The sequence below is a fragment of the Lygodium microphyllum genome, chromosome 6 (genome assembly GCF_053477565.2).
Source record: "Lygodium microphyllum isolate KBCC chromosome 6, Lygodium_microphyllum_v1.1.10, whole genome shotgun sequence".
NCBI classification, from domain to species: Eukaryota; Viridiplantae; Streptophyta; class Polypodiopsida; order Schizaeales; family Lygodiaceae; genus Lygodium; species Lygodium microphyllum.
The window spans coordinates 111,412,141-111,556,319 of record NC_141140.1 but is presented as its reverse complement, the minus strand read 5'-3'; the positions used below and the strand labels follow the sequence as shown (position 1 = coordinate 111,556,319).

At 41.7% G+C, this 144,179-nt stretch overlaps 1 protein-coding gene across 3 annotated transcripts; it reads left to right on the top strand.

The window, feature by feature from the left end:
• Window positions 1-40,467: 40,467 nt before the first annotated feature.
• On the top strand, window positions 40,468-125,968 carry LOC148034973 (uncharacterized). 3 transcript variants are annotated; one of them, XR_015691137.1, is made up of 14 exons: window positions 40,468-40,995; window positions 68,232-68,312; window positions 68,397-68,479; window positions 68,613-68,757; window positions 68,875-69,405; window positions 73,472-73,654; window positions 73,793-74,200; window positions 74,356-74,679; window positions 74,965-75,183; window positions 75,294-75,381; window positions 75,502-75,560; window positions 122,343-122,400; window positions 122,707-122,905; window positions 125,837-125,968. XR_015691137.1 is itself a non-coding variant. In XM_087679886.1 (13 exons), the coding sequence occupies exons 1-13, from the start codon at window positions 40,531-40,533 to the stop codon at window positions 122,811-122,813; spliced, it is 2,751 nt and encodes a 916-aa protein (XP_087536012.1). In that variant the 5' UTR covers window positions 40,468-40,530; the 3' UTR covers window positions 122,814-123,069. The 3 variants fall into 3 exon arrangements, 2 of the variants coding, with proteins under 2 accessions (XP_087536012.1, XP_087536013.1); XM_087679886.1 differs by lacking the exon at window positions 125,837-125,968 and having other exon boundaries at window positions 122,707-123,069; XM_087679887.1 differs by lacking the exons at window positions 75,502-75,560; window positions 122,343-122,400; window positions 122,707-122,905; window positions 125,837-125,968 and having other exon boundaries at window positions 74,972-75,183; window positions 75,294-75,383.
• The last annotated feature ends 18,211 nt before the right edge of the window (window positions 125,969-144,179 follow it).

The following is a 144,179-nucleotide window of genomic DNA, read 5'->3' as shown; positions in this document are numbered from 1 at the left end:
GTTTGTGGGAACTCATGCTCAACCGCCAAGACCCACAGACCGCTTATTATTTCAAGCGTTCCAAGCGAGCTTTAATGGCTATCTCTCACCTAGCCGACGCGCCGTCGATCCTACGAGTGTAGTGAGCTTACCTTGATGCTCGATCGAGTACCCTCCTCTCTCTTGCACTCCGATAGCTCCACAATTCTTGATGCTAGCTCAAGCCTCCTCCATCTCCAAGCTCCATCCTCCATAACCGCGCGCGCAAGAGAAGAGAAGAGAAGAGAAGAAGAGAAGAGAAGATGGTGAAGAGCTTCACCCTCTTGATCCCTCACTCTCATACACACTCACTCCCTCACACTCTCACACTTCCTCTCTCAAGAGCACACACAAGCAAGAAGGAGAGAAGAAGAGAGGAAGAAGAAGACTCTTTTTGCCACACACCAAAGAATGAGCTTCTCATTCACTTTTCAACTTTATATACAAAGCCCTAATTCCCTTTTGGGCGGTCATCCCTTTTTCCCTCTTTTACATGGCCGGCCGTAGCTTAGGCCCTTTTTCCCATTTTCCACCATTCTAATTTATCCTATCCCCAACTAATGCGTACATTTTGCACAGGAGCGAGCCTGGCACTCTTTTACAAAGATTCAGGGGCGCTCCCACATTTTAATGGTGCGTCCTTTTTCTCTTTTGTTGTCTCGAGGCGACACCGAGGCTTTATGAGGGTCGTGCCCGAACATTTAATACTGCGCCTTTTTCTGCTTTTATCTTGCGTCTTTTTTGCTATTTCCCCTTTTTTTTTCCATTTTCCGCTCCTCTGTGATGCGGGAAACACGATAACATTACCCCCTCCTAGCCAGGTGCCAGTCCCATGGCATTGCGGTGGGACGTAGTGGCTAGTTAGATCGGTTGCTATGCAAAACAAGTAGGTGGATGACACTGCTTTCGAGGTGATTGGGTGAATGACAGGTGATGGAGTTTAAGGACGATGACCAGGAGAGATTCCGGCGTGCTTTAGGTTCCATGAGGATACGCGGCATCTTTCACACTGTTGTGGCGCTTCTTATGTAGCCGGTCATCCTTTGAGTATCAGAAACGCTTGAAGCAATAAGCAATCCCTTAGGAGGATGGTATTGGAGGGATTTATTCTGGAGAAGCCCCCGAATGTTGTTTGCCTTGAAAATCCATGGCTTTGATTGAAGATCCTTGTCTTTGAGTTGAAGGTCTTCATCTTTGAGTTGAAGGTCTTCAAGCTTGTGGAATCAATAAGGGATCCGTAGATCTTGAGGCATTGGGCATGGATCATTGGAAGATGAGGTTCCAAGATCTATGCCAATGGCAGTTCTACCTTGACTTGGTTCAATCATGGTAGCCATCAACAGGCAGATGACTGGATGCCGGCACATGAAAAGAAGTTTTGGTCATTAAAGGATGCTGTGGGTGATCCTCTTTTGCAGAGTAGCCATTTCTTGAAACTCGAACAGAACCTACAAGAAAAGTTGTGCACTCCCTAAGGGGTGTGTCTGTCTCGCCGTGTAGTGTGTGATGCCCGTGGCAGTGGAATTGGGAGATGGGTCTAACCTTGGGCAAGCCCTTGGCAATGTCCCACCCTTGAGGACCCAGTTCGTGCTTCATTGGAGGTGCAGTGCAAGTCTTAGGGTGATAGGTCTGAAAGTCCTGCCCTTGATGTGCCCTAAGTGTGAAGTGGGGAGGGGGCTAGGGAGAACCCTAGGTACAGCGACTGTGGTGCTTTTTCTTTTTCTCTTTTTTTTTTTGTTGAAATGATACATAGGCCTAATTGTCTTCATCGGAATGAGGAGGAGAAGGGGGTCGGATAGATTTTCTCAAAAACTGACGACTTTGCATGTAATCTTTCAGATTCATGCGGACATGAAGGGAAGTGGTGGAGAGGAAGGGGTGGTTGCACCTAGCGAATTGGCTATCATTCATGTCTTCTAGGAGGGCTAGGCAAAAAGAGGGAAGGAGACTAGCCCTCATCATGAGACGAGCCATGCCGCAGTTGCCTATAGTGTTAGGGTCAAAGAATAGGGGAGGTAGGCTACGCTCTTGTGGAGTCAGGTCCTGCTTAAGAAGTAGCCTAAGTAACCTAAGATAATTACAAGTTGTTACAAAAGCGAGGTCAGGACATGAGGAGAAATCCGCAAGAAAGCACATCATAGACTCATCTAGGCTTTTGGCGGTAAAAAGAAGGGCATGCTCAAAGGATACTACAGTGGAGTTATAAATAATGGGAAAGTCATACCGCCCGTGGAGGGTGGCATCAAAATCTACCCCTACCCTTCGAGGGTACGCCATGTAGGTAGGGTCATTCCTCTCGAATGGCAGGGTGTTACAAAATGCCATCTAGGCGAGCATGCTGATGTCGCATACTCGTCTCCTCCACAGGGGTTGGCTTTTGTAGTTCTGTACAATGTGTGGGATTTCAAAAACCTTATCTTGCCAGTAGTCGGCCGCTTCTGTGCCCCAGAGGTCGGGGTCTTTTCCCGCTCTTCCAGCCATTTTTGCCCCAACTGGCCACCGACCGCGATTACCTCGTCCATCACCCTCCTCTGCTCTTTTGTTCATCACTTCCAAGCCCTCTCCCTGTCTTAGGATTAGCATCATAAGTTTCTGCTCATAATCTTCCAATTCCCTGACTAGCCTCTCTTGTTCTTCTCTTTCAGAGGTCAGTTGGTCTGTCAGGCGCTCGAGTTTCTCCTAATGTTCCTCCATGCCTCGTTTTCTTTCTTCGTCCTTGGCATTCAGCTCCGCCACGAGTGCATCAATATGAGCAGATTTCGCAACAAGATCCTGGTATTGCACTATTAGGAGCTTGTACTCTCTTTGCATTTTTACTAACTCCTGTGTCTCGTTTTCGAGCAGCTGCCTCCAGTGTTCCTCCCTCTCATCCCTAGCCTTCAGTTCTTGTCTGAGATCTGCAATCTCCCGCTGCTGCAAGGCGATCATTCTTATTTTATCCAGCTAGAAGGCGGCCACTGATTCCTTCTCATCTGCCAACTCAGCCATGGCTATCTTGCATTCCTCCTTAGCTTTCTCCAATTGGGAGAGCAGCTCGCCGATGTATTCGTCGTAATTAGCTGATGGCGTCATCATTGTGTGGATGGGTGAGGTTGAGGCTAAAACTTTTTGCTTTTTGGACTCTTGCCTGGACTCCACATCCGTGGTTGGCCTCTTCTGTGATGTGGTCGTAGTCTCTATGCTCTGCCCCTGGCCCATCTCCTTGTTGATGAAATACTGCATCCACGCCATGAAGTTTGACACATCTGCACTGGTCGGGAACTCTTCTCACACATAAAATAACCCCATACTTTTAGAGTATGATTATCAATAAAGGGGATATAATACTTGCATGTAACCACTCATAGTTGTAGTTTTTGTATGACCCCATACATCATCATCAACTAAAGTGGCTTCTTGCATACATGCTTTTCATGTGGGAATCCATGTCTTACCTACTTTCCAAATTGACATACTACACACATGCTTTATACATCCCATTTACTCTAAACTTTGGTAAGCCATCCACAATGTATTTTGACTGCATATTTTTTAGCAACATCCTTTTCAAGTAGATCTACATAAACAATTTATCAGTATGCTTACCTTTTGCAATCAGCCTACAACCATTTTTGGGGTCCTTTATATAACAACCAATAGATATGAATTGAGCTTGCAATTCATATTCCACCATCCAACCAATAGAAACTAGATTCTTAATTATATTTTGTACATATAGCACATTAGCTAAGTACTTTGTTTTACCATTCGGCATACTTAAGGGAATATTTTCAACATAAGTAATGGGGTGGGCTACATCCCTAGTCTCCACATAGCCTAGAGACTTTGGACTGTGCATCTCTCTAAAAAGCTCTCCATCGGAAGTCATTTGGTTAGAAGCATGTGAGTCTATATACCATATATCATTCTTAGATGAATGAGTAGCAATCATAGTATTCATAAAATGTTGTATGACAAAGAGCTGCTAACTTCTGTCATCATTGTTTTTACTAGTTAGGCATAGTTACCTTGTTATTTTTTCCAATTTCTAATTTTAGCTTTCTTTTGAAGCAATTTATTAAAATTGTGTCCTTTCTCACCACAATGCCAACATTCCTATTGTCAATAGAATTGTCAACTAGTTAAAACCTACAACTTGCTCTCTTTGGCTCCCCTTCCTCAAGATTGTCCTCTCTCATCTTACTATACACCATAACTTTGACCATGACAACCACCTTAGCCTCGACTATGACCTCTACCTCTACTTATAGAGGAAAACACATGTTCAGACTTCCTCTTACTTTGAGAAGAAGAAGAATCCAAGTCAAGGTTATTCTTTTTAAGTATCAGTATAAAAGTTAGATATGCACTACAAGGATATGAGGGTATAGCGACGCCCATTAGCGACGAGAAATAGCGGCGTCGCTATTTGCGACGCTATCCTCCCTCTCCCTCTCCCTCTCCCTCTCTCAATACACATGAATTATACAAAAAACAAGTAAAAGAGAGAGAGAAAACACAAAAGCAAAGCAAGAATGGACAATGCACTCACCGTAAAGACTTGAAGAAGGGTTTGGTGGCTCCTCTTCGTGACGGCGGCTCCTCTTCGCCCTGCGTACACCTCCTCCTCTTCTTCGCAAACGGTGGCGGTGGCGGCGATGGTGGTGATAAGCCTTCCTTCTCCTTCTTTCTCTCTCTCTCAACAAGATGCTCGCTCTCCCTCTCACTCTCCCTTTTGCTCTCTCTTTCGTGAATGTGCGAAAAATGACACACTCGGGTTTCGGCCCGCATTTTTTTTCTCTGCGTACCGTCGCTATTTGCATCACATTTCTCTCCCTCTCAAAAAGATGCTTGCTCTCCCTCTCGCTCTCCCTTTCGCTCTCTCTTTTGTGAATACGCGAAAAATGACATGCTCGGGTTTCGGCCCGCGTTTTTTTCCTCTGGGTACCATCACTATTTGTGTCGCTAATTTTTCCTCTGGGTACCGTCGCTATTTGCATCACTATTAGTGTTGCATTTCCAAGCGCGTCATTTTTCGTGCATTCATGAAAGAGAGAGCGAGAGGAAGAGCGAGCATCTTGTTGAGAGGGAGAGAAAGAAGGAGAAAGAAGGCTTCTCACCACCACTGCTGTTCGCGAAGAAGATGAGGAGGTGCACGTAGGGCGAAGAGGAGCCGTCGTCACGAAGAGGAGCCGCTAAACCCTTCTTCAGCCTTTACGGTGAGTGCATTGTCCATTCTTACTTTGCTTTTGTGTTTTCTCTCTCTCTTTTACTTGTTTTTTGTATAATTCGCATGTATTGAGAGAGGGAGAGGGAGAGGGAGAGGGAGGAAATGGGAGAGGGAGGGAGAGGGAGAGGGAGAGGGAGGGAGAGAGAAAGAGAGGGAGAGGGGGAGGGAGAGAAAATGAGAGAGGGAGAGGGAGTTTTCTCTCTCTTTTACTTGTTTTTGGTATAATTCGTGTGTATTGAGAGAGGGAGAGGAAATGAGAGAGAAAGAGAGGGAGAGGGAGGGGGAGGGAGAGGAAGAGGGAGGAAATGAGAGAGGGAGAGGAGAGAGAAAAAATGAGAGAAGGAGAGGAGAGAGAAAAAGAGAGAAAATATATTAAACATAATAGGGAAAGAGAGAAAGAGAGGGAGAGGGTGAGAGAGGGAGAGGAGATGAGAGAGGGAGAGAGAGAGAGAGAAAAAATGAGAGAGGGATAAAAAATGAGAGAAAGAGAAAAAAAGAGAGAGGGAGAGGAGAGAGAAAAAGAGAGAAAAAACATTAAACCTGATAGGGAAAGAGAGAAAGAGAGGGAGAGGGTGAGGGAGGGAGCGTATACGAGAGAGGGAGAGAGAGAGAAAAGGAAATGAGAGAGTGAGAGGAGAGAGAAAAAATAAGAGAGGGAGAGAAGAGAGAAAAATATTAAACCTAATAGAGAAAGAGAGAAAGAGAGGGAGAGGGTGAGGGAGGGAGAGAAAATGAGAGAGAGAGAGGAAGAGAGAAAAGGAAATGAGAGAGGGAGAGGAGAGAGAAAAAACATCAAACATAATAGGGAAAGAGAAAGAGAGGGTGAGGGTGAGGGAGGGAGAGGAAATGAGAGAGGGAGAGAAAGAGAGAAAAAATGAGAGAGGGAGAGGAGAGAGAAAAAGAGAGAAAAAACATTGTTACCGTGTTTCCCGTAGCACAGAGGAGCGGAAAATGGAAAAAAAAAGGGGGAAATAGCAAAAAAGGCGCAGGATAAAAGCAGAAAAAGGCACAGGATTAAATGTTTAGGCACGACCCTCGGAAAGCCTCGATGTCGCCTCGAGACAACAAAAGAGAAAAAGGGCGCACCATTAAAATGTGGGAGCGCCCCCGAATCTTTGTAAAAGAGTGCCAGGCCCGCTCCTGTGCAAAGTGTACGCATTAGTTGGGGATAGGATAAATTAGAATGGTGGGAAATGGGAAAAAGGGCCTAGGCTACAGCCGGCCATGTAAAAGAGGAAAAAGGGGATGACCGCCCAAAAGGGAATTAGGGCTTTGTATATAAAGTTGAAAAGTGAATGAGAAGCTCATTCTTTGGTGTGTGGCAAAAAGAGTCTTCTTCTTCCTCTCTTCCTTTTTGCTTGTGTGTGCTCTTGAGAGAGGGAGTGTGAGAGTGTCAGGGAGTGAGTGTGTATGGGAGTGAGGGATCAAGAGGGTGAAGCTCTTCACCATCTTCGGCCCTCGTCCAAGCGCCATTCGGCCCGTTCGAATTACCCTGTCCGAACCCGCCATTCGGCCCGTCCAAATCAAAATCGTTCGAGTCAAATCCAGAGTGACCTACTCGGACCCTGCAATTCAGACCAGTTGGTCCGAGTGCAACTTTTTGTCAAATTTGTCAGAATTTTGACCCGACCCGGCGAATACGCATTAGGGCAAACTGTCGAAACCCTTCGGGTGCTTAGAACTTGATTCTGGCACACGTGACAAGAGAGATTGTGGTGCGCAGCCGCGTAGCGGCTAGAAGTGGACAGTTGCGGGACCCAAGGACTTGGACACGAGCAGTTGAACCGTAAAACCTGATCGACCGGAAACGAACAAGGCAACATACAAGGAAACCCTAAACCCTGACTAAACGGCTAGAAAATGGACCTACAAGCCTATCAGGCCCGAAACAAGCGATAGTGTGTAGGACACTGAGGAATTGGTCGTGGCACTCACATTGAATTTTCACACTTGAAGTACACTTAATAAAGCAAAAAGCCTGATTGGGCACAAGTGCACGAGAAACAACACACTCACCGAGTAACCATAAATTGAGGTTTGTATTCAATAACCAAAGGAACTTACTTAGATAAACCACTCAAGGAACACACCAATAGGAGAGGACCCAAGACATAGGCAAACAATTGAAGCGCATGGTAGGATCAAGCAAGGAGCGCCAACGACGAGGATCTGTCAAGACTATTCAACCTGATCGACAGCGCAGCAGGGCGCAAGAATTCGACCATGACAGAAGAAAGCTCAGACCATCAGTCTAATGAGGAGCTCGATTTGAGTGTATTCCTAGATGCTATCCAGCATATGGTGAGCAGTTACGATGCGCATGCCCGGTATGAGCATCGCAGCAAGACAGCAGATGCAATCATTGCAGACCTAGAGGAGGAGAGAAGGCTAGCCTGCAAGGCACTGCAGGGAATAGTTGAGTATAATAGGGATCGGCAGGCTAGGAACCAAAGGCAAAGCATGGAGCTGCATGAGGTGCAGCGAGTGATGAACTTGGCTGGCCGAAACCAAACGGACCATGAGAGAGCACTAGAGGGAGACTTGACATTGAGCGAGCTCCTCATGAAACCGCTACTCGATAACACCGCAGTAGAGCAGAGTGCCACCGCACTAGCGACGTCTCTACTTGCAGGATTAGGGGCAAACCAGGGCTCAAAGAGCCAGGCCAAAATACCGATTGTTGCTAAGCAGCTCGATAAGTACCAACTGCATGACGAGCCATACAGCTTTGTTGAGCAGTTTGAGCAAGTCTGCGAAGCCAACGGCCTCAACGACTAGACTCAACGTTCGCAAGTATTCGAGCTTTGCTTAGGCGACAAGGGTAGGACGTGGTACACAAGCCTGGATGCCGTAGAGCGAGCCAAATTCGATAATCTCAAGAATCTCTTCGTCAAGAGGTTCGCCAAGCCTGGATACTCCGATAACCTGCTAGTACGCTTAATGAATGTCAAGCAGAAAGAGAAGGAGGACATCTGCGACTACGTGACCCATGTGAGGAGTCTTTTTAAGATAATCCCTCTAGGCGAGTGACCAACCGATAGAGCAGTTTTGACTGTATTCATCAACGGAATTAGAGACGAGGAGTTATATAAGGCATTGGCAGGCAATTCAAGCTTGCAGTGGGATGTGGTGGCTAGAGTGGCCATCAGAGTCGATGACCAGCTAAAAGAGCGGAGCTCTAGGAGCTCAAATCTAGAAGATACCAACCTGCGAAGCTCGAAAAGAACATCAGCATCTAGTGAGAGGTCAATCCCATCATTCCAAGACAAGGGGAAGGCCACCGAGACAGGCTTGGCTGAGGTCAAGATGGAATTAGCCAAGCTACAAGACATGTTGAGATGACCAACGTGCCCGCACGTCCAATGCGTGTATGTGGCGGAAACCACTTGCCGATCGAGTGTCAAGACCCTAGGTCAAGACCTTGCACTAACTGCGGTAGGTTCAGCCATGATGTCGCACATTGACGACTACCAAGAAGACTTCCATACTCGCAACCCTACGGCCAGCCTTATCTAACTAATAGGCCGCAGCCATTCTTCGGAAGGGGAGCCCCATTGGCTCTTCCCGCACCTAACAATATGAAACCAACCATCCCTAGAATGGACATAAATCCTACAGGCATTCCTAGACCGCCTGGTCCTTACGTGACCCACCCACCGAGCGACGCTCCAATACACTACATGGAGGAGCCGAATGATGAAGAGACCTGCATATACCCTTACGTCTCGCACGATGACGAGGGCAACGTGGTCCTCATGGATTATCGACCTGTGCCGGTGATGGCGTTAGGACAAGGATGAGGTAGAGGCCTAGGAGAGAAACCGCAGGATCCAGTCACTTGTTGGACTTGCGGACACCCCGGTCATGTCTCATCATGCTGCCCTGAAAGAGAGCAGTAAAAAAGGGACAAGGCTGACCAAAGGTGCGCAAAGTGTGGAATCACCCATCTTTTCTTAGACTGCCCGAAGCGGAAGCCGTCCTCTAGCTCAGCCAACTTGCCATCTATCCCATTGGGGCTGTTTGGTGTCGAAAACCCCGATGGGGAGGCCACACCTATTTCCTTACGGGTTATGACCCGAGCCCAAATGAAGCAAGTTGGCATCTCTCTACCGGGACCTAGCAATCTTGACGCAGCCTCAATAGGAAAGAAAAGCCGCATGCAGAAAAAGAAGAGATCGGAAGCTAAGGTCGCACTAAAGACCGAGAGTGCTATGACTCTACCTACGGGGAAGAAGGTCTCAGACGCGGAGGCAGAGACTTCAGCCCCTAAGACAGCCGAAAAGGGAAGCGCAAAGGTAGGGGAATACCCACATCCAAAGCGACAATTAGAGGCCATAAAAAAGGTGAAGGAATGGGTGAGGGAGGCTCAACAGCATCTCAAAGATGCTGAGCCCATTGTAAAGGATGAGATCGATGATCTCTCTAGTGTGAGCACGCCAATATCACCGCTTCAACCTAAGTCGGCAGAAGCAACTGTGCCGCAAGCAGTGCCGCTAAGACCAAGCCTAGACGCAACAGAGCCGCAGATCAGCCGCGGCCATTGGCCCGGACAGTCTAGGCTAAAGGAAGGACGAGTATCTAACTATCTCCTGCTGACCACGCTAGTGACCACCCCTGTAACACTTGGCCTGGGAGATCTGCTTAAGCAACACCCTGCCCTATGGCAAGACCTTAAGCAATGGGTCGAAGGATCACAAGGGCAGGTCACGACAGACCCTCGAGACCAGGATGCAAAAATGCAATTGCCAAGTTTGACGATGCACTCCTTGCCTAGATCTTTGCACCTCAACGCCTTTTGGGAAGGCTCTGAGATGCACGCGGTCCTGCCGTCCTAGCCTTGGGGGACACAACAAGGAAGGGAATCGTAGACACGGGAGCTAGGGTGAGTGTGCTCAGCCACGCAGTGCTTCAAACTTGGGGAAACCCGCCTGTCGAAGCTGCTAAGTTTAATGTCACGCTAGCAAACGGTATGAGAGTGAAGCCATTCGGGGTACTGAAGAATTGGCCAGTAAAGATCGCAGGTGTCCAGTTCTCTGTCGACTTTATAGTCATGAAGGGAGTGGACTACAATGTCCTATTAGGCCAATCCTGGATGCGCAACGCTAGAGTCATCGAAGATTGGGGTAACGGCTTGATCTTCCTTGACAATAGAATGGACGCCATAAGAATAGAGATGGACACTTGGAAGACCTCACTAATCGACCTAGACACCATCTCTGCTATGCTCAAGGGGAACACTCAGGTCAAGAAGCCCTGTGGGTCCTTGACCAAGTATATCCCATGCCCAGAGGATGAGCGGGACTGGATGCACATTCTCGCTACAATCGACCTGCCATTCTCAGACCATGAGGCGTATGAGCAATCCATCAAAACGATCGGCAAGACCAGCGAAGCACTCTCTACACCAGTCTGCATGATGGTAGCAAGCCTCATGGAAAGCCTAAGCTTGTCACTTTCCATGTACCTTCCAACAAAAGGGAACTCTAGGGAGTACTGGAATACCTAATGGACTAGCTAGCTGGCAACCCAACTGTGCCAACTTTAAACCACTCCAGGATCTCTTAGAGGATTCCAAGTGGCAATGGACCAAGGTGCATGAGTTGAACCTCATGTATAACTGGGCCTTGGTTCCTGACCAACGACACGAGGCATACCAAGCCCTAGGAGACGACGAGCAATCGAATGACAAAGACTCCTGCGATGAATACGAAGACTGTCAATCCTTCAGTGATGAGAGCGAGGGTGAAGTAGATACCATAGAATACAACACTGAAGGATGAGAAATTGAGTAGATACGAGAGCAAACGCCAAGCCGCAGAAAAGGCAGGCCCTTAGAATGGAGCAAGGAGTCATGTGCATGAAATGTAATCGTGCTTGGTTGGAATGCATAGGAGCCATAGACTTGGAGCAGGCAGGCCTAGCCCAACCAGGAACGACATCAATACTCAGAACCGAATCGCAATCTGAACTGCGGCCACTAGGGGAGACCACCTCTTCTAGCGAAGATGGAGGGTTTGACTCTGAATCGGAGGTTACTTCGAATAGTGACCTAGAGATCCCTAGGCTGCCCATGACCAGATGCACCAAGGGAGACTTACCCGTCTACCTGAGGCGCAGACAATTAAGGCAGGATAAGGCAAAGCACCCCAGGGATACAAGATCAGAAAAACAGCGGAAGCCGCAGGACCTCCCTAAACGCTTCACGAAATTCAAAAAAGGGGATAGGGTAGTAGTTCTGTTAGGTGCCAAACGTCAAGGGCAGGCAAGCGAATCAATCGAAGGACCAGCCAAGGTCAAGGAGGTAAACCTAGCCCTGGAAGGGGAGATACCCCGACCAGTGTTCATTGCCGATGACTTGACTGGTAAAGAAGAATTGAGTCTTGTCGCTCTCTTGCGGGAGTATATAGATGTATTTGCCTAGTCCTTAGAAGAGCTGCAGGGGGTAGATCCGAGTGTTGTGACTCACAACATACCTATGACAGCTGATGCAATGCCGATCAAGTAGCGACTGTACCCTATGAATCCAAAACATGCTCATGCTGTCAAATAGGAAATTGACAAGCTGATGAGAGCTGGATTCATTTACGAAATTGAGCACACAGACTGGGTATCACCCATAGTCATTGTGATGAAGAAGAATGGCAAAATCCGAGTGTGCGTCAATTACAAGAAGGTGAACGCTGCTACGAAGAGAGACAACTATCCCTTGCCGTACACCGAGCACATGCTTGAGAGGGTGGCAGGTAAGGAAGCCTACAGTTTTTTGTATGGCTTCTCAGGTTACAACCAGGTGCAAGTACATCCTACCGAACAAAGACCGCCTTTGCCACTGAGTGGAGCGTCTTTGCATACATAGTCATGCACTTCGGGTTGACCAATGCCCCTGCCACTTTCCAACACCTCATGTGCACCATCTTTAAGGACATGCTTCGCAAGGAGTTAGAGGTCTTTGTCGACGACCTGTGTGTCCATTCAACTTGGATCTAACACTTAGACAAACTCCGCGCAGTCTTTGAATGGTGCTGCTTATATCATCTCTCCTTAAACCCCTTGAAGTGTCAATTTTGGGTAAAACACAGATGCATCTTAGGACAGTGGTATCGAAGAACGGCATTGCCACTAACTTCTCGAAGGTCAGGGTTATTGTTGACCTCCCACCCCCAATTAATTACAAGGGAGTTCAATGCTTTTTAGGCCATACAGGATACTATCGGCGATTTGTACTGAATTACGCACTGATCACCAGACCATTATAGAAGCTGCTGATTGTCTTCGAGTGGACCGAGGCATGCCAATAGGCATACAAAGAATTGAAAAAGGCTCTAACAACTGCACCACTTCTACGAGCCCCAAATTGGACCATTACCTTCCACGTGCACATCGATGCTTCTAAGTTTGCCATGGGGGCAGTGTTGTGCCAACTTGGTGAGCATAACTTAGATTACCTAGTGAGCTTTGCTAGCAGACAACTCACTGAGACGGAGATAAATTATTCGACAACAGAAAGGGAGGGATTAGCCATGGTGTTCACTGTGAAGAAATTTCGGCATTATCTATTGGCCACACCTTTCATCTTCTTTGTGGACCATCAAGCCCTGCTCTACTTAGTGAACAAACCTTGTGCTATAGGGCGCATAGCTCGATGGCTCCTCCTGCTCCTAGAGTTCGATTTCTCTGTGGTGGTACGAAAGGGAAAACAACATTACATGGCTGATCACATGTCCCGCATACCCACAGGAGAAGCCGCTGGACAAGGCATCATTGATGAGTTACCTGACGCCCACTTATTCCACCTGTCCAGCGAGAGATCTATTTAAGGTTGATCTAACACCATACTGGGCAGACGACATAGTCTAAGTGCTCGAGCACGGACTACCTGAGCGACCAATAGAAAAGGCACGACTTAAGCACTTAATCCTAAAGATCCAGCCCTACCAACTGATTGCAGGCCAAATCTATAGGCTGGGGCAAGACGGATTGCTGCGTAGGTGCATGTGTGAGCATGAGATGCATGATGTGCTCTCGGAGGCGCACAGCGACATCGCCGGAGGACACTTTAGCGGAGACATGACAACACGTAAGGTGCTGCAGTCTCAACTATGGTGGCCCATGCTTTTTCGCGACGCCACGCAATTCGTCAAGCATTGTGACAAGTGCCAATGGACAAAAGTCCCGATTCGTAAAGATCAAATGGAGTTGACCCCAATCATTGCTCGCGCCAACCCTTCGAAAAATGGGGAATTGACTTCATAGGACCCATCAGTCCTGTGGCGTGGTACTCACAAGCCAAATACATCGTAGTGGCCAAACCACAGATTACCTCACGAAATGGGCAGAGACAAGAGCCACACAAAAAAATGACGCTAGAACAACCGTCAAGTTCTTATGGGAGCAAGTGATCTCACGCTTCGGTTGCCCCATCGAACTGGTTAGTGACCAAGGCACACACTTCATCAATGAAGTGATAGCACATCTCCTATCCACCTTTCTCATCATCCATTGCAAATCCTCACCGTACTACCCTCGGGCTAATGGCCAGGCAGAATCAACTAACAAAATTCTTATCAACGTCCTGACTAAAGTAGTCTTAGCCTCACGAAGTGACTGGGACAACAAGTTGATGGTAGCCTTGTGGGCCTACCGCACAGCTTATAAAACAGTTGTTGGCCAAACCCCCTTTAGGCTGACCTATGGGACTGAAGCAATTCTACCATTAGAATTCTTCGTCCCCAGCCTGAGAATAACACTCCAAGAATGATGGGAAGGGAAGGAAGCATGGACGCAATGCCTGGTCAAGCTGGAACGCCTATCAGAGACTCGTCTTCTAGCCACCCATGTGCTTATCTGCGAGAAAGCCCGACGTAAGAGCTGGTTTGACAAGCATGTCAAGCAGCATGAGTTTGAGCAGGGTGACTTAGTGCTCCTCTACTCAGTTAAAGAACATAAGCAAAAGATGAAATTCAGAGGTCTCACACCCTTCAAGGTTCGGGCAATCAGCCGAACCGGCAATGTCGAGCTCGAGACCCTAAACGGTGAAGGAATAGGCTTCTTCAATGGCAATCGTGTCAAGAAGTACTTCCCTCCCACTCATCCTTTACATGAGCCACCGATGCTAGAACCGCCGGTCAAAATACGAGCAACCATAATCACTGAAATCAACAATGATGATGAGGAAGCTGTAGAACCCGCTTACCTTCGTGTCACGGTCACTGCCAAGCAAACATGCGCTTTCAACGCCTTGATTGATGAGGGAGCAGACTTCAATGTCTTAACGCACAAGCATTGGATCCAACTTGGCAAACCACTACTTCAACCCACAACTGCCAAATTAAGCCCATATGGGGCTCAATCTTACGCACTTCTCGGCAAGTGCAGAGTCGTCGTTTCTATCGAGTCTGAGACTGTTCCAATGCTGTTTTACGTGTTGCCCAGTGCTACAGATGCAGGCATGGAGTCACTGCTAGGGCGAACCTTCAAAAAGTAGACTCACTGCAATGTTGATTATGAGTCACAGTGCATCCACCTAGCAATCGGCAACGTGCGTATTGTCACAGCTTTTAGCAAGGGCTGCACGACACCATCACCGTCCGCCCCGCAGAGCCACCAATAGAAACATTCGTAGGCAAGATTAAGGAGGGGGTAGGGGGCGTCTGCCACTCCCCGACTTCCATAAACCGCAAACCGGAGTAACCAAAGCAAGGGCCTAACAGCCTCGCTGTCAATGGGTGCCTAAATAGCCTCGAGAACCGCCTAGGACTAGACGCGCCTATCCGCATAAGACCCAGAACTCTAAACCTAGGAGGCCAAGATACAATCACATGAAGAGCCGCGTGATTAAGCAAAGATGGGTCCCTAAAGCCCTCTTGCATGCACAAGGCTACTATGAGGGAAATGCCTCACTGTGGATCCCTAAGGCCCCTACGGCCAAAGGCACTAGTCCTACGCCACCCTCAAGCTTGATCAGCCCACGTCCCCCAACACCTCAAGACCATAGGCTGCAGTGCTCTCCAGAGCCCCAGCCATCCGACTCATCTACACTTTGGCCCAGGAGAGTTGCACAAACCTATCGGCCCAAGCAACAGCCACCGTCACAGGTGGCATCATCCGACCAAGTCAATCCGACTCTCCGCAGCAAAGCTGACTGTGGCAGCCCAGCCGTTGTGACTGACCCTAACCCGCACATCTTATAAACAGCCCGGTTGCAGGCTCAAGGAAACTCCCAATCATGTACTGTCAAAGCCTCTAATTCTAGCAAACCTCAACCGCCCGTCGGCCTTACGCCCTCCTATGAACGGAAGTCATTTCTAGTGCTAGCCGCCGCTGACCTTGCGGAGGACACCGGAGATGATGTGGTGGACTGCATCAAACGGCTCGATGCCACCTTCGTGTCGCTAGCCCTCAGCTATGACCGCTTGGACTTGGATCTATTAGCGGAACCCTTTGCAACGGAAGTGCGCAATATGCCTTGCTCTTGGGAGACTTTTGAATTCGCCTTTGCACAGGCTTCTCGCTCTGCTCTGCTGAGTTGCTCGGTAACGAGGTCTACAAAGAGCAATCCATTACGCAACGTCTCATCACGTCATACGATCCATGGACCTATCACTGACCAAGAGATCGCAAGGTTATCCCACCTTGCTGATACTGGATCACCCTTCTTGAGGCAGTGGTACGCTCTTAGGTTGCAATGGGAGGTTGACGGATGTCGCATAATGACCAACGGCGAGCAACGCCGAGCCATCAAAATGGCAGAGTATGATCCCACCTACATCGCACCTACCTCGTATAGAGTGTTAACCACTCTTCGGGGCCGACCCATGGACGAGCATATCAAGGGGCATTCCTATCTTGACCGCCTCTTAACAGAGGAAGAGCTCCACATCGCAAGTCGGGTCGCCTTTGGTAACTTCCTCACAGATGTCCTCACATATGTCACACACGTAGGATCTGGACTGCGCCGCTCAACTGGAATACAATCCAAATTTCTACACTTGGCTCCTTCACAGGTAACTCCTACCCAACAGGCCCAAAGCCCCTAACCTTTTGACCCCCAATCCTAGGAAGGATTCTTTTCTAAGACGAAAGGGGAGGGGGTATGTGGTGAAGGTGAAAGGAATCAGATGGGAAATGAATCAAAAGGGGATACAGTACAGTAAAGGTAGTGAAAAGCATAAGCATATATATAGTATGAAAAAATGGCTTCCTAAGAAATTCATTCAAGAGTTTTTATTCTCACGTAACCAGTGAACTGATATGTGGAAAATGCTAACGAAAGTTACAAATTATGGCAGGAGCATAAAATGTCGCAGCAAGATTGCACCCATCGACTCCCGTTCACAGACAAGGAAAGGGAGCAGTATTGCATCCATCTAGAGAATCGTGCCTTCGGCCAGCTCAAGTTCCCAACCATCCACAACATAGAAGTCGTGGTGGCCAAGGAAGAAGCAGCCAGGAGGGTGGTGGAACAATGCAACCTCACAAAGTATATTGAAAAATTCTCGCAGGAGCCGGATCACCTAAAGTGCATAGAATTCCTCAGAACATACAACCCAGACCAAGAAGGTGGCATCGTAATAGTGGGCCGAGGAGAGGGTGCAAAGCAGGTACAAGTCCGGTTGGATCTAGCCTTGGTGGAGAAGGCTTTGGGATTGGTACCAAGAACAGAAAGGAAACAAAAAAGGGATGTTTATGCCATGCTGAAGATGAAGAAGGAAGAGGTGCTCACGAATGACGGCATAAGCATCCAGGACATCCCTGACACAGAAGCCAGGTTGCAGGCCAAGTTGGTGCATGTGCTCTTCTCCAGCCAGCATTACAATTCCTTAATGCACCGAATTAGCATGCCAGTGCTGGAGAATGTAGCAGCCCACACCCTAGATGAAGTAGACTAGAATGGGTACGTGCGGAAAACGATTGATCAAGTGTCCAAAGCGCTAGCCCTAGGAAGTGCACCAACAGGAGGAGAATCTTTGGCTTCTAAAGTTACGGAAATGAAGAAAGCCTCCTCCAAAGCCTCCTTCATTGGGTATGGAGGAGTCTTGACTGCACTCATCCAGGAGGCAGTAAAGGAAGCATAGGAGGCAGAAGAGGGAGAAGAGAAACGCCAGAGAGGTCGCCTCCTCACTAGGACAAAGACAGATCCACCGACAGAACTGAAACAGAAGAAGAAGGGGAGGGACAGACTAGTAAAAAGACAACCAGGAAAACCAAGAAGAAGACGATGCAGAGGAAGAAGAAGAATAACGAAGGCAGGAAGAAGGAGAGAGAAGACTTGGAAAGGGCGAAGAAAGAATCCCTAAAAGAAGCAAAGAAGAGAGAGAGGATAAAGAGACAGGAGGAGGAGAGGGAAAAAGAGGAGTTACAGAAAGCAAAGGAAGCGTCGAAACAAGAAGTAGAAGAGAAGAAAAGGAGGGAAAAAGAACAAAAAGGGAAAAATAAGGAAGAGTAGAGAAAAGCAGAGGAGGAAAGGAAGAGAAAAGCGGATGAGGAAAAGGAAGAGCTACAAAGAAAGGAGGAAGAGGACCTGGCAGAAGCCACCCACCGGTCCATCGAACAACAGAGCCAAGCAGATGAATTGAGGAGCCTGAGCCCGCGTAGAGAAGAGGGGCTAGGGTCTAGCACATAGGTGCCAGAGTTTGTGCCACCTCCAGTCCCTGAAGGCAAGGGCAAGGCCCCGCTCCATCCGATCCCTACCCTCCTGGTGCCTTCCGCTGAACTCACCACCATCACCCCCATTCGGTCACTTTAAATGCTTTAAAGATTTGGTTAAGAGGGAGATAGGGTTTCATATAAAATGCCTAAGGTCAAAAAGAGGGGGAGAGTGCTTTTCCAATTAGTTTTTTTATTTTTACAAGAAAATGGTATTTAGAGGTAGTCTACATGTAGATGCACTTTGCAGCAAAATGAAGTTACCAAAAGCAGAAAAACATGAGTATTACAAAGTTGGCTCAAGCATTAATGTGTGAAAGAGACTTGCCTCATTACTATTCGATATCCAAAAATTGCTTTAAACCAATTTGCAACCTTGCCAACCTCAAGAGTCTCCTTGCCTATATTCCAAGACAAATTAAACAAGATGGAATAGCTTCTTACTCGTTTCTTGCTTGGTTAATTTGATGCTTCATTGCCTACAAGCCTTTGATTGAGCTTTGTGTAGTTGTGGAATTGCTCTAATACCATGTAAACAAACAAGAGGAAAAAGAGGAGAAGCAATTAAGAGCATACATGCAATGGAGACTTGATCACATAGAGAAGAAAGGCTAAAATCTTCCTCTTCTTTATTCTTCTCCTTCCACCCAAAAAGTACTTCATTTACAACATGATAAAAGATATCATAATATGAACATATTAAAACATAGGTGCATACTGTTACTAAGCGCTTAGTCTACAACATGATAAAAGACTAATATAAAAGTACTAAAATATATATGCATGGATTTACTAACACTAAGGATAGATGAGGTGGCACAATGAATGTGCCATAACCAAAAGTAGACTATGTGGGTGTAGTCTATTTGTAGAACCATTTGAAAATTTGCACTTTGTAGCAAACAAAATCTAAGTAAGGAGTAGAGAATACACAGCAAATATGAGGAGAACAAAAACTGCTTTAATTTCAAATAAATTGATGCAAAGATAGCTCTATCCACCTATGTACTTCCACTGTGAACCTTACATGGTGATCCATATAGATCATAAGTGAAGAGCTTAATGCTAGCTAGAAGAACTCTAATCGGGTGAAAGATAGATTTTCAATGGCTTTGGAGAAGTCTCCGTTTTATAGCCATATAAGCTAACACATGGCTTCTCCTCATAATGGTGGCCTTACAACTTAAAGCACCATTGATCATTGGTGGCACCTTACAAGGGTGGGGCATTGAGCATATCTAGCACCACTACTCAATGTCCACCACAAGTGAACTACATATTTAGCCCAATACTAAGTCTCTAAAGATTAACTTAAAGCAAATCTTTCGTAAGAGATTTGGTGTAGATATCTACTATATTCTCCTCCATTGGATAGTAGACAAGCTCTAGTATCTCATCTTCAATAGTCACAGACATAGTGATATCAGATCTCAAAGTGTAAAGAATTTATCTATCCTCTGATACCATGCTCTAGGGGCTCGTTTCAACCCAATGATAAGTGAATAGCTTAAGGCTAGCTAGAAGAACTCTGATTGGGTGAGAGATAGAATGATGATATCTTTAGAGAGACCTTTCTTTTATAGCATGGGAAGGTAGTCTAGTTGGCATGTCCGACTATATTATAAGCCTTTCCTAGTCAACTATGGAATATACCATTAACCATCAAACTGGGGGTGCTAACCCCCCAAACCCCCATCGAGGGGGCCAAGGGCTATGAAATTTTGGGTCCTTGATAACTTCCACACCCCATAACTCAATGCATTGTGCCTTGAGTTGTTACCAACATAATACTCTATCTAACCCAAAGGATAGATCCAGAAAGGTTACCTTTGTACCATCCGATCACATAGACCTCAACTGACATACAAGTTAGGATCCTCTGGCTCACACATGGCTTCTTTTCATAATGGGGGCCTTACTATCTAGAGCATCATAGATCATTGGTAGTACCTTATGAGGGTATTGAGCATATCTAATATCATTGGCATATTCTCCATGTTGATCACTTAATGCACTAGTGGTGAGTAAAAGTCTTGCCATATCACCAAAGCATATAGTGGATGCCAACTCATGTGGAGCTTAACATCTCAATATTATCTCATCTCGAATATTATCCTCTCTGTTGAGTTTATAATATTACCCTCTCAATATTATCTCATCTCAAATATTACCTTAGCCACTTATAATAGGCCTTGGTCCCCAAGGCTCTTTTTGCTCTCACCTAGTTGATAGGCATCTACCCTCCCTCTCCACCTTTATTTCTCTATGTGCCACTCCTCTAATTGCTAGCTGGTTCCTCATGCTCAAATGGTTGGGCTCTTCTCAGCCATACCTTAGCTCTCAAACCAAACCTATGGCTAGTGCATACCTCCTTGAGAACTTATGAGACTCTTAACCTTTTGGCCACACAATCCATAGCCCATAGGCCACCTTACCAAGCACCAAGTACATGATTCAACCCATTAAGAATGCCACTCAACTAGGGCTCCTTGATAGAGCTACCTTAGTTTGTCTTTATCTCCTTGGCCCTCGGTCACTTCTCTCCTCTCAAGCCACCTAGGAGGCTCATAACTTTAGCCAAGTGGCCCCCCACTATAGGTAGCCCCTTGGACTATTTTTGTGGCCAATCTACAATAGCCTTGACACATATTTCTTGTGCTTACATGCTATTCCCAGCACAAGGCCACCTTTTTTATTGTCATTTTGGGCACTCAACCTTATTAACTTTGGCTTTTAGTCACCACCTTCAAATGGCAATATGGCATGTAGGCCACATGGATTACTAGCCCACTGTCATCATAAAGGCTCTATAGGCCACGATAAACTTAGTCTTGGCCACTATTATTGGCTCTCCTCTATCTTAATTGGCCCTTGTAGCCCACTTGGCCTAGCATAAACATTACCACCCTGTGATATGCATTGTGGTATCACCTTGGATGTTTTGACAATCTTTGGTACTCGATGGTTTATGCTCTAACTTTACACTCCTAGTTGTATTGTACATTTGGTCACTAGTTGAATTTTCCTAGCTGCAGAAGTTTACTCTTTTGCATGTTTTCCTACAATGACATCTTCATTTATTAGTAGTTTTGTGAATATCCATGCTAAAAATTAGTTTTGAGCAATTTCCTTAAGAGTAGACAATTGTATTCAGTACTTTAGTGCGTCCTGCTTGTGACAACAATGTATTAGCTCCATTGTTCTTTTGCATGTTTTTTGGCTTAGTTTTGAAACTGATTTAGTGTTATTAGAGTGGTATGTATTCTCTTCATTTGGCAAATATAATGGCATGCCTTCAAATGGTTCCAATGATAGTGCTATCTTTAACATAGAGAAATTGGATGGATATAACTTCTAGTATTGAAAGACTCAAATTTGACAAATAGTGGTGCATAATAAGCAAGTCAAGCCATTGAAATTAGGGGACATAAAGCCAAAAACTTTATTATTCATATGATTGGGAAGATCTTGATGAGGTATATAGCCCATTATTTTGTCCTTGTCAAAGTAAGTATATTTCAATGTCATTGAGATCGAGGGTGGTGGTTATGCATTATGAAAAAAGAATCGTGATCTCTATGATAAGTAGAGCCTTGCAACATAGCTGTATTGTCTTAAGATACTCATGGACCTTTATATGAAGGAAGAAATATCTTTGTAATCTCACTTAAATGAGTTTCGTTTCATTTTCAATTAGCTTATTTCGTAGGGCCTTAAGTTTGAGGAGAATGTTAAGTCTCTTTTCTTGCTTGTCACACTACCTAAGTCTTGGGATACCCTGCACACTGCTATGAGTGCAAACCTACCCTCCTAGTGATGGCCAAGCTCATGGATATAAAGGCTACTTTGCTTATAAAGGAAGTAAATAGGAAGAATGTTGATATAGTCTGTACTTCTCATGCACTTATAGTGAGAGGTAGATATGACAATAATGGGAATAATAATTGTGGTAGAGATCATAGCCCAATAGAGGCAATAATAATCATGGTAGAGCTCACAACCCAATAGAGGCAAGTCTAAGTCTTGTGCTAAGTCCTCTAATACTTGCCAGTATTGTGGCCAACACGGCCACAATGCCATAAGATGTGTGAGGATAGGTGCAAAAAAAAAAAGGAAAAGTGTAAGATAATGCCAAATCTTCAAATCAACATAGCATTGTTTCTAAGTTTGGTGTTAAGATAGAGGAGACAAATGCCTTGGAGTATAGCTCAAATGATTGCATACTTGTTGCTTCGTCACTTGATGCTACTTAGTTACTTAATTTTTAGTCTGCACATTCTCAGTGTTGGTCTCTTGATTTGGGATCTTCTTCCATGTTACCTCACATCATCATTGGTTTTATACCTAGTTTGGTACCGGTGCTTTGTTTGTGCTTCATGATGTATGTCATGTCTTGCCTTTGACTAAAAGCCTTATCTCCACTAGATAGTTAGATGATAGCAAGTACCATGTCTCTTTTGGTGATTCTACATGGAAGATTATGCGTGGCAACTTCATTTTTCTAGAGGTTCCAAGGTTGGCTGCTTCTATCCCTTGCTTGTATATGGATCTATTGATCGTGTTTTGGTTGATCTTCCATATGTATCTCTCTATTAGCAATGCCATTTGGGCATATCTCCCTTAAAGTAATGAAAGTACTCACTTGTTTGCAATATTTTTTGCATCTTGACTACTCATGTTTGACTCTTGTGATCATTATTTATATCGCAAGAAGACTCGTATCTCACATAAAAAGTCTGGCTCTATGTGCATGGGGTCGTTGCTCTTGTATACTAAGATGTTTGTGGTTCCATGCCCTATCAGTCATTAGTTGCAGTCATTTGCTAATACTAAGTATTTTGTCATTTTATCAAAGATTATTTGCATAAGGTTTGGGTCTATCTTATTAAATAGAAGTCAGAGGTCTTATCCACCTTTCAGTGCTTGCTTGTTACTACGATCGAGAACAACCCAAGTATAGAGTGAAATATCTCAGGTTTGATAATGAGGATGAATATGTCTATAAGGCTTCTGAGAAGTTTTGTGATGAGAGGGGTATTAAGCATTAGTTCATTGCCCTTATATTCCACCCCAAAATGGTGTTGCAAAGTGCATGAATAGGACTATTTAGAAAAGCATCCACATTATGCTTAGTTAAGCATGCTTACCATAGTACCTTTGGGCTAAAGTAGTTATTATTGCAGTACACTTGATAAATAGATCTCCATGCACTACTCTAGGTCTTTGGATATGAGGCTTTCTACCATAATCCCAAAGACAAATTCAATGAGCTAGATCTGAAGTAAACATCGTAGCCATGATGTCGTATTCCATGAGGAAAAGATGCATGTTTTGACTAGAGCATGTAGTTGACATACACAATGTGATCTCTCGAGAGGAGCCTCTTATTATAGCAAAAACAACCCTAATTAGACAACTTGTAGTAGCCTATCGATGATGTAATGGCCTAGGATCTACTAGTTGTACATGATCATGATATTAAGCAGCCAATTTTGAGATGCTTTTCTAGAGGCTCATATCTTCCCAATTGGTTTGATCCCTTTATATGCTATGTGGGCAATGGATTTTGGTGAGTCTCTCACTTATGAAGAAGGCTATACACAAAGGTGATCATCACTCTTGGGAGAGGGCCATGCAGTCTAAGTTTGACTCATTGTAGAAAAATCATACATTGGATTTGGTTTTCTTACTAGATGGTAAATAGGCATACAATGCACACAAGTTGGTATACAAGTGGGTGTACAAGTTGAAGAGTACCCTTGGTTGCCCTAAGCCAACATACATGGTACTTTCAATTGCTAAGGATCTTAAATATGCAAAGGGAATTAACTTTGATGAGATTTTCTCCCCTGTGGTCAAGATGACAATACTTCACCTCATATTGACCTTGCTTGTGTAGATGGATTTGGACTTGTACCAGATGGATGTGAAAATGACTTTCCTTCATGGGGACTTGCATTAGGACATTTATATGTAGCAAGTTAAGGGCTTTGAGAAAAAGGGCAGAAAAACACCTAGCATGTAATTGAGGAAGAGTCTTTGTGGACTTAAGGAGACACCTAGGCAATGGTATCATAGGTTTGATACCTCTATGCATTCACAAGGTTAGTAGTGATATGGATTAGTGTCTTTACATGAAGAAGGCTCTTAATGGTAGCGTTATCATTTCGATACTATATATTGATGATATGTTGACAATTGGGAGTGCTCGAATCCTTTGAAGACTTAGATCAAGAAGAGCTTTGAGAGGAAGGACATTGGATATGCCTCTCACATACTTGGTATACACATTACACACAATCACTTTGAGGGACTCCTTTATTTGTCACAAAAGGAGTATATTCATAAAGTCCTTAAGTAATCCCACATGCAAGATGGTAAGGCCATTGGCTCCCCATTACCTTCTCATGTGAAGGTCAGTTAGACAATTTGTCCTTGGTCTAATGATGAGAAGGATGAGATGGCCAATATCTCACATGCATCTCTGGTGGGGAGCTTGATGTACACCATCATAGCCATTAGACCTGACATAGTATTTGCAATGGAAATTGTGACTTGATATATGGTGACACCTGGCAAGCAACATTGGAATGCCATGAGAGTATCGTGAGATATCTTAAGGACACTATATGTATGTGCATTTATTATGGTGGCCAGGATACCAAAGTCATGGGCTACATGGACTTTGATTATGTAGGGCATGTAGATAGTAGAAAGTCCACCTCTAGCTATGACTTTACTTTTGCTAAAGGTGTTACTTCTTGGACACCCAAGGTGCAAAAATGCATAGTATTGTCTACTATTGAGGTCAGTACAATGTAGCCACTAAGGCTTGCAAGAAGGCCCTATGGTTATGACTATGACTCCTACATTGCATTCAACTCTATCAGTATCATTCAATCAGCATGTAATCCAGTCTTTCATGTAAACACCAAGCACATTGAGATTTCTTATCACTTCATTAGAGAAATGGTTGAGGACAAGCAAATAGAGCTTTTGTCAAGATCTCAACTAACAACAATCCTACAGATTTGCTCAATAAAAGTCTCCTAGTGGAATGTTATGTCTTCCTAAGAAAGGTGATGGGCATAGGATGAGATGGCATCTATTCCGCATCCTATTGTACTTATATGTATACATTGTACTTAGTTACTCTTTTCTTGTTTTATCCACATTCAGACACATTCACCTTTAAGTGGGAGGTTGTTGAGGGTTAAAGGTCCCCCTGTATCTAGCCGTTTATATTTACTTACGCTTACTACTTGCACACTTGTACATTGCAAGTGGCAGCCACCTATCCACTATCACTTTATTCTTTATTCTTTACCTGGCAATAGAACAAGGGAAGGCATGTCACACATTGTGACTATTGGAGTCCCCACACACTGTCTTGCTCTCTCTTGCTTGAACGTCCATAACGCTTGCTTTTGCTAGTGCTTCCATTCTTACTCCACCTTTCATTTCATTGCTCAAACACTCCACTTTTTGAGCTACCTTCTGGAGTTGTGCCTAAATTGAACACTAGCCCATGGGAGTCACTCCTTGAAAGTTGAGAGCTTATAGGCATTGTGTTTTTCCATTTAAGAGAGTATCCTAGCTTCTATAGAACATTCACTTGGGTGGACTAAAAGAAGCCTTCAACCATGATTTGAGTAAATAAGGAATAAGTAACTTTGCTTGAGTAAATATTGTTTCATATCTTAGCTTTAATTAAAAAGTGAAAGCCTAGTTGAGCACAATTTGCACTTAGGGCATTTGAACTGCATTATTTGAGAAAAGTGAAAGCATGTTTGTGCATGAACTCACTTGTCACAATAGAGTGTATCAGTTTCTCTAGGGATGTCTTTTGTCATGGTTCCTTTCTCCTATGACCATTCTTGGCGATTAATCAAGTCCCTATGTGGTCAAATACAACTTGTTGTGACTTCAATACACTTAGTTCCTTTCTTTTGTGATTGTTATTGGTGATTAATCAAGCCCTTATGTACCCATGCACGACTTGTTGTGACTTCAATACTCTCTGTTGATTTCTAGTCTTAGTTTGTGCCTTTCTACTAGGCTTTGTTTGTTACCACCATGTTTTGATGTCCCTTTTTGTATTTCTTTTTGACCCTTTGTTAAATAGATTTCTCCATAAGATTAGCAATGTTACTTTTTCCTATACTAAATGAAAATAGGAATGTTGTGAAGTGTTTTACAAAAGTGAATGCTAGGCTAAGAGTGTTTATATGGGAACATGAGAAGTACCTATCATGGGCACTAATGTGGGAGAAGAAGAACACATCACTAACCATTATGGTCAACTTTTAGATAATCTCATGAGGCATAAGCTAAGGAGCACCACTTAAACCTCCACATTCTGTGATGTGCTCTACCAACAAACCCTATCAAAAATACAATAGCTAAAACAAAAAGTAGAGGGATTAAGCCAATTCAAAAAAATCTTATACAAAAATCAACATTTGATGGTTGAACTAGGAGTTACCTAATGACTGTTTTGGAAGAAAGTTGAGCTATAGGGTTGTCTCAAAGGCATCCAACATATACATCCCCTACCTCCCTTCAAGTGCTTGGTATGGGGTGAGGTACGGAGTTAGATTGACCAATCCTAGAGTATCCCTTGCTTAACAAAATTCTTACAAAAGAGGAGTTGCACATTACTAATAGATGGACAAGGAACAATACTACTTGGTGGTGCACAATACTTATCCTTGTTTGTAAAGCTACCACAACTTATAATGCCTATGCCACCCTCGAGTATAATCTTGACTTCTACAACTAGCTTCTTCCACTTTGGCATGACACGGAAACATAACCTATATATGCATACATAAAGAAGTGATGCATTTCAAAATAGCAAGCAAGAAAAACATTGCACACACCATACACGCATGTTGTCAAGCTCATGTATGATGAACTAGAATCAAATCAACTCAATCCAAATAAATGGTGATTCTTTTTGTATAATTTATTTTGTTTTATCGAAAATGGATCAACTGCACATACTCTCAAACATTCACAAGTGAATACTAGATTAATATAGCACTAAATTGATGGATCAAGGCTCCCCAAGCAATCAAGTGTCACTACTTCTCTTGAAGAACCACTAACTACACCCGGTGCATAAAGGCACGTCAAGGGTAAAACATACTTCAAGAGTCTCAAGTCACCTATAATTTTGCCTATGATTAGACCTATATACTTGATTCACTTGCATAGTTCTCTTCATTCCTTCTCAAGTCCCTCAATACCACTACAACAACATTAAAAGCAATACAATAGGCAAGTCAATCAAGAATCACTAGTGCTATAATCTCTACAATTTGATGATTCATAAAAGAACCCCATCCATTGAAGGGAGTAAGCCTAAAGTGGAAGCACATGAGGAAAAGCAAGAGCTATGGTGGAGAGAGAGAGAGAGAGAGAGAGAGAGAGAGAGAGAGAGAGAGAGAGAGAGAGAGAGAGAGAGAGAGAGAGAGAGAAGAAGAAGAAGAAGAAGATGTTGGAACACCAACAGTCACAATGTGTGACCAGCCTTCCCTTATTCAAATGTCACTGAAAGAATAAAGAATGAAGTGACAGTGATGGGCATCCACCACTTACAGTGTATAAGTGTGCAGGTATTGTCAGTGTAACAAATACATGGGCAACTAGGCACATGTGCCTTTGCCCCCAACAACCTCCCACTTAAAGGCCAATGTGCCCTTAATCAAGAGAGAATGAGGAAAAAGTGACAAAGTACAAATGTACATAAGTACAACAGGATGAGGAAAGATGTCATTTAATCCAACATCCATCTTCCTATGGAAGGCAAAACACTCTATTGAGAAACTTTTTTTGCAAGATTTTGGTGAGTGGAGATCTTGACAAGGTCAACAAGCCTATCCTCAACAACCTCTTGGATGAAGTGGTAATGTGCCTCAATGTGTTTTGTCTTTGCAATAAGGTCAAATTCTTGGCCACTGAATAACACTCATCGAATCTGAATGTAGTGTATAGCGTTAGTAATACCAAGGTCTACCATCAGATAGCCTAACTAGAGAGCCTCCTTACAAGCCTCACTAGCTACAATATACTCGGCCTCTGTAGTACAGAGGATCGTGCACTTTTACATCCTCGACATCCAAGAAATAGCATATCCAGCAAAGGTCAAGACATAGCCAAAGGTGGGACTTTCTACCATCTGCAAGTCTTGTATAATAACAGTCATCAGTGTATCCCACAACTTTTGTATCCTAGACACCATAAGATATACACAAAGCTATTGTGCCCTTTAGGTACCTCACAATACCCTTCATGGCATTCCAATGTCGTTTGCCATGTGTAGCCATATAGCCTACAACAATTCCCACTACAAATTCTATGTTAGGATGAGTGGCTATCATGGCATACATCAAACTGCCCACTATGAATACATAAGAGATCTTGGTCATATCGATCTTCTGCTCATTAGAATATAGACAAACTACAGACAATCAGCCTAGCTAACCTTCACATGAGAAGGAAGAGAACAACCAATAGGCTTACCATCCTGCATATGAAATCGCTCAAGGACTTTTTGGATATACTCCTTCTGTGATAGATAAGGGAGCTCCTTAGAGCAATCGCACATGATACATATCCCAAGAATATCCAAGGCTTGTCCCACATCCTTCATCTCAAATCTCTTCTTAAGCTGAGTTTTCAAGGTATCTAGCTCATCATGAGCACTCTCAACAATAAGCATATCATCCATATAGAGTACCAAAATCATAAGGCTACCATCACAAGCCTTCTTCTGTATAAACACAAATCCACAGCACTACAACTGTATCCCTGTGAACACACAAAAGCATCAAACTTATGGTACAATTCCTTAGGTGATGGTTAATGTCATAAAGGCTCTTTCTCAACTTGCACACTAGGTGTTCCTTGTGTTTCTCCTCAAAGCCCATAGGTTACTGCATATAAATCTCATTATGCAAGTCCCATGGAGAAAAGTCGTCTTTATATCCATCTGATAAAGGTCTAGATTTAGCTAAGCAACCAATTCTAGTACCAAGCATAGGGTGGTCATTTTGACCATAGGAGAAAATATTTCATCAAAGTCAACATCATATTCTTGCTTGAAACCCTTAGCTACCAATTTGATCTTATAAGAGAGCTTGGAGCATCTAGGGATACTTTTCAACTTGTATACCCACTTTCATGGCAATGCCTTTTTGCCACTAGGCAAAGAAACCAAATCTTATGTATGATTTGTACATAAGGAGTCAAATTATGATTACTTAGCATTGTCCCATGACTGACTATCATCTTTGTGCATGGCCTCATCACAAGAGAGAGGCTTACTTGCACATGTCACCATAACATAATCCATGGATGGCATAAAGTGCTTATGTTGATGTCTAGCTCCAGTAGAGCATCTCAAAATAGGCTAATCTTGCACAATAGGTGGGGATCCTAGGCTAGTAGAGCATCAATTGTTCTAGGATATCTAGCTAAATGGATAGGAGTTGGAGGCTCCTCCTAGAAGATCACCCTACGTACCTCAACTACCTGCTTAGGCTACCTATGTATCTTTTTCTCATGGAAAATGACATCATGGCTGTAGATAACTTTGTGAGCCTATGGATCCCATAGGTGATAGCACATCTCACTTGCATCCCCATAACCAAGAACAATGCATTTCATAAACTTAAGATCCAACTTATTGTGTTTGTCCTTAGGAATATGGCAAAATGCCTCACAACCAAAAGATGCGCAAATGAGCATATGAGGGAGGTTTCCCAATCTATACCTCTTTTATAACTTGGTAATCAATAGTAGTGCAAGGGAACCTATTAATCAAGTGTATAGCAGTAGCCATTACCTCAGCCCAAAAATATTGTGGTAAGCTTACCTTACTAAGCATACCATGGACTCTGTCTTGAATTGTCATGTTCATGCGTTCAGCAATACCATTTTGGGGAGGGATGTAAGAGGGAGTCAACTGATGCTTAATACCTCACTCATCACAAAACTACTCAAAAGATTTCAAGACATAACTCCATTATCGGACCGTAGCAATTTCAACCTATATCCACAGTGGTTCTCAATAAGAACAAGCCAATGCTGAAAGGTAGACAAGACATCCAGTTTCTGCTTAATAGGATAAGCTCAAACATAATTAAGTAATCATCAATGAAGGTGACAAAGTACTTCGCACCACTTAGCTATTGACAGGGCATGGGACCACATACATTCAAATGAAGAAGACTCAAAGGCTCACCCATGTGCTTCATACCAAACCTTTCGTTCATACTACATGTTTGCTTGCCATATAAACAATGATCACAAGACTCTAAACACTTATAGTCCAAGAATGGAAGTTGCTACAAATTGGTAGTCATTTTCATTTCTTTCAAAGACATGTACCCAAGGCAATGATGCCAAAGAGATGCATGTGGAATTGTAGCCACAACCAAAATATGGTCAACTAACCCTAATACAAGCAAGGGATATAGGGTGCTAGACTTAGCACCATGTGCAATAACAAGATTCCCATGTGTAATCTTCTATGAGGAATCACCAAAAGAGACAACATAACTTGCATCATCCAAGGTGTCAGCAATGATAAGGCTCTTTGTGAAAGCTTGTACATGATGTACATAATGAAAATCGAATATGTTGCTTGAACCAAAACATAGCTAGATATCACCAATACCAACTATCTCCAATGCAAAGTCATTACCCAAATGGACATATCCAATCATATTGCAATAAGAGTGAAACCACTCTCTACAAGGGGTCACATGGAAGGAAGCCCCTAAATCTAACAACCAACGCTAAGTATATCCTAACAAGGCATCAGTCGGCTCTGTGAAGCATCCAAGGAAGAGGCTGTTAATATAAGATCATCATATACATTAGGCTGCATCACATTAATCTCTTCAATATTGACATAAGACTTAGTAGATGCAATGCTGCAATCATCATTCTTTTCTTGCACTTTACTATTTCCCTTTTCCTTACACTTGTCTTCATGCATTTTATGGCACAAAGACCAAATATTGCTTGCTTTTTCACAATAATGACAAGTAAGACCAAACTTATGGCCATGGAACTTGCTGCAAGACTACCCATGTATCCTAGGCAAAGACCTTTGAGAGTCTCTACCATGGCCATTTCCATCCTGCCGACCTCTCACAGTTAATCCATGTGATGATACAAGAAGCATCTGTATTATTTTTGTTCACCTCTTATGTAAAGAGGGCACTCTCAACATCTTGCAATTTCAGCCCATCCTTAGCACATAGAGACATACGAAAAGTGTCCCATAACTTGGCTAGAGCACCAAGAAAAAATAAAGGATGCAAAGTATCCTTGAACTCAATCTCTTGCAAAGCTAAGTGGTTGACAATACAGTGAAACTCATTTAAGTGTGTCGTCATAGAAGTCCCTTCCTTCATGTGAAGGTCCATCAACAGTTTTAGCCAATACATTGGATGTGCAGGACTCTCCTTGTCATAAAGTTTCTTAATTTGTGTCCAAAGCTCATGTGCAGTCTAACTCTCAATCATTCACAAAATTGTAGTAAACCTACTTAAGGAGTGATAAAATAATTGTGGACTTACAAAAGAGACCTGCTTGACTAAGCAATAGTAATAAAAGTTCCATACATAGCCATATCAAGTGTATGCATCACTAACAACAATCTGACAAAGGTAGGTGCCAAGCCAAAGACAAATGTCAATAAAGAGATGAAGAGAGAAAGTGTGAAATGAAACAATGAAACAAGAATTAAACTAGTTCTACCTTAAAAACCTTAAGTTTTAAACCATTAAGGGTTGTTCACATACGATATTTAGTTATGGCTTTACTCTTTGTAAAGTTTACATGCATATGTAAATGTGTTGATGTGGAAAGTGTATAACAAGTGTATGATTTTGCATAAATACCATAATTTTTAAATATTGTAAGTTTGTAAGCGACAATATTCTATTAGCAAAAAAATCCAAAAATTTACAAGTATTGGATATTACAACTTGTGGTGTTGGGATTTTTAGGGAGACTCTACAATTTCTAAAATATGCAGAGTCACACACTTTTCGCTGCTAACAGTATCCTCAGCTCGGCTTCCCATTAGGCATCCACTGCATACATGCAGCATGAAGTGAAGATCCCATTGTCTCACTATAAGGAGCTCAAGCTCAACTGCAATCTAGTGCGCAATATATGTAACATCCAATGTCAAGTAAATAGCTCAATACATAAAGCCAAATGGCTCTCGCTAAAGCAAAATTTGAATGCCAACTGAGAAACAAGCTCAATACATCAAGTGGATAGCATCTAGACATCCAATATACATGTAGCATAAGTTAGGAGCATCAAGCCCAGTAAAGATCTTCAAGCCCATAAATGTAGCATCAAATAGTATCCAATGGAATGAATGACTACCAATGTTGAAGCATCCAAGCTCCAATATCAACTTAAGAGCATGTCAAGAGCATAATCAAGTATGTGGCATCAATGGTATACATCAGGGTATACAATAGATATCTCAAATAGCATCAAGTAGCAATAACCATAAGCTTTTCCCAAATAAATGACATTCATCCCTACTATTATGGCAAGGAAATCTCTGAGAAAAGTGAGCCAAAAGTATGCTCAAATCAGCCCAATAGCATCTCATAACATTATACAGATGCTCAATAGATCTAGCATTAAATAGACACTCCAGAAAACATAAGTGATCTCCAAACAATGAGATAAGTGTTGTCCTCAACTGTATTACAACAAGCTACCATGTTTGCATAGTTAATAGCTAAAGCTTGATGAGTTAAAACCAATGCTCAATGTCGAGTATTAGTGCCAAGGGTGCCAGAGATGATTGCCTAAGTGCCAATGACCATATGGGAGCTAGAGGAGATGCCAAGAGTGGGCAACAGTAATAGGCACAATTCACGTTGTTGTTGCTACTCCTATTGGTATGTGTTATGATGTCAATGGGATTGGGCAAGCACTTTGGAGTGCTCAAGCAAGCATACTTAGGGCCTAGAATAAGCCCGCACAAGCTAAAGATCAAATACATACCATCGAAGGTGAAGCCATGGCTACCAATAGGGAAAGCCTACTATAGGTATTCAAATGGAAGTTGGAAGCAATGCTGCAAGCTCTCTTGGAAGATGGCTCTAATACCAGTTGAAGGGAGTGAGCACCTGAAGTGGAAGCATGTGAGCAAAAGCAAGAGATATGGTGGAAGGAGCAAGAGATAGATAGATAGATAGATAGATAAGAGAGAGAGAGAGAGAGAGAGAGAGAGAGAGAGAGAGAGAGAGAGAGAGAGAGAGAGAATGTGGAAACTCCAATAATCACAATATTCAAATGTCATTGAAAGAATAACAAATGAAGTGATAGTGATGGGCAACCTGTAGTGTACAAGTGTGTGGGTATTGACAATGTAACTAATACACGAGCAGCTAGGCACAGGGGCCTTTACCCCAAACATCCATTAAACTCCATCACCATGAAATCCATATTCTTCATCAACGTCCAAGGGTCCTCTTTGTGATTCTCCTTTGACTTTGTTGCCCCTCAACAAACAATGCTTTCCATCTTGTTCCAACCATGAACATATGCTTTGCTTTATTAGATTATCAACATGAAGAAGCCAATAGCGTATATAAGCACATACACTCACATAGTAATTATACCATAACTTATACACCGATTAGGTCCTCAAGTTTGGGACAATACTCTAACCTTACTCGACCCATCTCTTAATTAGACAAAATGTCATGTGCATGCGAAAATAAACCAACATCCCCTAGGGAGAGAGAGCATGAGAGGTTTTCCCTTATAGGTACAAGCAAATGTGGTGGTTGGCAACTTGAACTCTCAGCTTAAAATTTCCACCAATGACTAACCTTGACGACCCTTAGTAAGACAACAAAGGATTCCCATCTCACTCTAATCACCATCGCTTGACATCCAAAGCCACTCCAACTGCCACTTTTCATGCCATCAAGCTTCAATGACAATGACTCCTCCTCCTCATAATGTCCATACAACCATCCAAGCTGAAGTATGTTAGCATTGATAAGAGTGCCATGGGAGTGCCACTTAGCTAGGAGTGTGTAATGTTAAAAATTGCCACAAATGACACAAATGACAAAAGATGAATACCGCAAAAGGCAAAAGGTAAATAAAATCATAAATCCAACAAAAGCATGAGGTGCCATGAATATTTTGAAGGATTAATCATTTCGGACCACTCATAGTGTACATACAATACGCGAATTTCTAGGTTTATATAACTATTTGTAATATTATTTTGAGAGTTAGGCTCAACTCCCATGCAAGTTGTTATACTTCATGTGTGGGAGAGAGAGACCCAGAGTCAAGCAAGGTTGTGGGTACTAGCTTTCCATCCACTTTTGAAATATTAATTTGTTGTATGCATAGAATAAGAGGGACCAACCAAGAGCCAAAAAGAAGGCTAGGGTACCCAACTTAACCCATGTATAAAAACCAAAAAGTGAATGAATAAGCTAATTCTTGTGTGTGCAAACTTGAGATCTCTCTTCTTCTCCTTCTTGCTTATACTCTATGTCCTTTTGTATCGTCTTGAGCATGAGGGAGAGCAAGAGTGTGAGAATGAGAGACTTTAGAAGTGAAGCTCCTCTCTTGCTTTATGTTTTTCTCTTCTTCCGCTTCTTTTTGGATAAGAGGTGGAGTGGAGGAGAGCTTGTGTTTCTTCATTTCTTCTCTATATTTTTGCTTGAAGATTTACTCACTGATCAAGAGTCATGACATTGATGTGGAGGTAAGGAGGTGAGCTCACTATACCTTTTATCAATTTGCACATTCTTTCTTTCATGGGGATTAGGAGAGGAGTGAGTATATTGTAGAGAGAGAGAGAGAGAGAGAGAGAGAGAGAGAGAGAGAGAGAGAGAGAGAGAGAGAGAGAGAGAGAGAGAGAGAGAGAGAGAGAGAGAGAGAGAGAGAGAGAGAGCGAGAGAGCCATGTTGATGCAGTTGAAAATCTCAAACTAAATAAGAGTTTTGTTAAGTTCTACATTGTGCTTACAAAGAGGGCAACATTGGTGGCTTTGGGGAGTGCTTTTGAGGCTCTGAAAGCGAAGATTGTGGCCAGTGTAATGTAGAAGCAATCACTTGTAATGAAAAGGCACTAGAAACAAGGGACTAAAGCCATAAAAAGGTTTGCTTCTTCAAAGTGATTGATTGGTTTTTTACTTCCATAACTATCTCTACACTATTGTTTGGCTAGTAAGCCACTTGATATTAAAACAATTGTAATAGTAATGCATTTTCCTCTTTCCACATGACTTGCACGTGCAAATATGGTGTCTCAATATTGTTTCTCTTTGACATGTACAAGCAACTATGAACGTGAGATGTTATCCATTAAATGCTAGTTGTGGAAGCCTATAATATCTAAGTGATGTTCAAATTTAAGCCAACAAATTTTGAAGCATTTGCAATGTGCAATGCACTTGACTAAAAATTTAATGTTCATGTTGGCATTGATGTTTGGCCCGCACCCTAAATCTTAATATTATTTATAGCAATGATGGGCATTAGTGTGTAGAGCATGCCAAAGTTGGGTTTGATAAGATCAACACTTGCACTTCTTGCCTTTGAGATATTGTCCATGGAATCTTTCCTTGGAGAGTTGGACTATGAGAACCTTGCCTTGCATAGCTTGGAGAGGTTGAGGATGGGATTTGAGAGCTTAGAAAGCTTCAAGATGTGATTGTAGGAAAGGAGGCTAGGAGCAAGTTTTTAAAAACCATGTCACATCAAGTAGGCAAATTGCTTCGCTCAAAAAAGAAAAACCTACCACGATACGTCCGACAAAGCATATGTTGATGCTGTTTGCTTGCCTGATGTACCATGGTGGGTTCTTTTTAAAAGCTTGCTCCCGTTCCCCCTAGAATCACACCATGATGCTTATTCCCATCATCTTATTCAACTAAATCTTTATTATCAACATCATTATCATCATCCTCATCATCATCTTGATTAACTAAATCTTTATTATCATCATCATTATATCATTCTCATCAACATGATCATTAGCATGAAAAATATCAATCACAAAATCTCAGCATGAAGAATATGGTATCCGAATAAGTTTTAAAACATATGGATCACAAAGATGATTCTTAAATAAAACATGATCAAATAACTTGAGAACCATGTTAAAAAGGCACATACACAAGGCTTAGTTGCACAAAAGTATACACTTATAAGTTGGATTGCACCAAAGCATTTATAAAAGCAAGTAGTTTAGTCCCTTTCAACCCTAATCCTCTTAGCTAGCTACATATTCCTATGCATGATTGTTACATGCTTTGTGTGGATTGTGCAAATATACACATCTTGAAAGACACTAACTAACTATGCTTCTACTACTCTTGAAGGGCCTCTAGGGTTGTGCCTTGCATGCGCTTATCAACTTTGTAGTTCCACAAGATTTAGTTTGATTGTCTGAGAAAACAAAATTTTTTGAATCAGTAACTCTATGATCTTTTGATACAGCATGATTTATCTTTGGGCCTTTAGGTTGGGTTTACCAAAAAGTAGGGTGGAGCCTAGAAATATGGGAGAAATTCCAAAAGACAAAAGTCATGCAGTGATGACTATAGAGGGGCTAATCTAAGATCAAATTTCCTAATCAATTACTTAGGAGGCCCTTTTTGAGTCCATATTTTTCCTAATGTAGTCTCGACAAGTGGTTTAATGTCAACATGATAATTCTCTCTAATAAGGTCATTACACTCTACATGTATGCATTAAACATATCCTCTCTCCTAGTGCATGCCATCCTTATTTAAGCCCTTTCCAAAACTCTGTTGCTTTCCTCTCTCAAATCTACTCAAATGCCAACTCCATTTTTTTAATTTTCACTCGATTTGCACTCAAATAGCAATGAACCTACCTCTACTCTTCCCCTCTCTCTCCCTGCACAAACTAGTCCAAACCATTTAGTAATGTGCACACAACAATGCCCATAGCATAGATTACTCTTAAAGCATAACCAATTTACTACAACATCAGCAATATATATCTTCCTAATCTCTACTTTAGTTGATGAGTTAAGGGTTTTTGGGGGTATTTAAAGACTTTATATTGATTATGAAAATGCTATCTAATCCAATCTACTTAAAATAATGAACTCTTCAATTAATTTCTGACCAATCCCTAGTGTGTAGCCTATTCTAGATGTGCAAGTTTTAAAAGAGCTAGGTGCAAAATTGGGAGATCAAAATTTCACCTCTTAATCCTAATCCCAATTATGTAAGCCTCCTATTCTGTTGCATGGTGGGAATACAAGTATCTTAGAGTGATTGATTCTATTTATGTCCTAACAACAATGAAATAAAAAATGTCAAGTTTAACACATGACATATGGGACTTGGAGGGAATTCCTAATTTGCAAGACAGGATAGTTTGATGATGATTATATGCAATATATGAAACCTTTCAAGGGCTTTCATCCATATGGGGAGGAGCTAAATGCGTGAAAATAAAATGCAATCCATGTGGCTACATGTTGTGTTTAGAGAAGTTTCTTCGTTAGATGTTTAATGTGCAAGGGATGTTAGGGACACGACTAGGAGACTTGAGAACTTATGATGCTTAGGGGCTAGGAAAGTAAGTGATCAAAAATCAATCCATGCACACGCACACCCCCACACACACGCACGCGCGCACACGCACGCACACGCATGCACGCACGCGCATGCACGCACGCGCACACGCGCACACACGCACACACGCACACACGCACACACGCACACACACACACACACACACACACACACACACACACACACACACACACACACACACACACACACACACACACACACACACACATCAAAAAATTTATTGCACGCAAAAAGAAAAGAATAAGGAATACCATTAGAAGTGAAACCTAGTTGGGAGAGAGTTGGAAGGAGATGAAATTTTGTTGTAGTAGGTCTGAGCTATGGAATTATAGGGATTGAATGCTCGATGTTGTTTACCATAAGTTGGAACTTGCAAGATGATGGTTGAGTTGGCCTCCCCTCTTGTGGAGATTTTGCATCTAGTGGATTGTAAAGACCATTATCATATGTCTCTAGAATAAGTGTGAATACTTTGTTTAAGTGGAGACATGTTATGACAACTAGTCTACTTCCTCTCTTTTTGTATCAATCCATAATTATACTTTTTGATGAGTTTGGTGTGCTTCAACATTACAATGATGAGATCTCTTGAGTATGTGAGAACTTGAGATCCTCTTCTCTTTACAATGATATACAATTGTAGCTACTTTACAATATACCCTTTGTTTGAGTCCATTCAACTTGTTCTTTCTAATTAGAGTTGTAGATCTTGTGCTTTTCATGGTGAGATGAGTCATATATTTTCTTCTTATTTGTATTAGACATCATGTGTTCTTTGTGTTTTGGTAGTGACATATGTATACGTACATATAACACATGCAAACGCATACATACATGCTTGTGTGTGCATGCATGCACTTGCACACATGCACACGCGCACGCGCACACACGCACACACGCACACACACACACACACACACACACACACACACACAAGCATGCATACATATGTATACACACACATATTGTATATGCATATATGTACATGTATATATATGTATATGTGTGCATGCACATGCATGTTAAACATCAAGGATTTTAGACATCCATTTATGTACATGAAATGAAGTATATAGTTTGAGTTAGATTGTATGCTTTCTTTATGAGTTCATTGGTCTCATACTTTTTAAACAATGTTTGTGCAACTCACCATCTACATGATTAGGATGATGGGTACATACATTTATAATTGAGGTGTTTACTTGGAGCAATTAGGATGTTGTTGCTTCAAAATTGCATGATTGTTTATGGATAGCATTTGGAGAGCCATATCTTCCTATTGATAAAGGAATTATATAAATGTCTAAAGTTACAATCATAGATGACATGTCAAATGAAAGGCTTTGATTGTTAGCTACAACTCGAAGAGGAGAAGTTATTGGGATGTAGAGGTGCAAAGGCACAACCAAATGAGATTGATGTGCTTAATGTCAGAGATGTAGATTCAGAGTGATTGAATTACTTACTTCTATTTGTAAGTTTGGCAAGCATAGACATTGTCTCCTTCATTGAGAACTCATAGGTGGGGAACGATGGACGTCCCTTGTTGAAGAGAGGATGATGGACTTCCTTTGTCGAAGACAGATATATTTTTGCATAATAATAGAAGTACAATTTTGTAGAATAGGAGGAGGGTGTAGAGGTGGAGTCATTGGTGGTTAATGGAGGAGGATAGGGAGAGCTCTACTTAACCCCCTCCCCTCCTAGTCTACTGTAGGGCTACTCCCCCAATTCTTCATAATAAGACAATTTTTGTGAGAAAGCTAGAGAAGGCAAGCCTATGAGAGCCTAAGAGTAAGCCTATGAGACGGTAGTGAGTAGCACACATGACAAGGGGGACAATAGGATAGCACTTACAAGTGTTCAAATTGTTGTGCTCAAATTGAACCACCCTTGCACCAAACTAGAAAATCACCTCTTTTTCTCATGGACACTTTTTTTAGTTGAATGCACTTGATCTATTGCCATGTGGAAATGTGAATGATTGCCATGACTCCTCTCATCTCCTTTATTCAATGTTCCCCACTCACCTCTTGATAGCCAATGCGAGACAGTGTTGAGGCTGGTTTGTTTCCTATGGTATAACATTAAGTTCTTTGAATGATTTTAATCATTTTTGACTACTTCAATTTGCAAATGCATCAATTTTCACAACATCATTTGAGATGCCATCAATGGGGTGAGGGGAATTGAAACAATAGGAGGCTTTATATTTGTTGAGCTAATCAAAGTGTGCTACTAGCATAAGGAAAACTGGCACTATGTGTTGGACCCATGCAAGATGTGGTTGTCAGGGCACCTATCAAGCACGGATGTGCAATGCCCCTCCTCCATTGCTCTCTCTTCATCTCTCTAGCAAATTATTTGATTGTGTCATAGAATGTACAAATACTTTATAAGTAGACATATTTGTGCTTGCACAATAATAGAAACAAATAAATGTAGGAGCAATGTTTGAACAAAAGCAAGGATATTTGAGTGAATAGAAACAATGAGACGAGATAATATGTTGCATAAGACAAAGATCATATTAGATCAATTGAATTCACAAACAACGAGGAACACATAATGACATTGTTACTGATCTGCAAAGAGTCCTTTTTTGTGAGCTTTGATATTGACAATGATAGCTCTCCTTAGCACCATATGCAAATGTGATGCAGCTTCAAGCAAAGTGATATTATTGGCCTCATGCCCTCAATAACTATGAAAGTCTTATTGCATTTTGCACTCATGATCACATATCACAACAATTAAACACAGACAAAAGAGTCGAACGTGGATACACGTCATGGAATGCAGTTATGGAAAAAGCAATCCAATTCTATAGAAAAAAGTCGAGCAAAACCAAAGGAATGAAGAAGTGACGTGGGTACCGGATATAAAGGGCAATATATTTGAAGGGAGAACTTGTATGTGCTATGAGCTGCAATAACACACTAATAAAAACTTTCCAAAACCAAACAAAAGGAGAGCCGTTTCCCGCCTCCTACACTTGGCCATGGCGTCGTTTTACCAGGGCGTCGCGAGAGAACCAGCGAGGGAGAAGACCCGAGTTTGTGAGCTGCCGCCTGCGCCGATGCGAAGTCCCGACATGCACCGCCCTATCGAGCAGGCCAGCGGCTGCTCCTGCAAGCTCTGCTGGGACGACACCAGTCAGCGGCATCACCACCACCATGCCTTTTGCCAAGATTTGGCAAAGGAACGGATGAGTCCGGCCATGGCAGGGGACATGAGGAGCCATGCAGTGCACCAGGTTTTGACATCCCCCAGTGCTTGCCCGGCGCCCGGCATGCCCGCTCGGTCTTGCCATCGATCGGAATCTACCTGCTCACTACATACCCCCTGCACAGATAATCCTGCACGTGGCTCTTGCACAGACCATTATGCCTCCTTTTCGCCGAATTTTTGTGGGGTTAGAACATTGAGGGGACATCCGGCCTTCTCTGCTTCAAAATTCGACCCGGTACACATTTTCGAACTCCTATAGGATGACCATATGCTCGTGGTTTGTGCTTTCGGATCAAACTGATTTCATGCTTCAAGGTGCCGTCACATAGGATCTAGGGGTGCACTAGTCTGAGAGAGGTCTAGGTGCCTCCTGTGCCTGCAAGTGTGGCTCTTGAGAGTTTTAGGCTTGTAGACATTGTGGCTTATTGTAAGGTATGCAAATATCTTGGGACATGGCATGGAGCATGATGTCCCATGATAGATTTAAATGCTTGTTGTACAAGCAACCACAACAATAGTAGTTACATAATCACATTGTCATGGTGACATCAAAATGGCATACGCGAATACGTTTGTTATTTTGGAATAGTTTTTACATTGACTAGGGCCACAAGACCTATGTAGACAACACCTCAATCACAACGAGAGAAAAGGAGAAGGTAGAAATATAATTATGGAATGGGCTCACAAGGTAAGCAACCTCTCCATGGATTTAGATTATTGTAGATATCTTTTTGAAAAGGGATTGCTGCCACCATGATTGGGAACAAGAATAATTAGTATAAAATGTGAAATTAGTAGAACTTTTTTTGGTCAAGTTATGATTGAACTATTTAATGAGAAGGTACGAGAATTGAATAACTTGCTTAGTGTAGTTATGGCTGAATTATTTGGTGAGAAGGTATGTTTAGCACTAGTTTCTGCTTAGTTACTAATGGGTATGTAAAATAATAGTCCATGTGATGAATTATGGTTGAATGGCTTGTGAATTACTTTGGATGTGATGAATGTTTTGAAAGATCATTCTCCACAGATGGGAAATGAAAGCACTTGACATGAGAAATACAATATTCCTAGAATGGAGCATGCTAGTTACTAGACCTGAGATGAAAAGACTATATTAGTGTTTGATTCAAAATAGGTCATAGGCTATGAGGCTGATTTCAAATGTTCTAGGATTATGTATTTAGTGATTACTCTTGAGCACAATATATTTAATGATTGGTCTTGGATGCGAAAAAAATGTGGTTTTAGCTAGCCTTTGTTAGAAAAATATCAAGTAACGGAAGCAAAGTAATGAAGTTGTCGTATAGACTAAAAACAAAACAAGAGAAAAATAACACATGAACTCAAAAATAATGAACTCAGTAAACAGAATCCATATACAAAAGAATAAGAGTGTCTACAACCACAAGTGCTATGGTCGACCAATAGAGTGCTTCTAGGCTCCTCTCTCTAGCAAGATGTAATGTGTATGTATCCAATGATCAATAACATGGGAAGATAGGTCATCTATAAATACGTATAAATAAAGCAAAATCACAATCATGTTTGCCAATCACAAAAGCCACTATGAATGTTGGTTTGCTAGGCTGAAAATATGTAGCCCACTCAAAATGAAATGCATCTAAATAAATTGCTCGTATAGCCCATGATGTGTACTATGCTAATACCCTTGCTTAGATCATGAGAGGGATAAGTACAATGTAGCAATCTCCTCATCAATTGCTATATCCCAATGAACATGAGCAATAGCATCCTCAATATAAGTGGACTCAACATCCTCAACCACCTTTATCATTTAAGCATAATAGTGAGTTGCATAACTTTCAAAACAAAATCTTCTAATAGGTTATCTTACCCTACTAGACCTGTGCACCATTCGATCACTCAATGAAGCCTTTACATTACCATGTGCTCTATGTACACTTGGTGTCCTTATTGAGAGAATACTAAGCTCATCATGCAAACTCCTTAGAAAGCATATCATGACTATGCATTTTTTGCCTTCAACTAGATTGCTAAAGTGTTCCCTTGTGTGTGAATAGACTAGGAGCAAAGATTGCTCTTTGTCTTAACTCCATGTTAGAAGAGCAAAACAAGCAATAGAATAACAAATAATTCAAGATCAATGAAAGAGATGATGCACAATATGAAATTAGCAAAAAAAAAACACTATGAAAATTATCTCCCTATACTAAGAATCTACAAACACATGAATGTAGGATCGTGGCCACTCTCTCCTTTTGTAGACCAAAATAAAGAAGTTGTCCTACCACAAAGTAGGTTGGCCAGTAGCCAAATAATCAATATAAGGATTGTTTATAAATGAGGGTGTGGAAGCATGTGAACTTGTGAACCTATGATATGGCTTTTTCTAATATTTTCATCAATTAAAAGGCAAAGCAACTCTAGGATTTGAATCTGCTAGTCTACATTGAGTCTTGTAAAAAGCAATACTTAGGATCCACCATATCTACATATGGATGAGACTCACATGCCACACCATCACTTGCTTACTCTCTGGTACTAGAGTTGTGAGGGACGACACCACCACTAGGGCGAGAAGAACAATTTTGGGGCGATTACAGCCTTTGTTGCATGGCGTAAATTTGTGTTGGAGTATGAGGACGATAAAGGATGAAAGGGGTCTTTGCTATTCTCTTTCTTTTTCTTTTATTTTTACCATGTCACTTATAGTCCTTGTGGAGGTGTCCCTTCCATGGTAACCGTGAAATGTGTTTCGTTGGCACTAAAATACGAGATGGCTGAAATGTTTGAAACATTTGACACTGAAACACAAAACATCTAGAGTGAATGTTGGCTGAAACAAGATTTTTAATGGAAAACAATTGTTTTTTGGTGCTTTTTTGAGAGTTAGTGAATGCTCTATATATATGATTGTTAGAGATCAGCGCCTGTACGGGACTGCACAGTCCTGTTGGACTGTGCAGTCGGCTGCACAGTCGGACTGCCACGTGGCAGTCCGACTGCCTGCAGTCCAGTTGGCTGCATTTAATGCAGCCGACCTGCCCTGGTTTTCGCCCAGTTTCCTGGCTATAAATAGCCGAGGACTTCAGCAGTCTCCTACACTTCTCTGTTCGCTGATTACAGACTGGTGGCACACGCAGATTGTTAGCAGATATGAGTCAGCTCATGGTGTGAGTCTGTGTGCAGAGGCTGGGCATTTTATGTAGCATTTTATGCAGTATTTGATGGCACATTTTTGTGGCCATTTATGATGTATTTTTAGCATTTATTGCTGGCCGACCAGCATTAAATGCTGGCCGACTTGCATTTTATGCTCCCCACTTTTGTGGCTATTTATAGGGCTCCTCCTCCATAGTCTGTGGTGCTTCAGCCATCAGTGGAGATCCTTCTGGGAGAGAGGAGCCGGTGCTGAGGTGCCCACGCAGCCAGTGACTCACCGTTGTATGCTGCTGTCTCGTGTTCGATATGGATTCCATTTCCCGAGCATACATCTGAGTTCTCATCTGTCTACTGTGTTCATTCTTTCTTCTGTCTTGTGTTTCAGCATTTATTTCAGCATATTCTTTACGCTTCCATTGCTGCACCACTTCTGACATGGTATCAGATTTCAGGCTGCAACCTATTTGTGCTGTGTTTTCTTGCTGTTTTCAGGATTTACACCCTTCTTGCTGATCAGGCGCCTGTCCTTCCTGCTGGCGACTGCTGATTTGCTGCTGGCGACAGTGTTTCAGCATTTGCGTTTTGCGTTTTGCGTTTTTCTGGACAGATTTGCGTTTACTGCTGTTTCACTCTTTGCTGCCCGTGTTTCCTTCATCCAACTGCTGGCAACAGTCTTTAGCCCCTGTTTCTTCAGTTTGCAGCCTGTGTTTTGCTGTTTACAGCATTATTTTTGCCTGTTTTTCTAATTATTCAGGCCGTTTTTGCTGTTTTTGGCAGTTTTAACCTGATTTTTTCACTTTGTGCAGCAGCTTTTGGCTTATTCCGGTCAGCCTTTGGGTTATATTGCATGTGAACTCACTATTTTTGGTGTTTTTGGTTGCGGTTTGGCTGTGCTCACTCTCCAAACGACCTTCTTTTCTTCTACTTCTCTTTTCTACCTCCTCCAGATGGCTCTTCCCGAGGCGCATCTTGTCGGGACGGTCCTCTACAAGCTCCCCCCGGAGTTTGATGGAGTGGCCAATGCTTTGCGGGCGCAGACATCATCGACTCCTGTCAGTTTTACACATATGACCTCGATGCTTCTTGAGCATGAGGCATCCTTGAGATTACAGGGGCGGCTTCCGGCACATTATGGAGGTGAGGCTTATGTAGCTTCAGAAAGGGGTGACGGGAAGAAGAAGTCGAAGGCCCAGTGTTATCACTGTGGCAAGAAGAGACATTTGCGGAAGGACTGCAAGAAGTTAGCGGCTTCCAAGAAGAAGGAGCAGAAGACGAAGCAGGATGCTGACTCTACCGATGAGTCCTCTCCTTCATCAGACTCCGACTCCGATCCTCCGACCAAGGGGAAGTCCAAGGCGCGGAAGGGATCCTCTTCTTCGGATCGCGGGAAGGGCTTGGTTGCCCCTTCCTCGGCTGCTTTCTAGTGGTGGTGATGCGGTCATCCCTCACGACTCTCTTGTGCCAGAGAGGGAGTGTGAGCGGGTGTTGGTGGGGCTGCAGTGCCTCATCTATATTTTGATATAGATGCACAGGATCCAGAGAGGGATGTCCCTGACGCATCGACGGTATCTGGCAGTGAAATCCTAGAGACTGGAGTTGATTTTTGGGTTCATGATGAGCTGTTCTTCTTGATAGAGAGCGAGAGGCTTTCGTCTGGAGCTCACATGAGGGGACACTTTGGTGGTTTGGCCAAAGGCCGGGAATCCATGGTCACATGTTCAGAGACATGTTTGGCAGATTGGCTTTGTATGTCCTGAGTGACATAGGTGACATTACACAGAGAGCTGCTACGAGTCTTCTCTATTTTCAGGTGTTGTTGGTATGATCGACATCGACATCAGATACTCTCCGAGGCATCTTGGTGGTGGGCTGGCTACTCACCGCTTGGACATCCATGGTCCTTCTGGTGTTTCTTTGTTGTGTAGTTTATGATTCTCCATCATTGTACTATTTTATTGTATCAGATCACACATGATCTGAGAGAGGGTGTTAGCAGATATGAGTCAGCTCATGGTATGAGTCTGTGTGCAGAGGCTGGGCATTTTATGTAGCATTTTATGCAGTATTTGATGGCACATTTTTGTGGCCATTTATGATGTATTTTTAGCATTTATTGCTGGCCGACCAGCATTAAATGCTGGCCGACTTGCATTTTATGCTCCCCACTTTTGTGGCTATTTATAGGGCTCCTCCATAGTCTGTGGTGCTTCAGCCATCAGTGGAGATCCTTCTGGGAGAGAGGAGCCGGTGCTGAGGTGCCCACGCAGCCAGTGACTCACCGTTGTATGCTGCTGTCTCGTGTTCGATATGGATTCCATTTCCCGAGCATACATCTGAGTTCTCATCTGTCTACTGTGTTCATTCTTTCTTCTGTCTTGTGTTTCAGCATTTATTTCAGCATATTCTTTACGCTTCCATTGCTGCACCACTTCTGACACAGATTTCGTCTCTGTTCGCAGATTTCAAACAGGAGACAATGTAGACTGCAGCGGACTTCGAGGTTAACAGCAGGTTGCATCGTCGAGGTGGAGACACGCAGTCCAGCACACTGCGCCCGTGTATATATTTGCATATCTTTGTATTCAGCACACTTTATACAGCAGATCTTCATCTTCCACTGTCTCTCTCTCTCTCTCTTCTCTCTCTGCGTTCTCTCTCTCTCAGTCCTACGCTTCCGCACCGTTGCACTCTGACATGGTATCAGAGCAGTGTAAGAGGGCTGACTGAGCGCAGAACCAACCTGAAGAGGAGTTTCTATCATGACATAAATTTGCGTTTTCAGCGTTTGAGGGCAGGCAGGAGGGCTGTGCCTCGGAACAAGGCTGAAGCGAGCGTGGGCGCGCAGGAAAGGAGTCCAGGTGGTGGAATTGCTGCTGTTTACTGTTGTTTGACGAGGAGGAAGTTTGAGTTTTCAGCTTTCAAGTGCAGGTTTTGCTTTTCCATTGCCTCCGGCGGGTGAAGAAGTTTCAGGACGTGGATGAGCCTTAGCAGGCTGAGTTTTCACAGTCAGAGGGGGCTGCTTTTGCGTTTGTGAAGGCATTACAGGTGAAGATGTCTACAGAGATTGACTTGGAGTTCCAAACGATTATGGACCGGAAGGTGCCTGTCTTACCGGCTCTTCACGCAGATCAGAAGCTCGACGGCGACAACTACCACATTTGGCGCGTCATGATGTTGGCCATCCTTGAGTCCTATGATTTGGCGGAGCTTGTACAGGAGGAGATCGACCGGCCCTCGGTAAGAGATGAGTCCAAACTCTCTTTCGATGCTCGTGCGGAGTTGGCCAAGGCTCAGTCTCACTGGGATAAACTGAATGCCAGGATTCGTTCCTTTCTTTTTCTATCTTGCACTACAGCCGTGATAGCTCACATCGAGCACTTGACGGTGGCTCGGGAGATCTGGCTGGAGCTTGATCAGATGTACAACCGGATGACCCTTATGAAGCGGGTTTCTTTGGAGGTTCAGATGCGGACCTTGTCCGTAAACAAGTCTTCTTCGTTGCGGGAGCACATCAACAAGCTAAGACAGCTTTAGATGCAGGTTCAGAATGCGGGGAAGCCGATTTCCTCCGAAGACATGGCGATCACACTATTGTCCCAGTTGCCGCCACGACCCGGTACATTCTACTCCGTCCTTATTGCTTCGGGGCGAGTCTACTCTTCGGTAGGAAGAGTTGGTTCCTATGGTCTTGGACCAAGAGGAACAGCTAAAGGGACAGAATGCTTCCAAGTCAGAGGCGCTGACAGGTCAAGCCTCTCAGAAGAAGGGGAAGGACCAAAAGAAGAAGAAGGGGCATAACAAGTCAAAGAAGGACAAGGACAAGGACAAAGAATCCACATGTCATATTTGTGGAAAGACTGGCCATTGGAAGAAGGATTGCCCTGACAAAGACAAGAAGGACACCAACAAGGACACAAAGGATTCTGGAGCGGTGGCTGCACCCTCATCGGCTGCATTTCTTCATCTAGCTGTCATTGAGGACTCTTCACCGAATGCTTCTGATGCTACGATGACGGCTCCCCAGGCTCGAGAGTGGATCGTTGATAGTGGTGCCTCCCGGCACATGACTCCTTCATCAGATGGTGTTGCCCAGTTGCGACCCTCGCGTGGGCAGATTCTCATTGGAGATAGCTCTTCAGTGTCTATTGCAGGACGCGGTAAGATGCAGCTTATTCCCGATGGACGTGGTGGTACCCATACCTCAGAGGTCTTGCATATACCAGGATTAGGATATCATCTCCTGTCAGTTCATAAGATTTGCTCCCTTGGACTTTTGGTGGAGTTTGATAGTAACTCGGTGCGAGTCCTTGATCGTGGGTCAAGGAAGGTTCTATCATTCAGATATGAGGAGAACGACATCTATAAATTGAAGTCTTCCATCGCCCTCTCTACTCTTCTTCTTACCTCTCAGACACAGTTAGAGTTATGGCATGCTCGGTTTGGTCACCTCAACTATGATTATCTTCGGAGGGCGTCTCGTGAACAGCTTGTTCGAGGGTTGCCGGATATAGTGGTGAGCCAGCAGCCATGTGTCTCCTGCATTCGTGGGAAGCAGCATAGGGATGCCATTCCCCACACAGCTTCGCGGTGGTCTACTTCATCGATGGAGCTTGTATCTACGGATCTATGTGGCCCTATGAGGAACGAGTCCTTGCGTGGGAGCTCTACTTCATGTTGATCGTAGATGACTACAGCAGGATGACATGGGCCTATTTCTTAGCATTAAAGTCAGAAGCTTTCTCCCACTTCAAGGATTGGCTTCTCTTTGAGGAGAACCGATCGGGCCGGAAGTTGAAGACCTTGCGATCCGACAAGGGTGGTGAATTTGTTTCTAATGAGTTTGCTCGGTTTTGTGCAGATAAAGGTATTCACCAGGAGTTTGCTAATACCAACACTCCTCAAGAAAATGGCATTCTTGAACGGAAAAACCGCAGTGTGATCGAGATGGCGCGCACCGTGATGGAGCACCGACAGACCCCTCAGGTTCTGTGGGCCGAGGCTGTGGCTACTGCAGTCCACATCCTTAATCGATCCCCCACTTCGGCCGTTGATGGGATGACCCCTTTTGAGGCTTACTTTGGGACTAAGCCTGATGTTTCTTACTTTAGGGTCTTTGGGTGTGATGCTTCACATTCCCAAGGCTCACTGTGATAAATTTGAAGCAGCTTCCCGAAGACAGGTATTTGTTGGCTATAGCTTCCAGTCCCAAGGCTATCGATTGTATGATCTCGTCAAGCGGGATGTGTACACTAGTCGTGATGTGCGGTTTGTGGAGGTTCCGGCCATAACAACGGGTGAGGAGCATCCTGTTCTTGGGGATCCAGGGGAGAGTTGGGCTCCTGCTACAGTTTCACTGGAGCCCGTGCCTTTTGATTATGATTCTGTTTCTGACACAGAGTCTACTGTTCCACCGGCCACCCTTGAGGAGTTACCACCGGTGGATATTCTAGAGTCTTCAGCTGATGGAGAGAGACGAGGGGAGGTTCGGCCTCCTCCTCGATGGGCCCGTGTCACACTCCGTGATTCAGGGATCGAGGGGGTTCCTGAGGAGTGGGGACCGCAGGATGGTCCGCGGCGGTCACGGAGGCACCAGACACATTCTACGGAGCTTGTTTGCTCTAACTATTGTTTGATGACCAATGTTATGCAGGATCGAGAGCCCACCTCCGTGAAGGAGGCTTTACAGTCCGCACCATGGAAGAAAGCTATGGAAGCCAAGTTGGAGGCTATTGAGAGGAATGGCACTTGGTCACTCGTGCCCCGCCCCCCGAATAAGAAGGTGATTGGCGTCAAATGGGTCTTCAAGACCAAATACCTTAGCGATGGTTCTTTGGATAAGCACAAGGCTCGCCTTGTTGCTAAAGGTTTTGCACAGCGCCCAGGGATTGATTGTCATGATATTTTTGGCCCCACTGCTTGTATGGCGACCATTAGAGTTGTTCTTGCCTTGGCTGGCCATAGGAGATGGCCTGTTTACCAGTTGGATGTGAAGTCGGCCTTCCTCAATGGTGATTTGAAGTAGGAGATCTATGTTGCGCAGCCTCCTGGCTTTGGATCTTCAGATGGGAAAGTCTACAGGTTGAAGAAGGCCTTGTATGGCCTCAAGTAGGCTCCGCGTGCATGGAATGAGAAGATTGATTCATTCCTTCAGTCTCAGTTGGGATATTGGCGTTCTAAGGCCGATCCGCTGTGAGAGTGCGCAACGGAAGAAGAACACGAACACGGAGGAGAGGAGAGAGAAAGCAGAGAATGAAGGAAGAAAATCTGCACTGACTGAAATGAATGCTGAATACACTGAAATGGACTGATCAGTCCTTGCACGCAGCCCGGAGCGTCAGTGAGGGCACCAGAATAGGCTGATGATGATGGCAGCACCGAAGTCGGAGGAAGATGACGGAGTCGGAGTGTGCACCTGGCAAAGAAGGAGGGAAGTTGATAATACAACTGACTGCCAAGTGGGAAATGGCTATAAATAGCCAAAAAACCCACAAACTGGCTGACCTGAAATTTGAGGCCATAAATATGTCCGACCAGCATTTAATGCTGATCCGACCAGCATTTAATGCTGGTAAAAATGCCAGGAATGCTCAGAAAAATCCCGGAAAGGGTGGACAATGTCCGGCAGGTGAGGCAGGCTGAAGAATGCAGAAACTGCCCCGGGAAATGCACATCTGAGTGCTCTAGAATGAGCTACCTCCTCCGTCAAAACAAGTGATAGACAAGTCAGAGCTCCTAAAGTCCTCGTCTGACTCAGACTGAGGCTCATAGGCAGGAGATGACAAGGCATGACAACCATCAGTATGTGAGAGTGCGCAACGGAAGAAGAACACGAACACGGAGGAGAGGAGAGAGAAAGCAGAGAATGAAGGAAGAAAATCTGCACTGACTGAAATGAATGCTGAATACACTGAAATGGACTGATCAGTCCCTGCACGCAGCCCGGAGCGTCAGTGAGGGCACCAGAACAGGCTGATGATGATGGCAGCACCGAAGACGGAGGAAGTTGACGGAGTCGGAGTGTGCACCTGCCAAAGGAGGGAAGTTGATAATACAACTGACTGCCAAGTGGGAAATGGCTATAAATAGCCAAAAAACCCACAAACTGGCCGACCTGAAATTTGAGGCCAGAAATATGTCCGACCAGCATTTAATGCTGATCCGACCAGCATTTAATGCTGGTAAAAATGCCAGGAATGCTCAGAAAAATCCCGGAATTGGTGGACAATGTCCGGCAGGTGAGGCAGGCTGATGAATGCAGAAACTGCCCCGGGAAATGGACATCTGAGTACTCTAGAATGAGCTACCTCCTCCGTCAAAACAAGTGATAGACAAGTCAGAGCTCCTAATGTCCTTATCTGACTCAGACTGAGGCTCACAGGCAGGAGATGACAAGGCATGACAAACATGACTGCTAACACCCCCTCTCAGATCCTGGATGTGGCTGAAGGCCAAGGGAGAAACGGATCCTGGGGTGGCAAGAGGAATGCCAAGGTCAATGAAGTCCGTCGATGTAGACTGCTGCTGAAGGAGCTCCTCACGATCCTGGAAATCCCCCTCTAAAACACTAGGGGCCAGGGAATCCACAGCCGCATCACCGAGATCGTCCCCCTCTGAAAGGGATGGGAGGTACGAGGGAACCACCGGAGGAGAGGGTGGGGGATGGGAAGGAACCTGTGGAATAGAAGGTGCACAAGCGGGAACGGGTGTAGCAATAGACTGCCTCGGAGGACCCTGCATCAAAGAAGGGGAATGGAGCCTGTAAAGCCCGCTCTCCTGCCAACCTGTAGATAAGACAGCTCCTGTAAGAGAATCCTCAATAACAACGGCATGCTCGGTGAAGATCACTCGTGTGCCAAGCCTCGTAAGGCCATAAACTGAGAGGAGGGGAAGGCCCAAATCCGGAACATGTAGGGCTTGTGAAAAGAAGCTCGAAGGTCGGTCGGTAAACAAAGGCAATGTGCCAACACCACTAATAGGCACCGATAAAATGTCACCAACAGTGACTGAACCCTCTGATGGACGGAGATCCTGTAACAAATCACCTCGGGGAGTCATATGACTCGAAGCACCACTGTCCACTAACCAAGGCTGCGCAGAAGACACTGCAGCCACGGAAGAAGGATCCTCCTCCAAAGCATGGATATGAAGGAACACTGACTCATGGGTAACAGCTGGTGTAGAGGTAGAAGAAGGCTCCGATGTAGATCCATCCTTCGCTCCCGGACGAAGGTGAGGGTACTTCTTCCAACATTTCTCCTCGGGATGTGTCCCTTTCCCACAGTGTGGGCACTTCGGTCTCTCGGAATCTGAGTCAGAGCCTGAAGAACTGTCCTTCTTCTTAGCCTTTGACTTCTTCTTCTTCTTCTGTCCTCCCGAACCTGCAACAAAGGCTCTAGTGGAGTCGGATCCACTAGCACTGACCTCTCTGAGTTGCTCGTCATGCTCCAAGACAAGCGGGGATAGCTCCTCCCATAGAAGCTTCTCACGGGTCCTCGATGTAAGTAGGCTGGTGTAGAAGACATCAAATCGAGGCGATGGCAGCTGAGTCAAAAGAATCATAGCCATGTCTTTAGAAGATATCGTCCGACCGAGGGATGCAAGCTCATCCCTCATATCCTGTAATCTGTTGATGTGGTCCTTCATGGAAGGACTATCATCAATAGCGAGCATCCGCAACTTCTTTTCGAGAGATATCCGGTGGGCAAACGTCTTCTGTTGATAGAGAGACGCGAGCTTTCTCCACACGTCTGCTGCAGTCTTCAACCTGTGAACATGAACAAGGACAGAATCCTGCAAACTCAGAAAGAGGAAAGATCTGGCTCTAGAATTGAGCCGATCCCATAATGCTGCACGATCCATAGATGTCCCATCTGCGGGATCCACCTTAGGCCGGGGAATAGGAACAGAAACAAGCTCCCAAAGATCGAAGGAGTCCAAGATACACTCCACCTTGCAGGACCATAGAGAAAAGTTGGAGCCATCCAACCGGTCCTCTTTGGGCAGCTGAGGAAGTACGGGTACCTGTACAGGGGGTACCAAAGGCTGCATCGTCAGTCCACTGGAAGGGGATCGCCGAGATACATGAAAGCACTCAGATGTGCATTTCCCGGGGCAGTTTCTGCATTCATCAGCCTGCCTCACCTGCCGGACATTGTCCACCCTTTCCGGGATTTTTCTGAGCATTCCTGGCATTTTTACCAGCATTAAATGCTGGTCAGATCAGCATTAAATGCTGGTCGGACATATTTATGGCCTCAAATTTCAGGTCGGCCAGTTTGTGGGTTTTTTGGCTATTTATAGCCATTTCCCACTTGGCAGTCAGTTGTATTATCAACTTCCCTCCTTCTTTGCCAGGTGCACACTCCGACTCCGTCATCTTCCTCCGACTTCGGTGCTGCCATCATCATCAGCCTGTTCTGGTGCCCTCACTGACGCTCCGGGCTGCGTGCAAGGACTGATCAGTCCATTTCAGTGTATTCAGCATTCATTTCAGTCAGTGCAGATTTTCTTCCTTCATTCTCTGCTTTCTCTCTCCTCTCCTCCGTGTTCGTGTTCTTCTTCCGTTGCGCACTCCCAAACACGGAGGAGAGGAGAGAGAAAGCAGAGAATGAAGGAAGAAAATCTGCACTGACTGAAATGAATTCTGAATACACTGAAATGGACTGATCAGTCCCTGCACGCAGCCCGGAGCGTCAGTGAGGGCACCAGAACAGGCTGATGATGATGGCAGCACCGAAGACGGAGGAAGATGACGTAGTCGGAGTGTGCACCTGCCAAAGAAGGAGGGAAGTTGGTAATACAACTGACTGCCAAGTGGGAAATGGCTATAAATAGCCAAAAAACCCACAAACTGGCCGACCTGAAATTTGAGGCCATAAATATGTCCGACCAGCATTTAATGCTGATCCGACCAGCATTTAATGCTGGTAAAAATGCCAGGAATGCTCAAAAAAATCCCGGAAAGGGTGGACAATGTCCGACAGGTGAGGCAGGCTGAAGAATGCAGAAACTGCCCCGGGAAATGCACATCTGAGTGCTCTAGAATGAGCTACCTCCTCCGTCAAAACAAGTGATAGACAAGTCAGAGCTCTTAATGTCCTCATCTGACTCAGACTGAGGCTCACAGGCAGGAGATGACAAGGCATGACAAACATGACTGCTAACATCCGCAGCTTTATGTTCACACTTCCGAGGATGGTTGTGTGCTTTTTGTGTTGTATGTTGATGACTTGATTGTCACAGGTGATCATGCACAGCAGGTCCAAGAGACGAAGTCAGCTTTACATCAGACGTTCGAGATGACGGACTTGGGTCTACTCCATTTCTTTTTGGGCCATGAGATTTATCAGTCTCAGAGGGGGATCTTCATCTCTCAGCAGAGATATGTACAGGAGCTTTTAGTGTCTTTTGCGATGGAGGATTGTCGGACCCTTTCTACTCCTATGGATCCGAACTGGAAGGCCACTTCCCATTCAGCTTCTCCTATGGCGGATGCTTCCCGCTATCGTTAGTTGATTGGATCCTTGATTTGGCTCCTCAATACTCGTGTTGATCTTTGTTTTGCTGTTGGGCTCTTGGCAGGGTTCATGAGTGAACCTCAGACGGTGCATTGGCAGGCTGCTCAGAGGATACTTCGGTATTTGAGGGGGATGTTTGATTTAGGGATTCATTATCCCGCAGGGACAGATGGTTCAGATCTTGTACTTGCAGGTTGGAGCGACTCGGATTGGGCCGGTGATGTGGACCACAGGCGGTTTACTACAGGTTACTGTTTTACCTTGGGTGCAGGTGTTATCTCATGGAGTAGCAAGAAGCAGCCCACGGTAGCCCTTTCGTCTATTGAGGCGGAGTATCGGGCCGTGTCTTCCACCACATGTGAGGCTGTGTGGCTTCGGAGATTGTTGGAGGAGCTTGGCTGCCCCCAGACTCGTCCTACTTTGCTGCAATGTGACAATGAGAGTTGCATTGCCTTGGCACGGAATCCTGTTTTTCATGCCCGGACGAAGCACATGGAGATCCAGTACCACTTCATCAGAGAGAAGCTTCTGGATGAGACCATCACTATGGAGTATTGCAAGACCGAGGACAATCTTGCAGATTTGTTTACGAAGGCACTTCCCCAGGCTCTACTTCGGAGGCATTCCAGATCCCTCAGGCTTCTGCCCCGCCCAGACTTTGAGAGGGGGTGTTAGAGATCAGCGCCTGTACGGGACTGCACTGTGCAGTCGGACTACCACGTGGCAGTCCGACTACCTGCAGTCTTAAATGCAGCCGACCTGCCCTGGTTTTCGCCCAGTTTCCTGGCTATAAATAGCCGAGGACTTCAGCAGTCTCCTACACTTCTCTGTTCGCTGATTACAGACTGGTGGCACGTGCAGATTTCGTCTCTGTTCGCAGATTTCAAACAGGAGACAATGTAGACTGCAGCGGACTTCGAGGTTAACAGCAGGTTGCATCGTCGAGGTGGAGACACGCAGTCCAGCACACTGCGCCCGTGTATATATTTGCATATCTTTGTATTCAGCACACTTTATACAGCAAATCTTCATCTTCCACTGTCTCTTTCTCTCTCTTCTCTCTCTGCGTTCTCTCTCTCTCAGTCCTACGCTTCCGCACCGTTGCACTCTGACAATGATAGACATCTTTTATAGATATAAAAGGGTTTGCATGGTATAAACGTGTAAGTTGCAACTCATCATTTATAAAGTAAATTGTATTATATATATTGGTAAATTATTTTACTTGGTGTTTTGCTTGAGACTTCCCCAAAGGTGAAATGGTTTGGGGCGAAACACAATGTTTCAAGGGTGAAATGTTTCAAGGATGAAACGTTTCGTGCTTACTGGTCCTTTTGCCACAAAAGTAGCATTGATTCTTATTTTGGGTTTCTATTCTCTTTGAAGCAACCAAGACACTTGAATGAGTGTTGCCAAAATGAGATGGCAACCTCCTCCCTAATTTTAGGATAGATTTATGCTCAAGTAGCATTGACTTCTTATTAGAAAGAGACGTTAGACTAGAGTATTAGATGTTTAAGCATGTAAGATCTTTGCTATGTCATCAAACTTCAAAGGAAACTTGTAGAGAATATATCATAACACAATAGGAAAAAATTTGTATCGTTTTTATTATTTTGTATATTATATTGTTTATTAAATTCATTTCCTTTGCACTTACTAGATATAAAAAATAGTACATTTGAGTTGGTCATTGACACGTGATCATAGGTATGGTGGATCCACGTAGTGGATTTAAAAAAAGATAGTATATATTTTCATCTATATGATTGAATTGGGTGCTTGTGAAGAACTCAAGCAGATCAGGGTCAGCCTTGCTTATAAAAATGATTAATGCCTTAAAGTATGGGCTAGATGTGTTAGAACAAATGGTTATAATCAATAAGATGACATGATCGTGAAATGTTTGTATGATGGGCATGTGTAAGCTGAAAACTTAAAATGCATAAAACTATGCATGAAAAACTCATATGAAGGTTTTAACATTGTTTTTGTAATGTACTTGGAAAGAGCTTTCAAATGGTATCCATATTAGGGAGTCCCTAAATTTTAGGAGCCTTGGATTAGTCTAAAAATGTTAGTCCTAAAAAATATGGACAACATTTTATAAATAGTAAGTTTGGTGCTCTCATAATGCTTACTAAATTTGATTATTTCTATTTTTAATAGTACTTAGTCCAAAAAGGAAGGCTATAGAGAAAATAGAAGTGTGAGGACACTTGTCACATAAGTTTCCAAGTGTTCCATACTTGTGACACCTCGTGATCTGTGGTTGGACACTTGTCTTGTGCTACTTTACTCTCTTTTTGTACCAGCTCTTTTCTTTCTCCTATAAAGAGAGCTTATTTTTCCTATTTCTACATCAGTTTTTAACCAGATAGCCTAATTATAGGGTCTACTTATAAGTCTCAATGGTTACAATATACTCAGTCTTGGTAATAGACGAGCCCTTGTATTTTTGTTACCTGGACATCCAAGAGATAACACCTTCAATATAGATAAAGACATGCCTAGAGGTGGACTTTCTACTGTTTGGCTTGTATAATTTGACTTAGTGTAACCCACGATTCCTGTATCTTGGTTACCATAGCAAACACTCATAACTGTAGTGTCTTTAATGTATCTCATGATACTTTTCACAACATCCAATGTTGCTTGCTAGTTATAGCTATGTAACGTGCTACAACTCCCATTGCAAATGCTATGTCAAGACGAGTGGCTATCATGGCATATATAAAACTATCCACTACGGATGCATACGAGATCTTGGTCATCTTGGCCGTCTTGTCACTTGATTGTGGACAATCTGTCTGATTAATCTTCACATGAGGTGGTAAAGGACAACCTATAGGCTCACTATCTTGCATATGAAATCTCTCAAGTACTCCGTGAATGTATTTTTTTAAAAATAAGTAGAGAAGTCTTTCAGAGCGATCGTGCACAATGCGCATACCAAGTATATGTAAGGCTTGTTCCATGTTCTTCATCTCAAAGCTCTTCTTGAGCTGAGTCTTTAAAGCATCTAGTTTAGCATGAGTACTCTTAGCTGTAACCATATCATTAACGTAAAGTATCAAAATAATAAGGCTACCATTATGGGTCTTCTTCTTGTATAGATACGGATCTATATCATTGGGAAAATACCTTTGCAAATGCATAAAAGCTTTAAACTTATGGCACCACTCCCTAGGTGTTTGCTTAAGCCCATAAAGACTCTTCTTCAAATTGCATACTAGGTGTTCCTTGTCTTTCTCTGCAAAGCCCTTGGGTTGTTGTATATAAATCTCATCTTGCAAGCCTCGATATAAGAACGCCATTTGAACATCCATTTGATGAAGATTCAATCTAATTGTGCAACTAAGGCCAAGATCAAGTGTAGGATAGTCATTTTGACTGCAGGAGAAAAGACTTTATCGAGTCAACACCATGCTCTTGCTTAAAACCCTTTGCAACTGATCTAGCATTATATGTTGGCTTAGGGTGGTCAGGGGTACCCTTCAACTTGTACACCTACTTGCTTGGCAGTGCACGTTTTTCATCAAGTAAGGAAAATAAGTTCCATGTACGGTTCTTTTGTAGTAAGTCAAACTTAGACTGCATAGTTCTCTCCCAAGAATGAGAATTATCTCTGCGCATAGCCTTCTCATAGGTATGTGGCTCAGTAGTATTTGTCACCATGATATAATTCATAGAGGGCTTATAACAACCAAGAGGATGTGAAGCTCTAGCAGAGTGCCGCAAAGCTAGCTGTGGGGCTTGTGCAGCATGTCCTCTCTGGTTGACAGTATGATCTTGCACAACGGGCGGATCCTGGTTCATTACATCATCAATAGGAATGCGTTGTTTCACTGGGCTGGTTGTATGGTAATAGAAAGCTTCTCTTGAAAGATCACCTTGCGTATCTCAATTACTTTCTTTAGAAGATAGTATCATGATTAAGGATAACCTTTGGAGCTTGCAGGTCCCAAAGATAATAACCCATACCCATATCCAAGAAAGATACATTTGATAGACTTCGGATCCAACTTATTACGCTTGTTTTTAGGAATATAGGAGATTGCCTTATATCCAAAGACTTACAAGTATGCATACGATGGAGGTTTCTTAGACCATACCTTCTTTGTAACCCTACCACCAGGCATAGTGCATGGGAATCTATTAATGAGATGCACGATAGTAGTAACTACCTCAGTTCAAAAGTATTGTGATAAGCTTGTTTGACTAAGCATACTAAGGACTCTTTCTTGAATAGTCTTGTTCATTCGCTTCGTAATACCATCTTGTTAGCAGAGTATTTGTCAGCTCATGTGTGAGTTTGAGCTTGATCTGGGCTGGGCATTTTTATTAGGTATTTTAGGTATTTTTCTGGTGTGGCATTTTATGCCAGTGGAGCATTTTATGCACCAGTCGGCCAACATTAAATGCTATCCGACCAGCATTATTGCTCCCCACTTTTTCAGCCTATTTATACTCAGTGGCTCCTCCTCAGTCAGTCACTTCATCTTCACCATCTGCAGACTCTGTGGAGAGAGGAGCCAGTGCCAGTGCCCACGCAGCCAGTGACTCACTGTTGTATGCGACTGTCTCGTGTTCAGATATATGGATTCCATTTCCCGTGCATACATCTGAGTTCTCATCTGTATCGTGTTCTTTTCTTTTCTCTTTTTGTCTTGTGTTTCAACAGTTTATTTCAGCACATGTTTATGCTTCCACTGCTGCTCCACTTCTGACATGGTATCAGTTTTCAGGATTTGTGTTTCTGCTGTGTTTTCTTGCTGATTTCAGGACTGTTTTGTACCCTTGCTGATCAGACGACTGCTGTCGCAGCCAGGCGACCTGTTTTGGGGCTGTTTTCAGCCTGCGTTTTTTGCAGTTTTGCCATCGCCTGCTGCCTCCGCACCCTCTGCTGCCTACGCACCCTCTGCTGCCTGCGTTTTTCATCTGCAGCTGCTGGTGACAGTTTTCTACCTGTTTTTCTCCAATTTACAGCCTGCGTTTTGCTGATTCAGCATCTCTCGTGGCTGGGTGACTGTTCCTTCAGGCCGTTTTTGCTGTTTTTGGCAGTTTTTGACTGATTTTTTGACTTTCTGGAGCAGATTTTGTCTTCTATTGATCAGATTTTGGGTTCTATTGCATGTGAACTCTCATTTTCTGTAGTCTGTGCTTGTGTTTTGGCTGTGTTTCCTCTCTAAATTCCATCTCTTCTCTACTTCTCTTCTTATCCTCTCCATATGGCTCCTCCGTGCACTTCCACTAATGATAAGTTACATGGACCTAATTATCTCACATGGAGTGCTGTCATGAAAGCTTGGTTTGTGCAGAAGCGGAAGCGGTTATGGTACATGGTCTGTGGAGCTATTCCTCGACCTCTCCGTCCTTTTCCTCTTCCTGAAGACTTTGATGAGGACAACCATGAGACATCCTTGAGATTACAGGGGCGGCTTCCAGCACATTATGGAGGTGAGGCTTATGTAGCTTCAGAGAGGGGTGACAGGAAGAAGAAGTCGAAGGCCCAGTGTTACCACTGTGGCAAGAAGGGACATTTGCGGAAGGACTGCAAGAAGTTAGCGGCTTCCAGGAAGAAGGAGCAGAAGACGAAGCGGGATGCTGACTCTACCGATGAGTCCTCTCCTTCATCAGACTCCGACTCCGCTCCTCCGACCAAGGTGAAGTCCAAGGTGCGGAAGGGCTCCTCTTCTTCGGATCGCGGGAAGGGCTTGGTGGCCCCTTCCTCGGCTGCTTTCTAGTGATGGTGATGAGGTCATCCCTCACGACTCTCTTGTGCCAGAGAGGGAGTGTGAGCGGGTGTTCAGATGGGGCAGCCGCGCCTCATCTATATTTTTATACAGGTGCACAGGTTCCAGAGAGGGACGTCCCTGACGCATCGACTTCAGTCTGGCGGAATCAAATCCTGGAGCTGGGATTGACATCCAGGTTCATGATGAGCTGGTTATCTGACAGAGAGCGGGAGGCTTTCGTCTGGAGCTCACATGAGGGGACACTTTGGCGGTCTGGCCAAAGGCGGGAATTCATGGTCACCTATGTTCAGAGGCATTTTTGACAGGATGGTCTTGTATGCTACTGCGAGACATTGATGATGGACACAGAGACATGCTATGATCTTCTCTATTTTCGGGTGTTTGGTACGATCGACATCGACATCAGGTTCTCTCCGAGGCACCTTGGTGGTGGCTTGATCACCCACTGCTTGGGTATCCATGGTTCTACTTGGTGGTTCTATGTTGTATAGTTTCTGATCCCTATTCATTGTACTATTGTATTGTATCAGATCACTCATGATCTGAGAGAGGGTGTTAGCAGAGTATTTGTCAGCTCATGTGTGAGTCTGAGCTTGATCTGGGCTGGGCATTTTTATTAGGTATTTTAGGTATTTTTCTGGTGTGGCATTTTATGCCAGTGGAGCATTTTATGCACCAGTCGGCCAACATTAAATGCTATCCGACCAGCATTATTGCTCCCCACTTTTTCAGCCTATTTATACTCAGTGGCTCCTCCTCAGTCAGTCACTTCATCTTCACCATCTGCAGACTCTGTGGAGAGAGGAGCCAGTGCCAGTGCCCACGCAGCCAGTGACTCACTGTTGTATGCGACTGTCTCGTGTTCAGATATATGGATTCCATTTCCCGTGCATACATCTGAGTTCTCATCTGTATCGTGTTCTTTTCTTTTCTCTTTTTGTCTTGTGTTTCAGCAGTTTATTTCAGCACATGTTTATGCTTCCACTGCTGCTCCACTTCTGACACATCTGGGGTGGGGCGTATGGGGCGGTTAACTGATGCTTAATACCTTGTTCATCACATAACTGTTCAAAAGCCTTAGAGATACACTGTATGTAGGTATCGTAAGCATTTTAGTCTATATCTAGATTGGTTCTTAATTATGGCGAGAGAGCGTGGAAATGTAGGTAGAACATCTAATTTTTGCTTAATGGGATAGGGTTAAGTCTTATGCAAAAAATCATCTATGAACATAACAAAATACTTTGCGTTACCCAAGGACTGACAAGGCATCAAGCCATAGACATTTGAATGCACAAGAGCCAAAGGCTCATCCACATGTGTAGAACTAAACTTCTTATGCGAGTTACGAGTCTGTCTACTATAAAGACAATGATCACATGAGTCAAAATAAGAATAATCCAAGGGCGACAGGTATTGTAAATAGGTCAAGACTTTCATTTCTTTCAAAGACATGCCCAAGGCAATGATGCCATAAAAGTATATTGAAAGATCGGTTACAACCAATATATGGTCAATAGACCTAGGAACAAGCAAAGGGTAGAGGTTGCTAACCTTGGCACCTCTAGTAAAAACCAAATTGCCATGGGTGATCTTTCATGAAGAATTACCAGAGGACACATGATACCTAGCACCATCCAACTATCCAATTGAAAGAAGGCTTTTTGTCAAAGCCACAGGATATGATAGACATTATGAAGCACAAATGGAGCACTAGTATCAAATTAGAGTCTAACATGATCTATGCCAATGATATCCAATGCAGTGTCATCTCCTAGTCTAACTGAACTCGTAACAGTACGATAGCTGTGAAACAAATGGCGACGCGAGGTAACATGAAAGGAAGTCCTCGAATTAAGAAGCCAATATTGAGGGTAAGTAGACGTTGCATCAGTCAATTGAGTGGCATCAAGAGATGAAGCTACAAGAATGTGGCCATCAGAGCTATACTCCAATGACTTTATCTCATCTATCTTCATGCTAGACTTGGGTGCAATATTAGTGGACTTTGCATTTTCCTGTACTTTTCCCTTGCCTTTCTCATGGCGCCTATCATTGTGCATTTTATGGCATTGCGCCTATCAAAGCATTTGGGAAGCCCAAGTGCATCATAGATACATTCGGGTTGTGTGAGTATAAGTGTCCAATGAAGCTTTAATACCTCTAAGTGAGTAAGCATTGAAGTAGGTGAGAAGTGCTCAAATACATTCAATGTAGCTCAAAGCCAAGTCTTAAATGTCACCATAGACATGTCCAAACACGTACATTAGTGCCAAGCATTCATATAAGCATGTGATATATTCAAGAAGCATGTAGGCCTTCAATGCATAGATCTATTTGAGTTAAATGCTTGCTGCCCAAATAGTGTATAGCAGTAAAATCTTGCACAAATTGAGCTATTTGAGCTCAAAGCAATTCAATAAGTGCCTCAATACATCCTCATAACATCCTCCAAATAGGCATCAATAGAAGCATATATGAGCTTCAAACACTAAAGGAAAACTGTCCTAAACTTGTGTACGATTGTATGTAATAGCAGTGATAGAGGTTGGGGAGCTTCAAATTGATGCCAAAGAGCAAGCACCGATGTCGGGGAGGAAGCCAAAGTATTTGTCAAGTGTTGGAGAGGAGCTATTAAGAAACCACTTCTTCAGTACAGACCCAAAAAGGGTTGGTGTTCACATTTTGGTCACTTTTTTAGTGGGCGTCAGCTAGTTAGCTTATGCCTATAAGTGGATTGGCACTTCATTTATTTTCACACTCCACTTTAGTCATTCTTCACTCCTCTTCCTTCGTCATTCCGATACCCTTTCCTTCTTCATGCCTCCATTGCCCTCATACCCCTTTAGGTAGACAGTATGGTTTGTGGCGAGCATCTGTCGGCTTTTCTCTTCTTGGCGTCAGCCACATGCATTTTGCGTTAGGATTTCAGCCCTTGGTTCTTGCGTTTGGTAGTTAGGAGGTTTTCTCATCTTGCATTTGCCACTCCCCATCCATATCCTCCACTTGGCGTCATCTTTCGTACATCAGGCATCAAGCTATAGGTTTGCGTTTGCACTCTAGAAGGATCTCCACCATCAAGCATCACCTCTCCTACACTTGGCATCATCTTGGCTTCTATGTTTGGCAGATTTCAAGGTTCTTTTGCTATTGTTATCATCACATAGACTATTGGTGTTTGTGTTTGTAGCCTGCCATCATTCCTTCCATTTGGTGTCAACATTTGGGCTGTCATCATTTGCGTTTGGCAGCTCACCCCTCTAGCATTTGCATTTTGTGGCCATGCCATCTTTCCAGTGTTTGAGGATTGCGGTTTACTCCCTCGATAGTTGATGATCATCTTTTTTATTTCCGATGGCATTAGAGGATTGCGGTTCACTCCCTTGATAGCTATCCTTCACCTTCCAATGATTACTTTCATAGCCCATTGCCTGGAGGATTGGGTTTTGCTCCCTTCATAGTTCAGATTCCCACAAGTGCTGTTACTTGATTCAGACGGGACAATGCAATTATCTTTTGAGCTTTGGCTCTTTTGTATCAGCTTTTTCCTTCTTATAGCATGACTTAGTTCATTATCATCGTGTCCTTGTGTTTTTGAGTTGATCTTCTCTCTTTGTGTTTGTTGTACACACTCTTGTGTTTCTCCTTGCAAACCCTATTGTCTCTCTACACCGTTACCTATCTTGACATGGTATCAGAGCGTAGGAGCTTAGAGAGCTAAAGACCCGATTCATTAGAGAAGGCAAAGAGAGGTTGTAGGTTTGGCATCATTTGTTGAGTTTCCTCTTCACTTGTGCTGCTTCACTAGGATATAGACATACTCTTCTCTTCCTCTCCCTCCCACCCTCCCTTTTACAGCTTGACACTCTGGTGCCACAACTTCTCCATAGGTAGATGGACAGACCACTGGGTGCTCCTCTTCCGGCATCACTGGACCTCCCACCTATGCTTGCTGACATGGTTCTTTGCTCCCTACATTATCAAAGTGTATGTGTCTACTCCCAAGCACTTGTGCCACCTCTCCCTTTTGGGCCATATAGTTTATTTTGCATTGGCTTTCAGATTTTTATGCTCAAGGCAATAAGACATATCCGATGCACATTAGGTTCTCTTGAGCATAAGGAGGATTGTCAGGTGCCACGGTATCCTCGCAGTCGTTGCAATGCTCTACGGATTTTGCTTCTATTTTTTCTGGGTTTCAAGAATGGCACCTTGACAACTCGTGGTTTTGTAGTTTGCTTCCCCAAGTGATAGTGATTTGTTGGGTATCATCCCTCTCAGCAGTCCGCTCCTTTGAGAGATAGTGGCTGTTTGACACTTTCCATTACCTCAGCTCTGCAGTCTACTTCATTGAGAGACACCGATTGTTGCCTATCCTTGGTTCAACATGAGCCTCACCTTTCCCTACTCTTGACTACTTAGGTTCGAGAGGCCACCCCTAGGAGTTCCTTGACATATTTGACACCTTAGATACCTTATTTGGCATGATCGGCAACATTTCCTTCGTCATCAGATGATTCAGAGTTCGTGATTCATGAGTTTTTAAATTCCCTATCTCTCATTTAGGGGGATAAACTCTCTTTGCCTTTAGAGGGGAGGGGGTTCCTATTTCTTCGGCTTGATAGGGGGCCCTTGCATCTCCACTCTCAGAGGGGGCACCTACTCATCATGAAGTTTTTCATCCACCATTTACTCTTTGGGGATGACTATCTTTGGGGAGTCATTTCTCCTATTGATACCCAAGATCTTCAGGTATCATATGTAGATTGGGGCCTTGGCGGTTCCGTTGTGACTTAGTGATGAGGCCTTCGAATTCTTTTCAACATGGAGTTATGGAGCTTGTGGCTTCTCTCCTGAGGTGAAGTTAGCTTACAGTTCATCCTGTTAGCCTGCTCTATTTTCATTCTCAGTCTGTCATCTCCTGGTTGTGAGCTCCTGTCAGAGTCTGGCAGGAGACAGAGGAGCTCTGTCAGTTTTGTGTTTGCTGATTTAGTCTGCTTTCCCTTCTCGGGTGTCACTCAGCCCAAAATGGGCCTTTTTGTGTGCAGTCGGCCCATATTTGGGCAGGTCGGCCAGTTTAGGCAGGTCGGCCAGTTTTTCTGGCTTGGGGCTATTTATAGCAGCCCCCCCAGTCATTCTCTCACATTCTTCTACAGATTCAGCACCCTCTCCCTCCTCTCCCACTCCGGCATTGGTGCTGCCATTGCTTCCAGTCTGTGCAGGGACTGATCAGTCCACTTTGGTGTATTCAGCATTCATCACAGTCAGTGCAGATTTTCTTCCTTCATTTTCTGCTTTCTCTCTCTCCTCCTTTGTGTTCATGTTCTTCTTCCGTTGCGCACTCTCACACATCCCATCTACTATTGTTTACTACAGATTACCTTTTAGGTAGAAATCTTTGATATCTAGGATCCCCTATATCTTCTTCGTATCTCTCTTTGCTTCTCTTTCTTCATCCCTTTTTGGGTGTGAGAGTAGGTGTTGAGAAACCACTTCTTTAGTTCATACACTTCATTTAGGGTTTTGTGTTGACGATCCCAAAAAGGGTTGCTATCCACATTTTGGTCACTTTTTTAGTGGGCGCCCACATAGTGGTGGTGTGCCACCCTAGACAACTTATGCTTATAAATGGGCCGACACTTTCATTCATTCTCATGCCCGACTTCAATTATTCTTCACCCGTTTTCCTTCATCATTTCAACACTCTTTCCTTCTCCCTCTTGCCTCTCCACTGCTCTCATATCCCTTTAGGTAAGTAGTGTGGTTCATGGTGGACATCCATTAGCTTCGCTCTTCTTGGAGTCACCCCCATAGGCATTTAGCGTGAGGATTTCAGCCCTTGGTTCTTGCGTTTGGTAGTCAGGAGGATGTTTTCCCATCGTGCGTTTGCCACTCCCTAGGCATATCCTCCACTTGGCGTCATTTTCCATACATCGGGCGTTAGGCTACATGTTTGTGTTTGCACTCCGGGAGGATCCCCACCATCGGGCATCACCTCTACCACACTTGGCGTCATCTTGGCTTTTTTGTTTGGCAGATTCAAAGGTTCTTTTGCTACTGGTGTCATCACATAGATTGCTGGTGTTTGCATTTGTAGCTTGCTATCATTCCTTTCATTTGGTGTTAGCATCCATACTCCTAGTGTCAGCATCTGGGTTGTCATCATCTGCTCACATCCCTCTAGCATTTGCATTTTGCAGCCAGGCCATCTTCCGAGCATCTGAGGACTGTGGTTTACTCCCTCGACAATTGTCCTTGACCTTTTAGTGATTACTTTGATAGCCCATTGCTCGGAGGATTGTGTTTTGCTCCCTTCACAGTGCAGATTCCCATAGGTGGTGTTGCTTGATTTAGACAGGGCAGCGTAGTCATCTTTTGAGCTTCGGCTATGCTATATTAGCTTTTTCCTTCTTATAACATGATTTAGTGTATCATCATCGTGTATTGTGTTTTTGAGTTTATCCTCTCTTAGTGTTTGTTGTACACACTGTGTGTTTCTCCCCACAAACCGTACTGTTGCTCTGCATGGTCACTTATCTTGGCGAGGGTAGAGAGTGATTTAACAGTTGCTGTTGATTAGGAATAGAGGCCTGAAAATAGGCGTAGTTCATGCTGAGTTGGTTGGTGTCGTTGTTGCGTCTATTGCTTGCTTTAGAGCCTCAAGCAAGGCTCAATGAAGCCCGTAGAACCTCTAGAGCAAGCCTTAATTGATGGGAACAAGCCAAAAGAAGAAAAAAATGATCAATGCATACCTTGAGGAGAAGAAGCCATGGTTGCCATGAAACCTTGAGTTGAAGCTTTGAATCCGGATTGAAGCAAATGATGAAGAAGCTCCTTGAATGCTTACTCTAGTATGAGTTGAAAGGTGAGCAAAATATGGAAGCACAAGCAAAAGCAAGAAGAGTGCAAGAGCTATGGAGGTTCAAGCAAGAAGAAGAGAGACGGGTGTGTGAGAACTCCAACAGTCACAATGTGTGACTTGCCTTCCCTTATTCTATTTGTCACTAAAAGAATAAAGAATAAAATAACAATGATGGGTGCCTGCCACTTGTAGTGTACACGTGTGTGGGTTTGTATACAATAAATGTAGGTGGAAAGGTATAGGCAGCCTTTAACCCGCAACAATGTTTCCATGGCTGTAATTTTTTGAATAGTTGTCATATTCAACTTTAAGTGTTTGTTCTCTGCATTTCTTGTAATATTGAGACTTGAAAACAAACAAATATTATAATTGTTGAGCATATTGTGATGTTTGGGGCGTTTATAGAATAATCCCTACCAAATGAGCTTTGGGGAGAGTAGATTGCATATTGCAAGGCTGATAGTGGATTTGAGTCACTAATAGAATGGATGACAGAAACGTATATGTTGCCTTGAATAGGATATTCTGCAACTAGCTGTAGAGGTAATAGCTCTCATATTCGATGGAGCCTTGCACATAATTTGGAGCTTCTCCCATACCTCGAGAGATGTCCCAAAGGAGGTAGTCACCAATACGACTTCTTTAGAGATATATCAAACTTCGAAGAAGCATTGAATATGCTTTGACATCGTTTTTGTCCTAGTCTATTAGTGCTTTGTTGTTGTTGACTTGGTCCCAATCAAATGGAAGTAGAGAGGGTTCCAATTGTTTTTGGGGGGGAGGGGGGAGAGTGTGCCCTTCAAAAGCTGACCTGCTGCCACGGTGTCACAGGGGACCTTCACTTGATGGCTCAGCATTGGTGCACCATTGACCATGGTGCAGTGCCCCATTTGGGGCCTTTAGGAGGGTTCTAGATTTTAGTTATTGGCATTATACTTAGATCTTGGATTTAGATTCCTTATATTTAGCTTGTATTCACTTTCTTTTCTGCAATGCAATGATGGATGTATATTACTTTGTTGGTTTCATATGTAATTTGGTCTTTCCAAGATGTTAATTTAACCCTTTCTCTCTCTGTCTCTCTAACTCACACACACGGACACACACATGGGTTTAAAGGATGTGGTTGCAAATCATGTGGAAATTCTAAAAAAAATGATTTGATTTTAACATGGAACTGTAGGTACGAGAATCTGAACAAGGGAGTTCAAGAACATCACCTGCATTTAAGGGTTTGAGTGAATGCAGGAAACTGGCAAATCAGGTACCTGCATATTCACCAGCATTGCTAAGGTCTTATTGGGCATCAATTTGAGTCATATGGTAAAAAAACATTTTGACTCTACAGATTTCTCTTTACAAATGGTACCTGTTTAGGCCCAGTGGGAGTCAGAACTCTAATGTTGCAGTCGGTGGTTTCTTGGTGGTGGGGTAAATCCTCTTTTTTTCCCCCCTGTTTGTTTGTTTTTATTGTCACACCTACCACCCTTCCTCTCTTATTTCCATCCAAAATTTGCAGTCAATGCTTGTTCAATCTCCCTGCCAATATCCTCCTTTTTTGCAGGGGGGATTGCAATCAGAGGGTAGAGACAGGGGTCATTGTCCAACGCTTAGAAAAGTGTAGGCTGCTAACAAGGGATGGCATTGAAGTACAGCTTCTAGGTTTAATTGATGACAACACTACTATTGCAAATGGTTTCTCTGTTGAGGCAAGTAACTTTTCTGGTGCAAAGTGCCTGATCAATCTTATCTTTACTTTGCTCCTAAGAGTGGAAAACATGTATTTATTGAGAGGGACATTACAGGTAATATGTGGCTTATGACAGATAATACACTCATTTCTTTCCGGGTTCCCTTACATATGGAATCATCTTTTAGGCATAAGATGCCAAGACAATGGACCTGGCCTCATTAATGGCCGAGGATCTGCGAGTTGTGATCTGGGAGAAATGTCCCAATTAAGTTTTGAAGGGGGTGTTAGTGAGGAAACAAACACTATCCAGAAACAAACATTTGATGGTGCAGAAGTGCAAAATACTTGGAAAGATGCAGCGAAAATCAGGTCTAGGGAAACTACTGCTCAGGAAGCCTTTTTAAATTCAACAGTATTAGCAGAAAATGAAGCAATTGCTGTTGCACACAAAGTGAAAGAGACATTGAGTATGCCAGAGAACAGAATAAATCCAGACGTGTCTGATACATTGAATGAGAAAAGGACTGATGCCAACAAAGATATTGAGGTTGGTACAAGGTCCCCAAGCAGTTATATTACCAGAGATGCAAAAGTTCAAGTTGTTTGCACAAAAGAGAGAGTGATGGAGAAGGTTCACTCTGATCCATCTAATTTGTCTGCCAAGGTAAGTTTTGTCTGAATTACTTGTCTGTTGAATTTTAATGTTTGATTTAGTTGAAGATGGTGGTGGTGTGTGGTGGTGTTCTTTTATTTCACGCTTAATGCTTCAGAAAATGTGAAATTATTTGGAGAATGGTAGGCGAGTTAAAATTTAGTTTAATGTATGGTGTTCTTCTCTTAATGTCTGGCCAGTACGCTTCAGAAAATATGAAATTATTTGGAGAATGGTAGACAAGGTTCACCTCTATTACAAATATTTCCTGTCATCTTACAGGCTGCACAGTTTTGTAGAAAATGAAATACCAGATGTTGAGATTCATGCCAAGACACAACATTACAAAGTGCTGATGTTGGGTTGGGTGCTGGCTTGTCCATTGTAAGGGAGTCAGCAGTGCTGGACTGGACAGTGGCATCTTTGCATCTGTCTGGGCCTATCCTTATTGTTAGTCATTCTTTAATGTCCTAAAAAATGTATCCCTTCAGAGCCAGATTATAGGACATTCCTGGGAGTGCTCACACATATGCTGTGGAGCTCAGTCAATTGTAGGCTGATCATGTATTAACTTTATGGATAATGGGACAGAGATTCAGAATTTGGAAATCTAAATCATGCTGAAACACTGGGACACCACCTGTTTCATTCTAGCAGATATGTAATCTATTCCCTTTTTTGCAGCTAATTGCAGTGAAGGTGTGAGGGGCTATTTTAGGGAGGCTTTTGTGGCTGATCGTGTAAAGCTGTGTTAGATGCCTACCTAAGAAAGGTCAAAGGTGAATACAACCCTCAAACTTTATACAAACATAACTGCATAGATGAACAAAGGGTTGGAACAACCCTACCGATCGGGTTGGGATTCAAGTATATTCCTACAATACTGTTAGGCCTGCTGCCCTAACCTGAACAGCACTCGCAAAAAACATTTTTGATGTCTTCTGTCCTCTTATGAATATGAACATACAGTGCACCTACTGAAGTTCTCTGTCCTGACCTGTTATGCAGCAGTATTGAGGTAAGTCTGCCCTGGACAGAATGTTCAGTCTGCACCACTTGCACTCATTTTGTGTTTGGCCATCATATGGTGGAAATGCGGCCTTAAATAGTCCAGTTTGGCAGGTTCAATGTACACCTCAACAGGTCCGACTTGCACCTGAATAAATTGACCTGCAGGTCTGTCTGACTGGCAGTTCACCTCCTGCTTGTGGCACCTGGTAGTTGCCACAGCCTAAGCTGGTGGCATCTTCCCACTGCCTGTTTGGCTACTTGCACACTTTGCCTATACCTGTTGTGACAGCCTTCCTTCCACCTGTCCACCATGTGGGTGTCAGAAGTGGTGTAGCAGTGGAAGCATAAACATGTGCTGAAATAAACTCCTGAACACAAGACAAAAGAAAAGAAAGAGATAACACAATACAAATGAGAACTCAGATGTATACTCGGGAAATGGAATCCATATACCAAGACATGAGACATTATAGATACAATGTGAGTCACCGGCTGTGGAGGCACGGGCACCTGCTCCCTCTCTCCAAGAACTGTCCAGTGATGAATGAATGAGTGGAAGAGGGAGGCAGACAATATATAGGCCAAAATAAATGTCTACAATATGACAGGTCGGCCAGCATTAAATGGTGGCCGACTGGCTGCAAATAATGCCCAAACCTCAATAAATAATGACAAATAAGATGCCTAAATAATCTATGTGCCCACTTGTTGAACCACAAGTCCAGACTCAACCATGAGCTGACTAATCTGCTAACACCCTCTCTCAGATCATGGGTGATCGGATACAATACAATATACAATGATAATGTCGCATCATAGTACATACAACGATGTCCACCAAAGTAGAACCATGGATACCCAAGTAGTGGGTGCGCAAGCCACTACCAAGGTGCCTTGGAGAGAACATGATGTCGATGTCGATCGTACTAGATCGTGAAGATAGAGAAGATCATAGTAGCTCTCAATGTTTGTCAACAATGCCCCTGATGTAGCATATGTGACCATCCTGTCACCAATGCTGCAGTGCAAAAATGACCATGGATTCCCCTTCTTTGGCCAGACCGCCAAAATGTCCTCTCATGTGAGCTCCAGATGAAAGCCACCCGCTCTATGTTAAATAACTAGCCCATCATGAACCTGGATGTCAATCCTAGCTCCAGGATTTCTACCTGCTAGATTTCGGTCGATGCGTCAGGGATGTCCCTCTTTGGATCCTGTGCATTTGTATAGACATACAGATGAGGCACCGCTGCCCCATCTCACCACCCTCTCACATTCCCTCTTTGGCATTGGAGAGTCGTGAGGGATGTCCGCATCACCACCACTAGAAACCAGCTGAGGAAGGGGCTACTAAGCCATTCCCTCTTTGGCATTGGAGAGTCGTGAGGGATGTCCGCATCACCACCACTAGAAACCAGTTGAGGAAGGGGCTACTAAGCCCTTCCCACGATCCGAAAAAGAGGATCCCTGCCGCACCTTGGACTTCGCCTTGGTCGGAGGATTGGAATTGGAATCTGAGGCAGATAAGGACTCGTCGTCGGAGTCCGTATCCTGCTTCGTTGTTTGCTCCTTTTTCTTCCTGGAAGCCGCTAACTCAGTGCAGTCCTTCTGTAAACGACCTTTCTTGTCATAGTGGTAACACTGGGCCTTCGACTTCTTTGACTTCAAATCCCTTTCTGAAGCTGCAAGAGCCTCACGGGAATCTCCAAGTAACGTATCATCAATGGATGTGCATGGAGCAGCCATTTGTAGAGGATTTAGAAAAGAAGTAGAGAAAAGAAGGTATTTGGAGAGGGAACACAGCCAAACCACGAGCACAGACTGCAAAAAAAAAAAGTTCACATACAATATAACCCAAAATCTGATCAAAAGAAGCCAAAATCTGTTGCACAAAGTCTAAAAATCAGTTCAAAACTGCTAGAAATAGCAAAAACGGCCTGTTCTGTCAGTCACCCAGCCCAAAATAGTATTGAAAACAGCAAAACGCAGGCTGCACACTGCATAAACAGGTGTAGGGTACTGTTGCCAGCAGCTTGATGAGGAAAACACAGGCAGCAGGAGGTGTTGGACAGCAGGCAATGGCAAATCTGCAGAAAACGCAGGTCAAACAGGTCGTTTGTATGGAGCAGCAGCTGCCTGATTAGCAAGAGGGAAAACAGTCCAAGAAATCAGCAATAAAACACAGCAAAAACACAAAACCTGAAAACTGATACCATGTCAGAAGTGGTGCAGCAGTGGAAGCATAAACATGTGCTGAAATAAATTGCTGAACACAAGACAAAAGAAAAGAAAGAGATAACACAATACAGATGAGAACTCAGATGTATGCTCGGGAAATGGAATCCATATACCAAGACATGAGACAGTACAGATACAATGTGAGTCACCGGCTGTGGAGGCATTGGCACTTGCTCCCTCTCTCCAAGAACTATCCAGTGATGAGTGAATGAGTGGAAGAGGGAGGCAGACAATATATAGGCCAAAATAAATGCCTACAATATGACAGGTTGGCCGGCCTACTGGCTGCAAATAATGCCCAAACCTCAATAAATAATGACAAATAAAATGCCTAAATAATCTATCTGCCCAGCCTGCTGAACCACAAGTCCAGACTCAACCATGAGCTGACTAATCTGCTAATAGTGGGTGCCCTCTCTGGTTGCCATTTGGTTGAGCTTCCTAGCTCCCACTTTGTGGTCTCACACCCTGCTCTTTGTCCATGCTTCATATTGTATCTCCAGTCGGCATGTGTCCATGAGAGTCATGAGCTGTCTGATGCAGGCAATTGTCTCAAAGGGGGCATCGGTATTCAAATAGGCCCGAATCCAATTTTACTTACATGGCTTCCTTTCCAATTCAGCACCATGACCAATGGCCTCTGGGCTTTCACTTTCCTGAAGGTGTGTATCATATATTCACAAGGTGCTGCTGCATGCTTGTTGAAATTTTGGAAATGGGCATTGTATGTGACTGATGTAACAATTTCTGTATGGTGTTCATGCAATAGTTTAGTAAGAAAAATTGACCTTTTGTGTTCAATTTACTGATCTAATGTTTCAATCTTCAGGTTAAGACACAGAACAAACCTGTTGATGTCCCACTGGAAGAATCTGATATAGAAGCTGTAAAAGTTGTTGCATTTGAGGAAAATGGAAGTAAAGATGAATTCAATAGTGCGAAGAAGGCATCACGTGTAGAAGTACTTAGTGAGAATAAACAAAGCTCGTACCAGCAAGCACAGGGTGAATCGGTAAACTTGTTTGATTGACCAAACACCAATGTGCACTAGTGAAGCTAGGACATTGCCTTCACTTGTTGGACTGGTTCATTTTTCATAAGGGTTTTTTCTAGATTTTGGCAAGAATCTTAACCTTAACTGTTTGCACAGGATGGAAACAAAAACAAGAACTGCTCTGTTTCAAGCGAAGCAGATACATGTGTTCCTTCAAACAGAGATGCTGAACAGTCACTCTTACAGACAGGGGCTCAAGAAAGAACATCTGATGGAATTACAGAAAGTAGGTTCAGTAACAGAAATGTTCAGGAGGTGGATAGAAAATATTCCACAAGGCTTAGAAGGAAGTCGGGCAAGGGTGCTTCACTGAATGGTGATGCTGTATTCCAAAATCGATGCAATCCAGTAATGAATGAATCTGCTGATGTTTTACCACAGCATCAGAACACTCTGGATGTGTGTAGACTTGAGACCAACCTGATATCCTCCTCTCATGGGCTCTCTGCAAAGACACAGAACGTACACCTTAGAAGGTCTGGAAGAAAGTCTCTCAAAAGTGTTGTAAGTATTCTATTCTGCTTTGCTGGCACACTGGTTTAATTGAAGATTCTGTATCAGTCTCTACATTGATTTTAATATCACATAATGATCTCGAAATGGATCAGGGAAGCAGCGGCATATCATATTGAGCTGCTTATCTTGCATTGCTGAAACAGGATGATGATGGTGCCGGTAATGTTTCTGACGTAAATGGGACAATAACATCAGTAGGAGTCAGACAGAAGTCAGAGAAGTTTAGTGGTTTCACCAACACTGACAGTCCAAGGAAATATAGATTGGAAAGCAAGGAGGCAGATACTGACAGTCAAAGGAAATATAGATTGGAAAGCAAGGAGGCCGATACTGACAGTCAAAGTGAATATAGGTTGGGGAAAAAGGAGGCAGATACTGACAGTCCAAGTGCACTCAGAGTGGAATCAAGGAAGGTGGCACCTTTGCCAAGAAAGGATGCACAATCAACCAAACGAAGACATACCAAGGTTGATGCCAGATGGCTCTCTCATCTTCATGTGGCATTAAGAAGGACGAAACAATTCAAGCATCCTTTCTGCAGTTTGTGTTGATGGTTAATGAGTGCTTGGAAGTTAGACTTAAGTCCTCATTCGACAATTGTAGGAAATCCATGTTTGTCCATTTTCCAGAATATAATAAACAAGACTGCAAGCATCTACTGTATGACTAGCATGGCAGTAAAATATGTTTGTTCCCTACATTTTGTGTTTAAAGATACATTGTATTGATGCTGTAAAGAATTTGCTGTTTAGGATGCAGTTCCAGATAATAACTCTAGTAAGTTGGAGATTTTGGGGTCTGAAACTTCAACTGCACCATGTGGCAATGAAGCCGAGGTTGTGGCAAAGGTTGCAAAAAGCACGGTTACAACTGGTGGATTTGCTGCAAATCATCAACAGATTAGAGAACCAGAAAACAAGAGAGTAAAGCACAATATGGGAATCAAATCCAATGAAGTGGATAAGAGCTTGGTATGCTGTTCAAAATTAAAAAGCCACATCTTGGCGAATAGTTTACTACTACTATCTAAAAACAATAGCATTTCAAAAGAGTTATGCTTACCTATCTCTTTACCTCCCAGCGGCTTCCACCACCTCTTCCTCGTCCTCGTGTGCCGGTTTCAAAACGTGTAATATCAACAGCATTTGGGCTGAAGACATCCAGATCCGGTGAGGCTATCTATGGGTATTCCATTAATAAATATCAACAGCAGTCGTTAAATTCTCACTTTGCAAATCCAGTCCAAGTTCTTGCTTTTTATCTGAGTAGATTTACAATTGTGTGTACAGGAAGGTTACTAGTCCCACCTCTAGAACATTGGCGAGGTCAAAGTTGTGTACGTGATATGGTAAGTTCAGCTTTATTTATATGTCTGCATCATGATGCTTATAGAAATTGACTGATTGTTACATTAGGAAGTGTACACTGCACTAAAAAATATCAACCATTCCCTGCATTTATGAGTCATATGTTGATTCTTTGTCAGATTTCCTTTATGAATGCTAGATTATGACTTTTGTTAGTGCTTGAGTTATGAAGGGTAGTTCACTTCTTTGAACTTCAAGGTTGAGATTGAGCCGGAGTTAGTCATAAGAGTATAGTCAGGGGAAGGTTATATATTTAGAGTCGAATCTGCTGTAAACTAACATGGGACTTGCTGCCTGTGGCTCTTGGAAGGCCCACCATCCATCTCCACCACACCCCCAGCCCCCAACCAACAACCAAAAACATCATCCGTTTCCCCCCCCCCCCCCCCCCCCCCCCAAAAAAAAAAAAAAAAGGAATTAAGAAGACAAAAAACAGAAATGGACTAGTAATACTGAAGAGATATTTGGAGTTAAATCAAATTGCAAGTCAATGTTAGTTAGAATTGAGAATCCTACCTCATTTGCCTTTTGAGCATAATAATTGATCATTGAGGGTAGCTGGAAAGAAATTTGGAATGTGGAGAAGAGAGGGTAGAGAAAACAAGCCACGGATAGAGCTCTCTTGCTAGCTGTAGCTGTCTTTTATCAAGCATACGGTTTCTCTTAGATAGCTTGGGTTTTTCTCTTCTTCAAGACTAAATGCGTTCCTTCTACTTACCTTAGACAAATGGACGGAATGAAATCACAAGCATTTATGTTTTTGATATTTCGAAGTGCTGTTGCCATGATATAGACAAAGGACTAGGATAACCTTCCCAACCATCCACTTAGTATTGCTATCTACCTTTATTAGGGTTAGCTTAATAAAGCAACAATAGAAATTGTGAAATGGTCATATATTCTAGCCAATGTGTTGTTTAAGAGAGGAGACACTCAAATTGCAATGAGCACATGGCCTCTTTTTTATGTTTTGGCTTTTAGAAAGCGTTGGATGCTTGTGACATGAAAGTATTAGTGTAGATGAGCAAGTGCGATTAAATTTGAATGTAAGCCATGAAAGCTGATTGAACATGTTGAAGCATGCTAGGCAATAGCCAACTAGAAAATTTCAAACATTTTAATTTGACCTGCAATCTTAGAAGCTTCCCTTCATCCTAATGAACATAAGTAAGTGATGATTGATTTGCTCATGCAATGAGATGTCTTTAAGATAAAATAACCTATATCAAATATGTTTAATTTTTTGTGGTAAGAAATGTGGCTAATTATATTACTCGTAAGAATTTTACAAAGAAGTACATGTTCTCAACAGTCTAGTTGGAGTTGGCTCAAAATCACAAACAATCAGATGTACAAGCCTCTCAAGGCGGTTTGGGGGATATGGGGGAAACAAGCCATGGAGAGAACATGTATCACCACCTAGGGCTGCCCACTTGTATGCCCACTTGTATCATGAAGAACAAGTTGTGGCCACCCTAGATAAGGAAGAATTGCTGTGAGAGCTCCTGACAGGCTTGGGACTTGCCTTGTAGTCAGTCCCAATGGTTGTGGAGTGAGTGATTAGTGGACACTTAGAGTTCTACCAAGGGTACATACACTAGAGGTTCTTGCCACTGAAAGTCAACTACCAGTGTGCCCTTTGGATGTGTCATTCTTGAGGCCGCTATTGATCTTTCAATCCTTTGATCCTGGTTGAGGGCTCCATTATGTGGCGAATGGGCAATGTGCCTAGGCCAACCATAGCATAGGAAACTGGTTTAGATGACGGAGATCATGTCATCAATCTTTGTCTCGTAGAAGAGGTTGTGGGTTTGGCTAATTTACTTCTAATACAAGGCTCCTTAGGATATACACCCTAGGCTAGATGCCATTTTGCAAAGAAGATGGTAGACTCTTCTCCTTAGTTGGGTTGCCTTGAAGGCCCAAAGACAATGCTTTTTCATCTCCAAATGTTTTTATGAGCAATGCTTGCAAACTCCATCTTGCTGCATCTAGGCTAGGCAAAACCAATTGCCAGCCCCCCTTGTGCGAGAAGCCAAATTAAGTAGGATACTCTCCTTGGCTACCATTATCCCACAATCATTGATAATGTTCGGTGAAAAGTATTAGTGATGTTGCGCTCCATCCAATGTTTGTTGCTCTAGGGTGCCAAATCCGACTTCCTCTTGCATTAGGATGCGTCGGTCCATCTCAATTGTGTAGACCAAGAAGCACTATGGCTCCTTGGCAATTGTCATAGCTGTCCAAAGCCACTTTCTTGGATCATCTTGTTCATCTAGAGGCCGACTCTCCCACATCCAAAGATGCCACTTATGAATATCACATTGGCTGATGTATGGGTCCAATTTCTAGGTCTTCTCTTGGAGGTTGATGACTTGGATCCTCCTCCAAGAGATAATAAATAGTGCCATACAGTTCTCTTAGCTTTGTCGATAACTAATTGGTCACTGTGACCCTCTTGAATTGTAAAGAAAGTGCCTAGGGGGAGCTCCACCAATTCTTGCTACCACTTGCAAGGGGATGCCCACTTGTGAGAACTAAGCTGCCCATTCCTCTCTTGGTTGCATTAACTTTCTAAGAGGAGGATCTAGCCATGAAGAAATGCTCTAAACATAGAAATCACAAGACAATTGTACAATAAAGCCAAATTGAACATAAAAGAGAGTTAGGGTTAGGGTAACTTAGAGACCATCAACACAGAGAGTGAAAGAGTGAATGAATGTTGAATATACAATGGTCATGCAACAAATAAACCATGTAGGGATTGAATATTGAACCTCGAACTCTCGTGCCTCAAGGACCGAGGCAGAGGTACTGAGTTGGAGAGTGTGTTATACTCTTGAATGGATCTCGAAACAATACAATGAATTCCTGTGACATATGGCAATGATGCTTGTCCTATGCCTTGTCGCAGCCGAAGCTCCATCAGTTGCACTAGCAACTAAGTTTTGCACGTCTAAACCACATTTCAAGAAAAATGCATGTATAGCATTATACATGGCCTTAGATGTTCCATTATCCATTGGCAACAACCGCACAAATCTACAAATTGCATATCCTCTACCTCCATCATTGATATATGAAACATAGATAATTAGATGCTTTTTCATAGTGCGGTCAATGATCTCATCAATGAGTAGTAAAAAGAAGGGACTAGCACTTATCTTTGCATACATTTACTTTCGAACATGGTCTCTCATAGCCAACATCATTTCCCCTCCTGAAATTGGATTTACATAATTTCCGTACTCATCTGATGCTAGCATATTTGGAGTACAAAGCTCCCTTTGCAACTTGCATAACTGTGGATATTTTTCCAATGGTATGTCCTCACACACAAAAATATACCAGTTTCATGCATGATATGATCCACTTTTATTCACTATGGACTATGGTATCCAATCCATGGTCCATAGGTCCTTTGCCATCACTATCAATCTTTGCCTTGGCATTACCAGCACGTACTGCACTAATGTGATCAGAAGTCTTAGCATGATTGTTCGATGCCGATAATTGGATGCTTTGAGAGCCTCCATGTGTACATGTATTTACTTTGCTAGCATCTTGATACAATTGGCATTTCACTCTTTCCTCATTACATAGAGTTTTACATATGTATGCCCATGGATGCAAAAGAGTCCACTGTGGCGGGCTTGTAGGCACCTATAGTTAAGCGGCTCAAAACTTGCTGCTGCTGCCCTAGCCGTCGACTCTAGACTCCCAAGCCTTGCACGAAAGTGCACAATGCTGCTTGGTACCTTGCAAGTTGCAACCTCAAGCATGGACTTGCTTAAGCCTTATGCTTCAGTTGCCTAGTTCAAGTACATTGTACCATTTCTCAACGTTAGTTTGTTAGATGGAGACTAGAGCACGACAGAGTTTGAACTTGACGATTCAGCAATGGCTGATTGCAGATTGCGATGTGGATTGGAGACAAGAGTATAGTGTATCTTCTTTGAAGTTTGTGAATCACACTGTTTCTCCAATCTCGATCACATTAAAAACTTAGATTGATTTTGGGCCATTGATTCTCAAATCCTAGGTTTTAGTTTTAGATAAGCTAAATGAAATATAGTAATAGTAAGAATGTTCCAACTTACCAAGCCACTAAGCTATGTAGTAGTTGAAAACTTGGATGGGACTTGCTAGGTGCTCGTCGAGAGTCACCAATTCTCGATTTGCTATATAGTACATCATACCAATATACAACTAGTAAAAATGAAAGGCAACTTGTAAATGTTGATATGTTAAATGATAGGGGCATTTTGATTTGGCATGTTGTGATGACAAGCAAAATTTAATCTTCGATTTGTATTTTGACAGGGCATTTTTGAAAAGCCTTGTTTTGACAAGCTAAATGGCCTTTGATATGAAAAACAGCCATCAAATTTAGGCCTTGTTAGGAACAATGTAACCTAGTCAAATTGGTGGGCATTTTTGAAAAGCCTTGTTTTGACAAGCTAAATGGCCTTTGATTGGAAAAACAGCCATCAAATTTAGGCCTTGTTAGGAACAATGTAACCTAGTCAAATTGGTGTAGTTGTGGGAAATAAGCTAGGTTCCCTGTCTATTAAATGCAAATGATGATTCACCAAAATCAGATTAATTGTGAAATGTGAAAGAGGAAGGAAAAAATGGAGAAAGAGCATGCACCAATGAATCTTGCATCTCTTGCTTACCTTTTCTTGAGTTTGAATGGAAAAATCTATCTTCTTTAGGGCTTATGAATCAATACTTGGTTTGAAAAACTTCATCTCGAGAATCACGTATATTTTGCAGAAACGAGGGGAAGATTAGGAAGTGTTGTTTTGTGTACTTGATATAGGAGTAAATGAAGGTGATGTGTATGGAAGAGATGGAAGAGGTAGAAATGGAGATGAAGGTGGTAGAGAGATGAAGGGTTTGTACTCCATGTCAGTTTCCACGTTAGGATGGCCAATCCGTTGTGGAGCTTCTAACCTCCTTGCAAAATCATTAGATCAGTGCATTGAATCTAAAGGAAAAAACTTAGATTTACTTTCAATCTGATGTTGAGCCTGATGCATTGAGATAAGATCGTACTTGGCTCGTGTAATCATGTAAGGTCGGGGGACTCCACGGTAGTCCAATGCTTCAGCGACTATGCTGGATCTTTTTAGAGTAGGTCAATACCAACACTCAAGAGAATGACATTTTGGAGCGGAAGAACCAAAGTGTGATCGAGATGGCATGCACCATGATGGAGCACCGACATACACCTTAGTTTCTGTGGGCGGAGGCAGTGGCTATGGCAGTTCACATCCTAAGTTGATCTTCCACTTCAACCGTTGATAGGATGATATCTTTTGAGGCTTACTTTGGGACTAAGCTTGATGTCTCTTATTTCAGGATCTTTGGGTGTGACGCCTATGTGCACATCCCAAAGACGCAGCGTGATAAGTTCGAGACGGCTTTTCGACGACAGGTCTTTGTTGGTTATAGCTCCCAATCCCAAGGTTATTGCTTGTATGATCCCATAAAGTGGGATGTCTACATGAGTCGAGATGTGCAGTTCGTGGAAGTTTCGACCATAGAGGGGGGTGAGGAGCACTCTGTACTTGAAGATCCAAGGGAGAGTTGGGCTCTCGTGACAGTTCCTTTGAGTTAGAGCCTCTTGATGGAGATTCTTCTTCAGATTCCGAGTTTTCTCTTCCACTGGCCACCCCAGTGGAGATCCCACTAATGGATGCACCGGAGTCTTTAGTGGATGGAGAGCGTCGAGGAGAGATCCGGCCTCCTCCTCGTTGGGGTCGTGACACCCACCGAGATTCGGGGATCGAGGGGGTGCCTGAGGAGTGGGAACCGTAGGATAGATTACGGAGGTCACAGAGGCATCATACACATTCTTCAGAGCTTGTTTGCTCTAACTACTGTTTGATGTCCCGTGTTATGCGGGATAGAGAGTCTACATGAGTGAAGGAGGCTTTACAGTTTGATCATTGGTGGAATGGAAGCCGAGTTGGAGGCTATTGAGCGGAATTGCACTTGGTTCCTTGTGTCTCGTCCCTCTCATAAGAAGGTGATTGGTGTCAAGTGGGTCTTCAAGACCAATTACCATAGTGATGGCTCTTTGCACAAGCACAAGGCTTGCCTTGTTACTAAAGGTTTTGCACAACGCCCAGGTGTGGACTTCCATGATACTTTTCCCCCTATAGCCCGCATGGCGAGTATTCGTGCTATTCTTGCCTTGGCCGGTCATAAGAGATGGCATGTTTTTCAGTTGGATGTGAAATCGGCCTTCTTGAATGGTGATTTGAAGGAGGAGATCTATGTAGAGCAGCATCTTGGCTTTGGTTCCTCAGATGGGCAGGTTTACAGGTTAAAGAAGGCCTTGTATGGCCTGAAGCAGCTCCGCGTGCTTGGAACGAGAAGATTGATTCGTTCCTCCAGGCCCAGTTGGGATATCGGTGCTCTAGGACCGATCCTCAGCTTTAGTGCACACTTCCGAGGGTGGTCATGTGTTGTTTGTTTTGTATGTTGGTGACTTGATTATTGTAGGTGCTCATATCCAAAAGGTCGAAGAGACGAAGGCAGCTCTACGCCAGAAGTTCGAGATGACGGATTTAGGACTTCTCCATTTCTTTTTGGGCCAAGAGATTTATCAGTCTCAGAGGGGGATTTTTATCTCTCAGCAGAGATATGTACAGGAGCTCTTGGTGACTTTTGAGATGGAGGATTGTCGGTCCATTTCTACTCCTATGGATCTATACTAGAAGGCCACTTCACATGCAGCTCCTCCTTTGGAGGATGCTACTCGTTGCCATCAACTGATTGGATCATTGATTTGACTCCTCAACACACGGGTTGATCTATGTTTTGCTGTAGGTCTCTTGGTTGTGTTCATGAGTTCACCTCAGTAGGTGCACTAGCAGGCTGCTCAGAGGATCCTACAGTATCTGAGGTGATCTTGTTCTTGCAGGTTGGAGTAATTCAGATTGGGTTGGTGATGTGCATCACAGGCGGTCTACTACAGGTTATTGTTTTACCTTGGGTATTGGTGCTATCTCTTGAAGTAGCAAGAACTCTTTTCTTCCTTTTGTTCCCTCTTTTCTCTTCCAGATCAGCACCAAATGGGTTTAAGTGAAAAAAAAAAAAAAAGGCCCTATCTTTGACCGAGGTAGAGTATTGGGCTGTGTCTTCTACCACATGTGAGGTTGTGTGGCTTCGGTGGTGGTTGGAGGAGCTTGGCTGCCCCCAGACTCGTCCTACTATCTAGTGGTGCGACAATGAGAGTTGCATTGCCTTGGCATGTAATCCCGTATTCCATGCTCGGATGAAGCACATAGAGATCCAGTATCACTTCATCAGGGAGAAGCTTTTGGATGCGACCATTGATGTGGCAAATTTGTTTACAAAGGCATTTCCCCAGGCTTTACCTCATTGACATTCGAGATCCCTACATCTGCTGCCTTGTCCAGGATTTGAGAGGGGGTGTTAAGAGTCAGCTCCTTGCCACGTCAACAGTGCCAGTGGCAGCAATTGGACTGCTCGATTGTAGTCGGTTGCATTTAATGCAACCGACTTGCCTTTTTTGGGGCATTTTTCGAGGCATTTTCAGCCTTTTTAAGGTTGAGTTTCTAGCAGACTTCATCACTTGTATCCAATAGATTTCAGCCTGTTGGTGATGGAGACAACACTTGGGGCTGACGGAGATCAAGGTCCTCAAGGTGGAGACATACGCAAATATTCTCTCTGCACTCGTGTATAATTCTGCATCCTTATACAGCATTCTTCAGTGCAGATTTTATGCGTTTCACTGTCTATTTCTCTCTCTCTTCGTTCACTCTTTGTCATGGTCATTCGCTTCCGCATTGCTTCACTTTGACATACTCCTCGGCTTTGATACCATGTGAAGAAATGCTTTGAACACAAAAAACACAAGACAATCGTACAATAAAGCACAAACTGAACATAGAACACAGTTAGGATTAGGGTAACTAAGAGACAATGAACACAATGAGTGAAATAAGTGAATAAATACTGAATATACAATGCACATGCAGCAAACGAACCATGCAGGGATGGAATATTGAACCTCAAATTTTCGTGTCTGAAGGATCAAGATAGAGATACTGAGCTAGAGAGTGTGTCGTACTCTTGAATGGATCTGAAAATGTTGACAACAGCCTCTGAAGGTGTCAGACACTGGCAAACACAATTGGGACAGTCGGATATGATGTCAGATAGGCAGAAGAGCAAGAGTATGCAGCAAATGCAGTTGTCAAGAGTGAGAAGAGATGAAATGCAAACTGCAGTGACGATGGCCACAGCTATAGGAGAGAGAAAATCAGTAAATGCAGCAGCTGGAGTGAATGCAACAAGCTAGAGGAGAGTTGCTGATGGTTGGGCGGGAATGGAGCCTGAAAACACAGCTATAGACTGACGTGGTAGACTGTACGATAGCTGGGAAGTGATTTCAAAGGTCACCTGGCTTAGAAAAGCAAATAGAGGGTTGGAAACAGTCATGAACAATGAGAGGGTTGGAAACAGTCATGAACAATGAGGAATGGTGGGATAGTAGGTGCTTGATGATGGAGGGTGATGATGGTACTTTGGTTGAGGTATCCTTTGTGAATGGGGTTTAGTCAGCAAAGCTCTATCACATGCAATTTGCAGAAATGAGATTAAGGCTGAATGGAGGGCTACACGTCTATTTATAGAAAGTTTGGTTCCACGATAGTCTAGGACCTCTTCCCATTTTAACTCTCTCGAACGACTCCTTGTTTTAGGGTTTTTACATTAAATAAGCATGTTTTGGAGGAGTTCAAGAGGATAAACAACATATAATGCATATTTTAGCTCAACGCTAGCTACTTCTTTGAAATTGTTGCATCTATCTCCCTTCTCCTTGCCTCTACTGGTCATTGATAACCCGTAGCTGGTTGTAAAGTCTCTCAATACACTCTCATGTAGACATCCTTGCAAACCTTGACAAAGTGGGCATGGCCAACCTCTCAACCAGCCCATTGAATATGAGAGCACTCTCTTAGCTATAGACTATCATGATCTTTGATCCATGGGTTCCAGTTGATTGGTTATTGATCTTAATCTCCACTTGGCATTTTGGGGACCATTGTGCTAGGGCCTTACATATACCTTGCCGAACTCGTAGGAAGTTGTGAAGAAAGGATAATTTGGGTGTGAAGAAGTGCTCCAAACACATTAAACACAAGACCAAAATGAAGAGAGTGACTATTAAATATGCATTGCTTATGCATGCAACAAACACTATACAGTAAATACTAAAGCTTGAACTCTCGTATCTTTGGGATCGAGGCGGAGGTTATGAGATGGAGAGTGTATTGTACTTTAAAATGGATCTCGAAAGGTAGCAAGGCAACCTTTGTGTGTCAAACAACAATAAATACAACTAGAGAGGTTGGATTTGATACAAACAAGTAGTGAGGAGAGAGAACAACCAAAAACGCAAGTACTTGAGGAGAGAGAAAAGCTGGGCGATAGCTAGAAACAGCAGATGACTATGTAGGAAGTGTAGGCAATAGCTGAAGAAGAGAGAAACTAAGCAAACATAGATTTTGGATGATGGCGATAGTGTCAGGTTGATGGCGATAGCTCCAGATGATAACGTCAGCAGCAAATGCAAGGTGCAAATTGCAGACAATAACTCCAAGGTACCAAGTGATAGCTCCTAGATGCAAGCTATAGCTCTAGGATGAAGGGACACTCATAGATAGAGTTGGAGATTGGATGTTCAGTTTTGGAAAGAGTGAGGGGTGTAGAGTAAAGAGAGAAATACAATCTCTCGTGTCCACGTCGAGTAGAGATGGAGAAAGTGAATGTTCGTCAGTCCATTATGGCTTGGCACGTTGAGCAAAGATGGAAAGAGAAAACATTTGTTAATCTGTTGTGGCTTGGCGGGATGTGACTAGGCAGTCGTTAGTTAAGTAAATGGGATGGGCAGTCATAGACTTCGCAATCAAGATAGGCGATCATGGGATGGGAAGCAAATGAGCTTTTGGTTGCTAGGCGGGCACTCCTCTCAAATCATGTTGATTCTTCATTAGGGAAAAGGAGTGACTTGTTCTATGGCGTGGAAGGCATGCCAGGTAGCAATAAACAATGGCAAAATCTCTTTAATGTCACGTTTGATTTATTTTTGGAAAGAAAGGAAGAAGGAAGGCTCATTTCATGACTAAGTCTTTTCTTCAACATTTAAATTTTAACAAAGCTGCTCCCTTCCTTTCACAAAAAAAAAGAAAGAATAGATCTACATTAAATGCACTTTGTTTACAATCCTATTTTTCTTAATACATTGTTTCTCTCTCAATTGTGAACAATGCATATTTTCGCGTGCTCTCTGAATCCTTTTATCCTCTCTTGGTCTATACATTCTCTCACTGTCATGGCTTTCCACGGAGTATCTCCCTTTGATGCTCGTGTTCCTATTGAATCTGAACACATGGAGGATCGTTTGTCCAGCTTCTCTTGAACTTGAGCACACGGACATTTAGAGTCTCGATGTGTTTTCTTCTATCAAATATGATGGATATTCATTGGTGTTGGCGATTCTCCAAGCTCAAATTAAGGGCTTGCAACGACAATTAGCCGAGATGCGCACTTTCCATTTTTCGTTTTTGCTCATAGCCATGAGGATGTTGCCTCTTTAGTTCCAACTTGATCCCTTCAAAGGGGAGAAGGAATGTGATGAGATGAACATCGATTTATGGTAGCTAAATGAATGGCGTATTTTGATTTGTATCAGTTCAATGGTGCTCTGCGTATTGAGAAGATACGAATCATGTTACAAGGAAAGGTGTATGCTTGGTGGGTGGGGCTATGGCCCAAGCTAAAAACATGGGTATAATTTTAATCCGTTTTTTCGAAGTGTAATCGATCATCAGATTGAATTTTTTTTGAAATTATTTGAGCTAGATATTGAAAGGGAATCTTGGATGCATATTCATAAGAATTTAAAGATTTCTTACATAAAACAAAGGCCTTCGATGATCCTCAAGCATTGCTCTATATGTGATACCTTTTTGGATTGTTGCTAGACTACTAGAACGAGGTGCATCACAATCCATTATACTTTGTTGAGGATGTCTTTGGATATGCAAAATTTTTCGATAATACTTTGGTTGCAAGTAGGGGTAGCTAGTTGAGGGGGTTCTCAACTAGTTGCCTCTATCATCACGTAAAAGAATACTTCTACCCCAGTAGCAACTCATTATCTGTCTTTGGAGTTGCATAAGAAAAAAGATGTAAATACAAGATTACTCGCAGTGAGGATTGCTCGAAGAAGGGTCTTTGCTCCTCTTGTCATCATACATGTTACTTTGTAAGGTTGAGAGTGTTCCCCACATGAGAGGGTGAAGTCTAAGACTTTAGTAAACACTGTTGAAGCTCTAGGTATTTGTTATGAATTTTTATTAAAAGATTGTTTTATTAATGTGAGTAGTTGCAATGGTTGTTTTAGTAACAAAACTGTATATGGCATGCATGATCCTTTAAAGGTCAGTGGTCGTGTAAATGGCCAAGTAATTATGACACTTAAATTTTTTTTTTCTCAGATAATGCAAAAATTGCAGCCCCATACAATACTTCTTGATCGAATTTATTGTTTTCATTATGCGGAGAGTCCTATTATGGATTCCTTAGATTAAGTTGTATTTGAGTTTGACTCTTTCTATCCAGTAGTACCATCAGCTTATGGACTTCCGACTTATGAGCTTTTTCCATGTCAATGCCATATGTTTTAGCCTTATGATAAATATTTCTCTTTATATATTGACTATCAAACTCATGTAATTTCTTTTGAGCTTGATGGTCATTTCCATCATGTGATTGAGGGTTGTTTATCATTTGAGATCATAGAAACTAATGTACATGTGACTTCAACATTGGAATTTAGTAAATATTTTTCCGATCCAAATGTTACTAATATTTGTCTTATTGAAAAAGTTTAATCATTTGATTCACAATCTAATTTGATTATTTTAAATAATAATGTTAATGTTCACTTAAATAAGAGTGAGTATTTAGATTTGGTTTTACACGAATATATTGACGTCGTTCTGTTTGATCTACCCAATGGACTTTCGACATCTCACAGAATCTTTAGAAGTTAGACCACATGATTGGGACGTTGCTCGGTAGCCATCCCATCTGTCAACAACCTTATAGGTTTCGTCCAAAAGAGAAGGACGAGATAGCTTGGCTACTTTAAGATTAACTAGCTAAGGGTTTTATTGAACCAAGTAAATCCTCATGAGATGAGCTTGTCCTTGCTAAAGGGAAGGATAGCATAATGCGCTTCTCTATTGATTATGAAGGTTTCCATGAGGTGACCATGAAGAATAAGTATGAGCTACCTGGAATGGATAACCTTGTAGATTAACTCTGTAATGTGCGATATTTCATCAAAATCGATTCTAAATCGGATTACCATCAAATATAGATAATTGATATTATCAATTTTCGGTCCAATCTTTTGGATTGATCAATGTTCTTGCAACTTTTTAGTAGATGATGAATTATTTATTTCATTGATGTCTCGAAAAGTAGATAGTCATTTTCCTTGATGACATTCTTATTTATAGTAAGTCATTGGAGGAACATGCGAAACATGTGTGTATCGTCTTGCATCTTTTAAGGTAAGAGTAATTATTTGCGAAACTATTCTAGTGGGAAATTTTTTACATGGAGTTGTTGTATCTTGGATATCTCATCTTAAGTGATGGCATTCGGATTGATCCTGAAAAGGTTTGAGTAGTGCATGATTGATCTATTCTGGGGACCATAAGGTAAGTAGAATCTTTCTTAGGTTTTATTGGAATTTTCAAAAGTTAATAAAGGACTATGTTCATATTGCTAAATTCTCTATATGTTTGTCTAAGGGTATCTGAAGCAAGAAAAAGCATGTTAATTTGTCGGTTGTTTGGACTAATGAGATCAGTCAATGTTTTCAAACATTGAAACAATTGGTTACCATTGCACGAATGTTGGAAGTTGTCGATCTGAATAAACATTTTTGAGGTTTATATAGATGCAAATAATTATACTTTAGGTGCTTGTTTCTATCATGATCGCCGATCTATTGGGTTTGAAAGCTATAAACTCACCGATGCCTAATTGCGTTATACCACCAAGAGAAGAAATTGTTGGTAGTCATCCAAGTGCTTAAAGTATGATGGTATTATTTATACAGTGTCCAATTTATTATTTGGATTGAACACCATTCATTAAAATACCTTTGTGATTAGCCCAATCTCTGTAGTCATAAGGCGAGATAAGTGGAGCTGATATAGGAATTTGACTTTGAGATTTGCTATAGAAAGGTGTAACTAATATGGTTGTCTATGCTCTTAGTCAAATACTCGAAGTTAATGCCTTACTGTTTTGAAATCTTGAATGATTTCTATCTTTCTTTGAAGGGGCATTGCTAAAATGATCTTGACTTTGGTAAGATTTGACAACTAGTTTAAAAGGGATCTAGTAGCCTAGGAAGCTTTGGTGGTTCGGACATTCGAAAGCTGGCTATTGAGAGAAAGATGACGGAAAAGTATTTCATTTGTAATGGATGACTCTTAACATAAGGCAAAGTGTGTGTGCATGATGATGAGGATATCCGCAAGAGAATTTGACATGAGTTTCATGATGTATGGAGTGTTGGACACCATGGTATATACTAGACTTTGGCCTTGGTTACTTGCTACTTTTGTTGGTTGCATATTAAGACTATGGTTGAGTCTTATGTGCAGGAGTGCTTGCAATGTTTGCTTAATAAAGTTGAACAACACAGATAGATGGGAATGTTATATCCTTTACAAATTCTTGATGGAAAGTGGAGTAGCATTTCTATGGATTATGTAGTAGGATTGCCTTGTATGAATCGAGGTCATGATGCAATCTAGGTTGTGATCGATGGATTGATAAAAATGGCTTGATTTGTTCCTAGCAGGACGATCGTGAAAAGTCACCACGAGTTGGCTAGTCTCTTTGTCGAACACCTTTAAGGACTTTATGGTTTGCCCAACGAAATGGTTAGAAATCAAGATTATAAGCTCATTGGCCATTTTTGATAATGGTTTTTCAAAAACTGAAAATTCGATTGTCCATGTTGGCATTGAAGCATTCTAAATCCGATGAACAGATCGAAAGAACAAATCAAACCATGGAGGATATGTTGCATGCATGTGTCTCCCAAAGGCAATCTAATTGGAAGTGCTATTTTACTCAGATTTTGCTTATAACAATGCTAAGCATTTAGCTATTGGTTATAGCCTGTTTATGCTTATGTACAGTTATGAGCCAAAACCATCGATTGCCGCATAGCTTTTGGGGGGGGTGAAAATGCAGTCCGTAGTTGACTTTCTATACAATATGCAAAGGATTGTGCCACTTTTATGCTAATTAACATGGTACTCCACAAGAGCTCTAGGAGGCATGTGGGTTTAACTTAAAGTCCAAAGGACTTTGATTTGATGACTACCAGTAAGTTTTATAAGTTATCTTTGAGGTATTGTGGTGCTTTTTGGATTACCAAGAAGATTAGTAGCTATGAGTTGGATCTACCTTTAGAAATTTGAGTTTACCTTGTGTTTCATGTTACTTGTTTGAAAGAACGACTTAGACAAGGTGAATTGATTGTTTTGATTATGGAAGTTTCACAACTTGAAGACACTGCTTAGTATATTTCATCAAACCCAAATTGGTTCTTGACCTTAGGACTAGACGATCCCATCGAGTCATTTATCTCGAGTATTTGATCAAGCAAAAAAACTGCTCGGAGGCTACTCAAAAAAAGTGAGTACGTCTGTTGAAGAGTCATTTTTCTCACTTCAACCTTGAGGATATTGCTAAGGACAGTAATCATTCATAAGAGGGGTAGTGTTACGTTCGTTTGGATATCCAAATGGGTGCTAGTAGCATTGGTCAGAGTGATCATGAAGTGACTTATTATGAACGCACTAAGGATACTTTGGGGTAAGAGCAGTTGAGTTTTATTTATAAGACTCAAGGCTCTATTGTGCACAATATTGTGTGATCACCACTTTTGGACTCTTGGCCCATTGGCCAATGCATCCATACACCGGTATGGTGTGGGTTGGTGGTATGGGATGCCAACCCTTGGGATGTGGTCGCGACTCAGAATTCTGCCAGCTCTTAGGCTCGGGGGTGAGCCGGTTTGGTTTCATAGTTGGGAGATGAGTCTGATGTCTAGTTTCTTATATTTATGAATATGGCTTGTAATGTGTCTTGTGTGCAGGTTGGATCCTAGGAGGATGTTTCAAGCAATGTAGATGAACTACCCATGACAAAGTGAAGCACTAGTAGGAAGCAATGCACTAGGGTGTTGCCAAAAGAACATGGTTGACCACTAGGGCCTTGATCATCAAGGAGAGGCAAACTGTACTCTAGTAGGTCAGCTTTTGTTGGATGGAGTCAAGAATTGCTAGGCTAGTGCGATGTCAAGCTCCACTTGGAAAATGAGGCACTTGATATTTTGACCCTTGCTCATCCATTTGAAAGTTGAGACCTTAGGTGGTTGTCCCTCTCGGTAGTAGAACTTGGATATGGAGGAAAACCAACCAATTCCCGTCAATTCATTCACTTAATGCCAAGCAAATCACATCTAGTGCCAGTGTCACTCTCTTTGGTATCAAGTCATCATCCTCCACATAAGGGCTATGTCATTAGCATACTTTGAGTCCAAGAACTCTATTTCAACCCTTAGTAGTAGCATGAGCCTTGCGAACCGTTTCTGTCAGGCGTAGAAAATAGGATATCATCTTAGCAAGAGTAAGAAGAGGTAGTCGGCTAGAAAGCAGCCTTGATGAGCAAACCGCTTTAATCAAAACTCTAGCCCTCTCCACCCTTTGATAATTACCTTGCCAACTAAATATCCAATGCTATGGGAGGCTTGGCCATACCATTGTGCCTTCGAAGAACTTCATGTTAACCTTGTTTTATAGGTCCTCTTGAAGTCCTAGTAGGAGCCTTGCGATTGTGTTGGGCCCACTTTGTGGCCTCGAAGAAAGTGAATACAGTGTGTAGGATGCTCCAATCTTGGACGAAGCTTGTTTATGTGTCATGAATGTCTTCTATGAGAATAGGGTGGAGTCCGTTGTTGATCATCTTAGTTAGCACCTTGTATGTAAGTAATGACAAGGTAATCGATTGCCACTAGGATGGTTGTAGGCAGTCTCTCCCTTTAGGGAGGAGACTTAACTAAGTGTATTGACATGCTGCCTATAGCATTTGTTTGGAACTAAAGATCTCTTGAAATGCTTGCAGTAGGGGATGGAATCCTTCACCACCTCTTAGTACGCAAAGAAGAAGGATTTGGACAGCTTGTCCTCTCCAAGGCATTTTTGGGCATCACAGATTTTAATGCCTAGAAAAGCTCCTCAATGAATAGGAAAAGGAGGGAACGTTTCATCTTGGCCATCATGAGGGAGGGGGTGGAGTTCCACACCTACTACTTGCATTGAAGTACTCGAGTAGAAATTGGCTCCTATTAAAAAAATTCTTTGTAGAAGTTGGTAGCTAGTCCCAGCGCCTCCTTAGTAGGACATGATCGAACTCTTCCATACTAGTCACAAAGGTTTCGAATCTGGTCTTGTGAAGTGTTCAACTTGTGCATGTGGAAAAACTCGTTGCACATGCACATAATGTTCCCTTTTTGTGCCAAGAAGGCAAGTGAGATGCAGAAAGAGAACTCAGTCCTCGTGTTCTCTAGGCCATTGTAAGCTGTCCAACCATGCAACTCTTGGGTGTGGAAGATGGTATTGCTAGGGCACTCTTGTAGTAACCTCTCTATGGTTACTAAGTTTGCCAAAGGGCCCTCTTCTCCTCTCAACATTGTTGTCGAGCCTAAAGGGTTGCCTACTAACAAATCCTATTTAACTCTTATAGAGCCGTTGCTACCTCCTCAACAATCTCTCTATCTTGCAACTATCCCCTCAACCATAGTTGTACAATTTGTATCCTCATCTCCTTACAGTTGTAGGTTGAGTTCAAGGTACGATAGGAGCGGGAAATCAGGATCAAGGATTGAAGCAAGGACATCTAGTGTGAGGAGAACTTGGAGCATGATCAGAAAGAATGGTTCTTGCTAGCTGACCTGCATGCCCTTCCCATGTGCAACCCTACCTTCCACAAAATTTTCTAGCCACTCTAGGAGGATGCCACCTAGTTGCTTGCACCCCCTCGAGAAGTCGAGAGTGTCCTCATGCTTGTGGATTGTTGGGTCCATGTAGGCATCACATGCTCCCATTGTAAAGATAAAAGCCTCCTAGGTGTCACGAGGATGTGAAATTTTATTGCTTTGCATAGCATTTGATTAAAAAGTTAGTCAAATGTGCAAATGTGACTTGCACATGTGAGGTGTACGTCAATTATTTCAAATGGTGGGACCCAAAACCTTGAGATATTAGTTGATGCCAAAGGCAAAAGTTATAATAAGTTATGCTTGATAGGTACTAGGTGGTATCAAGTGTCAGAACTTGGGCTCGAACATTTAATTAGCGATTAGTGTTAGTGGTGACAGTAGGAAAGTGGCATCAATTAATTAACTAATGCTAGTTTCGAGCTAATGAGTGCTCAAGATCACTGGCATGATAAATTGGCCTAGCCAATTTTATTGTTAGCTAGTTAGATTATTTTTTTGGGCACAAAAATAATTATTAAATTAATTTTCAGAATTTTATTTTGAAAATTAATTGAATGCTCTTGATAATGCTGAGAATTCAGTTTAGAAGGTTGCCACTATGCAAAACTTGTCCATGCAAATTTGGAAAAACTGAATTGGGATTGAAGGGAGAAAAAAAGTCTCATTTTTGCATTTTGTAGCTATTGGGAAGAGAGATTTTGCTGTTGCTGCTTGCTTTTGGATCCATTTCTCAGCCATTGGAGACCATTTTGGCGAAGGTGGTTGCATATCCTTGACCATTTGGAAAGTTGGTGATATTGGTTGATGCACTTTCTCTTGAAAATTATAGCCTTTGATGCTCCCTTTGCTATTGGAGAATCCATTTGGGGTTGTAAAACGAGATTAACAGCTCAAGTTCACCAAATCCTCATGACAAATGTTTGGATTCTCTCTCTCTACAACAGTCTCTCTCCAACCATTTCCTAGATTTGCTTCAAGTTTTACAACAATCCAACCATTGGAGCATGTCCATATTTGAAGGCTTCAGACTTGAATTTTCAAAGCTGAAATCAGTATATTTCAGGAGGATTGAAGAGGCCAGCCAACCAATATTGAAATTGGGGCTAATTTATTTACCAAGGAGCATAGCTGAAGGTTAATCGCTTAGCAATTCAAAGGGAAAATTGATTTGAAGGCTTGCTGGTCATTTATGACAATAAGAGGCACTTGGATTAGTGGAGATTGAAGAATCTTAGTTGGACTTTATCCATTGGCAACACAAGTTCAAGAAATACCACAATCCATTATCGTCCTTTCGAAGAGGAAGGCTAGTTTCATGGTTCCATCATCGAGATACCATCAATCCTTTGAATTGGTGGATCCATGGCAGCTGATTGAAAGTCAAAAGTTTTGCTCTAATGTTGAAATTGTGTTCAATTGAGCATTTATGGCAAAGTATGTCCTCTTGAAGTGAGATGGGATCAAGTAGTGATGATGCATCTCATTCTAAAAATTCATATAATGAAGGAAAAAATGCAACGCCTAATCTTGGAACATGCTTATGGCATGGATAGCAAGGAGAAAATGTGGTTGTTGACCAAGAAGTAGGTCCTTCAAGGCCATAAGCTAATGACCAACAAGGAGATGAAGAATATGATGATTAGTTCAAGGCTTAGCTAAAGGCACCCGTTGACACCTTTATTCGATTGGGGAAAGATCCCCAGTTTGGGATATGTTTGAATTCTCCTGAAAAGAATAGCAATGCCAAGAAGGAGATGTCATTTTCAAAGGCCTTTGGGCAGCAAGAAGCTTTTAAAGGACAGCCATCGTAGCCTAAAGATGTACCCAAGGTTGGGGATGAGCAAAAGCAAATGATACCAATGGGATTGGATACCCAAATGCAAGGCCAACTTGGTAGTGTAGTGTGCCAATCCAATGGGTTTATTTTTTATGCTATGGTGGGCCAAGGATTGCGTATGGGAATGTATGGCACAACTTCTTATGGTATATAGCAACCAATGCATTGTGTGCAAGGTCCAATATATTTGGATATGGTTGGTAATATGCATAATCCTATGTATGGCAGCATTGGCATGATGCCTCTAGGGCACAAATGTATTTGCACCCCGAGGTGCTTATGGGGAATGATGTAAATACAACAAATGCACTCTTTTTACAGTAACCATTGTATGACAGCTTGGCTTCCAAAGGGGCAGCAAAAGACTATGATGAGGGTGGAAAAGGGGTGAATTTTGAGTCCTTTAGTGGTGCACAAGATAGCTGAAAGCCTTGATATTTATTTAGTAGTTTGATGTACCCTATTCAGGGGGAAACTTCACTGAATCCTCTAAGGTTCAGAAGGTAGCCACTTTCTTGAAGGCGAATGCATTGCAATGGTAGTCCACACTCTTAATGCAAGGTAAAGCACAATCAACATGGGTGCAATTTAAGCAAATGTTTGCGTCGAATTGGTTGACTAGTACAATTGAGGTGGACATCATGACAACTTGGAACAAGATTGATGCAACGCAATGCAAGAACTTGGAACAATATTATAAGAAGTTTTTGGATGCCTTGTCATGAGTAACTTCTTATCATCTAGTTTCTATTCATGAACAAGTGGAAAAATATGCATGTGGCTTGCCTAAGCGAATCAAGGATTTTTGCACTAAATCCACAGTGTGTAGCATGTCTTAGCTCATAGAGACTATTGCTATAGTTGATGCATTACTGTGTGGAAAAGAATTGGGCTTCCAAGAAAGTGGGTGAAGCTGAATAAGTTGTCAAAGGATGATAAAAGTAACAAATCTGAAAATCAGCTTGAAAAGAGGTTAAAACAGCAAGAAAAGGGTTGGAAATTAGTTGCATAACGTTGGGAATTAAGGGCTGTAAATAAATTCTTTGTTTGTGAACATGAGGGTGACATAGCTAATGGTCGTCCCAATAGGTAGCAAGTTGGAAAATTAGAAAATCAGGGAGATCCTAAGGGTAAGAAGTCCAAAATATCAGGTGGATTGATACCAAATGTTGTTAGTGATCAGTTCAATGATTATGTTGAGTTATGCACAACACGAGGCAAAATCAGAGATCAATATCCTTTGATTTTCTTTGACAAATGGAGCATGAGCCAATTTTATCTCTGCAGACATGGCAGCCCATCTAGGCATAAGAGAGTATGAGATGGGATCCATGGGAGAAGTTGGTATGACATGCAAGGGCCGTGCAGAGCCTATCATGTCACCGCTCATTGGAAAGCTTACTTTGCACTTTTAGGGAGATGTGGATAGTGAAGAGTTCTTTATTGCTTCGCTTGAGGATTGTGATGTCTTGCTTGGAATGCTTTGATGCCATCATGTGTACACAATGATGTATTCACATACTAGAGAAATCTACTATTTAGCATAAGGACAAGATTCGTATTTTGGATGTAAAGTTAAAAGGGGAATGTGTTCTTGTTGTATCGAATGTTCCTACTTTCAAAGTAATGCAAATCCACCTTTTAGCATACTTGGTTTTTATTAAGGATAAGGTTAATAATGAAAATGTTGGTGGAAACATGTTAAAATTAGAGAAGGATTGCATCTCATTTTTGAAAGTGTATCTTGATTGCTTCTCTCAGTCACTTTCGGACATTTGCATCCTAAAAGGCTAGAAAATCATGACATAGATCTTATTTTTGAAAGTAGGCTACCTAATAACCCATTCTATAGGGTAAGCGCAATCCAATAGGAGATATCACGATAAAGAATCGCTTTCTAATGCCTTGGATCGATAATGTTATGGATAGATTGAAGGGGCAACCATATTTAGTTGTATAGATTTGAAAAGTGGGTATCATCAGATTTGTATTAGACCAAAGGATGTGTCTAAGACAAGTTTTAGGACATCTTTTGGATTGTATGAGTTTCTTGTCATGCCTTTTGAACTTACAAATGCTTTTATTACTTTTAACGGAATGATGGATTACATCTTTAGGCCACGTAGGGGATTTGTAGGCACCTTCTTTGATGCCATAATTGTCTACTCAAAGAATGAGGTAGAGTATATAAAGCATTTGGACATTGTGTTCAATGAGCTATGTAAGTATAGGCTAGACATTAATGACAAGAAGAGTGAATTTTTCTTGTATGAGATCCGACTTTTTGGGGCACATAGTGTCGGTTGATGGTATTCGTATGGACCTTGCAATGATTGAGGCAATACATTCATGGCTACCTTTGAGGAATGTACATGAGATCCTAGCTTTTTGGATCTATGCTCATATTATAGGAAGTATATTTATAGCTTTGCTGATTTTGTATCTGCATTGCATGCTTTGTAGAAGAAGGGTGTGCCTTTTAAGTGGATAGTAGTAAAAATTTTAGCATTTGAGAAGTTGAAGGGAAAGATGACTTCAGATCCTAATGCTTGAGTTGCTTGATCTAGGGAAGTCATTTGTCACTCATTGAGTATGATGTATGTGGGAACAACATAGAGGTTGTTTTAATGTAAGAAGGCCGAGTTGTGGTATATGAGAGTCGTGTTCTCCATGGTGCAGAGAGAAATTTGCAGGTTTTTGATAAAGAATTGCTTGTTGTAATTCATGCACTGTCGACATAGAAACACTATCTTTTAGGAGGTTGATTTTATAGTGCAGACAGACCCTTAGACATCGTGCTATTTTTTGTCTCAAACTAAGTTGTTTGAGAAACACATGAGATGGGTCAACTTCTTATGTATGTTTTACTTTCAGATTATGCACATAGATAGAGAAAGAAATATGGTGGTTGATGCATTTTCATGTAAGTCTCAAATTTCACGTGTCACTATGGTATATAAAACCATCCTTTTCTCTTGGAGAGGTGGTAATTCTTTGATTAAGTACTTAATTACAGCAATTAACAAGTAAGCATAAATTAAATTGCATAATTTACCATAATAATCTTGGATAATAGACACCCGATTGGCCCTAAAATTGGTGTTCCTTGTGATGTTTCTTTATATATTACGAATGGAAGGAGTACAACAGAGATCCTCTAATTTTCTATGCTAATCCAAGTGTCTCTTATTGTTAAAATTGACAAGCAAGCCTCCAAACCAAATTTTCCCTTGGTTTGCTCAAGGATTGGCATTCACTTTGCTCCTTGAAAGACAAATTCACTCCCAAATTTAATGTTTGGTTGGACGGCTTTTTAAATTTCCTTGAAATTCCTCAATTTCAATTGTTGGAATTCAAGTCCTTGGCTATCAATTTTGAGCATGCATCTTGAGGTAGCTATCAAAACCCTAATTTTTGTTGTAAATTGGTGTTTATAATAGAGATTGACTAAAATCTCTTTCTCCGATGGCACTGTTGGAAAATGTTGAGATAACTTGAGAAATGATTGGGGGATGAGAGAGAAATTTTAGAGTTTAATGTTGAGAAATGTTGAAAAGCTACAGTTACCTTGCTTAAACAGTCATGAAAGTTGTCATCTATAGCTTAGGACCATTACAAAAATTGCTGCATTCTCCTGTATGTTGTCATCTGCACCAAAAGAACCTTGGGGGGTTGTCACCTGTTCCTGGAGAGCTCCAAATTGCTATCACATGTTGTAGGATTGATCCTTGGTGGCTACAATTCACATCAACAGCCTCTCCTTGCTCTATAACAATCTCCTTCTCTCTCACAATGGTTGGAATAGACTTTCATCGAGATTTGAACCGGAGTTGCCTAGGTGAAAGCTAGGTATCTTAATTAAACTAGACGACAATAGAACCATAAAACCAACCTTTTTTACTTGGAGAGGATAGTAATTTTTTGATTAAGCACTCAATGATAACAATTAGTAAATAAACATAATTTGAATTGCACAATTTATCTTAATAATCTTGGACAATAGACACTCGGTTGGCCCAAAATTGGCGTCCCTTTTGGTATTTCTTTAACTTTAATTGCTAACGGATTGAGTACAAGTTGAAATTCACAATTTTCTTTGCTGATCCAAAGGACCCTTGCTCTACATACAATCAACAAGCAATTTGGGCTAAGTGTCCCTCGATTTTCATCCAAGAATTGCACAAAAGGAATCACCAACTAGGAAAATGTTACTCCAATTCACAATGGATGGCTTGACATTTGAAATCCTTGTCAATTCCACCAATTTCAGGTGCTGATTTCAGTTTACAATGCCTTCTCTTATTGGCACGGGTCTCAAGGTGGTTACTAAACCCTATTTTTGCATAAATTTTAGGATCTACATTAGAGATTTCTCTATTGTCCACCAAATTTGGTTGAGATCTATTCAAAACGGTTGGAAAATATTGAGATTTCTTGAGAATGGGTTGGAGAAGGTGAGAGAGCCAAGGTGAGAGAGAAATCTGATTTTCTTCGCGAGAAAACCCTAAATTCTGCTTTTCGTCAGTTCTAGTCTGTATTTAATGTAGTCATCTATTGCCATGCATCTCCCAAATGCCGTTACTTGATTAGCAATGTTGTTGCTAGCCCTTGGAAGGTGACTCCTTGTTGTCCCTTGCTTGTTGAGGTCCCTAGATAGCTGTCTTTTGTAGCAGCAAATTGTTGTTCTCTAATAAGAAAATAGACTAGTGTTTCTCTTTTTCTCTCTCTCTCTCTCTCTCTTTCCCCTAAAGCTGTAAAATGATGAGATGACTAAGACCCAGCTCCCAAATACGTTTTCTTAGTTTGCATGGGTATTTTTGGCAACAAATGGTATTCTAAACCCATTTTTTACCATTATCCAACCATTTAATTAATTTTCAGAATTGAATAATCTTGAAAATTTAATTTCAGTCCTTTTAACCTTGCCTTAAATTAAATGTGCCCATCCATAATTAAATTGGCTAGACCATAGACCATTTGCAACCTATGTGAAGAAAACTGCTAGGGTTTGCACTGAGGACACACAGAGTGTACGACCACGACAGAAACACAAAGAGATAGACACAGACACAAAGGGTAAAACTCAAGTCCTAAACGCTAAACTCAAAACTCAAACCCTAAACACAAAACTCAAAACTCAAACATAGAAACTCAAACACAAACAGAAGAAGGAAGAGAGAGAACACAACTCTGAAGTGAATGAATGTTGTAAATGAATGTAAAAGTGTACAGTGTGCTCAAGGGCAGAGCAATGTCGGAGTGTGATATGCATCGGAGACCGATTTCAAGTCTGTGACCACCAGTCAGAGTGTAGGAGTGCTGAATAGTGAATGGCAGCAGGCTGGTCATCAAAATGCAGTAGTTTGGAGGTTGGAAACTGGTAAACGCAGGAGTGTACTGCTGATTAGAGGCTGGAAACTGCACACAGTTTGCTTAAATAGCAGGCTGAAACAATGTCTGATGTGGTTGGTGATAACTGGATGATCAGATCGTAGTAGATGGTGATGTTGCCAGTAGTTGACGTCAGTATGGATGAAGGCGCCAACAGCAGGAGCAAACACGGATCGAGTGGCAGCAGTCTCGAGGGTTGGACAGCCACGTGGAAGGAGGTTGAAGGCTGAAATCTGCATGTGGAGTGAGAAACCTGCACAGACGGAATGAGGCTGAATGGGGGCAGCTTGTCTATTTATAGATGTGGAAGGACGCCCCAAAAAATAGGGTTTCCATTAAACTCTCTCGAACCGCTCCTTGTTTTAGGGTTTTCATTGAACTCTCTCGAATCGCTTCCCGTTTTAGGGTTTTTACTCTAAAAGAGCATTTTTTAGTGTGTTTTGGGGCTATTTAAGAGGCTAATCAGCAAGTAATGCATATTTTAGCTCAACATCCCCTCTCAGGCCCAAAACTGAGTCGAATGGTTAGGCCAACCACTGTGATGTTTATTGACTCCAAGGCATCCCACCCCAAAGCAGCTAGGGCATCGGACAAAGGGTGCACGTTGTCTGCCCAGTGGCCTACCAAGACTACAGAGGTTATGGTTATCTTACCAAGGGAAGCCAAGTAATCATCTCAGAGAGGACAGGGAATCGGACAAAGGGTGCACGTCGGTTGCCTAGTGGCCTACCAAGCCCTACAAAGGCGGATGAACTACATGGATTTTTTTTTTGGAATAAGTGAGGTAAATTTTATGGGATATGGCCGATTGAGTAATAGTGACCCAGAAGACGGGAGTAGGGAGGGTATACCCAACACATCATAAAACAGAACAAGCTAACCTATCCACTCAGGGTGTTGATGACGAGGAAAAATAGGTGATGAGGTATCCATGTTATGGAGGATGGTGGTGTGGTAACAACAACCGCCGATGGAAACAACTTAGGATCTACTCAAGTGGTGCTCTGTACAATGAGATGCAAAGTATGCTACATGTTGAAGAATGCTCATGCAGCAGGTGCTACTTGGACAGTGTCCCTCATGGGGAAATTGTTCACTTGTGCGAGTGTCTAGTACAAAGATGATGAAATCATGCAATGCAAAGGGTAAGGTACAATAGGGGGAAAAAGCCGATGTCGAAGACAAAGTGCTGAAGCCTGTAGAATACCAAGAAGGGTAGGAACCCTCTCTCAACCTGGATGTAGATGTCGAAGAAGGAAGAGGAGCCTGATGTCGGCCTTTATATGGTATCGAGAACCATAAGGAATGAAAAAAGATGAAGTAGACGAAGCACCGCGCTAGAAGAGTAAGGTAGAAGTCATCGCCATGATAGAATCGAGAGAGATGTTGCACAATCCAGTAAATGTAGCGGAAGTAAAAAAAAATGGAAAAACTAAGGACAATGCATCCTATAAGCCCAACTCTAAGAGTGCGAAAAATGAATGCTAGATTGACCTAGGGTATCCGAAAGGACCTAGAGACATGCTAGTCTAAGAAGATGGCTACTATTATGTACGTTCAATAGTAGGGCTCTGCCAAGGGAACGCCTGACGAGGTGGGGAGGAGGTGAGATAGATGCATGAAGTGTAATGAAATTGGAACATGCAAACCAATCAGCTAGTCCCTCAGGGGTAGTGAAAGAGATGGGCGGCTGAGGTTGTACTCGAGCCACATGTCCAGCAGCAACGGCGGGTGTTGAAGGAGTAGATGAAGCAGTAGCGGAAGGCGTAGCCCCACTAGACTGTGTAGTCACAGCGGTCTGGTGAGGCTTTTTAGGTGGAAGACCTTGGGTCTTTGAGTGACACTCCTTGTCCACATGGCCTGCTCGTTGGCAATGTGTGCAAAACCGGTTTTTCTTAGGGAGTTGTTGCGAGATAGGTCTAGATTCTTTGGTTCCATTTGAGGAAGAGGAGTCACCCTTTGATTGGCTTGTTTTCGTATCTAGCGAGTTCTTGCCACTGGTGGTTTTTCCTCCCGAAGAAGAGGCAACCAATCCCATCTGCTCTGAATAAGGCTGTGATGAGGATTTCTTATGGACTCGATCATGCAGCCTTGCGTAACGCAAGAATTGACACTTAAACTCGTAGAAGGTTGGCAATCGAGGTTGGGAGATGATGTGTTGAATGAAATTGAAGTATTTTTCGGGCAACTTATTCAAGAAGAATGTAACCTCATTGTCATCTGAATTTAGAGAGCCAGTAGTGGTGAACTCAGCAAGTAACCGCCTATATTCAGCCAGCTTGACTTTCAAATCATCCCCTTCTTAATAGAGAACTCTTGAAGCTCAAAGTCGAGATTGATGCATTGAGTACGATCACGAGCCGCACAGCACTCGAGAAGGTGACTCCAACACTTAACACGAGCGAGAAGTGCTGCAACTGAGAGTGAAACTCAGGAAGCAATCCCTGCATCAACTCAACATTGGTTGTGGCATTGCGGGCTCTCCATTGATGGATGTAATCATGGTGAGCTAGTCGAGGATCTGGCATAGGATCTAGACCAATGACGAGGTCCCAAAGACCTTGAGACTCAAGCACTTGTTGCATGAAATTAGACCAAGTGGTGAAATTTGACACGTTAAAATGGGTCTTATCCGTGAAGGCATTCTTGGCATCTAGCAATTTCCATCCTAGCAACTGAAATAAATGTCTCTTCATAATCTATGCCATATGTTTGAGCATAGCCTTTTGCAACCATTCTAGCTTTATACATGCTAATAGAACCATTTACATTATGCTTAATTTTGTAGACCCACTTACAACCAGTAGCTTTTTTTCCCTTAGGCAATGCTACTAGATCCCAAATCTTATTGGCTTCTATTACATCCATCTCTTGATCCATTGTTATATCCCAATGAATATGTTTGAGCATAGCCTTTTGCAACCATTCTAGCTTTATACATGCTAATAGAACCATTTACATTATGCTTAATTTTGTAGACCCACTTACAACCAGTAGCTTTCTTTCCCTTAGGCAATGCTACTAGATCCCAAATCTTATTGGCTTCTATTACATCCATCTCTTGATCCATTGTTATATCCCAATGAATATGATCAATAGCATCCTCAAAACAAGTGGCAATATAAGCATGAAAGTAAGCTTCATAACCTTCAAAACTAAATTTTTAAAAAAGAAATATGACCTTGCTAGACCTATGTATCACTGGATGAACAACACCCTGCCACAACACCATGAGAACCACGAACCGGCCAAGAGAGATTGCAAATACATTTGTTGGCTATGAAAACCTGCAAGAAAACCCTCTTCTTCACCAATTACCATTGCTCCAAAGCACACAAGAAAGAGGCACACAAGAGATTGAAAATTCCAAACCATCCTCATCCTTTTCCTCTTCTCCACTCTCCATTAGATAGGCAATGAAGCACAAGAGAAAGAAGCAAGAACAAGAAGGCAATTGTTGTGCCAAAATGGGAGGAGAAGAAATGAAGCGTCAGAGGAGAAGATAAAGGAAGAGAGAGGTTTTAACCATCTCAACCTCCTACCTTCTCAAATCACGCGACAAGCCTCTTCCTTTTCCTTTCTTGATATTATAAAAATTGGGTTGCATACATTTTGGCTAAGGTCTAAGAGACCCTTATTTTTGGAATGAGACAAAAGGTAATTGACGCTCGCCAAGTACCAGATTGCAAGGCAAGATCGAGAGGAAGCCTGAGCTGAATTCCGACGCAGTATGTGTCATCGACCGATTCGATATCCCGAAGGCATGGAGGAGATGCCGCGGTTTATGTCAACACGATGGTTGCATGGAGCCTTGACCGCAGCATCCAGCGAAGGGACAGATGTCTCAATGGAGGAGTGGGAATTCTCAAGGGAATGTAGTCCAAAGGTGATAAGGGGTTTAGAATATGTCGTATCTAAATTTTATATGCGACATCTAATTTGAGTGTTTCAATGTACAGTACAAAATATATAGTGCAGCATGGTCGCGCGGACGGCATTTCTTTTCCTTTCCATATTTTAAGATGTGAGCCTAAGGACCCACATTGTTACATTGATTCATATTTGAATTTTTTTGCTAAGAGGTACATTTTCAATGAGTCATTTTACAAAAAATTATTTCCATGTGAGCACATTTTGGTGCCTTTATTTGCACTGATTTCCCGGTCATCATTCCTCTCACGCTTAAGTGTGAAGCGTCCCCGTGAACAAATTTGAAGAAGAATCACGATTAGCACTCGCTACAAGATACAGGTCTCATACCGATGTTCAAAGTGACGAAAATATTCATAAAAAAATTTGTCCCCATCGTCATTAAAAACGTCGGTATTAGTGATGCCATAGAATTGTCGCTATAATCGCCGCTATCAGCGTTGTATTTGCGACGCTGATAGTGATGCAAATAGCGATGATTTGCGATGCAAACTGCGATGCTAATAGTGACGCGTGCACTAAATTTGCAACGCTAATAGCGATAGTTATAGAGAAAAAAAAATTGTGCGCCTTTGCAATAGGTGTGGTAGTGCTCAGAGATGGATAGTGTGAAAGAATGTAGTGTGGGTAGGATGGGGGAGTGGAGTACACTTGGGAATGGGCCTTAAAGTGCCCACCAGGCATGCGAGTAGTGTGCAAGGTGGATCCATAGGTAGGGATGGGTTGACTAGGCATGGGTATGGTAGCGAGGAACCCAAGGAGGTGGGATGGGAACATAGGAATCAGAAGAGGGGAATCCTTGCGTAGGTGTAACCCCAAGAAATTGTGAAGACATATCATAAGCTAAGGATGGAAACCCCTCCGCGTGAGTGGTCATGGGAGATGTGAAGCTGGGAATAGTGAGGGGGATGCCCATCACAGTCGACCCAGGAGTTATGGGTGTGCTCATTTGCTGAAAGGTGAGAGGCATTGTGTTAAAGGGTGGCATTCCCCCTAACGAAGTACCATGGTGCAAAGAGGTAGAGAATGGGGTGAAGGAAAAGGTGCTAGGAGGGGAGATGGAAGATCCAACCCCTAGGGTGTGTGATGCAGATGTGGAGTGTAATCCAAGGTTATGGAAAGATGATAAGAGGTGATCAAGGTGTGATATTTAAGAGAATGGGATAGGAGGGAAGTGAGAAGTGTGTGTGACATGCTCAAATGAAACAGAAGCTGTAGATATACTTGAATTTCGATTGCTTCGTGAGCCCCCTCTATTGAAGTTCACATACGCAAAGCCTTCTGGATCCTGTAGCTCAAAAGAAAAAACATGCGAGGGTTTTGATTCATGCAACACAAAAGAATTGTACAAACCTGACATCGGACCTGGCTGAGATGATAAAGATGGATCGCCAGACGTTCCGAATGCCGTATGTCCTCCATGATCGGAGAGGTGGCCAGCCTCACCAATGGGTCCGAATGTGGTAGCAAAACTGGTAGGAGGGTGTAAACATCACTGTACTTGTTGCGATAGTACTCCTCAAAGTCCTCTGCCATGTTAGTGAAATCTGTTGAAGGTGGAGTGTCGTCCTCACTGAGTCCATAATGCCGTCTCAAGGCCTCCAATGATGGAGAAGCTTGATAAGACATCATAGGAACTGGAGAAGAAGGTTTTTGGGACATTGTGATTCGGTTACGAGTCGTATTGTGTGCCTCGCACAAAGACTAACTCTCCACAATATCCGCAGGATACTCTTTACAAGAGCACCGGCTTTGATACCATGTGAAGAAAACTGCTAGGGTTTGCACTGAGGACACATAGAGTGTACAATCACGACAGAAACACAAAGAGACAAACACAGACATAGAGGGCAAAACTCAAACCCTAAACATAAAAACTCAAAACTCAAACCCTAAACACAAAACTCAAAACTCAAACACAGAAACTTAAACACAAAGAGAAGAAAGGAGAGAGAAAACACAACTTTGAAGTGAATGAATGTTGTAAATGAATGTAAGAGTGTATAGTGTGCTCAACGGCAAAGCAATGTCGGAGTGTGATGTCCACCGGAGATGGATCCCAAGTCTGTGACCACCAGTCGGAGTGTAGGAGTGCTGAATAGTGAATGGTAGCAAACGGAGTCTGCTGTAAACAGCGGGCTGAAACAGTGACTGATATGACTGGCGATGATTGGATGATCAGGTTGTAGCAGATGGTGATGTCGCCAGCAGCTGACCTCAGTATGGATAAAGTTGTCAGCAGCAGGAGCAAACACGGATGGAGTGGCAGCAGTATCGAGGGCTGGACAGCCATGTGGGAGGAGGCTGATGGCTGAAATCTGCACGTGGAGTGAGAAACTTGCACAGATGGAATGAGGCTGAATGGAGGCAGCCTGTCTATTTATAGATGTCCACTGAACTCTCTCAAACCGCTCCTTGTTTTAGGGTTTCCACTGAACTCTCTCGAACCGCTCTCCATTTTAGGGTTTTTACTTTAAAAGAGCATTTTTATTGTATTTTGGGGTTGTTTAAGAGGCTAATCAGCAAATAATGCATATTTTAGCTCAACAACCTAGAGTGGTCCGCAACCTCTGTTGACTCTTAGATTGACATTAATTAATTAATTAATGCTAGTCCCTAGTGTTACCTGTGATGTTTATTGGCCAAACAACTATCACGGTATCAAAACTGACATCAGACTACCAAAACCCAATCGATATAACTTATCATGATATTTGGCTTTGAAACCTATTATATCCTTCGAGCCCTTGGCTTGTTACCATGAAATAATTGCCATGTGCATCACATGTGCTTAACAACTTTGCAGATTTGATTAATAACTTAATCAAGTGTTATCAACAAGATTAAAGCATCTCAAAATTTCATGTCCTTGTGACACTATATCACATTGAGAAGGATGCCATGAAAGATTAATATGCTACCAATTCAAACTTGGCGAATATTTATGATTAGCTTTGCAATGGTAGAGGCATGAGCACTTATGCATTGACGACTTTTGTGTCATAAAGCAATAGAGGCCTAAAGTGATTACTGAGAGCCATGCTCCTCCTTATTTAGAACATTGAGGGATTGATGCTACAGTTAGAACATTGGAATATTTTTTTAATTGGCTTTTTGTGAGACATGATGTTGAGCAATTTGTCAAGAGATGCATGGTATGTCAAAAAGTGGAGTATAATAGGAAAAAGCGCATTTCATTTTGTTAAGGAGGAAGATAAAAGCTGATCATGTGGTACGCTTATTTTTGCAACACGTGTTTAACTATCATGACTTGCTAGAGTCTATCGTTAGTGATTGAGATTCTTGGATGATTAGTTGGTTTTGGAAGGGGCTCTTCACCCTTTCATCCGCAAATATATGGTCAATTAGAAGAGGCCAATTCTGCAGTGCTTGTCTCTTAGCATGCCATCTATTTGAGCATAAGTCACTGGCAAAGCTCCATTTGAGGTTGTGGAAGGTGGTAAGAAAGTGCTCCGTATTTTGCACAGAAAGAACAAGATCTTTGAGGTTGATCAATATGTAGAAAACATGGATGCATTCTATGCAAAGGTTAAGTATGCTCTTCAGTGGTCTCAAGAGAAGCAAAAGAAAGTAACTGATCGCCATAGATATGCTTTGCAATTTGTAGAGGACAATGATGTGTTGTGCTTTGAAAAGGCAATTTTGAAAAAGATGAAAGGTAGAGAGAGATTTTATCCAAAGCTAAGTATGAGATATTATGAAGGTGTTGAAGAGAACAAAGGATGTTGCTTATAGGTTGGAATTGCCTCCGCATTGATGGACGCACAATGCCTTTCATGTGAGCTTGTTGAGGCCTTTTCATGGTGATATGCCTAAGGATGTATTTGTTGAAATTCAAATAGAGTTTCAAGAGGTGCATGAGATTTTGGTACTTATGCAAATTTTAACACATAAAGAGAGAAAGATCAGAGATAAAGTTTCTAGAAGGTATTTGGTGAAGTTTTAGAACTATTTGCCAATGGATGCTAAGTGGATGAAAGAGAATGACTTGGTAGATCATCCTCAATTGTTGTAACTTTACCTCAGAGGCTTTTCAATTAGAGCTGATTTTGGATCAGGCTTAGTTAGGTTCAACTACCACTTAGTGCCACATTTTCTTACAAAATAATCTCTTACGTTACTTTCATTTGGATGTATTCAACATGCATCTAAGCTACAATGTCAACAATATATCTACCATGAGGTCACTATTCAGTATACACTACAATTGGTATGCACATGGATATGGTTTTCAGTGTAGCTTTGAAACTATACATTTGCATCGGTACACATTAGTTTGCATTAGTTTGTGATCATTAAAGATTGATTATTGATTGCTGGTCTTCATGGACGATCATCAATTTTCAATGGTATTTAGCTAGTTTTTTGAAGCTCTATATTTCATGGCAATTTTGATTTTTGTTGAACAACATGTTTTATGAAATTAAGAGGTCAACCATGATCTATGCTCAATTTATGCTTTGCTATGGATGTTTAGTCAAAATAGTTTAGATATGTTATAATGGAAAATGCATTCTATGGGTTTTTAGCAGTTGTATTTGATTCTTTATGAGTCTTACATTTTATTTATGCTAGTTGAAAATTTTCAGCAAGTGTTTAGCATTAGCATGGTTAAGCAGCAGTGGCCAATGTTGTTTTAGCTATGATGTCTTTTGGGAAATCCTAGTGCAATATGTTTCACTTTGGCACGTTGCAATGCAATCGAGGACGAATGCAAGGATTTCAAGGGGATAGTCTATCACGAGGATGTGAAATTTTATTGCTTTGCTTAGCATTTGATCAAAAAGTTAATCAAATGTGCTAACGTTTGTAAATGTATCTTGCATATGTGAGGTACATATCAATTATTTTAGTGTGGGATCTAAGACTTCGAGATATCAATTGGTGCCAAAGGCAAAAGTTGTAATTAGTAATGCCTAGCAGATACTAGGTGGTACAATGTGTCAGAACATGGCCTGGAACATTTAATTAGCCATTAGTATCAATGGTGATGTCGGGATCAAAAATAGGCTTGACATTGGCTTTAAGGCTCTAGTTGGGTCTCTATGCTCAACCAAAACACCCCATAACCTTGCGGTCAGGAGCATATGGAGGTTATACACACTGATCTAATTTATACATGCCTTTGTACCGTTTATAGTCTAACAAATCCCTTCCAACTCCTCATAGGGAGTACCCAAACAGATTGGTGTCTAGCACCTCGTAGTATATACACAAGGAGCACCCCTTGACTGATTGTTGCGATCCACTTTGGCTCTTCTACACCTCAGGGATTGGCCCCAAGATGCACCGTTCAAACATATAACGCATACAATACATAGTTCTCTCTTTATTAGTCTCCAAAGAAACGAACGTACTAACCTTACAGCTTCGGACTTCTCACACTCTCAACATGGGTTGACATTTAGGCAACCAAGTGCTATGCAATCCAAGAGTTGATACTCGTTTGATACCATGTGTATGAAATGCAATGTAAATGTGAATGTCCACAAGAGCACAAATAATTTATTTAATCAAGTTAGCAACATGGATGTGTACAATCAATTTTTTTCATGATTTCATACTACTAGCGTACTTGCGGCGCTGCATAGGGACAACACTGAGTATACTCGTGCTATTGAACCCTTTGACTTTTAAAATAAATGCATCCTATATGCGAAATGCAACGGATAAATCAGATTTAAAACCACAATTTGTACTTTTATGTCCCCCTCTCTCCCTACCATTTAATGTTACGCTTGCAATGATAGGTATAGAGAATATTTCCATGTCATTTTCTTATTCGAAAAGCAATAAATCATGCACTATAACATGAAAATGGAGCTAAGTTGAGGCTAAACCTCATGCCTTAGACCCGTCATACATCCACAAACATATTTGTAAATTTTTGGTGCATAAAAACTATTTTTTCCATTTAAAATCAACTTTTATTTTTCTTGATTTATTTATTAATAAATTGTTGTTATTTTTTGATTTTTTGATTCAACTTGGTTAAGATTATTGAGATTCATCATTATCTTTTATTTCAATTCATAAGAACATGATTTTTCCACTCGAAATGAAAAAACCTCTTATTTTTTAACTTAAATATTGCATTTCGGTCATTTAATTTTTAATAACGGCCATATTTAATTATGGGTTTTGCATATTATTACTTGTAGTCCTCAAAGACATGTCAAACAAGGCTTACATAAAATTTTATACCATATGGATTTCATTTGGACCATAAATTGTTAAAAACAAACAAATTTTCTTCATAAAATAGGCATATTGTTAAATTGCATGTTTCAGGTTACGGAAATTGAATGCGTGGACAGTCATTGGACCCATCATCAATCTCTGCATAGCACAGAACATCGATTCTCAGTATCCTCTTGATCTTGTAACAATCCGGTGCATGTCGGACAAGCATTTTTCATTCCGTTTTTCTTCTTGTTTCACCCGCATGAACGATCTCTTGGAAAAGAGAGAGAGAGAGAGAGAGAGAGAGAGAGAGAGAGAGAGAGAGAGAGAGAGAGAGAGAGAGAGATTAAATTTCCATCTCTATATTCGGGCAGCCATTCCTTGCGCAGAGACTGGCAAATCGGAGCGAAAAATTGAAGGATTATGTTGGTATGATCTATGTAGTGGCTTGTGTTACAATCCCAATTCATCGTCTCTATCAATTGCCATGGCATGAGGAGGCGTCGTTTCTTGCTTACACCGTTTTTTTTAAATGGTCCCTCCCCTTCCCCAATCGTTAAATTTTTGGGCCTTTTAGGCCCGCAAAGGCCCAAGATCATGCCCACTCAAACTTTGCTATTATTTTGACTTATCAAGTGCCCAATCTCTAGTTCCTTCTCCATTCGATGCTCAATTTCATGTTTGGTAAATTTTATGCGTCCGTCTTGAAGTCTTGAACGATCAGGAACTTTTTGCTTCGATCCAGTACTCGGAAAAATTATGAAAAATCCGCAACCACTGCGAGAGTCAATTTTTTGAAGTAATTTGAATTCTCATCTTCCACGGCTACTTAAAGTTGTTAGATCCATGTCTTTTGCTTCCGTCGAGCTTTCTTTTTCGCTTTGAATTTGCATCATTCGATACTTACCCGGCATTTTTTGGGTATTTAAATCTTGTATTGGCGACGATAAGATAGGGCGACTTAGCCTATTGAATCCACGAATTGATCTGCACATAAAACAACTATCAAGAGCATCAAGCTGCTACAAAGTAGAATACATAATAATGCACATAAACAGCTCTCACTCTACCCTCTGACAAAATCAAGGCATGAAACCCACAAGGGATAGGCCAAGTGTAATCTAATAGAGATCTAAAGCTAGTCGCTGACCAATTGCTCCAACTGAGACAAGCTGAAAAGAACTACCGAAGAAGTCATCCTTCGTGGTGGTCTAAACTACCTATCTACGTTAGGATAATTGGACGAAGAACTCCTACCAGGCAAGGGCTCGTAGTAATTGAAGAAGAACAAGGTATCGGACTCCGGTCCTATCTCGGTATTCAAGAATTTACCAAGCTCTTGCAAGGCGATACTAAATTCCTTTTCCCTTTTGCTCAAATCATCCTTATTTATTTATTTTGGCTAGGTATCACCCCTAGGATGACAAGGTATAGACTCGTCCCCAAGAACCTACCATGGCTTCATAAGGTGATGATTATTTGCTCTTTGATTTTTCTTTCATTTTATTTTTTTTTCTTTCGTTTAGGGATTAGAATCCCCTTTTACACACCTTCGTATACTATAGTCTTCAAATATATGCATTATTTCTTCTCTATTTTTTAATTTGGTGGGTTTTTCTAGTTGCTTCACAACTAACAGAAACTCTTAGAACCAACTTGCCTAGCAAGCTAGTAGAACATGATGACTTGGATTACCTTCTAAACTAGTTCTTAGAGTGCTTGACAATGTCTTCACAGGAGGCAGACAATTGCTTGAATCTCCCCAGACATACATAACCTAAACTTTGAGACTTCATGCATTCATCGCCAATTTCCAACAAAAGAAAGAAAAATCTCCACATACACATAACCATTCATCATAAGGGGAAAGAACTCATAAAGGAAGGAGATCACTTGGACTAGGTGACGAGATGTGTCGGCATAGCAAGAGGCTCGCTCCAAGCACTCTATCAGACTTGTTTGGTACAATACTAAAACAAGAAAACATTAGCTGCATCTGCACCAAATAGATAAATGGCTCTCTTGGACGCCTAATGTAATATGACATTTCACAACAAACGAGCTGGCCCTCCGCATTTGCACTAAACAGATACATGGCTCTCTTGGCCACCTAATGCAATATGACATTTCACAACAAACAATCTGGCTCTCTTGGCCTAAAGTAAAAACCCAATACAACTTATACACAATCCTTCTTGGAGTAGTATTAACATAAAACAAGAGTTCCATTTCAAAGAGAAAAAAGGGTTTCTAGCCCTAAACTAGATGCATCAGATTATGACCCACACCTCGTGCATATACAGTAAGAGGTGTATTATAAAATGTTGTTTGACCACTCTATGGGTCTAGAATAATAATGGTAAATCGGCCTTGGCTACTCTTTACATTACCCATACTAACCATTGCTTGCCATATAAAGTATGTTTTGATAAAAGTTCCCATAATCGATTAGGTCCTATCTCATTATCAATGGAGAGATCTAAACAAGGACCACAGTTGAAAAATAGATCTTCTTCATAAGTATAATTTGCTAATGAATTGGCAAACTGATTCCAATATCGTAAAACTAGTTGAAGAGACACTCTCTCAAACTTGTCAGTCAGGTTCATAGCAACACGGTAATACATATGAAGGATGGGATTCCGTACTGTATACATCCCATTCAATTGATTCAAAACCAATTGGAAATCCCCTTTTACTAGTAACTGGCGAAACCACCTTTCTTAGCAATATTCAATCCCACGATTAGGGCTTTTTATTCCACCATATTATTAGTAAATCTTGCCTCAAGGTAGGTAGCTAATTTCATCGTGATTCTACGTTGAGGATGTTGAGATGTTTGCAATCACACTTACTTCAGTCTCTTTAGATGGAGCAGTTAGAGCTCAAGACAAGAATCCCATAAGTACAATAGGAGGATGTGCTGCCTAGACTTTCCTATAAAGTATTGTACTTGGTTTCTTTCTTCAATGTAATGATAGTACTCTTTTCTTTCTAGTAAAGTGTTTGTGTCATTGTCCATACGCAAGATTGTGTTTATGAGTCCAAGTCTTAATCTTGGAACCTAATTCAGTTGGATGACAGTTGGTCTTGTCTTTATCTATGTCTTCATGAGTTTGGTCTTCATCTTTCAACCTCCATAACTTCCGCGTTGCCATATCCTAGATCCATGTTTCAACAGAGGATCTCCAATGACTATCCCAATACTCCTTTTCTTATCGGGACCCTTGGATGCTCCATCAAAATATAATGTGTATGTCCATAAACAGTTCACATATCTGGCCATCATTGGCTCATTTATTCGTAACTATGATAGTCAAAATTCAGCACATTCAGAGGATGAACCAAAGGCTCTATTTCATCTTTTTCATTAAATCCAATAAGGATACTCGTCAAGATCCTTAAGTAGCGATGGCAAAAGACTTTGATCTCCCAAAGAAATGTACCATCCTCTTGCTCAATCACTTTATAACCTTTGCTCCATCAAATAAGTCTTTCGTGATGATATCTCTGTTTCAAGTACGGGCCTTCAAAGTAGGGAATTAGCCGCTTCATCAACCGACTTTCAGCCTCTCTTGTAGGTTTCAAATCTGTGCAGCATTACCCTGCAAGACAGTTATCTCATCAGTATGTCTAAAGATAATAAGGTTTAACCTTATTTAGATTAACCTTGTTTTTAAACTCCACTCTTTGCAAATTTGCTAGTGATGTTGTGGACTTATTTTTTTGGATTCTAACTATTTTGTAGGGACCATTCACTTAGGCTCTAGTTTCTCGGGAAACAACTCCCTATGTGCATCATAATATAAAACCAATTGTCCTTTCTTAAAGGTATACTTCTTTGCATTTAAATCATGAACTTGCTTCATTTGACGGTTAGCTATCTCTTGATGTAACAAACTCTGCAATTTGAGGTCATTGAGGTGTGCTAAAGTCATAAAGCGCTCAAAGAGTGCATCTTCGCTCCCTAAAGAATGGTTAATTGCAAATCTTATAGTCAGTAACTCGATTTCTAGGGGTAGTGTGCACTCCTCACCATAAACTAACTTAAATGGGGTGTGGCCTGTAGCTCGCTTAAAGGTCGTATTATACGGCCACACTGCCACATATAGCTATCATGTCTTTTATATACATCACATCTCTTGACATATGCAAATGTATCGTGGAAAATGGACGGTCACTAATATCCGGCTCTTAAAGCTTTTTGTATAGTCAATCGTCCAACAAAATGTCCTCCGCAAGCAGAGGCATGACACTCTTCCAAGATAAACACAACCTCATAAGGCATAACACATCAGTGATAAACATCAATCCCCTGCCGATATAATGTTTTTGCAATCAAGGCAAATTTCAAAGCCTGTTGTTTAATTTTCCTTTTCTCAGCCTTTGACAAAGTTACTTCAATCCCTTCTGCAGATAGATAGTGCGTTATGACAGCATACAAAGATGGAATGGAAGCCGTATCAATTTTGAATAGATTCTCAAGGTTACTATCTTCAACCAAAATTTTCTTTAGCTTCTCGAAATCCACAACACATTCAACGATGCTCTGCAACTTTAGTAGCTTACTCTTGATTTCATAATCAAACTGATGCAAAGTGATTAACCACTTTGCTAGGGGGTCAGGCGACTACAACTTTTTCATCAATAGCCTCAATCTCTCTACCTTCGTATAAAATATCAAATTTTCATAGAGAATATAATACTTGAATTTCTTTGTTGCAAATACCATCCCAAGGCACAACTTCTCCATATAAGTATAATTAATCTTGGATATTCCCAATTTACGACTAGCAAATGCAATTGGATAATATCGCTTCTCCTCCCAAATCTGGGCTTAACAGCAGCTGATACTATGCATTGTGGTTGTTGAAAATATATAAAAGACCTCATCTCTTTTGGGTGCTTTTAAGACTAGCGCTTTCACTAGTTCCTACTTTACTCTTCAAAGGATACTTGACATGGGTTACTCTAAACAAATCGATAGTTAAAGGACAATAGATTTGTCAGTGGCAACGTCCTCTTTGCTAGTGCATTGATAAATTTTCGATAATATCCCATTGATGACAGAAAGATATGTACTTATTTAGGAGTATGTGGTGGACTCATAGCGACAATAATCTTTATCTTTTCAGGATCGGTCGCAATACCAATCAAGCTAACCACGCGGCCCAATAGCAATCCATAGGGTATTCCAAAGATGCACTTTCTTAGATTAAGAGCAATGCAAAACTGCTTGCAACACTCAAAAGATTTTCTTAGAATAACCAGTTGTCTCTTCCTTGTGGTGGCTGCTCCAAGATCATCAATAAAAAATTTCAACTCCTTCGGGGAAATATCACCAAAAGTCTTATCAGTTGTACGTTGCCAAGAACCCGCTGCATTGCATAACCCAAATACCATAACATGATATGCAAAGGTTTTGAACACGGTAATAAATGTTGTTTTCAACGTGTCTTTCTTTGCAAAAGTCATTTGGTTATATCCAACAAAGCAATCTATGAATGAATAGACATCTCTACTCGCCAACTGATCCAGAATCTGGTCAATAAATGACAGGAGATAGTAATCCTTGATTGTTTGTTTATTGAGCTCCCTAAAATCTACCCAAATCTGGACTTGATTATTATTCTTGCAATAGTCATTTGGTTATATCCAGCAAAGAAGTCTATGAATGAATAGATATCTCTACTTGCCCATTGATCCAGAATCTGGTCAATAAATGACAAGAGATAGTAATCCTTGATTGTTTGTTTATTGAGCTCCCTAAAATCTATGCAAAGTTGGATTTGATTATTATTCTTTTTCTTGATAACTATCATCGAACCCTACTCCGTGTGTTGTATAGGAAATAATAGACCAACCTTATACAATTTCTCTAGCATAATCCATCCCTTAGCTTGAAAGGCATATGCGTCACTTTTTGTCACACATGGCAGCTACCTTCCTTCAAGGGAATGGTATGCATAGCTAAGTTGGGAGGAATACCCCTCAACTCATCATAACTCCAGGCGAAGATGCCATGTAATTCTTGGATCAAGGACATGTAGTCCTTCCTTTCTTTCAGATTGAGCATAGACCTTCTTTAGCCTTTTGTCCTCTTGTACTGGCTCGCAAATTGGTCTCAGTGGTGTTAACACGCACAGCTTCGATAAGGTTGGTACCACTACGGCTAGGCAGCTCCTCTTTGGTAACTTTTCCTTGTTGCAATATTTCTTTTGGTCCTTCGTCTCGCTGAAGATTATTCCCTTGTGCTCGACGGTTTATTGGACTTGGCTGTTTACTCCCTTACTAAAAGGAACCGATCCTTCTTTTTGGACTTCCCACATATGTCACATTTGACATTAGGGCAGTTTCTCGGAAAGTGCTAACCGCCACACCACTTACGATTGAATCTTGATGGACCACCCTCTTCAAGGTATCAACTTTTTATTAAGTTTTACTCTCTTTAGGAAATTAACATCTACGGCTATTTGTTTGTACTGTTTCATTATCATTTTGACGTACTAGACTCGTGGTCGTAATCATCCACTTGCCATTCAGTTGGTCTAACTAGTTGGGATCGGCTGCTGCTGATTGATTGAAACGGCATTAGGATTTGTCATTTGGCTTCCATTATTTAGTAGAGCCATCTAACTAGCTATTGGCATAGTCACATTAGAGGGAGCTAGTAACATAGGCATACTTTGCATTATGCTTCCTCTTCCATTCAAATTGGTCATGGGTGTTCCTTGACTTTCACCAGTCAATATCAGATTATTTTCAAGCCCTAGACTCGAATTTAGGTTTACCCTAGAGGCATAGGTTGCTTGTAATCGCGACTCTACCTCTTCTACTCGTGTAATTGCAATATCAATGTCATCAAGAGCAACACTGCTCAATTGCACTTGGATATTAAAGTCCAGTCTATGCAAAAAGTATTGTAGTTGAACAACAGCTGGAATGGGAATATAAGTTTGCACTTTACGAAATACTTCTTTTAGTTTCTTGGCATATCCTCGAACATTCTCATGAGGTTTTTGATGTGTTACATTAAGAATACATAGCCAACACTAATCACCTTTTTCAAGGGCAAACTCTCTTCGGATGGTCACAAAACATCGATCAATTGTAGTTATGGTTCCAACTTTTAGGCTGTGATACCATATTGTCGCTCGTCCTTTCAAAGTCATATTAAAGAATATCATGAGATGTCTCTCATCTTGGATTCGATAGTTGAACATTAACTTTTGGAACTCATTAATGTGGAGCTTCGTATCTTCCTTTGCTAACCCATTCAAAATGGATGGAGGGAATCCTAAGGTTGGCAAGTCTGGCTTTCCTGTTGGGATTGCAATGGATTGCGCCATGATGACGACCAAGTCTTTGAACTATTGGAACTATTATCCCACTCAAAGTAGGTTGACCGATTAGGAGAGGGAAAGCACTAGAGCTTCCTTCTCCTCTTATAGAACTACTCCTAGAACTAGGGTTGCTAAGATCTCTCCCTTGTAGGGATATCAGACTACTCCGTTGAGGATAATATTTCCTAATAATTTCAGCCCATCGTCTAGCCCTTTCAACTCTCTCTTGCTTCTAGAGCTCGGCTTGATGGTTTTTTGAATCTATTTCATTGACTTTTGATATACACTAATCAGTTGGTCCCTATCGACCAAGATTTAAACACTGCCATGTATTAGCGGCTCCGAGCAAACGCAACACCTATCGGGACCAGAAATGGGCTCGACACTTGCTCTAAGGCTTTAGCCGGATCTCTATGCTCAACCAAAACACCCCACGGCCTTGCGGCCAGGAGTGTATGGAGGCTACACACCATAGTTACTTGGAACGGGGAACGGGAACGGGAACGGGGGGGGACGTCCAAGGTCGGGGAACGGGAACGAGGGGAACGGTATATGTCTTAAGTGCCCCAAATATGCCCTGCATGACCCAAACTGCCCCAAAGAATGTTCCTCTAATTGCCCCAATATCCGTCAATGCATGAAATTGACCCAAATGTGCCAACATTGACTTGATTACCCCCATAGCTCCAAATTGCCTTGAATTGCCCCAATTATCCCAATTTCCCTTGAAATTAGACAATATAAATGGATGAATACCTTGGAATTGAGGATCGGCTGAAATTTGATTCTGATTTGCAAGAGTTGATAATACATCAAATTTGAACTTTGCATGGACTCCTAATTAGATTGTGGGTTGTCTTGACACTTTGAATCTTCAACCCGAGAGAGAGAGAGAGAGAGAGAGAGAGAGAGAGAGAGAGAGAGAGAGAGAGAGAGAGAGAGAGAGAGAGAGATTAGTGTGTGCACATTAAACAATGGAGATGGGTGAATATGTGGTAGAAAGACTATGACCCAAGTTTAAAAAAAAAAAACAAGAAAAAATGTCAATTTTCAGTAAACAGGCTTGGAACGGCCGTTCCAAATAGGGAACGGCCGTTCCAAACAGTAGGGGGAACGGCAGGGAACGTTCCCTGGCCGTTTCACCTCCTTGGAGGGTTTGGAACGCATTAGGCCGTTCCTACAGGCCATTCCCTGTTTCTATGCTACACACACTCATTTAACTTATACATGCGTTTGTATTGTTTATAGTCCAACGAATCCCTTTCCAACTTCTCACAAGGAGTACCCAAACAGATAAGTGTCTAGCACCTCGTAGTACATACACAAGGAGCACCCCTCGATTGATTGCCGCAATCCACTTCGGCTCTCCTACACCTCAGGGATTGGCCCCAAGATGCGCCGTTCAAATATATAACGCATACGATACATAGTCCTCTCTTATTATCAATCGTTCCAGAAGATAGTTTGTATTCTCACTTTATTAGTCCCCAAAGAAACAAACGTACTAACTCTACAGTTTGGGACTTCTTACTCTTAACGTGGATCGACATTTAGGCAACCAAGTGCTATACAATCTATAAGTTGATACTTGTTTGATTCCATGTATATGGAATGCAATGCAAAGGTGAATGCTCACAAGTGCACAAACAATTTATTTAATCAAGTCAATAACGTGGATGTGCACGATCAATTTTTTCCATGATTTCATACTACTAGCGTACTGTGGCATTGCATAGGGACAACTCCGAGTATACTTGTGCTACGGAATCCTTTAACTTTTAAAATAAACGCATTCTATATGCCAAATGCTTGTCTTGATAGGTGTAGAGAATGTTTCCATGTCATTTTCTTGTTCGAAAAGTAATAAATCACACACTATAACATGGAAATGGAGCTAAGATGAGACTAAACATCATGCCTTAGATCCATCATACATCCACAAACATATTTGTAATGTTTTGGTGCATAAAAGCTATTTTTTTCCATCTAAAATTGATTTTATTTTTATTAATTTATTAATAAATTGCTGTCATTTTTTAATTTTTTGATTCATTCATCATTATCTTTTATTTCAATCTATAAGAACATGATTTTTCCACCCGAAATGAAAAAACCTCTTATTTTTTCACTTAAATATCACATTTTGGGCTTTTAATTATAAATAACAGTCACATTTAATTATGGGTTTTGATATTATTACTTGTAACCCTCAAAGACATGTCAAACAAGGCTCATACAAATTTTTATACCATATGCATTTCATTTGGACCATAAATTGTTAAAAACAAGTAAATTTCCTTCATAAAATAGACATCATTAAATTGCATGCTTGGAGTTACGAAAATTGAATGTGTGGACAGCCATTGGATCCGTCATCGATCTCTACATTGCATGGAATATCTATTCTTAGCATTCTCTAGATCTTGCAACAATCCAGTGCATACCAAACAAGCATTCTTCATCGTGTTCTTCTCCTTCTTTTACGCGCATGAATGATCTCATGGAGGAGAAAGAGAGAGAGGCGAGAGAAAGATTGAATTTCCATCTCAACATCCTGGCAGCCATTCCTCACATTGAGACCGGCGAATTGGAGCAAAATATTTAAGGATTATGTTGGTATGATTGGAGTAGTGGCTTGTGTTACGGCCCCAACCCCTCCTCTCCATCAATCACCATGGCATGAGGGGGTATCTTGCTCACGCCGTTTTTTTTAGACTGTCCCTCACCCCCTTCCCACCAAATCATTAAATTTTTGGGCCTTTTAGCCTTCCAAAGGCCCAAAGGCCATGCCCACTTAAACTTTGCCTTTATTTTGACCTATCAAGTGCCTAGCTTCCGGTTCCTCGGTCTCGTGCTCAATTTCGTGTTTGAAAAGTTTTTTGCATCCATCTTGAAGTCTTGGACGATTGAGAACTTGTCTTGCTTCGATCTGGCACCCAAAAAACTTATGAAAAATCTGCAACCACTGCGAGAGTCGGTCTTTTGAAGTTATTTGATTTTCCATCTTTCACAGCTACCTATCATTGTCGGATTTGCAGCTTCCGCTTCTATCAAGCTTCCATTTCCCCTTTAAATTTGCATTAATTGGCACTTATCCAACATTTTTTGGGTATTTAAATCCTACTCTCGGATGATACTATGGAATTGGCATCAATTAATTAATTAATGCTTGTTTCGGCCTAATGAGTGCTCAAGATCACTTGGTTGATAAATTAGCCTTGCCAATTCCATAGTTGGTTGGTTAGATTTTTTTTTTTGCACATAAATAATCATTAAATTGCTTTTCAAAATTTGTATTTTAAAAATTAATTTAATGGGCTGGATAATGTTGGAAATTTAGCTTAGAAGGGCTAGAACTTTGCAAAGCTTGCCTGTGCAAGTTTGGAAGTTGAAATGGCACTGAAGGGAGAAGAAAATATTGTTTTTGCATTTCGGAGCTGTTGGGAAGAGAGGTTTTGCTGCTGTCGTCTACTTTTGGGGCCATTTTTTAGTCAATGGAGAGCATTTTGGTGAACATGGTTGCATATTCTTGACCAATGGAAGTTGATGATCGTGGTTGATGCACTTTCTTTTAAAGATGGTAGCCGTTGATGCTCTTAGTTGTTTGAGAATCCATTTGGGGCTAGAAAACCAGATTTCACTAAATTCTCATGATAAATCTTTGAATTTTCTCTCTCTTCAGTAGCTACTCTCTTTCTCCAGTCATTTCTCAGCTTTACTCCAAGTTTGAGAGCAATCCAGCCATTGGAGGTGGAGACTTTGGATGAATCTCTACTATAAATCCTAATTTTATAGCAAAAATTAGGGTTTGATAGCCATCTTGGAAAGCATGCCCAAAGCTGAAATTTGTGTATTTTAGGAGGATTCAAGAGGTTGGCCAGCCAACATTAAATTAAGGCTAATCTATTCCCTAAGGAACACAAGTGAAGGTCAATCCCCTTGCAAAATCAAAGGTCAAATTGTTTTGAATGCTTGCTAGTCATTTATGACAACAAGAGGCACTTGGATTAGTGGAGGTTGAAGAGTCTCAGTTATGCTCCATCCATTTGCAATACAAGTTAAAGGAATATCACAAGGGGTGCCAAGTTTTGGGGCCAAGAGTTTGTCCAATGTCCAAGAACAAGTGGTAACATTTACATTTTCAGTTTATGTGAATTTTGTGCTTCTGTAATTGTGGTTAATTAGGTAATTACTTCCCTTTCCAAGGAGGAAGGCTAGTTTCACTAGCCCTCTCTCTCCTCGTTTGCCATGCCCTAGACTTCAGATTGTTGAAGTCACCTCCAACTATCTAGGAGTCTACCTTTGGCAACCCAGCCATAATCCCTATCCAAATGCCCATGCATGAGCAAACCTCCATGTGTGAATTCACATTAAGGATCCTAATGCACAAATCTCCAATGTCTAGCTGAGCCCATAAGACTCTCCCTTCAACAGTTACCCCATGGTCTTGCACATAGGATAGAAGACTCGGGCCAATGGAGGTGTATACTCCACCCCTGCCATGGGCGTCAATATTCCTGGTAGTTATGGGAACCATTGGGAAGAACCTTCTCCACCCTGTTGGCCTGGGAGTGGGTAAGCTTATGCTCCTATAGAAGAAGGATTTCAATACATCCAGCAAGGGATAGTTGTAGCCCCTGCCGAACTATCAGTTTCTTGGGACCTCACCCCACCATGGTGGAGGCTGTTCGCATTCCAACATGCTAGTTGTATGCTCAGGAGAAAACTCTAGGGTTTGTCAAACAGGTTCCTGTTTGTTTCTTTATTATGCTAATATTATGCCAAAGCATGTTTGGATTGTGAAGTACACCAGTAGAGAAGTATCAACATGAATCACATATTCATTATTAGATATGTTTTGCTCACGACTGATGTTTTTGGCAATGTTATTCTATGCCCTTGCCAGGATGGAGGAATCGTAGCAATTTCAGATGGTTCAAATGGTACTATCAATTCTGGCTCAGGTAATTATCTAGTAATGGCCGTGTTCCAGCTGACATATCACATGTTTTTGCTACAGAAATGTATAGAATTAGGCATACATCTACCAATAAATGTGCATTTTCAAGCTAGTTCCTGTACTGAAAAGCAAAAGGGTCTCAAAGAAACGTGAAACTAAAAAGTTCATTTGATGTATCTACTGTTTAATTGGACCAGATGTCAGGCAGCCAGTCAGTGCACTCATGATCACAATATGTTTGCAGTGTCTGTGAGCTGCAAGTTAGCATGTGTCGTTCTCAGCTGCACCTAAATTTTCTTTATATATGCAGGATATTTCAAGCCACCTGTGGAGGCTGGGCTAAAGAAACTACAGCAACAGATTTGTGTAACTGCTAAGGAGTGCTTGTCTAAGAAAAGGGCTAGAGCTAGAAAATAGTCTCTCGAAGTACACGTCAGAAGAATACAGCACAGGGATATAGATGAATTTATATAACTTGTTCAATACTTCAGAAAGTATTTTTGTAGCAGGTACATAGTCTGTAGCTTTTCTCTTGTGAATGTCTACTTCACATTATAGCTCTTAGAAAAGCAGAAATTACGCTGGTTAAAACTAGCAGCTACTTGAACTTCATCTTGTGTATTTTCATGAATATAGATATTTACCGCTTCTGTTGCGTACGTTTGGTCCTGCCAAAAAGTGAAGACAATGATCGAAAGTGATTCAGGTTAACCTTGATTAAGAGTTAAATGTCAACGTGGCTTGATTAGTAAGACAGATTAAATCTATTCTTAAACCTATTTGGCCCCTTGTGCTCACTTGGTCACTTGGGACACATTTTTCTCGTTTTGGGGGGTTTTCAAAGGGTAAATAGATCAGGTTGCATGTAATGATTACTTCCAGCAGTAACAGCTTTTCAGAGGCCATAATCACCTTATGAGGTGATTACAGAATGGGCTTATAATGAAGGTACTTCGGAATATGACTTGTAAATTTTTCATAGCTCAAGGTGAGTTTTGAGCTGTCTACACAGTTCCTGTGGGAAGCATGACGAATGGCTAGGACACTGAGCATCAAGGATCTTTGCAGACTTTGAGCATACATCTATCCTGACGCATCAAACTTGCACTTGTGTGGTGCTGGCTGCTCTACCACTAGAAAACATGGCTCGCCTCATCCCACTCTTCTCTATTTAGCCACAATCTCCAATCAACTCCGTGTATTTTTGCCCATTTTGTCTGGATGGTAGTACATTTGACTCAACAACTTGGTCTCAAACAACCAACCTCGTCTCTTTCTGCAGATCTGCAGCCTACCATTTCGCATGCCTATAATACCTATTGACCTATCCAAGCCTGTGCAGTCAAGGACTACATTCACATTCATCATCCACAACTTTCACCATGTATTGCGATTTTGTCCCATTAGTGTCCCGTCCAGTTTGCCAGCAACCTTTTCCTTTTTCCCATTTCACACATGACCTTAAATGGCACAAAATTATGTGTAGGGCCAAAGCCAAGGACATTTACTAAAATGGACAAAAGTGGAGCCACTTATTTAAGTGACCAAGTTTGGATATGTTCCTGATGTCCTGCATTGACTCAATGTATGGCTTACAGCTAGAGAAGCATAACCATTAACTCTCAAAATTTGGGTGTGATTTAACTCTCAAGGAGGAAGAAGTTAAGTTGATGGAGAGCCTTTGTGAAGAATGTCCAGAAAATTGTCCATCATAAGACAATGCATCAGCTTTAACTTTCGTCCAACATCCTCTCTTGCATAGAATGGTACAAAATCACAATGTGCTTTGTGAGCAAGCACCAAATTGTTAGCAATGTCAAGTCAGCTTTCGACTCTCAGTAGTATACTTGATGATATCCTCAAGGAAAACCACATCCAAGTCAATAAAAGGTTGTGTATAGGCTAGCTCATAGAGTTGATAATCTTGGGTGATTTGACCATAGCCTTGACCATAGCCAACAAAGTCATGAAGCTTGGACTTGTATCCAACTTTCCAATCTTCTCCCTTGGAACTTGTAGATAAGCATCATATATGAAGGCCTTGAAATGAGCAACTAACAAGCTACAGCCAAAAAAAGCCTTGTGGGGGCTTAAGACTTTGGACAACACTAGTAGGAGATCCATTTTGGATATGTATGGTGGGATATATGTGGTGGGTTCTATGTCCAACAAGTATCCATGATGTTGTGTATCCGATGGCATTTTGGAGTGGAGTGTTGATGTATTATTGAAGAATGATTTGAATTGTTAGGGACAAAACGAGAATATGGGGCTATGGCACGCTCTACGTTGGATTTTAGGGGAACCATTCATTTTGGGGTGAGGCGATTTCCATGGTGACCTTGATCCGCTCTCATTTTCATGACTATGAGTGGATTTTCTTTCTACCACACTGTTTAGAAATGCCTATGACCTGGCCTTCAAAAGGATTATCAAACATATTTTTAGATGTTGTTAAGAATGTAGCCTTGCCCAAAGATGGAGTGTGCGGCCACATAAACTCATGTGGATAAGCTAAATAGTAGCTATGTGGGCAACCTTTTGCAAGAAATGCTCCCTATGTTACTTGCCTCATATGCCACTGAAACGAGGTGCTACTGGACATACCCCAATATTTGGTAACCCCTCAACTAGATGCTAATGGTTAGCTTGATATGACGCAAGTGTCCATAATTGGCATATGCCAAAGAAAAGACATGTTTGGGGTTGTCCTTGTTGCAAAGGGTTGTGAGCATGTATAACCAACCCTCTTGTAAACCTATATAGATAAGCTCTCTAATTAGCCTCCTCTTCCACTCAAAACATATTTGATAGTGAAGATACTCAAGTCTATAGCTGTGCAATAACATCGACAAGGATATTGAACCCTAAATTTCAAACATAAAACACCCTACAAGTTTACCTATGGTCCCTCCCAAATTTCAAATATAAGGCACCTTAAAAGTTGAGCTAATGAGGTATGGTGGTTATGATGTTGTAAACTTGTCACCCATGGTGAAAAAACTCCCTCTCCAACAATTTGTTTCCTTCCCCTCCTCTTCCTTCCCTTCGCTTTGGGCTTTCCTTCCCTATTAGAACTTGCTATAAAGGCCTTGGTGATTATTCCATATCCACCATAAGGTTTTTGAATGTCAAACGTTTGCTCCAACATTGTCCAAGTCCTCTTATATACCTTCCCTTTCAATTCTTCATCAATTCTTACATATCCATCTAGTTGATGTGATCACTCATGGTACGAGAATTGGTAGGAGACTAATATTAGAAATTGTGTATATGGGACAGACACACACATTCAATTTGATAAGTTGGCAATAAAAGTTCATGTCACAAAAATTGTGTGTATAAGAATAGAGACATAACTAGTATGTCAACAATATCTTTGAATTTGTGACTGTGGCTTATGTTTCTAACACTAATTATTTTTGTTCTATATAATGCAGGTTGAAGAGTATGCTTATCATCCAACTATTTTTCCCTCTACGTTAGGTTATATATGGTCAATTGTACATGTGGCAACCAATCTTGTACTTCTAGTCCATGTGGTACAAGTTTACTACTAGTTACATGTGGCATATTGTGTAGGATGGTGCAAGCATGATGTAGTTACTTAAATCGTAGTCATAGCAAGTTGATACATGGTTGCACATACTGCATGGCACTATTACAATGCATGATGTCACCTCTATCATTGACTTCTACCTGTTAGCAACACATAGTAATTTGGACTATTTAGGCAATTGCAATTTGTTTTCCTTGTCATGTGTGCCAAAATGGTTGCACATCCATGAAACTTTGTAATACATTCTCTCCATTTGTGTGCCTCTCATTTTTTAGATGTTTTAGTGTCTCACAAAACTTGCTTGCTTCTCTTGATGTGTCTCTCTTAGCTTTTGAACTCGAGTCTATGACGAACCTTGCTATATCTAATAAAATATTTTGCTCATATGTCCTTGTAGTTGGCTCCACCTATACAATTAATTCAAAGAGCCAAAATATCATAGCATTTAACCTTTGTGTTACAACATCTTATGACAAAAAATTTATGCAACGCATAGCTATGTGGGCATTGGCTCCTGGCCTACCATTTATTCTTCATAAAGACATTAGAAGGTCCAAGCCCTCTAATGTAAACCATGGTGGTGCAAGTAATCCAAATTTGGGATGGGTTGTTGGGCACACTAAGTGAAAGTTTGGTAATTATTGCTACAATGTAGTTCATTATTCACAAATATTGATAACTAGATTATTTGATGCTACTTTAGAGTAGCGTATATAAGCCATTTCAAATGGAATTTAAATGATATGTAACGTTATGCCCATTTTTAGCACATTTTAATTTGTTGTGTCCAAGCCTCAGTGAGATGTATACAAGCTAGCTTGAGACCTAGCTATAATAAGAAACAAACTCAAATGTCAATTGAAACATCAAGGCAAAGGTAAGCTTGAGTTCTAGCTCAGAAGATATGACTGGAGCTTTTCAATGTGTCATTAGGGGAGTTTTGAGGTCTCGAAAATGCCTTTTAGGATGTGGAGAGAGAGTGCTCTAGACCAATAAGAGCAAAGCCTCCGTAACGGAACTTCTATTTAAAAAAATTAAAAAATTATTTTACAAAAATATATAAATATGATAATATTACGAATTTGTATTTTTATTATGTAATTTTAGTCTCTTATATTCGTGATTATGACGTCTTTTGCATTAATGGCATAAAGTCTTGGCTACTTTTATTTAATGATGTTTCTAGTTTAATGATAATGACTGATGTAATCGAAATTCAAATTGGTGAAAAACATAGCGCTCAGTTTTTTCCCTCCTTTCTTTTATTCCTCTATTGTTTTTCCCTCCGTTATGGTAGCCTAGTCCTCTCTCTCTCTCTCTCTCTCTCTCTCTCTCTCTCTCTCTCTCTCTCTCTCTCTCTCTCTCTCTCTGTGCATGTATCTCTCTCTTCTACCATGGATACAGAAATTCGACCTTCAACAAGGCATCCAAGCTCCCAAATCACATCCATATCAGTGTTTAACTCATTCCAAACTGATGGAAGATGGATTCCTACTATCATTAGCAAAGGTAGTTGGATCACCATGCAACAAGCAAAATGTGGAAAAAGGCAAAGACATGAGAGCTCGTTTATCTCTGCTTGGAAGGGCAGAATCCGAGATTTTAAGCTTGGAGCAAATAAGAATAGCATCAAAGAGGTACTAGTGCAACATGTGTTCATGCATAGAGAGCTGTGTTTGAAACCTGGATCTTCAAAGCTTCCAATGCATAGACCAAATTGTAAGAATTTGATTCTTAAAGTTTTTCCTTTCTTAAACATGGTTTAGGTTTTTCCTTTCTTAAACATGGTTTAGGTTTTTCCATTATAATATTTGTTTGTCTTGTAGATGTCTATCCCTCTAATCTTGAGGAATGGCAACCAGTGGAATCTATTATTGATGTTATTGATGTTATACATGGTTCAATTGGAGAAGAAATGTATAGAGGCAGAAAGAAGACAGAGCTTGCAGAGAATGGAATATTCTTTTATGACCATTCTTATGTTATTCCTATGCGGCGTTGCCAATGGGGATCAATAAAACTCCTTCCTTTGTCAGATTTTTCAAGCTTTGAGTAGCCTTTGCCAAGTCCAGCTACTAGTGAGGGCTATAGATGTAAGATATTTTCTGAGATCCAGAAAGCACTAAAGTCTAACATCTCAAGTAGGCTAAACAAAGTTACTTTATTTATGCCTATTAATATATTTATTGATTTCTTCTCTAATATGGAGATAAGAATAACAAAAACCATGCTTTCAGTGAAGAGACTAACATATGATCATATCATATGATTTGTTGATGAAGGATGGGATACAAGGACAGAATGAAAAATTATATGTAAGATAGATCTATAGCTTGTAAATATATGATTGCTACTCAAAATTTTATCCTTAGCTTTTACTATAGTCGATGGCATTTTGTTGGTAGTAGTCTAGTTGCTTTAGACCAGAATCTTAATGATTTCAGCAAGGATCCTATAGCGGATCTTGATATTTGGTTCAACGAGGATATTATTGCAATCTTAAAGATCAGAAAATCATGTACGCTACATCAAGTGAGGATGGATTTACAAAATGAAGACATTGAATTACCATGCTCCTTTGTATTCCAACTTGACAAGAAACAAGTAAGTTTTCACATCATATTATATCTACTTAGATGTATATCAAGATCTCACTTTCTAACTAACAAACATTTGTAATTTATTTTTTGCAGATATCGAAAAGGAGAGAAAATAACATACACTGCAAGGACATTCAAGAAAATATATCTTTACTATCAATATAAAATATATGTACAAATTTTGTAGCAGATGTCTATCTGCCATCTCTATGAAATATACAAGGGCTGAAGGGCAAATTTCTATATATGAAGGCTTACAAAGCGATATGGCAAAGCTATTTCTTTTTTGGAGAACTATCCTTTCTAGGAGTCCTTTTGCCTTTCTTTGATGTCTTGGGTATAGAAGGTATTGAAGCTGTGGATTTGCCTTCCGTGGTTATAGGCACCACATCTCCTTCATGGTGCAAATCCCCACCAATCTCTGTTGTTGGTTGTATACAATTGACCATTATATACTTCAAGAGCTTTGCTCTGATGTACCAAACATGCTCAGATGTATAGCAATCCTTCGAAAACTGTCACGCATTTATAGAAAAAAGAGTTTTAGTTTATTATTGTTCTTACAATAGACTATATTTTTATCATCAATGGACTATTTGCAATTAATATTTATCTTAAAGTTTAGCATCTTTCATATTACCTTTACATGTTTATCATCATTAAGATAAACAAAGTTAACCATTTTTCTAGCATTTGCAATCACCCTCCAGCCACAAGAATGGCTATCATCCTGATGGGGACACTGCAACCACCAACACAAAGTAAAACTATAAAGAGGACGAATGGTAGTTTATAGAATAAACTCAGGTTTCAATTATTTTAATGAATAAAATACCGCAACTTGTCTATATTGCATTGTTGCAAGCAAATCAGACGGCATAGGGGGTCTTTTCTCTAGCTCTTCAATTAATCTTTTGGCACCTCTGTATATAAATATGTTGAAATTTAGAGTACTTACAAAAAAAAGAATTGAAATATCAAGAAGCCCTTGGATAATATAACTTACAATTTAGCATTTCCATGGCTTCCTTTCATAGAGTTGATTAAAAAGCATTGCTTATCCACAAGGTTTATTGCAATCAAGCTCCAATGAGAACTAAAAGCAATCATATCTCAACAAATTAGTAGGATAAAATCTCAAAAAATCTAATAGAATATTGAATCACTTACTTTTCATTATATGGAATTATAAGGAGCTCCAAAGTATCGAAGTCAATCAAATTGAGCCAGTGCTCAATAAAACTTGTATCAAGCTCATTCCTCATAAAGAATGAGATAGATGGATCAAGAACCTCAATTTTTTGTTGTATTTCCAAAGGAAACTCATGCATTATACACCTAGAAAAGGTATAGAAATAGTGAGTATAAACAAGAAAAATCTTATTGTTAAAAAAATATCAAAAAGTATAAGTAATTATGGATGGACATACCTTAGGCCAACAAGAATAATACTGTCATTTACTTCTCTTCTTTTATCCTTAAGAATCTGAACACATGCAGCATCAAAGGAGATAACCTCAGTTCTTTTGCCTAAGTCACCAGGTAAGAAACAAAACACACTAGATCCTTTTGGATTAGCTGCTTCAAGAAGGGTGGCTAGCTCATTTTCAAAGGATTCTAGTTGCTCTGTTTCCCTTTCTTCAACCCTTTGCCTCCTATACTCTCTCCATTTATCTGCCTGTTCCTCTTTAGCTTTCTCCTCTTTTTTATGTTGCATTGTATCCTTCTCATGGGTGACATCCTCAACCCTGAGACCAGAATCATCTTTCTTTCTCCTAGCTGGGGGCACATTAAGGATATTAAATATCTTCATATCAGTGAGGGGAATTGGCTCAAGGACCTTTGAAAATCTATATCTTAGCCTCCTAAGAATTACCATGTCCTTGTCCATGAGTGTGAGCCTATGAGCATGAGCAGCACAAATGTAGGCATCTTGAAAAAACTCAACTAAAAAATCCTCTATGGCTTCTTGTATACAATTAAGAGCTGTTCTTGTCCATCTGAAACTATCCAAACTATATCTGTCACAAATTTCCTTGACAAGCCTCTGAAAAGACAACTTTGGAATTGCATTGTCAAGAGCATTTACTGCCTTCCTAATCTCCCTTAGGCACCTGACATTTTGAGAAAACTTTCTCGTTGGCTTTGACTTTCTAGAGAGCTTCTGAGGCTTTGAAGACTGATGAATCTTTGATGGTAAATCCCTAGGATCAATCTTCTTTTTTCTTGCTGTTGCCTTAGTCCTAGCCATCTGCCAAAAAAAGACATGTTACTTCTTTTCTAGCATGTCCAGCGAAACGCGAGTCCCAGACATGAGGTATCCATGCTGCATGGCGTTTTCACGTTTCAGCTGAATTTTTCTCGAGCGTGTCTAGTGAAACGCGAGTGTCAAGCAAGGTGCCTTCTTGCAGCTGCTTCTTTTCGCGTTTCACCGGACTTGTTGTCCATTGTGTCCAGTGAAATGCGAATTTAAGCCAAGAGACCTCCTTGAAGCACCTTATTTTCGCGTTTCACCGGACAACTCATGAATAGCATAAAAATCGACAAAACTAAGAAAAAAGAGCTTTGATCTAAGGAAAGCTTTTAAGATTACATAAAATATCCACAGAATTAGGGAAGAAGTTTGAAGATTTCCTTAAATCTCCACAACATTAAGGAATGCTCCCACTGTGGAAAAAATTCTTTTGTAGTGGTGATAAGCTCATAATAACATAAAGGATTAAGGAAAAGTATCAAAAGAATTCATTGAATGGAGCCTGTTATTGAAAAGCAAGATGCAGAAACCATACCTGAAGAGTTTGATACGGTGTGTTAAGTGAGACACGTGTACACGTATTTTTCCATTATTATACAAACTTTTTCATTGGAACTATCACCACATGCTTAACGGTCAATATAAAAGCATTTCAAAGCCATTTCTCCGACATTGTCTTCTTTTCTGCCGAAATTTCGTCTCGACTTCCCTTCAAGGTCCTTGCTTCCTGTGTGGAGAGCAGTTCAACAATCTTTGATAGGTAACAAATTTTTTTTATTACAAGTATTTTAACAAAATAAATTTGATTAATATAGAAAGAATTTTTAATAACACTTGAATAATTACAGATGTTATGTGCTTTGTATCTTTTAAAAGCAGCATAGCTTTTCCAAAAAGGATTTTATCATCAATTTCTGTGTTTCCATAGAATTAATTTATAGTTCATGTTTCTATTCTTGATTTGCATCTTTTGACCAGTGAAACGCGAAACAATGTCCCTGTTAATGATATTTTGCTAAGTATCGCGTTTCACCGGCGAGATATTGGAATAATTTTTGTCTTCAAGGTAGTGTCCGGTGAAACGCGATTTCTTCACAGGCATTTGCCTTGGACACTTTAATTTTCACGTTTCACCAGTCAACTAAAAAAAATTCTCCTTTTTTGATTTTTTTGTCTTGGAAAATCAATTTTGGGGCCTCTTTCCATGGTTCCATCTTGTTTTATTGGATATTGGTTCTATTCTGCTTTTTTTTTCAGGGATAAATATTTTCCTGGTCAAGATGACAAAGAGGAAGCTATCTCTGGAAGGAATGGATGAGGAGGAGATAATTGAGACATTTGATGATAGGCTCTTTGATTTCTTATACACCACTGGAAATTCTTCCAAGTTTGGCTATATCAGGGAAAATTTCAATGTTCCTTTTGATTTGAAGGAGTTATTGGAGGATCTTGAAGATAAACTTAAGGAGTACATATGTTTTTATGATAGACGTGTGCAAGGTTTGGAAGCCAATGGATTTGTTCATTATAGTGATGTCATGGGAGCCACCAATACATCCAGGTCAACTTTGCTAGGCAGGTTCAACCTCATTGATGAGGAATTCATAAAGAAAGAAACATGTTGCCCTTTCCACAGGTACCAACACCAATGCCTTCTGATCCACAAGGACGTTGGATTTATGGTGTATCTTCAGTACATGGAAAATTCTTCTCCAGATATAGACCAACAGAGAAAGCTAGAGGATATTGCAAGTATGGATAAGGAGGTCGAAGAGAAGGAGGAGATGTTCCAAGAAGATGTTGAGAATCAACTTGTCCAAGGTTTTGATGTAGGTTTATTCAAGAGTGACAATATCACAATGGTGGAAGAAAAGGAGATCGAGCCAAGTGCACAGGTTGATGAAGAAGGTCCTCTTGCATATGTTCCAACATTTCCCACTTATCTTATCAACAAGAAGAGATATGTGTTGCTAAATGATATTCAACATCTTTTTTATCTTAGAGAAGATTATTGCTTAGCAATCCTTGTAGGTTGGGGCAAAAATGACATGAATTTTATAAGTTATGAACAAGAACCACTAGCAAGTCTTAATGTTGAGGGAGAGAATTTCCAAGATAGCTCTATAGCCTTACATACATGTATTAATCAGATCATAGAATACGAAAAGGGGGGGCTACCTACAGAAGAAGAGTTCTTGCAGGTCCAGAAGAAACTTCATATTGATGATGTAGGGTATGAAGAGAGATTGAAGTCTCCATCAGATGAGAAGCCCAAGAGTTCAATAAATCTTTATGATGATAGTCTTCTTGAAGAAGACGAACACCCTAAGGTATGAAATATAATTCGAAGTTACCCATTGAGTTTATGTTAGACTTTATTATGCATTATAGATAAATATCTTATATCTTGTACTGTTGTGGTTTGTTCTATAGATTGAGATTGAAGATCTGGACAACTTTCTTGGAAGGGCCAAGGGCTCTAGGCCAATGAAGCTTGGAAACAATCAAAGCCTTGGCCATTATATTGGAAACTTAAACAATCAAACAATTGTAATATATCATAGTAGATTATCAAGCTCTCCAAGTCTACCAATGATGGCTTTGAGAGCTATCTCAAGTTTTCAGCAGAGGTTTGGACAAGATCATTTTGGTGGAGAAGGAAGAAGCTATAAGAGTTTTTGGCTTCATGCCTGGATACAGTGGATCTAGAGCTGGATATTTTGGAGTTCTTGGCTCCTATTTGCTCTCTTATGTAGGAGATAGTAAGAATTTGAAGCTTCTTCCAGGCTATCGGAAACAAGAGTTTTTGAAATACAGAGGTCTTATTGAGTGGGATGAAATAAAAGATTCCTCTAGAGGCCATGTCGAGCTACCTGAAACCAAGGACTCCTCTGAAGGCCCTGTTGAGGTGCCTGAAACTAAGGACTCTTCTGCAACACAATCAGACTAGAAGATGCCAAAGATTAAGGGTTTCTTGAAACCCATCTTTTCCCAACTCTTTGTTTGGTTTGTAACCATTCTGTAAATCTTTGCTTTGCGCAAGAATTTAAATATCTATCTTTTCTTCTTTGGGTAACAATTTGTATAGTCCTTGCTAAAGATGATGTATTGCTTGATGTGGTTGTATCTTTAAGCTTGAATTTATGCCAAATTTGTTGATAGAACCATTGAAAGACCTCTAATAAACTGTTGGCTTTGTGTCTTCCACCTCCATGTCTTGTGTGTCTGAAATATTTTGTTCTTGCTTGATAATGTGATTTTTCCATACCTTGGGTTGACCAGATAGATAGAGATCCATATTGTTTAATAAAGTATGGAGCATGGTTGTATAGAATATGCTGCATAGTCAACAAATAAAGAAAGTTATTAAAAAACATTATATGAGTTCGACAATGAAGAAACAAACATATACAAACTTCTTACCATATAGTGAGTAAAGTGTTGATCACCCCAAGCTTCTGTCATCGCCTTTTTGAAAATGTTCAATTGGTTTTTAAAGTCTTTGAGATCATCATCATTCCATTCAGTCTTATCACAATTAAAAAACACTTTGTCTAGTGTTTCCCAAACTTTAGCTTTTCTATTTCGAGCTTGTCCATTATCAGTGTGATCCTTAACTACATTATGTAGGGATTTCCACTAATTAAATTTAATAGTTGAGCCACCATTTCTCGAGTTTATCTTGCCAAGTCTCCCATGAAAGCCTAGAAACCTTCTAGCCTTCACTCCACCAATAGATGGTTTTTTTGGGACACAATTACCATCCTTAGACTTTTGAAGATTTGGTTCAATAACAACATTGCCACCATGCAAACCAATTGCAGAGAGAACTTTTTCAACCTTTGTTATAGCATCTGTTCTAGTTGATAATGGCTTCAACTTCTATGCAAATCCTATATAGATATGAACAAGCTTTTCAATTATCCTGCAAAGTGTATGAAGTGTACAAATATGGGCATTCGCTAAAGGAATGTCCAAGACCAGTTTAAATTGTGGATCCTTATTGTGCCTAGAGGGAGCTCTATTCCAATTGCTTGAGTTTAACTCTGCAGCTGGTGACATGCAGTATAAGTAAGGAGATCTCGTGTTAGCTCCCTTTGATACATTATACATACATTTGAGTGTCTTTAGGTCACCAGCTATGTGCCACTCAATCTTGTAGTTCCCAAATCCTTCAACAAATAGCTCTTCTCCTGCTTGTTGCCTTTGAATAACATTAGGTATTGATGTTTGATGAAAAACCCAATATAGTATATCAAAATTCTCAGTATCTACCTCAAATGCTCCTAGCCACCAGATGTTATATTCAGATTGAATACTAAATGATGTTGAGTGATTGCAATGACCTGACGAAAGTGCTCTATTCATCAAGGTGATAGAGATTCTCTCCAATTTTTTACATTTCAGAATCTCACTTTCATCAAGTTTAATCATAAATCTAGCCACTCCCTGTGCCTCTGCTACTGACAAGTCATAAAATTTGATCATTAAGCATTGTAGGGTGGGCAAGTCAAGGAAAATATTGTTAAATTCATTGAATGTAACCTCCTTTTTCTTGCCCTTGAAGCTAGCCTTGATATGAAAAGGCTCACCTAGAATCTCCATCACTTTGTTATTAACTCTCTGTCTGATAGTCCTAACCACAAATGGCTTCGAAAGTATGCAATTGTGTACATGTCCTTGCTTCATATTTGATTGTAAAAGCTAGAAAAGTTGCATATAAGCATCTCGACTGATACCAATACTATCCAGTGTCTTTTGTACTAACTCAGAATCCAAAGAATGATCCTTTACAAATGACTCCAAGCATTGTTTCTTTGCCTTTTTAAATTTCTTCTTCTCTAAAATATCCTTTGAAACTACTGAAGGAAGAAGATGATAATAAAACTGAGCTGCTTTTAAAGAATCTCTTTCACTTACATTTGGTTGTAGAAGAGATCTAAGCAAAATTAACATCACAAATCAATGCAAGTAGTTTAAATAAAGCCATATTTAGATTTTTCAAGTGAAAAAAAATATAGCTTGCTGCTTGGATTTTTTTATCACAGCCTCCTCCTCCTCGTTTGAGATTCTCAATATTTTTAAGAGCTCTTTGTCGATTTCGAAGGCCTAATAAAGTTTGCTTTTGTTGATAAGCTTTGATACGCTTTTCCAATGAATGAATTTTTTGTTGACAATCCTCTAGCTTCTGCAACAACTCTATATTGTGTTTCATCAAAAGATGATTCTCTAGTCCAAGGATATCCTTTTCTGCAACAAGATTAAGTGTATAACCTAAAAATCCATTGTAGCCATCACCAATAAACCTCATTAATGATGAGCTATTATAGAAAGGAGGAGTTCTATTTCTGCTAGGATCTTTGGGATATAGCTTTCCATCTAACCAAAGATCAATATTCTTCTTTCCTTCAAACCTCGGTATATGTTTCATAGACTCTGTAACCGTGATAGATTTTGTTCTCTTTCTTATTGGTTCATACTCACTGTCCAACTCAATATGAAGATGATAGAGAGGTCTTTTATGAGAGCTACAGAGATCGTTAGATGATTGATCCATAGCTGAGTTACAGAGATCATTGGGTGATTGATCCATAGCTAAGGATATGATTAGAAGCAAGAACGAAAACAAAGAAGAGACTAATAAGGAGGAGAAAAAAAGAAGAGAGAAACGATGGAGAAATGATGGAGGGAGGCAATCGAGTATCCACCAAAATTCAAATTGAATATTACTTTTCACTTTAATGAGGAGAGGTAAGATCTTCATTATGACAACCTTGCCAACTTTATGGCGACCTAGATTTCTAGGTTTGATGTGACCACGAGAATATCACGGCAATGACTTATTAACGAATTTTGATATTTTAACTTACCAAAATATAAACCTTTTAAAAATTCTATAAAATGATTTTATTTCTTAAATTGTTTTCTCTCTCTAGGATCTCTTACAGGGCATTTTCAAGACCTCAAATCTCCCCTAATGTGTAAGGATAAGAAAATTTATATATTTCTACATACTACTATCTAAATCAAATGTAAGTCAATATATAAGCACACACATGCATCAATGCGTGCACACGCACACACACACACACACAATATAGCTATTGTACAATTATTACTACACATTGTGAAGAACATACACACATGGTATTGCTACTTCTTACACACATTTGGAAGTCCTTCACCTTCGCACCTTATGTGAGCATATTGTATAGCTACAAGCATTGCTTGTGAATGTAATCTATGGCAACCAAGCTTCAATGGGATTCAATGTATGAAATTAGAAAGTTTGGCAGTACAAGAAAATTTTTTTAAATATTCCAATATTTCATTGTATTTGTGTACAAAGTTGATAGTATTGAAAATGAATTTTTCATAGCACCCACTTGGCTAAACTCTGAAGGAGCTACAAAAACTTGGTTTAAGGCCTTGGTCATTGCCATTGGTTTCCTCAATAGTGGGTATGTGGTTGGTGTGGTTGGTGTGGTTGGCAAGGTTGGTGAGATTGTCAAGGAGATTGCGACAGTGGTCATGATGGAAAGGCTTCATATCACACCAACTCCATATCACGCCACATTACTTCCTGTGACACCCTTTGCACATGTGACTCCCTCTGCAACTCCATCTATGACAGCAATGATTCCCTTTGTGTCTATGAATCCATTTGCATCATTATCATTGATGGGACCCACTTCTCAACTTCCACATTGTCAATCTCGTACAAAATCATGGCTTGTTGTTGCTCTTCCACTGCCCTATGCTAGGCTTCTTCATGTCGACGCCACCTTTCCTCTCTCTCTCTCTCTCTCTCTCTCTCTCTCTCTCTCTCTCTCTCTCTCTAGCAAATTCCTATGCTCGAGATGCCTCCTCTCTACTGGGATTGACCATCACAATAACAAGATTTTGGATTGCAATGATTTTGAACTTCTTCAGGTCAAAATTTGAGTATGTAAATTCATTTCCTGCGCAAATAAAATATTGTCATCAAAATGCAAGCTTTGATTGACAAAAGGAACTTGTGTTTTGAATTTCAAAATATGGCTTAGAAAAAGTAAGTTGAGACACATTTTACATCCACAGCTAGCATTGTTTGGCTATTGTGAGACTTGCACATTTTGTGCAATCATAGTCTCTACAATGTGGGAATCCAATGTGAGACTTGCACATTTTGTGCAACCATAGTCTCTACAATGTGGGAATCCAATGTGAGATGCTTCAGGCAACACCAAAATTTGCAGGCATATCTAAAGGCACTAATGTGTTAGTCTCTTTGACTGTACCCTCAAAAGAAAATAAACTAACCAGGTATGTATCTACTTAATACCATGCATGTCTATGGTGGCCCCTACTAGCAATGTTTGCAAATAATGTACATGTTCTTATATATCATACAAAATCAAAATCCAATTTTAGTTATGAAAACATAAAAAATAGATTGTTAGCCCTGAAAGTGGTACTAAAACTTGATTTTTTAAACAATCACTATTGCAAGAAGCTAGCATGCAAGAATGCTCTTGATCATGCACTCACTCTCATTGTAAGTTGTTGTAAACATAGTTCGCATGTTATCGAGGTTCACCAGGTTTTAAAAAGTCCAAAGTTGCAAAAAAGAGATAGAATTGTTCTATAAAGGTCCTAAGACCAAATGGTCTATGTAAAAAATGACCCTCTAGACCTTCGGAGGTAACAATGTCAATTTATACCTAGCAAAAACAAGAGAACAAATAGCTTGAGCCATTATAGGTACATGGTGAGAACAAATGATAAACATGGCTAGACATTAGATAGAACAAACTTAGAATTGGAGGGAGTTCACATTGGTGTTGGTGAGTTCATTTACATTGGGGTTAAAAAACACCCCTTAGACTGAGCATGTTGGCCATAATAACCACTGGCTTCCCCCTCTAAGCTCAAGACCAGACCAAGCTAGGCCCTAATTTCATTCAAGTTCAATAACGCACTCACTGAGTATAGCATTAAGTTGCTTGTCCAAGTATCGTTGCTCTCCACTTGAATCGAGCTCATGGGATCTGGAGGGACCGAGGCCTTGAGCTGCTTTGATAGAGGTAGATAGTTATGGGGATTGGGATTGGGGTTGGGGTTGGGGCTGAGGATCGGGCTGGGTTTGGGGCTAGGGTTGGGGTTCAGGTTGGGACTAGAATTGGGATTGGGGTTCCGGGACAGGTTGAGATTGCACATGAATGTCACGCTAGGATTGGGCCTAGGGTTCAAGTTGGGATTGGGTGTCAGACCTAGGGTTCAAGTTGGGATTGGTGGGGTTCATGTTGGGATTGGGGCTAGGAGCTAGAGGCCAAGGTTCAACTTGGGATTGGGTTTTGGGCTCGAGGTCATGGTCAAGGCATTTGGGTTTGGGCTAGGATTGGGACTAGGGTTAAGTTTGGGTGATGTCCAAACTGCTCTTTTCATGGGGACTTGCATGATTAGATTTACATGGAGCCATCTAAGGGCTTTGTAGAACCTAGCAGGGACTACCGAGTGTGTAGATTGAGAAAGGTCCTTTATGGCCTTAAATATACATCTAGGGAATGATATCACAAGTTTGATGCATTTATGCATTCATAGGGATATTCCCGCAATGATATGGATCTGTGTTTATACATAAAGAAGGCTCGTGGTGGTAGCCTTATGATTTTGATCTTCTATGTGGATGATATGTTGATTGTTGTTGGGAACGCTCATGAGTTGGAGTTCTTGAAAGGTCAGCTCAACCTTTACTTGTCACAGGAGTACATCCAAAGGGTCCTTGAGTAGTTTTACCTACAGGGATGTTAAGCCTATTAGTTGTCCTTTACCTTCTCATGTAAAGGTTAGTCGGGCTGATTGTCCATAGTCTCTAATAGGAGAAGGCCACGATAGCCAAGATCCCTTATATATCCGCAGTGGATAGTTTGATGTATGCCATGATAGCCACTCACCTTGACATAACATTTTCAAGAGGAGTTGTGGCATGCTATATATGGCTACACCTAGTTGATGTCATTGTGATGTTGTCAAAGGTATCATAAGGTACCTAAAGGGCACAGTAGCTATGTCCATCTGTTATGCTGGCCAATCTACAAGAGCTCTAGGATATACTAACTCTGATTACACAAGACATGTGGATAGTAGAAAGTCCACCTTTTGCTATGTCTTCACCTTTGCTGGAGGTGTTGTTTCTTGGATGTCCAAGGTGCCAAAATGCACATATATCTCTACTATAGAGGCAGAGTATATTGCAGACATTGAGGCTTATAAGGAGGCTCTCTAGTTACGCCGACCTTGGCATTACTAATGTGGTCTCTACATTGTATTTGGATTCTATGAGTGCTATTCAATTGGCTAAGAATCATGTCTTCCATGTGAAGAAGAAGCACATTGAGATGCATTACCACTTTATTCAAGAGGTCGTTGAGGAAAAGGTCATTGAGCTTGTTAAGATCTCAATGTTAGGGGTAAAGGTGCCTCTGCCTAGCCGCTCGTGTATTACTACATTGACAATACCCACCACTGCACACTGTAGGTGGCGGGTGCTTGTCACCGTCACTTTATTCTTTATTCTTTTAGTGACAGTTTGAATAAAGAAAGGCCCGGACACACATTGTGACTGTTGGAGTTTCCATTTAGTCCCTCTCTCTCTTTCTTACTCTTGCTCTCGCGCCATGCTCTTTCAAGCAAGCTTCGATCCTTCTCACCTTTCAAATGGTATCAGAGCATGGTTGCTCGAGCATTCTAACTTGGTTCATGAATCCTTTAGCTTCCTATTGATTACTTACACTCATTGGGTCTCCTTCCCGATAGCCATAGCCGACTCTCCCGAGCTCCCGTCACTCCTCGGCTTTCCGAGCACCTACCCGGCCTATTTGGGCACCCTCAGGGATTCCTTCAGAGGTATTGGATCTCTCTTTTGTTATTTTACTTCAATCCACAAGTTTTGTGAAGCAGGGCAGCCATATCATCTTGCCTCTTGTGATGCTTACTCTCTACCGGTGACTTTGCCCTTCAAGAGGGAGCTCCTAGGGGTCCTTGACTATTTCCCGAACCTTGCCTTGACCTTGCCCAACCCTTCCATAGGCCCCAGATTAGTTTGGGCTAGCTTTGACTATTCATGTTTTGATTCATATGAGCATTGTCTTTATGGCAGATAGACTAGGAATACGCATAAGAAGTCTAGTTGGACATGCATGGGTGAGCCCTTGGCATTAGTACATTTGGATGTCTATGGGCCCATGCCTTGTCAGTCTATGGGTGGTGCAATGTATTTTGTGACGTTCATTGACAATTTCTCACGTAAAGTCTACGCTTACCCCATTAAGCTTAAGTTAGATGTCTTGGTTGTGTTTCAGAGATGGCTTGCATTGGTTCGAACCAGACTGGGCATAGGCTGAAATGCCTTAGGACTGACAATGGAGGAGAATATGTGTCACAGGCCTTTGAGCAACTATGTGATGAGAGGGGTGTTAAGTGTCAGTTGACCGCTCCCTATACCCCACCCTAGAATGGTTTGGCTAAGCGGATGAATAGAACCATCCAGGAGCATGCATGCAGTATGCTTAGCCATGCAGGCCTACTAGAGAGCTTTTGGACTGCGGCAGTCAGTATAGCTGTGCATATCATAAATAGATCACCTTCTAGTGGTTTGGATTTCTAGGTTACATAGGAGATATGGACTGGGAAACCTCCGTCTTATGTGTATCTTCGTGTCTTTGGATGTGAGGCATTCTGCCATGTGCCCAAGGACAAGCGTAGTAAGCTGGATCCTAAGAGTATCAAATACATTTTCTTTGGCTATGGAGATGCAAGTGAGATGTGTTACTGCACGTGAAATCTGTAGGCGTGAAAAGTCATCCACAGCCATGATGCAGTCTTCCATGAAGACAAGATGCATAGGCAACCTGAGAAGGTGGTAGAGATACGTAGGGTTATATTCTAGGAGGAGCCATGTGCTCCAATATAGCTTGCATAGACAAATGGCCAGCCTTCAGTAGCAGTTGGTACACATGGCCAACGTGTTGAACAGGCAGCGAAGCCTGCTGTAAGATGGTCTACTAGAGATAGGCGTCCATCTAATAGATTTGAGCCTTTGATGTATTATGTCTTGGTTACAGATGCAGGAGAGCATGTCACCTATGATGAGGCTATGCGCAGGGGTGACAGTCACTCCTGGGAGAGGACTATGTAGTATGAGATGGACTCCTTACATAAGAATATGACTTGGGATTTGGTTGCATTGCCTAACAGCAAAAAGGCTTTGCCATGCAAATGGGTGTACAAGTTGAAAATTACCGATGGGCATTCCAAGCCGGCTTATAAGACAAGACTTATTGCCAAAGGTTTTAAGCAAGAGCATGGAGTTGACTTTAATGAAGTCTTTTTTCATATGGTCAAGATGACCACCCTACGCTTGGTTTTAGCCTTAATTGTGCAGCTTGACTTGGACATGTATCATATGGATGTCAAGATTGCATTCTTGCATGGGAATTTGCATGATGAGATTTACATGGAGCAAGCCAAGGGCTTTGTAGAACGTGACATGGAGCACCTAGTGTGCAAGTTTAAGAAAAGTATTTATGGCTTGAAGCAGGCACCTAGGGAGTGGTATCATAAGTTTGATGCCTTTATGCAGTCACAGGGCTATAGCAGGAGTGCTATATGGATCCGTGTCTTTACATGAAGACAGCCCATGATGGCTCATTGCTTATTTTGGTACTTTATGTAGATGATATGCTGATAGCAGGGAAAGCTCATGATGAGTTGGATGCTCTTAAATCTCAGATGAAGAAGAGCTTTGATGTGGGAGCTCTTCAAGCTCTACCCCGAGACCTACGGACCACTTATTGCTCAAGTGTTTCGAACCGAGCAGCCATGGCTACCTCTCACATAGCCATTGCGCAATGCCTACCTTACGGGTGTAGTGAGCTTACCTTGATGCTTGATCGAGTACCTCCCTCTCTCTTGCACCCCTGCAGCTCCACGATTCTTGAGGCAAGCTCAAGCAACCTCAATCCCTCTCCCATGAGCTTCATCCTCCATAGCTACGTATGAGACAAGAGGAGAGAGGAGAGGAGGAGAAGATGGAGAGCTTCTTCTCCAAGATCCCTCACCCTCACACAACCACTCCCTCACTCCCTCACACTCTCTCAATCCCTCTCTCAAGCACAAGCAAGGAGGCATCTCGTGGCTCTTGTCTCCACTTGGTTATTATCATGCTTCTCTCTTCCATCCATCTGTTTGCGCGTTCAGGTAGCTCGGCATCGGTAGATTCCTCCTGTGGGATCTCTGGTTGAGGCGAACTCGGCATCCTTTGTGGCTCTTCGTCCTCATCTTGCTCGAAGTCCGGGCCCTCTTCGACATTTCGCTCTACCACAGGAGGAACGACTGGTGATGGTGGCGATGGTTGCTCCTACTCCTGAAAACCCAACTCCTTGAGCTCCGCAGTGGAAAGGCCCGTACAGTGCAGGTAGTAGAACTGTTGCTCTTTAGTTATTCCTGTACTTGTTGGAAGCTCCCGCTCTTGAAGGCCGTATCGTAGCGCCCGGGTGCTTAGCTCCAACTTTCTTTTTACCTATTCTAGTGTATCATCGCCCTCGGCTTGCGTCATGTGGAGCACTGTGTTGAGAAAGGCCTGTCGCTGGGTCTTAATGGTTATCTCTGCAGCCTCAACCCTAGCCTCGGCCAGCATTCTTTCACACTCTGCCACCGCAAGCCGTTCTGTTAAATCCCTCACCCTGTCAAAGTTCTTTCTTTCCCACTCCATGGCTCTCTCCTCCATCTTTTGCCTTTGTTCCCCTAGCTGGCCCGCCATGGTGGTTACCACCTGTTGCTGCTCATTTGATAAGAACCATAACTGGTTTCTTTCTTTTAGTTTCTGAGCGAGCTGTTCTTCAGCGATCCCTCTTGCTTGATCAACAATGCTGAGCCTGTGGTGCGCTTCGGTCAGGATTTCTGATTTCTCTTGGACCAACTGTTCTAGGCTCTGGATTTCAGCGCAGACCAGCATCTTTTGATTAAAGATCATGGCCATGAGGGCTTCCACGTCTTCCTGGGAGGTCTTCCACGTCTTCCTGGGAGGTCTCCAGTGCATCTTGCAATCTCTGCACTTCATCCTGTAGTCGTTTTGCTTCAGCTGCTGAGACCCCCGGCCCTTCATTTTTCAGGAATTCGATTTCCCTGATTAGCATGTCCTGTTCTTCTTGCTCGTGCCATGACTGGGGCTCTGTTGCATGTTCTTGTGGAACAGTGGCTTCGCCTTCTTGAACCTCACGATAGAGCTTTTCCACTTGGGCCACCCTTTGCTGGAGATCACTGTATTGCTGCATCAAAAGTTTTATGTTCCTTTGTTCTGTCACCAAGCTCTGCTCCTCATCCTCCAG

What these genes read in the sequence shown, in the direction of transcription:
- LOC148034973 (XM_087679886.1), top strand. Translation starts at nt 40,531, where the DNA reads ATGGCGTCGTTTTACCAGGGCGTCGCGAGAGAACCAGCGAGGGAGAAG. An exon ending in GCAGGAAACTGGCAAATCAG is followed by an intron (nt 68,313 to 68,396) that starts GTACCTGCATAT and finishes TTGACTCTACAG; the next exon opens with ATTTCTCTTTACAAATGGTA. An exon ending in ATGAAGTGGATAAGAGCTTG is followed by an intron (nt 75,184 to 75,293) that starts GTATGCTGTTCA and finishes TTTACCTCCCAG; the next exon opens with CGGCTTCCACCACCTCTTCC.